Genomic DNA, 124,880 nt, shown 5'->3' with positions numbered 1-124,880 from the left:
CAAAATCACTTTTTTTTACGACATAAAACTTACAGACTAACTAGTCGTGTGTGAGTCAAACACTCACCTATATATTATTCAAAGATGATTCTTATGAATAATATGGTCAAAGATAGGAAGACATGAAAAATAGATATTATTCATTTTATTATCTTCTTTTCTTTTAAGTAAAACCGTAACTAGACATTTGTAAAAGGACATTTTAGTATGTATCAACTTTTATTGCCCACTATAGATAGTGACAGGTATTTGAAAGGGCGAAATAGACTATAAATAAAATTAATAGATTTATCCTTCTTTTTTTTAACTTTTCCTCCAAAATTCTCACAATTCTCACTAAATTGAGGATAAATCATATGTATATACAGTCTCTATCCAGAGTGAAACTTCACTCTAAAATTACAGAGTAAAGTTTCAATTTTGACACACTTTTTGGTCAAATTTTTCACCATGAGCGATTAAATATTTAGGTATGCTATTCAAGATCATCTCTACAAAATTTCATCTAATTTAGACATTGTTAAGGTATTGAAATTAAATTAAATCAATGAATGAATTAAAACTGTTCAACGTGAACCGTTCATGTAAATCTCAATTTTGAAAGCTCAAACCATTATCAAATTGGATGAAACTTTGTAAAGATGGTCTTGAATATCATACCTAAATATTTAATCGAAAACATTTGACCGAAAAGTGTGCTAAAATTAGAACTTCACTCTGTAATTTCATAATGAAGCTTCACTCTGGATAGGGACTGTATATATATATATATATATATATTATTTTTTAACTTAAGATAAAAACTAACTCTTATAACATGAAACATAACATAATAATATATACAGATTTTTAGCAATAATAACTAAATTAATTTTAGAAATATCCTTTTGCTCATTTCTTAATGGAAAAACTTACGAAGTTACCATATTTAGTAAAGTAGACTATTGCACGTTACCACAAAAATTTGTAGGAACTAAAAAATACATTTCATAAAAGTGTACGCAAAGTTCGAAAAAATGTTAGGTAATATGCAGACGTATAGCTACATCCTATGGCTTAGACGGCTAGGTGGGATTCGAATTATTAAATATTTATATGTTTAAAAATATATAATAATGCTCAATATTAATTTTCAAAATAGTCTAAACTTAAAATTACTTAAATTCAAAGTTCAAACAAAAATATTAAAATAAAAGATAAATTGTAAAACAAATGCAAAACTAAATCTTAAGTTATTCTTCTCCAAATCTTTCACTAACTTCTTTAGTATCCTTAAACTCAATATCTATTTTTCTTTTCTCATCTTTCGTGTTATCATCTGAAATAAAATCTTCATTATGAAGTTCTTTTACATCCACTGCATTTTATTTTCTTTTATTTCTAAAAGTCCATTGATTTTGACCGCCAAAAAACGTCGTGGACCGTCTAGGTGGCCACCAAATCACTCGAACGCCACGGATGACCGAATAAGCAAAAAGCGTAGTGGTGACCTGCCTTCTAACGCCTAGGCGGTCTAGGCGGCCGCTTTTTAGAACAGTGAGTGTACGTAAATATCATTCTAGAGTTTTACTTTTCTTTTCTTTCTTTTTTCAAAAAAGATCATTGTGTACATCGAGGCTTTAAGGTGTTTCCCATGCTTGATTGTCATAAATTTCTCTTTTCTTAATCAAGTTGAAAAAATGAATTTTCTGAACATAGTTCAGGGTTTAGGATTTTATTTCACCATTCCCTGAATATATATTCGTACTAATCAAATTTTTTTTATGCAAGGTGTTTTTAAGGTTTTCATTATGGCTATCATAAAACTGTGTGAAAACCTAAAAGATGCGATAGTAAGTGAGGATAAAACAAGGGTTCAGAGGGTCGGTGCAATCAGATCATGGGTGGGACGAGTCGGCGCGGTTAGATCAAGGGTAGGAAGAGTCGATGCAGTTAGATCAAGGATTGAGATAGTAGGCACTGACAGAGCTGGGGATGAGAAAGCATACACTAATAGAGCCAAAGTTAAGGGAGCCGGCTCCCACACAACCTGGATTGTGGGAGCCAGCTCCGACAGGGCAAGGACTGAGAGAGACGGCCCTAGAGCTAAGAGAGTCAGCTCCGACAGGCCAGGGCTGAGGGAGCCGGCTCCGACAGGGCCAGGGCTGAGGGAGCCGGCTCTGACAGGGCCATGACTGAGAGAGCCGGCTCTGACAAGGCCAGGGCTGATAGAATTTGGGCAACCAGAATTTGGGATGGGAAAGCCAAGATCGACAAACCCAGGGATGAAAAAGGTTCAGTTACTCCGAAAGTTAAGAGACAAAGTGTTGATGACTTTGGAATTGTTCCCAAAAGGCATGGATCAGTGCGAAGTAGTGAACATGAAGATCACAAAGCTCTACTGGATCATGATATGAGTAAATCATCAACTCTCCGACGGGGTAAGATCAACGATGATGTCCGACATGTTGGAATTGTCAAAGTTGCACCAAGAGAGTGTTTTCCCTCACGACATGTTGCAATGAGCAAAGCGGATAGGAATACTAGCTGTCAAGGACCCATGAAGCGTCAACCTTTGTCTAATGATTATCACCCTGATATGGCGGGTATATCTGGAAGTTTTGATGTCAATCAACATGTACCATGTTTGGAAACTAGAGATTGTAGCAAGGTGAAAAAAGATCTTAACGTATTCGAAGATACTTCAACCAAATCCTGGAAAAATAACTGGAGCAAGGAACATCAGCACAATACCAACAAAGTCAATAGCCATTTTCTTCTGGGGAGAAAAAGTCAACCATTGTCAATCCACCACCGACTGCACCAAACGAGTATGCTTGTAGAACTTGCTACTAAAAAATCGATGGAAGTGAATTATAAAGATCGTAGCAAGGTCAAGGGGGCTTTAAGAGCCTATAAGGAGATATTGACCAAGTCCATAACACGAAAATGTAATTCGTGTTACGTTAAAGCAGCTATGGTTCTCAAAAAGCAAGGAAAATGGGTTAACACGAGGAGACAAGTTGGATCCATCGGAGGAGTAGAGGTTGGTGATAAGTTTCGGTATAGAGCTCAACTTAATGTTGTTGGTCTTCATAGACAATATTACATTGGTATTGATCAAATGAGGAGAAATGACGGTAAAATTTTGGCCATAAGTATTGTTGATTCAGGTCGCTATGCCAACAAGTTGCAATCTACTGATATTTTGATCTACTCTGGACAAGGCGGAAAATCTTTGTTCAATAAAACTAAACCGACGGATCAAACAATGCAAGGTGGAAATCTCGCGCTAAAGAATAGCCAAGAAGAAGGAACTCCCATCAGGGTTATTCGGAAGCTGAAACATTTAAATGGTTCGTGTTATGTTTACTGTGGCATATACATAGTCGAAAGAGTCTCAGAAGAAAAAGAATTTAGTATTTTGATCTATAAATTTAGGCTGAAAAGGAAGCCGGGACAAACAGAGCTTTCATTTGACACCAACTAAACGACTTACAATGTGTTATTTTGATAAGTTTAATTTTTCGTATCTATTTTTTGATATTATTTTATTTATCTACTTTATAGAATTAAATAAAGTCACACACATTTTTCATTAAAGATTGCTAAAAAGTTGTAGGGTATTGTTAGGTGAACTCTGTCTTTATTTCACCAGATCTCACATGTAGCATAGCTAGTTCTTAGTGTCTAATGGTTATTTACTTTTTTATGTATGCTTTTTAGATATGTGGAGCAAAGGAGGACAAGAAAGAGATAAGTTGAATTAGAAAATATACCTACGCAAGTCCGCCAACCTGGGGAATAGAGAGCAGCTCATAGTGAACAAAAAATTGACTTCAATATGGTTGGAAAGCTCCAAAAATTTAGTTTCTAGAGCTTTTTTTTTGTAACAGAATCTATATATTTTCTTTTTCATATGAGGTGGTTATGACCAATTTACTACGGCTCAATCAAATTTTGCAAGTTTGAAACTTCTATGGATTCTCATGATTTGAGGCTCATTTCTTAACAATAATATATTCCATGTCCTTAAATTTCAATCATTTATATGTCTTTCAACTTATTCGTGTCTTGAAGTATTTGATTGTTTTCTTTAATAAGAAAATATTAGGGTTTCACACCTATCCCTCATTAATTTTTGTTGATGCCTCTTTTTCCACAAGCTCAAAGTCAAGGTCCGACATGCGAAGAATCGAATCAACGGTTTTAAAATCACGTCAAGCTTAATATCAAACCAAGTATCAATTAAAACACGTCATGCAATTCTCGTAGAGCCAAACTACGTTTTGGGGCTTACACGAGGGTCGTGGTATGGAAAGTAACGGAGGCTCATCATCGAAATAGAGCACGTAAATAAATTTTGGGATTAGGAACCAAAATTCATGCATTATGTGGCTTTAAATTCGACATTGGGTTAGTAGAGAAAATGATTTTCAACCCAATAAATCTCAAGCCCATTTTTGGCCCAAAACCCATCACATAACTCATATCTATTTCCCATTTCAGTTGCTTCATCCCCATTTGGCAAACACATTTTACCACTTTTGCTGCTGGAATTGGTGCTTGGCTAGTTCCGGCAACACCAGAAAATCAGGGAGAGGCAATCACACCTAGATCTTCTAAGATCTCTTTGATTTCTTATCCCCACAACTTCCTTTGAGCATAATTTAAGGAGCCCATGATATTTGGTTGGTGGCAATAGCACCAAGGTGTCGACCTATCCCTACCATCACTGCCCCTATCCATAGACCACGCATCTGAGATGAAGAGAAGCATTGAGGACCATTGGTCTTTAAGGTTCATCCTACCTTTCAAACTCCACTATAAAGAGGGAAGGTTTCTGTTTCAAAAGGGGATTGATGAGGATTCAGTCCAAGGGATTCCAACCCACAGGGGGATCCGATCTCATCCTAACCCATAAGAGAAAACTCAGTAACTTTAAGCAAGAGAGCAGGCCTTATCGCTCATACCCGAACCATCACCCACCTTGCCTTAATCCTTACCAAAATCATGCAATCCCATCTCTACTGAACTCACAAGCATCCAGCTCCCTCACCACGCCCCTCTTGTAAGCTTCGTTACTTTTGTTAAGCATAGAAAATAATTGTTGTTATGATCAAGCAAATCTCTGTCGTTATAAGTGAATCGTTGCTGTTATAAGTGAATCGCTGCTGTTACAAGTGAATTGTTGTTGTTACTATCAAGTCAGATCAATCACTACAAAATCGTTCTTGGATTTTTTCCTCGATCGATTTTGGGCCTAGTCGCACCGCAAAAACACCCTCTTACAATTTTAAAAGTGGTCATCGATTTCTAAAAGTTAGTTTAAGAACTTGATTACTATTTTGAGGACTAATATTTCTACTTTTACGACTTAAGTTGTGAAGGTTCGTTTTGAATATTGGAATTTTGTAGAATTCAAAATACAATATTATTTTGAGTAAATCTTAAATTCTAAAGTTGAACATCCGTTTATTTCTAAAGCATTTATTGGGTGTTAAAAGCGAATAAATTACGTTTATTTATGTATATTTATCGTGTTCATAACATTTTATGTGGGGGTTATAGTGGTTACAAATTATTTATTTCTTTGTAACTTCTTTTTTATCTTTATGAGTTATAAACTTCCACTCCTATATAATCTTGACATCTCTTGCTCATTTCATCATATACACATATACATACATATTCTTTATTCTATTCATTATGGTTAAACTCTCTTAGTTGTTTTCTATCATGCCAAAAGAATAACCAAGTAGTTCTCGAGTCTGCGAGTGTACGTTTATAGGGATCAACCGTTGTTGTACCCTGGAGGGTAAACGCCACAAACCTTCTACACCGAGACATTATCTCCAAGGGGCGAAATTTACTCTTAAGGACAGTGTTTATACGCATCAACCTTAAACATTTAGTTATTCAAGTGTTATTTGCAAGCCACACGAATCAAAGATAAGTAGTCATTTTATGTTATTTTCCAATGATTTTGACTTAAAGATTACTAATATTATTTGTTAATAATATTTTGTATTTGTATGACTCTGTAAGAGATAGAATCATGATGACTAGAGGATCATCCATCAACCAAATTTCCCATAATCAATTATTAGAAATTTGGTTGATGGAAGCTCCTCTAGTCACCATGATTTAATAATCTCCTACAAAATTACACAAACATATGAATATATGATATTAATAAGAAATAATAATCACCATCTAATAGAACAAAATAACAAGGATTTCAAGACTTATATCTTCAATTATAGGAACTTAATTACTATTTTGAGGACTAATATTTCTACTTAATGACTTAAGTTGTGAAGGTTCGTTTTGAATTATGCAGTGATCATGCTGAATTTTGCAATGAATAATCACCATCTAATTGAGAACTTTATTACTATTTTGAGGACTAATATTTCTACTTTAACGACTTTAGTTGTGAAGGTTCGTTTTGAATTATGCAGTGATCACGCTGAATCAACCCAAAATTATGACTATTGGGAGAAATTTGTTCGTGATTCAGCATGAAAATCAAAAGAAGCTTGACAACATGACGTGGGAACTAGAAACGCACTGTGGCGAAAAGAGATTGAAGGGGTTTTTTTTTTCTTTATGGTAGGTTTTCTGGTACATTGGATTTCAAAAACAAGTTTATGGGAGATGTTAATAGGGTTAGGCATACTCAAGATTTCATTTAAAGGGAATTTTGGGTTGGTTTCTTGATCCCCCTTTCTACTATTGAATGATCTGTGGGCATTGAGGTGACTCAAAAAGTTGGGTTTTCTCGGCAGAGGGAGAATGCATGCTTGTGTAGGGATCAGAGTTGCGGTGGTGCTATACACCCAAAAAAATCACAAAATTGATTAAGAATTTGGGATGATATTCATATGGAAGAAGACAAAGTTTTAATGGTAGTCAATTTCCTTCTTAACCAAAAATAGCATGAAGAATCCCTGATTTTCAGGGTTTGTGATGTGCTTTTGCTATCTTTACAAAAATGAGATTGTCGTTGCGTGAAAAAGGGTAAGGACAACGACAAAGAAAAGAAAAAAAGTTGGAATATCACTCGGGTTAATTTAAACATAATTTGGGCTTTTAGGAAAATAAGGTTGGTCCAATTCTCTTATTTCACCTCTCGTTATTGATTTAACTTATTGGACATGAATGTTTGCCCAAGACAAATTATTAGCAAAATGAAATCGATAGATGAGCCTTGTGTTATTGTAACTTTCCATACCACACCTACTATTGTAAGCCCATAATGCATAAATGTGGCTTTGGTCCACATATGAGGCGTGTTTGTTTAACACATCAAATTCGAGCATGAACCCTTATAAAATTAGATGATATAATAAATTCATGATTATGCTCACTATTTTATTGCGTTTCAGCAAATAGTCACATGATTTTTCGGGTATCAACATATAGCCCCTTTGATTATTATGTGGGCTACTTGAAGCATCAAATGGGCCTCATAATCAAAACATTAGCCTGGCCTAATTAGTGTGATTCAGCCTGCAAGAGTTATAAGATATGTCGAGTAGGGAATTTGCAGAAGCAGGGTTGCTCGTTAAATCCTCTGTGTTTGTCTAAAACCCAAACTTATGTATTCTTCAAAATTCTTGAACTCATCGTGCTTTAAGTTGCAGCAGCCTTCTCCTTCTGTATGACAGGGAACAATTGCTCGTAGTCTGGTAGTGTCTCCTTCGATTTGTAGAGTCGACTTCCTTCTCAGGTAATTTTGAATTTCCTTGGATTGGATGTTCTTATGCTTACATCTTGAAAGCAAGGACTAAAATATCCATAATTTCCTCGATATTTTTACGAAAATTTCTATTTTTCGGCATATGGATATATCTGTTACATACCAAGAATTTTTCGATTGAAATTTTTGAAATTTCCCGAAATTTCCTGATATATCCAGAAACTTTCGGAATTTCCCGATATTTTCATAATATCGCCATGTGTCAGACCAACTATAAATAAAATAAAAATCACTAGTTAGGAGAATCAAACCTCTAATCCATCATTTTGCAAGCACAAAGTTATAGTCAACTCTACTACACCAACTTATTATTATATATGACTCTTTTTATTATATATTGCATTTTGTGTCTCAACATTCATCTAAAATTAAAATAAAATCGAACTAGTTGTGAGGGGAATCGAACCTTTGGTCTAGGAGGAAGCAATGATGGACCTTACCCTTATGGGGGAAATTCAACATGCATTATCCACCATATTTATTCTCTAATGAGATGCAATCAAGTGAAAACATATGGACACAATTTAATGCACAATCTTCACAAAGTTATGGTTATGGTCAAAGTCGAAAAATACTTGATCCGAACGGGAACTACCAGTACCACAACCCACAGTCAATCACTCACGACCCCTATGGTTGGCATATAAGTCAGTATATGCAAAATTATAAAGAGGAAGTATCATTTAATGACTATTCTTCACAATATACTCAGAGTTTTACTCAATGACATAATAAAGAGGAAGTAATTTCATGTTTAATGTATCATATGTAAATAAGTCATGATGACCTAACCTCCCTTTGTGTGTATATATATATATATATATCTTAAGTAAATTTTTAATAATATTCGACGATTATTTCACTTTAAATTATTATAACTCACTATAAACTAATAATAATAATTTCTTATGACATATAGTAGATAATTGATCAAATAAACATTTCTCAAAGTTTCATTCAAAATTTCCATGTGTTTTATATAAATTTCCATCAATTTACTTAATTATTTTTTAAAATCGAAATTTTTAATTTTCAGATTCTCGATATTTCCGTTCTAACCGAAATTTTAGTCCTTACTTAAAAGCATAGAGATTACGCGGACGAATTCGGTACCATCTTCTGCCACGACGCTTGACTAGTTGGTGAGGAGAGTACTGTGTGTGTTCCAGCAGCAGGGCGTCCATGATTAGAGGCTTAGATATAATCTTAGGCTTGTAGAGGACTTACTGATTTGATGCATGCTTTATGTCCTGGCGTATCTGCGTATAGAAGTCCAGTCCAAAGTTCAAACTCATCAATCCAGCTTATCCAAGCTTACTTGAGGTACTCTTTTTCTGTAGGCTAATGACAAATGGTTCCAAGTTCCGGGTTCCAATACAGCCAAAAGTGCACATCACCTCATTCACCTGTTCGATGAAATATACTAACAGCCTTCATGTATTAGTGTTTTACATATTAGCATCTGCGCATTCTTAGTGAATGTGTTTGAATGGTTCTAGCAACTGATTGTCACTGAAAGACATAGTGACGGCGCCACAGAACAACATAGACACAAAGTTCATACTTTTGGACAAAGGCAGCAACACAGTAGAAGGCCGAAACAAGACATGCATGGCGCTTGTGGCCGACGAGACTGCCGCAGTTCACTTCCAGCTGTGGGGAGATGAGCGCGATGCGTTTGAGCCCGGCGACATCATGCAGTTGTCCAGTGGCATCTTCTCTTACAGCAGGAACAACAGCCTAGTGCTGAGGGCCGGCAAGAGGGGCAAGTGGAGATAGTTGGAGAGCTTACCATGGTGTTCGTTGAGACGCCCAATATGAGTGAGATTTGCTGGGTTTCTGACCCGAATAACTCGAAGAAGTACATTCCGGAGGCTGTGATCTCCCCATCTTTCCACCGAAGAATTGATCTTTTCAAGTCTTGAGATAACTGCTTGCTCTTGAAGGGCAAGCTATTGCAGCAAAACACCAATGTATTATCACCATTGAGAACTACAGTATATTTTTCTTACCTGTACAATAGATGACTTTCGTTTTGGTATTGTTGCTAATGCATAACTAATTGAAACATTTTTTTTCAAATCATACCTCTTAAAAGGGAACAAATTAAATATATAGTATCTTTATGTTACAAAACAGTAAAAACTGTAACGCTAAACCCACCAATTTCCTTCCCCTATATGTTATCTCTATTTAACATAAAAGCATCTACATGTTTTGAACTCTTCCGCAGACTATGTTTTTGTACATATATTACAAACTCAATTACAAAAAATGAAAAATTATTCATTCGCTAACATCTAAACTTCTAGCTTTTTCAGGCTGTGTACACTACTGGACAAGGCTTTAACTTCTGCAACTTGACTTCCAATTACAAGGACATGCTACATTGAGACAGGCAATGAATCCACCTCAAATTGGGATGGATCATGCCCACAGAGAACTGAAAATTTTTCGCATTTCCACATCTTGAATACATGAAGAAATCAGTCATCTATATATATGCAAGTGAGTTCCGATCATGATCAGGCTGTGGTCGACCACGAGTAGGAGTTGGTGGCCTCTGAATGTTTAACTCCTATCGAACACCATAAAGATAAGAGAGTGAAAAAGGCAGCTGGGGACAGATATCTTAATAGAAAATAATAATGTGTTGGCGTCATCATTATCATTATATACATGCATTGGTTTACCTGCATCCATGTGTCATCTATGACACGTTCAGGAGATGTCTCCGGGGACTGAAGAGGAGGCGGCAAAGGATGAATTAGTTTTGGAACTACAACCAATCCCCTGCCAACCACCAGTATTGCACCAGCATTGTTCGCCGTTCCTACATGAAGAAACCATTTAAGGCGACAACTACCGACACGGTAACACTAAATGAGAACTTGAAAAAAGTATTTGCTTACCACAATAGTTGGTGGCAGAAAACAGAGTGATCAATTGTCCCTGAGCAAACCGTTCAAAACCATCCATAACACATTCATGAGCTCTTATAATAAGCTGTAATTTGTTCCTCTTACAAAAGTCTGTGACACGATCAGGCTGCAAACATAAAGCATACGAGATGAAACAGGAGCACTATGGCATTCAAACACTCTTGCACGTAGCAAAAGAACATAAAGGTTTAATGTGCCAAAGAAATTTATACTGATATGGTATGTATCAGCTGATCATATGTATGATTTCTAGTGCTCGGATCCCAGTTATCAAGGTTAAGACTTCTATAGTAAATTCACAAATACACGCATATGCATATGTGATTGTCAATTTGTCAAATAATTAACACTAGTCTGATATTCCCCACTTTATATCCAGCAAATACATCTGTGCACTATCATCATTAGAAAGGGGGAAAGTATATGTCTAAGTTTTGTCTAGAAAGATGAAGGAAGGGTTCGAAAATTGTGCTTACCCCAAATGTGACAAGACCCGGCCCTCTTGCGTTTGGTCTGAGACCCTCTACACTATCATTTTCTGTAGGATCAGACCTGAATGCACGGACGTCATAAAACCACAAAAATATATCAATGAAGTGAATTTAAACAAATAAACTGATCGAGAATGTACCATAGAAGATCCATTAAAATTATAGACCCAGCATCCATTGTAATGGGTCTTTCAAGCTTCTCTATTTGTTCTACGGAGTTTATAGATCTCCCAATGCCACCATGCATACAGATGATTTTCTTTTCAATTAGTGCAGCCAGTGGGAGGTAGTTGAAAAGTTGATTAAACCGCGTCCACGCCCATATGCCATCACCCTCTCCCTGCATGCACATAAGAGACAAGCAAATTTAATATTCTGATCTTTTGGAGCGAGGACATCATGCCTGTATAATAAATTATACATACCATTCTCTCAATGCATTCAATACGAAAACCAAAGAGTGCATTGATATCAGCAGCCTCATGGTTTCCACGTATTAAGTGAACATTATCAGGATACTCAATCTGCAGAATTAATCAGGGCAGCTATACAGTCAATCAATAAATCAGACAAATACAACTATATAGCAACATCAGAGACTTCAAAGCAGGATGCTTGCCTTTAGTGCTAGGAGTAGAGTTATAGTCTCCAAGCTGTGCTGTCCTCGATCAACATAATCTCCCAAAAACAAGTAGTCAATGTACCTACATGAATAGAGTGGCATCAGTCATAAGCCTACAAGACTATCATCTACGACAAGATCACGAAATACTTTTTCATATTAGAATAAGAATGTAGAGTGCTGATTACTTCAGTTAGATTTCAGGGAGTCACAGTTCTCGTCAAGCCAAACTCTGTCAACAAGTACAATGACAAATGGGCATGAGAAAAGAGTGCACAACTTACGTTATGTCTCCTGCGGCAGATGGAAATCCATATTCATCGAACAAGCGCATTAAATCACCAAACTGTCCATGAAGATCACCAAATATTTTAACAGGAGCTTTCAGCTGAAGAACTGTTTGCTCCTGCATAAAGATCTGTTCAGCAGCGTAACAAAGTTCTCCCACTTCATAAGAATCGAGGAAAAACTTCCGATTAACCGGAGGTTTCCAGTTCCTTGGCCTCAGTAATGTAGATATAATCTGCAGAGGATAAGAAAAGACAAAAATCCTTAAGACTAAGAAAATAATTACATTCTAAAAAATAAAAAAGTTGACTCATGCTTGCCTTCTTGTGTAGACCCTGTGGGGACTTCTGCCTGGTAAATTTTTTGTTAGGATATGATAAGTCGTTATTCATTGGAATCATTCGTCTGCTCTCGTTTTCGAATTGATCCAAAGACAACTGTCTTACCATGCCACCCAAATTGCCTACAGCCTCTTTGGCAACAACAACCTGCAGCAACAAAATGATAAGTGTGCCACGTACACGTGAAAAAGTTCATCAATCAAGAATTACTGCGAAAGACATACAGCTCTGGGATGAAGGCGAACATCTGCCTCAGTGTCACTACCATCTGAAAGTGTTTCTGCAATTTGTGAGTTGTCATCTGAAACTGATGTTTCTTCAGGAGGAGGGGAGGATTGGGACTGCACAGCTTGCCAAACAGCACTAGCTGCCTCAGCTTCAGCAGCAGAAGCCTCCCGTAGCTTCTCCATGGAATTTTTATCGATGCTGCCAAAATAAAAATGCATCGCACAAATTATGAACACGTGGCTTCAGAAAAAGTCTTTTGGAGAAAGGTGTGTGTGGGTATGGCTGGGGTTTTGAGAATATTACCTCAAGCCACTAGATGAGGGTATCTCAGAACCATCGGAAGAAGGTGATACACCGAAAGAACTTGTGTTTGCATGAAAGGCTCTCGGACTTGCTATAGATGGGGATTTCTCAGAAGTTGATACGGGAGAATTACCTTCAGATTGAAATGTTGAGTTTTCCGCAACCAGGAAATCATCCAACAGGATGTCTGTATACGAAATACAGGAATAGAGACATCAGAATGCCATAGCCACAAATCTGAGCCAACTATATACACATGTACATTCACTGGAATTGTTTATGAGTAAAAGTACACCTACATAATCCCATAATTATCAAAAGTAAACAAAAATAAAGAAATTTGGGGGTTGAAAAACACAATTTTTTGTTTCTACTATGACTATCCCTTAGATCATGGTATCCGACAAGTAAGAATTGTCATACTTAAAGAGGAAAACAGGATAGAAGAAAATAAACAGAGATTCCAGATCCTACTGTTAAACACTTCAGCTTCCTTCCTAACAACTGAACCATCAAAATCTCTAGTCTTGCTCATTAAACATATAGCACTTCCGCAAATGCATTATTCATACTATCAACTATGTTCTAAAGTTTTTACCTCCCTTGAGACCACCATAGATGTATATACGAACACCGAGAGATGCAGCTGCATGGCGACAACGACGCATAAGCTCCAACGGGGGATCATAGTCATTCTGTCCCTTGCTTGTCCGTGAGGAGGTTACAAGACCACTTCTATCTAACCAAACACCAGCAGCAGTGTCCAATACTAACAGAGCAAGAAAATAGAAAATATATCAATCAAATGTTACTAAAAAATGCAATCGATCCATGCTATTTTAAATTGACAATCAAAGAATTACCTGCAATAGCTCCTTCACCTTCTACAGCACGTCCTCCCCTAAGAGCACCTCCAGTTACATGTAATCTTGCACCAACAAAAACCTGAGCAGACAACATAAAATCGAGTGACAAAATAAGGCTCTACTCTAAAGACGTGCAAATGCATCTAAACAAAGATCACTATATGGGTCTTCAGTTTAAGTATCACGCTTTAAATCACATATTACATATCTTGCAACAGACAAATTGGTAAGATTCATTCATTCCCAATATTTTACCACTTACCGCAGCATGTTGATATCTTGGTGAAGGAGACACTCCCGGTGCAAGAGTCCACTCCCATTGACCATTTCTATGCATGAGCAATCCATAAGCATCTGCTAGGGGCTGTAGATGCATTGATATGAGTATACAAAATCTGATAACCCATTAGTCAAAAACTCTTGAGACAGTATCCGAAATTCAATTTTTTTTTAATTTCAGCTAAAGAAAGAAAATCTAATAAAGAAAAATTAATGAGGTAGAAACTTGGATACAGGGAAATCTACTTTTAATAAGACAAAGCCACTACAATTCGGGAAAGATGCAAGATGATTGGAAAGTGCCAGAAGTAGTTCATATCCAACTTTAATTGAGAAATTGTCCACTTCTAATCATTTTGAAGACCATTACTATGACATAAGGAATTATATTCTCTAGCTGAAAAGATTTCACATACCGCCCCAGAAGCGTCTCTACCGCCACAAAGCAGAAACATGCCATCTGACCGGGCACTGGCTGTTGCATACCTGAACAATAAGGGAATGTAGGAATCAATGAAATTCTATAAAAGGCATTTTCTTAATTATCCAAATTTAGACATATAATTATTACTCACATTCTAGCAGAAGGTCTATCCCCTTCTGGGCTCAGCTTAGCCCACGCGTAAGGTTTCTGTGCAGTGTCCAGAGCCCAGGAATCAGAAAGAACTCTTTTTCCTTTAAAAAGAAAAATATAAAGTATTAAATAAAGGTGAGCATTACATATTCTGAGTGTAATAATGTTACCAATTATGAACAGGTTATTTATAAGGATAGAAGTAAAGACAGCCTGAAAACATTGTATTAAGGTGCACTGATTAAATTTATAATCTGCCAAGGGAAATTAGTAACATAACCATTAGTTTTGGCAGTTTCTTTCTTCTTCTATTTTATGTAATTGCTTCCATAAGTCACTTGTGGTTCTCTTATAAGTAAACTATAGGAACAGTAACGTAAAAATGTAATAATATTTCTGATATCTTTTAAATTATACATACCATGAGCCGGACAATTTTCAATTTTAGTGACAAATCTTGATCCTATACTTCCATCTATGTCGATCTCCGGAATGAAAATTGTGTACTCTAAACTTGAACAAGAAGGTTTTAAGCACATTTTCAAAGAAGACTACACAGACCTAATCCAAAATCTCAAGAAAAGAGTGGAGTGAAGAGATGATTAAGTATTAGCAAGTTCGGGAGTAGAATTGCTTGTATACCCAATTCAGAGACGAAAGACAAGACATAACATGCCGAACCAGCTCATTTGAACTTTCTTACTATCTCGTACTATAAACCACACCTCAAGATGCAAACCTTATGACAATACTGTAAGTGCACAAACAACAACGAGCTATGTTTTAGGAATACACTCACCGTCATTGCCGCTGACAGTTACAAGATATCTCTGAGCAACTACGTCCATAACATGGCCGTACCGAGGCCCAGGTCCTTGTCCTTGCACAACCACTCTACAGACAGAATACAATCACCAAATTAAAAAAAGTGGTTCCCAGCACAATCGTAAGCAGCGACCAATAAATTTCAACGAACAACAACAATCTCGGTTAAGGCCACCACACCTGTGCCACTTGAACTTATCGTTGGCCATGTCAAGAACATAAAGATCATCCGTGGAATGCCCAGCTGGACCAATGCCACCCTTTTAATACAGCAAAAATTGATCAACATCAAAGCTCACACTCACTTACAATCCACCCAAAGACCATAAACCTCACCTGAAAAACCACCATAGTGCCCACTGCAGCTGCGGCGTGCGCCGCCCTGGGAGACGGTGGCTCACCAGCTGGCCTGATCCTGTAAAATTCACAAAACCATCAACAACAATCAATCAGTAAAACTAAGATCACACTCCACTTCCACAACCGAAATAAAGTCCGAAAACTAAAGCACAAATGTGAAGTGAACAATTACCTAGTCCACTTTCTAGTCAGAACATCGTAGGAATGAACAGAATTGGTCACACCAGCTAACCCTACATTCACATGACAACCCAAATAAAATTCAGCAAAACATTCAAACTTGAAATTCAGAATGAGCTTGTTTTGAATAAGAAATGAAAGAGTAAAGAGCAACGCAACTGATGCCGGGGGCGGAGGAGGCGGCGCCGCCTTCAATGGCGGTGGCGCCACCGAAGAGAATAAGACGGGGGCCGTGGGTCTTGGTGGCGGCGACTGCGGTGAGCGTGTGAGCACATCGCGGGCCGGGCGCGTCGTCGTCAGTATCCCAATAGGTCTCGAGAGTACGGTAGGTCGGAGCCGGGTAGAGCCATGGCTTCGAACTCATCGAAACCGAAAGAGAACCAGACCCGGCAGCTCCAGAGAGAAAGCTATAGACTAGACTTAGCTGAGCTTAATTGGAATCGTTGATTTGATCTGAGGAGATTCTAGGCTGGTATAGTAACAAGTATGAATGTAGGAATGGAATGAATAAGGAAAGAATGGTGAGGATGATCGTTGTGGTGGTTCCGAAGGGGGCCCGAGCTGAGGCTCCGGACCCAGTTCGATATTTTTTTTTGTCGGGGGAGGGGGATTGGCTGAATAGCTGTTTGTTTTTTGGATGGGTGTTGAATAGAGTCAACGTCTTTTGTATTTTTTTTTTTTTGAGTGAGTGGGTGAAGGAGTAGATGATGGTGGTGAGGGATTTTTGGGTATGAAAAGCTATATTTTTGCTGCACACAAGGTGGGGAGATTAGGGGCAGTGACGGCCGGAAATGGTGAGATTACGGAGATAGTTAATTCACTTGTTTATGCTATCCGTAGGTAAGCATCTATGTACTTAAGTTTGGCGTCATATCCTAAGAAGCACGGAAACACGGGGCAAGCCACTATGAAACTGCGACAGAAACACGTTTCCAAAACACTGCGTTTCCAAAAACAAGTCGCCGGCCCTCCCTCCATCTTGTTGATATCTAGATCTCTCATTATATTTGTGTTATTTCGAGTGTAGAACACTAAGTTATTTAAGATTTTGAGTTACTTAAACTAAAAATTTGTTATTATGTTTATTATTTTGTATAATTATATTTTTTTATATTTTTTTATTTCAACATTTCCAAAACGTATCCGCTTCCTAAAAAATTTTAAAAAAACGTTTCCGCATACCCGTACTCAATTCTGTGCAGCCTAGGTCATATCTAAAGAGAAGCAACTTTCTTAAAGACGCCTTAGCGAAAGCTAAGCATCCATCTACCATAAGTTGGTTGTAAATAACTCAGTCGGTCATGTTTTTTTCTTGATAATTGAATATCAATTGTGTTATAGTGAGCGTTTTGTAATTTCTTTTATTGTATTAAGAGAATAACTGTTAATAAACTAGAAATAAAAACATCCAAAGAAAACTAAACTAAGCGAAAATGGTAGTAGTTTTCATACCTTATGCGAGGAGTAACTTTCCTTCATATTATAAGGTGACAGGTGAAGATCACTATCATGCCCAATTCAAAGGAATGAAGCAAATGAAATGGATGGCTTTCAAACTCTAGCTTTGCGCCTTTGCCAATAAAAGCCTTCCCCAGCCAAGAAGAGTAGATACTGTAGTAGCATTGAGCCAAATTGGTTACGTCCACATGGGCAGCTGGTCTTTTTTTTTTTCTTCTAGAAATGTCATCTATTTCCAAAGAAAGGTTTTATTCTCTCCTCTAGCGTCATGGACACGTAAAATATAGAAGACCATATCAAAGTGGTCACATTCTTTGATATTGTAGTTGTTCTTTCCCTCTTTCACACCAGTGTCCCCAAATTTAAGGAAATTGGGCAGAAAGAATGTAAGAAATGGCCAACCCTACAGACCTACACTAAAGGGTGCCACCATCATGAAAGATTCATGTCCAAACCAATAAATCAAATATTGTTTCGGGAGAATTATTATCTTTATGTGTGTTTTAGCCTTATTAGGTTTCTTGTTAGATATAGATTCGCATCTCTGTAATAGATTAGGACTCCGAATCCTGCGGGATTCAGGTGATATAATGCATATATATAGGCTCCTATATCATTCAATAATATACAATTTTTTCATCATGCATCACGTTATCAGCACGTAGTTCTAACCCTACGTTCCTAGGTCTAGAACCCTAATTTCTGGAAAATTTCTTTCTGTCATGCAAAAATTTCGACGGAAGATGAAGCAAATTTTCCTTCTGCTGAAAAAAAATCGTAGAAAAAAAAATAAAATCGGTTTTGACCTAGGGCACCCAGGAATTCGCTCTAGGCACCCCGCCTTCTTCTCCGGTCGACTTGCTGGCGAGCCCCTCCCCCCCCCCCCCACATCCAAATCGCATCTGCATCGTCGAGAGATCTAGCGTCGCCAATCCGGCAACTCAGCCATGTGCGCGCCTCCCTCTACAGCTAAACCCAGAATCCGACGACGACAGCCCGAGCGTTACACCATGGACGACCCCGCACCGCAACCCAGGCGATGACGCGCCGACGATGAAACCATTCCCAGATCGGAGCTCGCGCTTGGACTTCGACGTTGGTCGAGCCTCCACGATCGTCGCCACGCTCATCGCCATCTCCGACACGGACTGACGACCCGGATTTGCAGGATCTGACCCATGTCCCGGTTCCTATGCCCGACTGAGCCCAGCAGCCCCTTTTGGGCCTATGGCCTGCCGAGCCCAATAGCCATTTCGGCTTCATACTATATTTTCTTTTCCTTTTTCTTATTTTATTATTTAAATGTTCATTGACACGTTTTTATTTCTATCGATATTTCACGTGCTCGTATAGGAAAAATCATTGCTCATCGTACTATGGTGATGACATTCATGCCGAGATGGACGATACTTTTATCATCTACATACGATTTCGATCGTATCCTCACAAGATTTTTATGTCATCGGACGAAGATCGATTTGCAGAACAATTTAATTATATGCAGTCTATTTGGCAAACCAATAAGTATGTTTTTCTTAAAGTTTCTACTTTTGAACATATATATAAATTATCGGGCGCTATTAGCCTTCTTCATGTCTATTTTCCGGTCTTATAATGCCGATGAGACCAAGGAGGGATATGATTCCCTTCTTGGTCGAGTTTTTCGTGTGACGGTTTTGGGGGAGTCACGTTATTATTTAAAGGGAAGAAATCGATTTCATGTGGTTGTTTGAGTACACCGCTATTTTGGGCGATCAAGAGAATCGCTGATATGCATCGATTATTTTGTGACCATATACATCACAACCCTTCTAATTCCGGTTACATACTTGAATAGTTTCAATTATTCGAAACCTATACAACCCTCGTTTCTTATGGATGCGTCGCCATCGCGACTGTTAGTTGAATGTTTGAGTTTTCTTAAACTCATGTCTATAAACGATAATCTCAAGGTCTATGTACTCATTTATTTGAGTTGAAATCCATTACTCTGAAGCAGCACTATTTGCTGACAAAAGATCCCAAAAATAACACATTTTATGGACACACTTAAAGTGATTCTATAAACGTCTATGACGTTGTATTACCAGAGTTGACCTTGAAGCATGCTCCACATCCAAGAAACACATGCCATTTTTGGCACCTGTATCTATTTCTTGAGGGAATTTTGGAGATGGAAACGTAACATTCTTTCATTCTCAGGTAAGCAAATTTTTGAGCCTCAGGCTAAGGCTCTACCCGATCTGATATGCAAGATTTTATTGCCCGGACCTTTGATTAGTCAATCTATTTTGACTATGTTTTATGCTTACTATTTTTGAAGTATGACGTTGGCATTGCCATGTTACTTGCTCGACTTTAGCTTAAGTCGTTTATTGAAATTGGAAGCTTATTTGTGTTGTATTAAATATTAGCATATTCAATAAAATTTCTCGTATTCCTTGTTTACAAGATGATCTCGTGAGAATTTTCTTTGCCTTGAGTTAGCATGAATGGTCAACCTTTGCAACTCACGTAGTTTTTAAATTGGCCGATTTTTCGTCGTTTCTCTTCATTTTTCCGGCATATTTCCAGCAATTTTTACTGCCACGTTTTCCCAGTCCAAATTTCACCCGGTTTTGAGTTATTTTGACATGGTTTTCCGGTTAATTTTCCGCTTTTCTCCAAGTTGTTTCATAGCTCAAACGATTTTATTATTATTAGTGACCACCCGCACCAATTGGATGGTTTTCCACCCTAATTGTTTAGTATTCAACTGCTCTAATACCATGTTTTTCCAACTCTTAAGTTGAAGAATGTAGTTCTATTGTCATGTGATACATTCGATAGGATTGTCATGTGTTTCAATCCCCCCTCTTACAATATCCTACGGTGTATTGTCTACATAAATTCACCGCGTCGTTGACTCTCTTAATCTTCATTTTGAGAATGTTCCGCCGTGAAATCGAGTGTCTTGCTAATTGTGTAACCACCCACACTATCCTACGGCGCAGGTAGTTGTTTTACGGATCTCGTGCGGAGATTGTGTTCTATATCTTCGTGCCTTGCTAAGTTTTAAAGGCCATACATGCCAATGATGAATTTTTTATCTTGGTATTTGTGTTAAGAATGGAAAGGAATAAATCTGTTTGATTTTATTGACAGTAGCGTTTTCAAGCTTAGACAGTAGCTTTGTTAGCCTGCGGACATAGTTTTGCTTGCTTGCAACAGTAGCTTTATGTAACTCAAGATTCTTTGAATCATGGGTTCGGTTTTATTGTATCCTTGGTTTTAACATGATCATTTTTTTGGTCATTTTGAACGAGATATGATGATTCGATTTCTTTGAAATTCACATGATCATCTATTTTTCATGTTCACAAAGTGATTGGAGAACCACCTCACCCGTGCTTCACACGGTGAGGCCGTGCTTATCCGTGCCATGCACGGTGAGGCCGAGCCTGCCTCTCTCGGCGGCTCCATGGCATTCAGGCCGTCAGTGATGGCATCCCCTCCTTCACAGAAACTTGTGATGTCTCCCATATTTTCTAATGTCTCCATGGCAATCTCTGATGCCCATCGCTCATTTTGCAAACCTTGTTCTCTTGATATATTTCAAAGAAGTTCTTATTTACTAAGGCTCTTACCGGGAACATTCCATTCTTACAAAGTATTTAAGGTGACATTAGTGGACCATATCCAACTGAATGCGGACATTTTTCGGTATTTTATGATATAGGTTAAGAGCATCGATGCGTTGGTCACATGTCGCTTTGCTTTCCACATTGAAAGTTGCATTTGCTAAGTTTTTTAGCTATGATCATCATCATAAGGGCTCACCACCCTTCCCATCCTCTCAACTCCATTTGATTAGATACCGTTGGAGAGTTCACATCCACGACTTTTGATGATTTTGTTTTGCATGTCTACTTGGATCGTCGTTGAACATATTATTCCTCATGTTCATTCACTGTATGATCCAGCAGAGCTTAGACTTGGTTATGGGTACTAATCTGCCGATATTTGCATGGGCATATGTAATGATGTTGCATGTAGCGACACTTATTCGTTTCAGACCCACACTTGCCAAGCGTTTAGTGCGTACCACATGGTTACTAGATACGATCCCAACGTTCTTTTCACTAAACACATTTGGTAAAAGTTGTTTATGTGCCTCTATTGTCGTAATCTCAATGGGTCTACTTGAAACGATTAAGTATTTTGGTTGGTTATGATTTAGGAATTACCAACACTTGTCCGTTATTTCCAATCTACAACCGTGGATCTCTATCCTGCGATTTTAGCATACGGTCACTTTGTTGAGACATAATTCTCGTCGTTAGGGGGAGATATGGAATGCTCTCATTTCGGTTTTAACGCCAGGAATTGACGTGGTGTAGCACTATGTCTCATTAAGATCACGCACTGCTCTGAGTAAGCAATAAGTGCAACGCATTATCAACCTTCAGAAAGTCAAAAGATTCGATACTCAATGACTTTACCGATATTTCGAAAGTGACGAGATCGCACATAAATGTTGTTATGTGCCGTAAGGTTGGAACTCTTAATATATGGGAGAATTTCATATGACATGGTCCTAACACCGTTGGCACCATCCCTGACAGTAGGAAGGAAGCCGGCGATGGCACCATCGTACGTTGTGATGTTGTCGGCGCCCGTGGTATTGCACCACAAAATAAGGGCGGCAAACGCAAAGAAGGACTAGTAAGGGTCATAGGTTCGGTCTTGGCTCCTGCCTAGATGAGGGGGAGATCGTTATTCTCTGGAATCAAAACCAAAAAGAAGCGAGGTGCGTAGGCACAAGTATTTCGTCCATCATCAAGAGATATTCTCTAAACATGTGCATCAACTAAGTTTCTATGGGACGCTACAGACTCTTTTTGTTGATGTTAGAGAAAAAAAGAAATCTCTCAATTAATCGTATAACCGCGCGCATGTGTTTAATGGATTGATGATTGATGATGTATTCGCTTATGCTCTTATTCCGTTGTAAAGTATCAACGATGAGCAACTTGACCGAAGTGGAAAGAATCAATACAGGCTGAATTAGACTTGTTATGTTGGTCGTTGTTCATAAGTGTAATGAGAGAGATGAAGTCATGCAATATTTGCAGAACTTATGGCGCAAAGATTGTCTCATTATCCTAGTATTAACTACGATGAGTTATATTCTCTCGTTATGGACATAATTGTTTTCCCCTACTTGATCAGTAGTAGTGTCCATGAAAACTGATTTGCAGCATATGATAATGGTCATTGCATATCTGTAAAGGGATCTTGACGCAGATATGAGAGTGTCCGAAGGACTTTAAATGTCTTCAGACCACGAAGAGCTTATGTAATCAGATTGCGACATTCGAGAGAACGTAGTACAATCGGTTGCAAGAACTCATACACATATGTGTTCATATGAATGCTTATTCTTGATTCTCGATTCCGTCTAAGTAAAGATGATGAAGAGATTCAATGAGCTATAGATTCATATATGTAAGTGTTGTTGGGAGACTATTTCTTTCATTATGACATGATTAACTATGCGCCTATGCATCGTCATTGGACTTGCATTGCTCCCTTAACATGGGTTTAGTTCTATATTTAGTGAACCAACACAAATTATATCCACACCAACGCCGCCAGCAGCTCCAGCAACTTCAACGTACGCCTTGATGTAGCAGTCGACACTGGTAGTGTAGAGGATGCGTACGGTTCCGTCTCGGACCAAAATCAGTCCTTCATTGGTCAATTCCCTCATTTCTTTGTGAAAGACACATTGAATGTGACAAATCAGAATCTGTCCAGTTTCGTAGGTCAATTTCAACGAGACTTATAAGAAAGCTAGCTTAATTAAAATGGTGAAATTGGTACCGTTGGAAAGGTTTATGTGTCTACTTTCCAGAGACACCAACCATTTGTTCATACCTATCATATTGAGTGAGTTATGACCGGTTTAGCAAAGTATGACAGTTCTGTCCGGAATTTGCAAGTCAATCAACTTCGATAGAGCACTGTAAACTGCTCTGATCGAATTAGGTTGTGAACTTTATGTCATTGGAAAACCACGGGTGTCTACTTTCCAAAACATTTTACGGTTCGCTGATACCTATTTTCACGAAGAAGTTATGGTCGTTTAAGTGAGTGAATGTCATTCTATCCGAGAATCTAATTTTCATTGCAAACTCTTGTTTTGAGTTGTTATGCAATCGTGTTTCCTAAGATCTAAATTTGGCTAAGTATAACATGTATGATCTAAGGATGTGTGACTAGATTAATGATTAATCATTGGCCCAAGACTACGTTTGAGAAGCATGTAATGAACGTTGTATACGTTGTTCTTTGTACTCTATGATTATGGCACTAATCAGGAAAAGTTGTTTCATAGACTTCAGGGGGAGTCTACCTCATATGATGCTATCAAATATAGTCGGTGTGTTGTGCTCTTTTTCCCTTCGATCAAGCTTTTGTTTTTACCCAAGAGGTTTTTATTTTGCTTGACAAAGTTTTTACCGAGACAACGATGTGTGCACCATGCAACCTAGACATGCGACATAAGGGGGAGTGTTCCGGAAGAATTATTATTCTACATTTGTGTGTGTCTTAGCCTTATTAAGTTTCCTGTTAGAGATAGATTCGCATCTCTGTAATAGATTAGGACTCTGAATCCTACGGGATTCAGGTGATGCCTATATATAGGTCACTATATTATTCAATAATACACAATTATTTCATCCTGCATCAAATACCCCTTTTTATTGCCACTGCAAAAAGACTGAAAGAGATAACCATACGGTGGAAACAGCAACATATCAGTACATGCTTCTGCTAAAATTGTACCCAACACCCCATGTTTTTGCTGTTCTTTCACCTCTAAAACATTGCACATGCTCATCTATCACAGAGCCACCGGAAGCCTTTTCAGAGTGCAGAAGGCCAATAGATTCTGCAAGATTACCATGCCAATGTCATTGTTTGGTAACGATCAGAGACGTCATCTGGAACTATTTTAGCTGTTAAGACAAAATTTTGGACGAGGGGCAAAAGTTAATGGCATGAGGCTTGATCAGGGGCAGGGATTCAGAATTTTTTGTGAGCCTTGTTGATTTCTACAATTACTTCCGATGTGAGCTCCACCCTACATGCATCAAGAACTTCCTGCAGTTGCCATGTATGGGTTGCTCCAAAGATAACACTAGCAACCAGAGGGTGACTCAACACGAAGGCTGCCATATCATGATTCAAAAGTTTAGAAACTGAATGGTGTGCAAGGTCAAATTGTATATACAATAACGAAAGGAACAACAGCCATGAGCCATCTATAAAGATAGAAACAAGAGAGGGAGAATATAACAAGTCTTGAAAAAAGTAATTAGCTCATGCAATTATAGTGTGCAATCATACTGCAATATATGTGAATGAAAGCATACTGTGATGCCTCCTGGTAAAGATACATACTTTCCATCTATGATTACAGGATTAAAAGGTTTTAAAGCATCAATAAAGAATAAGATGATATGAAAGAGAATTAAAATGTACCAACTGCAAGAGATACTGGATGAAGGCCGTGCTTTTCTGCAATATTAATGTATTCCTGTGACAGCAAGGAAATGAGAGCACATTAGTAAAGTCAACATGTTGTAGACTTGTAGTGAAAACACAGTGCTTGTGTACCATGTACCATGCTTGCTGCTCTTATGGAGGGTTTAGATAAGTTGTATCTGGACTCCCCTTCTGAATACTTTCCTGAGATGCAGAAAATAAAAGTCCACCTTGACACAAGTTGACAATTTGACTGGAGAAAATTCTTACATAAAAATATGTGACAATTCTGAGGATTGACCTCTGAAAAGGTTCAACCGGGCATCTGAATGACCCCCTTCTGGTGCAAAATACTTCCCAGAGAGTATGCCCATTGCAAGGGGGCTGTAAGCTAATAAACTGACCCTGAAAAGTTCAATGGACGGGAGATCATCATTATAAATGTGACAGATAATATTTCTTAGTAAAAGTACATTAATCAGATTTACATCCTAAATACATAATTGGATTTAACACATTTTCATTTAATCTGGTGCAATTGCAGGAGAAGTAAAAGTATAATGCTTGCTAGTTGCTACTCTACAATGCCTGCTACTCTGCCTAAAATCAAATTGTGTATTGAATTCATGCTGAAATACTTCAGCACCATAATTTTAGATTTACTTAACTTATCAATTTGTCGAGGTTTAAGTGGAATAAATTTTCTTTAACATCTTACAGTTGATGAATAGTTCAATTATAACTTTATCTATAAACCAACATCTGAAGTACCTCTCATGATGACAGCACTCAGCCAATCCAGAATCAAAAGTTCGGCATAACAAGCTGTATGAGTTCTATCAATAAAATAAGCTGTATTAGTCTCAGATATCAAAAAATGACTATTTGAGTAAGCGCTAGAGAGACACCAGCAGGGAGGGCACAAAAAGAAAGCAAGACTAAGCCATGCAACCTGCAGAGTTACAATCTTTGGAAGGCGAGTCTCTTTCAGCCACCTGAAGGAACTTCATCACACCATATGCTGTTTCGTTACTGAGACCAACGTATCTGACCTGCAAAACCAAAAGTCCCACTCACATGGGGAATCCATGTTCTTAGAACACTGACAACAAAAGCATCAAGCTGAACAACTTATAAACAATTTTGGAAGAAAAGGCAACAGAATGAAACTAACCTTACCAGCATCAACAGCTCTCCCAAGAGCATCAAGTTGTTCCTCTATAGAAACGGAACCAAATTGCATGGTTGGATCGTATTCAGTTTCTCCAAACATTGGGACATATCTACAAAAGCAATCACTACATGACTTCAAGTGCTACAAAGAACCAATATACATATTCAATCACAACGGTTCCTTGTCCATGTATATATAGTCACATTGACACATTGTGGTGAAGCATTTATAATATACATTGCATGTGACCAACAATAATTTCCGTAAACATATAAACAAGGATCTACGTACAAACCGGTCAGGCCAATGTAACTGATAAAGATCAATGTAATCCGTCTGCAATCGCCCTAAACTGCACCAAAACAATCCACAACTCATCGGTCAGCTTATTATAATCACCAATTGTTCAAAGATTGAAACAGAATTACAAATGACTGCTTGAACTTACCTGCCGTCGATAGCCTCAGTGATATTCCTTGCATCCAAGCACTTAGGTCCATCTCTTATCCAAGTCATCTGCCCAGATGGTCCTGTCACCTGCATTGAAACAAAGCTAACATATCAAAACTCGAAACCAAGCTGAACTGCCGGATTGAATATGACAGTAATTGGCCAATTGAACGACCTTGGTAGCCAAAACGATACCGTCTCGAGGAACGTTGCGATCTTTTATCCAACGGCCGAGATACTCCTCGCTCCTGCCCTGCGTCTCGGCTCGCTGAACCACCGGGTACATCTCCGCGGTGTCGAAGAAGTTGATTCCGGCGCGGTAAGCTTTGTCCAGGATGCGAAACGACTCCGGCAGACTGTTCTGCTCGCCAAAAGTCATCGTTCCTGGCCACATTTTCATCTTTGAGATAAAGAACTGGCAAACACCAATAGGAATCCAAGACAAAGAAACAGAGTCGAACCCAAGCAGAGCCTTGAAACATTCAGATTCGGAGCCAGGTTGAACACCGGCACGGCCATTGGGTCTACTGAATTTAAGCCAAGATAAACATATTGAAGTCGCTATTTTCACCCACAAAATATGTAATTTCACCCAAAATTACTGCAACTTTACAGTAGTCGTTTTAACTTTTAACCATCGTTTTTTATGGTGTAATTCGTTTACAGTGTTGATTAATAGTTTTAGGGTTTAGTGATTGGGGATTTTCAGGTTGCACAGAAAACAAACAGATATAGATCGTCGACAAACATGAATCATTCATCAAAATCCATCCATATTTATATTTCACCAAGAATTCCCCAATTTTATGTATACAACCAAATAAGTCAAGAACCCTAAAACTCCTGCGACGCGGATCCAATGTCACCCTTGCCCTTGCCAGTCTTCTTGGGCAGCAGATTCTGATGAATATTAGGCAAAACTCCACCATTAGCAATAGTAACAGCCCCCAAAAGCTTGCTCAACTCCTCATCGTTCCGAACCGCCAGCTGAATGTGCCTCGGAACGATCCGATTCTTCTTGTTGTCCCTTGCCGCATTTCCGGCGAGCTCAAGCACCTACACACCGATCAAACAGATTCACATTATTGCAAATTCATTGAATCCAAATCATCGAGGAAATCGGAAGGGGGTTAGGGACGAACCTCGGCGGCGAGATACTCGAGGACGGCGGAGAGGTAGACGGGAGCGCCGGCGCCGACGCGCTCGGCGTACTTGCCGGATTTGAGGAAGCGAGCGATACGGCCGACGGGGAACTGGAGGCCGGCTTTGGAGGAGCGGGAGACGGCTTTGGTGGCCTTAGGCTTGCCGCGGCCGCCCTTGGAATTTGGGGAAGTCAATATCGGAGAATTGGATTGAAACCCTAAGGAGTGAGAGTGGAGGAGTGTGATTTGCAGGTGTGATGGTGAAAGGGTTTGAGGGAGGAGGATGGTTTATATAGGAGGGAGGAGGCCAAGGGTGGTTTCGTCTGATTGGCGGTGAGGGTGAGGTGTGGATTGCCAGCGTGGAAATGAGATTTTGGGGAGAATGAAAATTCTTTGAAATGATTTCCGTGTAGGAGGGGAAAGATGGCTGAGCCTTACTCTCATTTTTCTTTTATTATTAATTATTTTGCTGAAAAAAAATTCATTCAAGTCAATTGATCAAGGAATTCCATTGAACAAATGTCAAATTCTTTTTCAACAAAAAAAAAAGTGGAACAAAAGAGTCTTTACAGCACCAAAGAATAAGACTTGGCAAGGAAGTCCATTCTGTCATTTATAGCTCATTACAGCTCATTCAGGTCGCATGAAGCAAGCTTAATACAACTAAAACAATTTTATCTTTAGGGATTTCTTCAGCTATTATAATAATGTTTTTTTTTTGTGATTCTAATTTGTAATTGAGTGCGGTTATTGTCACCCATAGTCTACATTTTTTCACCCCATATCAATTAATTTATTGAAAGATTGTAATGTCATAATGTAAAATTACTGTAATAGACTGAACAACTTATTAAATTATATATTTTTTGTTTATTTACAAAAAACACAAATATACATATTAAGCCCTAATTTTGTATCAAGGATTCGTTTTCAATCTTTCTTTTTTACCTAACTAAATTATGTTCATTCATATATGTATAGGGGAGGGTACTATTGTACGTGATTATATATTATTTACAAAACATAGTTACAAGTAGTAGTAATTAATTGTAAACTTTTTTTTTAAATAGAGATTGTCAAAATAAATTTGAAATACAATCAGAAAAAATTAGAATTGAATAAAAATTATGTAGGTAAGAAGAGAATGTGGGTGACAAAGCAAGTTTAAAATTGAAAAAAAAAATTTATGTTGGGTGAAAAAAAATTATTGACAAAAAGGGCAATTTGAATACTATAAAATGGGTGAACAAAGTGATTTAGAAATTAAAAAATATATAATTATGGTGAAAAGAGAATGTGGGGTGAACATAATAGACTGTAAGAGACAATAGCGGCATCATTTATAATTTTTATAAAACTACCTCTATGTTTAGTTATTGTTTATTTATCTTTCATAAAAGTTGAATTGAATTACGATGTGATTAATTTTTTATTTAAGTGGGCTAAATCAGAATCTATTATTTTTGTGGCCCAATTAATATGACCTGATAAATTCTACCCCTTAACCTAACACGTTAAATTGTATAAACTCCTATCAATCTGATAAGAAGGGGTTTCCTGGATTGGTTGCCATGAGAGGTGAAAAAAGCAGAACCAGTACGTCCAATTCTCTTGGTGCCTCCTTGAATATTTGTGATCTTCCCGACTGCTTTTTAATTGAAATTCTCTGTCGCCTACCTTGCAAGTTTTATACACGATGCAAGTGCGTGTGCAAATCTTGGTCGACTCTCATCTCCCATCCTAACTACAAAAGACGTCGTGCTCTCTATCTCCGATACAATTGTCACGACCCTCCCATGGTCCTCAAACATATACTTGGCAGAGAATAATTGTTTACAATTGATTCAAAGCAGGCTCTTCCGGAGTTGGGAGAGCACAGGATTTGAAGGAGTCGGCCATCCTTGATCGTATAGCGGCCGACTCCAGTACTTAAGTTAGACCATGACAACAGCAGCTGCTGCTGCTCAACACATGAACAAGAATCATAGATTATGTGGTTCCCCTTGCATTGCCTCTTTTCTCTTCTCATAACTAGTTTGTAGTAGATATCTTTCTTCTGATAATCGAGCACCAAGATTTACCTCTTGATCAGTTGTACATATTTCTACATCTCTGCTAGTTTATTGATTATACTTCTTAATTCTTATAGCCCAGAAACTTCGATCTCACAGCAGAATTAAGACTCAGATCATATTGGTAGAAACAATGACCGCAGTTATTCACAAATTTGGACAGCACCTTACAATAGAAACATAAATGAGATGAATATGTTACTGCAGTTCACCAAAAGCAAATAAGGTAAAAGATTAGAACCAACGAGTGATGTTGTATCGAAGTTCAGAACATTTATTCCTAAAGATCACAACTTTTCAAGATTGAAAGATGCACAAACCACAAATTGGCAAAATCAAAAGCAAAGCCATAACTTGGAAACTGATATTTTCATTCCACCAAAAGAAACCCAATACATAACAGCGAGTTAACTGTTCTGTAGCTTGTAACCAGGGGGGGGACCTAATCTAACAACATAACCCTACTACTTCTTCCCCTACAAACAAACCTAGCCCGATCTAGAATTCCTGAGACATAGATCCAACTTCTCCCTTCCCTTTAGCGTTCTTCTTCGGCAGCAGATTCTGATGAATGTTGGGCAGAACACCTCCATTCGCAATCGTCACAGACCCCAGAAGCTTAGTGAACTCCTCATCGTTCCTCACAGCAAGCTGGATGTGCCTCGGAGTGATCCGATTCTTCTTGTTGTCCCTGGCAGCATTTCCAGCCAACTCCAGAACCTAATCAACAGATCAAACAATCAGCTAACAAATCACGCAATAAGAAAAAGCCCCAAATTACAAAGTAGACCAAAACGGCGAATAACCTCAGCGGCTAGGTATTCAAGGACGGCGGAGAGGTAGACAGGGGAACCGCTGCCGACGCGCTGGGCGTAGCGGCCGTTCTTGAGGAAGCGGGCGACTCGGCCGACGGGGAACTGGAGGCCGGCCTTGGTGGACCTGGAGATGGATTTGGTGGTCTTGGTTTTTCCTCGGCCGGCTTGAGCGGTTGTGGCGGTGGCCATGGTGGTGGAGATCTGGAGAGTTTGGGGTTGGAGTTTGAGAATTGGTGAAACTGGAGAGTGTGAGATTTGTGAGGAAGAGTGATGGGGTGTGGTGGGTTTACATAGAAGGGGAAGAGAGCGTTGTGATTGGTTGGAGTTGTTTGGTGCGGATCGCCAGCATGGCAGGGCGGGTGGTTTAACACTTTTAAAGCGGGAACTGAAAATTCCAAATGAATTTGAGAATTTAGTTCAAGTTCAAATTTGCAACGGCGTCGTTTCATGCGCTGCTGGAGTGCTGGTTCTGATTGGGTTTTTGAAATTTTGTTGGGTCGATTGACCGGCATTTACCCATTAATTAATATTTGTATGGAAGTTAATTGTGATCATAACCTCCGATTATTTATTATTATTTTCATAATTAATTTTTAATTTTATTTTTGTATTTATTTTACCTTTTATTTTACAGTCCATATGTTTTTTTTTGTGAAAAACTGATGACAAAATGGTAGATATGTCAGTTTGTAATTTAGTGGTACTCTCAATGCTCGTTTTATAGTAGTAGAAATAGAAATACAGGATAATAATAATCCAAGTCAATTAAGACTATACAACAAGACTATCATTTTAGAGTCGATGAAAATGAGCCTTCAATGTCTAAATTTTCAACCAAATAATGATACCAAACCCCAAATTATACTGGAACCCCAAATGAATTAGAAATAAACTGTGGTTATACTGGAAGACTGTAAGTGTAAGAAGAACATGAGATCATTAGATTGTAATTTAACACCAACAATGCATATATTTGTAACATATGAAAGATTTTTTAGGGTGCCTATGTTTGATTGATTTTGTTGTCTGAAGCTGTCAATGTTGGATTGCGTAGCTTTCATTGTCGCAATAATAGAGAGAATCGGGGATGAGAACGGTGTAAATGAGACATCCATATTACAATGTCGATGTAAATGTTGTTATCGAACAGTAAGACTATGAAACACCATCTCTCGATCATATATGAAGTTAATACAGATACAATCCAAGTGTGAACTCCTGATCGACCGCTCCAATATTGGTAATCTAAAGTTGAATGTAAGTATATTATCATTGTATGATTCTCTTGCATCATCATACAGAGACTATGAAACACCATCTCTCGATCATATATGAAGTTAATACAGATACAATCCAAGTGTGAACTCCTGATCGACCGCTCCAATATTGGTAATCTAAAGTTGAATATAAGTATATTATCATTGTATGATTCTCTTGCATCATCATATATATATATCCTTGTTGGCTTGTTATAGAAGGAAGTCCCTGGCTCAAATGTCCGCTAGCTATCTCCTGGGTGACTGGGCTGCCTTTCCAGATTTAATCAATTGATTTCATTTAAATGATTTAATGGTGGAAGGACTCAATGTCTCAATCCCTCTCTATATTATATTGCCGTGGATGCACATATGCTTGTAGTTGGTTCTGTTGCTGCGTTATATTCTAACAAATCCCAGGTACGTACGATCAAAGTTTTCAACGTGAAAGATGCACCAACTTGGTTTAATTATTATAATTCTATATCGTTTATATAAATCCCAGATCATTAATCTTCTACCAATTGAATTTTGTAATTGAACTTTGACAAGTTCTGTAAGAGCCCACTCTCCGAGAGCCCAATTCAAATTTGGTTACGTGTCTATTAATGACAGGTTAGCTAATTAGATCCAGATAGTAGTTAAGCTCAGAGACGTTAGGAAAAATAGGGTAAATCTGACTTGTACTTTACTCCATTGACTACACGTGTGAAGTCGTCAAATTTGGGACTGAAGGTTGTAAGGAAGCCATTTTTTGGGAAATCTCAAAGCAGAGGTTGGAGACACAGAAGAAGAAGAAGAAGAAGAAGAAGAAGAAGAAGATGATGATGATGATGATGATGATGATGATGATGATGATTATGATGAAGAAGAAGATGATGATGATGACGAGGCTATTATTAAAGACAAGAAATTCTCGAATTAACTTTTTTTTGGCATTCCCGGTTGTTGTGTATACTCCACCACTTGACGATTCCCATAAAATCTCAAATTCTAATCATTTTCACTTGATTCCAGCTGCATAGGAGTGCCTAGCATGTGGGGGAATAAATTTTCAGCTTTGGCCCCCTACTTGCTTGACCGGATCCAATGATTAAAACCCAAAGTAACTTGATACTTGACAAAATAAAAGTCACTACGCATGCTCAGGTTGTGGGGGAACATGATATAACTTCTCCTCCCACTACAATATGAATTGAGGGCCAAGGAAGTAATGCATATATATTCATAAACTTTGGAGATACATAAGGGGGATCGAAGGATAGAATGATGACGAGCAATCACTGAATGAAGAAGGAGATCATTGTAACGGTAACAAGTATCAATCCAATTTATATTTCTTACACCTGCTTAGATCGACATTGACTTGGGCGTCGGAGTGTCTTTCTGTTTTACAGGTACCTCTCACCCAAAATCTATCATGATGGTTGCGTCTAGAGCTTTTTGAAGATCAAAGGAGTGAGATTTTTGTTGGACGATTTCTCTTTCGAAATTTTTATGCTCTAACATTTAACGACGTTTGTTGGAAATTGAGCAAAAGGCCGTACGTGAAATAGTTGAAAAGCCATGGGAGCAGCCATCAAAACAGGGGCGCGAGGAGATCCCTCATTGACTGATAAGCTTAAATTCTCAATTTTTGTTGCTTGTTTGTTTATTATATATTATCTGACCTAATTATAGCATGTTTAGTGAGCACTACTTGAGACTTGTGAGTATATAGGAACGGAGCAAAAAACCCTAATGCAGTCATCTAGAAGTTGGGGACGCGGACAAGACGACGATCGATGAACGACACAACTTGATGAACGACGCAACTCACGCGGGCAGTGATCCTACCTCAATAACATCAGACCCGGACCTGAGTGAAGCCAATGAGGCAATAGACTTAAGGGCACCAAATACATGGCATCTGATCTCATGCATGGTTGCATATTATGGTGTATATATGTGTCATATTATGTGAAATTATACTGATGTTTTACCTTATTGAGCACATTATACAATATATATTAATGTAGAATAACTTTAAAACAATGTGTACTTGTTATTTCTATATTATCTAGACATGATATGGGAAATTGGTATATAAACCATTCATCTCTCTCATACATGGGATTACTAATTAACAAGTTATATGTGGTATTAGAAAAAACATTGATATATTGCATATATAATTTAATAAACTGAATTATAAATAATTATAAAGCATAAACCAAACAACTCTAATAACGAAGAACACGAAAAGAAATTCGACCAAAATACCGAACGATTGGTGATGGAAGAATTAGTCGAGACGTGTGTGATACCACACTATTCTTAAGACGTTTACGCCTCCTCTACCGGTGCAAGGATGCTTGGCACTTGTCTCCCAGGATACAACGACTAAACAGTTCTAGAAAGTTGCACTACTAACTAGAACCCTCAACGAACTCGGAAGGTACCTCTTTCTATCACCAGAGAACAACTAAGAACTTTGAGAGTGGGAGAGCGGATTGTGTTTCGAATGGATGATTTTACAAAGAAAGGATTGTGGCTATTTATTCAGTGAGGATTTGTAATCAGCAATGAATAAGATGGCTGTTATAGAAATCAAAAAAGCATTACATATGTTACAAGCACTTATTTCAATATGTTATAATTCTCCATAACACACAATAACACAGTTGTTACAAAAGAATAATTTGAACAGTCAAGAGAAATTGAAATGTCCAATACGAATATTCGGAAATGCAAAAAGAATCTGCGTTCCGACCCTCAATTTGGTGTTGCATTCTTGTCCGCATGTCGCACGGGCATACACGAGTTTCCTTTGTGACCTGAGATTTGCACCCCCCCCTGCGCGTGCGCGAGAGGGTATAAGAGGGCTTACACACTTTATAATCCATACACAATAGATTCTATATAAAGTCTTTTCAACACTTCTCTTTTCCAATGTGGGACAAACACATTTCCCTCATTCTAAGTAGCCATCTTTGAGTGACAATTTCTTATTCACCCACAAACCAAATTACACAAACAAACATATGATCTTGTAGCCTTCATTATGGAGAACTCAAATCTATGTTCATTTTTGATTAATTATAATTTTAACTTACTTAAATTAATCAATTAACATTTGGTTTTAAATGGTTTATTAACTATTTTTTTCCAACAATTCTCCACATGAATGAAATTGGCCACCAAAGACTCGATAGAATTTGGTGATAGATTTCTACGGTTGAAACCTGCATAGGATAGGTAGGTTTGACCCTTTGAACCTTCCCTTATGAAAGTATGCTTACTTTACTAACTAAATAGTAGACGCGATGTCTTTGAACTATTCGTCATTTGTGTAAATGATGACATACTTCACACATGAGTCTCCCTAGTACACTTCGATTCTCATTTTTGTGCCCATTTTGGCCATGTAGCACACGCCTGGTTCTGCAAGTATTTTGATAAGAGTTATGTCCTCATTAACTCCCCTAGAAGCGGCCCCACTTCTCTCCTGCATAGGTGATCTCTTAATTAAGAGTAACTCGCATTACTCTGCTCGATTTCTCGACGCATAAGAATCACTAAAAGTTTTAGCTTAACCTCATCCTTACGGGTATCACTGTTTTCATCATGGGAATGGACTTGAGGAACTCCCCACAGTGATCCGAATTAATCTCCACAATTTGGTTTTCCATTTTGAACCTAGATCTTGGGATCTCCAGTCAGCTAGGTTGGGTATCCACTATAGTGATTTTAAATTTCCAATGGGCTTTAGTCTCATTCCCTTCGATGATTTTTCAACTAACTCTTTGTTTAACCCTTTGGTTAAAGGATCAACAATATTATCCTTAGAATTTACATAGTCTATAGAGATAACTCGAGTTGAGAGTAGTTGTCTAATGGTATTATGTCTTCGACGAATGTGTCTAGACTTACCATTATACATCTTGCTTTGTGCCTTGCTAATTGCAGATTGACTATCACAATGTATACCAATCGCAGGTACATGTTTTGTCCATCTAGGAATGTCCTCTATGAACTGACGTAACCATTATGCTTCCTTCCCACATTTGTCTAGTGCTAGAAACTCAGACTCCATTGTGGATCTAGTTATAACTGTTTGTTTTGACGACTTCTAGGACACGGCTGCAGCCCCTAGCGTAAATACATATCCGCTAGTAAACTTTGAGTCTTTCATGTCAGATATCCAGTTCGCATCAGTGAACCCTTCTATAACAGCTGGGTATGATGTGTAGTGCAACCCATAGGTATGAGTATACCTTAGGTATTTGAGTACTCTTCCAATCGCTTGCCAATGCATAGCTCCAGGATTACTCGTGTACCTACTTAGCTTATGAACCGCATAAGCTATATCTGGTCTTGTACAACTTGTTAGTACATTAGACTCCCAATTATTCTAGAATACTCTAATTGAGAAACATTTTCACCTTTATTTTTGGACAAATGTAGATTCATATCTACAAGAGTTCTGACAATTCCAGAACCTTCCTTGTCAAATTTCCCAAGAATATTGTCCACATAGTGTGTTTGACTCAACACAACCCCTTCTGATGTTCTCGTAATTTTAATTCCTAAAATGACATCAGCAAGTCCCAAGTCTTTCATGTCAAACTTAGAATTCAACATGTCTTTAGTGGACTTGATCATCTTATCATTGCTCCAAACGATAAGCATATCATCCACATACAGACATAATATGATATATCCATTTTCAGTGTCTTTGACATATACACACTTATCACCTTCATTTATTCTAAATCCACTGGTAATCATGGCATTATCAAATTTCTCATGCCATTATTTTGGTGTTTGTTTTAAGCCATATAATGACTTAATCAGTCTACACACATTCTTACTTTGAGAAGAAGCATAAAAACCTTCTGGCTGTTTCATGTAGATTTCTTCTTCTACATCTCCATTTAGGAAAGCCATTTTTACATCCATTTGGTGTACTTTAAGTTTGCACAACGCTGCAATTGCAAGTACCATCCGTATGGAGGTTATTCTCGTCACAGGAGAATAAGTGTCAAAATAATCTAAAACCTCCTTTTGCCTATAGCCTTTAATAACAAGTCTAGCCTTGTATTTGTCTATTGACCCATCAGCTTTCAATTTCTTTTTGAAAATCCACTTGGAAGTCAAAGGTTTACACCCAGGTGGCAAATCCACTAATTCCCAAGTGTGATTTTGGATGATAGAGTCAACCTCACTTTTGATTGCTTCTTTCCACAGAGGACCATCAGTAGAGCTTACTGCATCTTTGAAGGTACGGGGATCACCTTCAACCATATATGACAGAAAGTCAGGTCCATAAGATTTTGCAGTCCTTGCTCTTTTACTTCGTCTAGGTTCAACCTCAGCCTCAGACTCAGATTCGGACTCCGACTCAGATTCTTGATCCTGAGCATCATCAGTTTCGGCTCGGTTGTCTTCACTTTCCCATTTAGAAGAATTAAATTCCTCTCCAGACTTCCATGGAAATACATTTTCAAAGAAGGATGCATTTCTCGATTCCATTATCGTATCCTTATGGATTTCAGGAATATTCAAATCGTGGACTAGGAATCGATAAGCCAAACTGTTATGTGCATATCCAATAAAGATGCAATTAACCGTTTTAGGCTCATTCTTCACCTTTTTAGGTTTAAGAATTTTCACTTTTGCCAAACATTCTCATACTTTTAAGTATTTGTAGGATGGTTTTCTCCATTTCCATAACTCATATGGAGTTTTCTCTTCTTTCTTTTTGGACACCTTATTTAAAAGGTAATTTGCCGTGAGAATCGCGTCTCCACACATGTTTGGCGGCATCCCAGAACTGAGTAGCATATCATTCATCATATCCTTTAGAGTACGATTTTTGCGTTCTGCTACTCCATTGGATTGTGGTGAGTATGGAGCAGTCCTTTGATGTATAATCTCATTCTGAGCACAAATCTCAGCAAATGACGATTCATACTCACCCCCTCGGTCACTTCTTAGTGCCTTGATTTTCTTGTTGAGTTGGTTCTCAACCTCATTTTTATAGAGAATGAACTTCTCTATAGCCTCATTTTTTCATTTTAGCAAATACACATAGCAATATTTCGTGCTATCATCTATGAAGGTAATAAAGTATTTATTATTCCCTCTAGATAACGTTGATTTTAAATCACACATATCCTGTATGAATCAGATCAAGGGGTTCACTGTTTCTTTCAACACTTTGGAAAGATGATCTAGTCATTTTTGCCTCTACACAAGTTTCACACTTATGTTTTGAATCAATTTGGAATTTTGGTAAGTGTTCCATGTTATTAACTTTCGCAAAGTATCATAATTAACATGTCCTAGTCTACCATGCCATAAATTGGAAGACTCAATCATGTAGGTGGAAGTAGAAGCTTCATTCATTTTCTTGATCATAGTCATTACATTCATTTTGATCATCCCACCCGATACATAACCCTTACCCACAAACATTCTATTCTTGGATAAAACAAGTTTATCAGACTCTATCACTATGCGGAACCCATGAGAGTTTAGCAGTGCACCAAAAATCAGGTTCTTGTGGATCTCCGGAACATACAGGACATTGTTCAGAGTCAACTCATTTCTAGAGGTCATCTTCAGAATCACCTTTCCTTTCCCCTTGATGGCGGAGGTAGCAGAGTTCCCCATGTACAGAATCTCCCATTCCTCAGATGGTTCGAAGGTGGAGAACATTTTCTTGTCAGCACATACATGCTTGGTGGCTCCAGTGTCCATCCACCATTCCTTGGGGTTTGAATCCACCATGTTCATCTCAGATATCATGTAACAAAATTTCATGTCTACAACATCCTGAGTGACAACTTCAATCAGGTTTGCCTCTTTCCTTTTGTTCCTCCTCAGTTTGTTGCAGTCAACAGACTTGTGACCAATCTTGTCACAGTTGTAGCACTTGCCTTCAAACCTTGGCTTCTTGGAGATGCCTCCTTTCGGCCCCAGCTTGGACCCTTGATACTTACCTTTCTTGTTTTTGGAACCTTGACCATGTTCCATCATGTTTGTCTTGGCAGAGACGTCATTGATCCATGCTTTCTTTTCGGATCCTCGGTTGTCTTCCTCAATTGGAAGCCTAACCTCTAGATCTTCCATGGTCATTTCATTTCGCTTGTGCTTTAAATAATTCTTGAAGTCCTTCCAAGCAGGTGGCAGCTTTTCAATAGCACATGCCACTTGAAAACTTTCACCTAGATGCATTTCTTCAGCGTGAATCTCATGTAGGATTAGCTGAATCTCAGAGAATTGACTTATCACGGTCTTGGAATCCACCATTTTATAATCAAGGAAGCGGCCCACGATAAACTTCTTGGCGCCGGCATCCTCGGTCTTATATTTTTTCTCCAATGATTCACATAGCTCTTTTGATGTTCCCATGCTAATGTACACATTGTACAATGAGTCGGCTAAACCATTCATGATATAATTCCTACATAAGTAGTCATAATTATTCCATGCATTCACAGCAGTAATCTTTGCTTGATCGCCTTGGTCATCTTCCTTGAACTCAGGAGCATTCTCCGTTAGAAATCTTGCCAGATTCAGAGTGGTCAGATAAAACATCATCTTTTGTTGCCACCTCTTGAAATACAAACCGTTAAACTTCTCAGGTTTTTCCCCATGGAATACTGAGACAGGTACAGCAGGAGCAACATGCACAGTTGGCACCAAAGGTCTCTTGCCATTTCCAGAATTTTCTCCGTTAGTCATTTTTGGAAACTGAAACACACACAAGGTGTAAGTTTACTTGAAAATTTGTAGATAAAAATCAAATACAAATTATATAAGCAATATCAAAAATAAACGTCTTAAAATTGTTAGAAAAAATAGTAATATATTGCATATATAATTTAATAAACTGAATTATAAATAATTATAAAGCATAAACCAAACAACTCTAATAACGAAGAACACGAAAAGCAATTCGACCAAAATTCCGAATGATTGGTGATGGAAGAACTAGTCGAGACGTGTGTGATACCACACTGTCCTTAAGACGTTTACGCCTGCTTTACCAGTGCAAGGATGCTTGGCGCTTGTCTCCCAGGATACAACGACTAAACAGTTCTAGAAAGTTGCACTACTAACTAGAACTCTCAACGAGCTCGAAAGGTACCTCTTTCTATCACCAGAGAACAGCTAAGAACTTTGAGAGTGGGAGAGCGGATTGTGTTTCGAATGGATGATTTTACAAAGAAATGATGGTGGCTATTTATATAGTGAGGATTTGTAATCAGCAATAAATAAGATGGCTGTTATAGAAATAAAAAAATTATAACATATATGAGTTGCATATGTTACAAGCACTGATTTCAATCTGTTATAATTCTCCATAACACACAATAACACAGTTGTTACAAAAGAATAATTTGAACAGTCAAGAGAAATTGAAACGTTCAAAACGAATTTTCGGAAATACAAAAAGAATCTGCGTTCCGACCCTCAATTCGGTGTTGCATTCGTGTCCACAGGTCGCACGGGCATACACGAGTTTCCCTTGTGACCTGAGATTTGCACCCCCCCCTGCGCGTGCGCGAGAGGGTATAAGGGGGCTTACACACTTTACAATCCATACACAATGGATTCTATATAAAGTCTTTTCAACACTTCTCTTTTCTAATGTGGGACAAACACATTTCCCTCATTCTAAGTAGTCATCTTTGAGTGACAATTTCTTATTCACCCACAAACCAAATTACACAAACAAACATATGATCTTGTAGCCCTCATTGTGGAGAACTCAAATCTATGTTCATCTTTGATTAATTATAAGTTTAACTTACTTTAATTAATCAATTAAAATTTGGTTTTAAATGGTTTATTAACCTTTTTTTTCCAACATGTGGCACAATATGTATACTCGTCGGGGCACCATTCTTCGAACTTGCCTCAGGTCCGGCCCTGAATAACATCGCACGCAGGCCGAGCAAAGGGATCAGAATTGAAGAGGAATGAATATATCATGGACGCATTATATTCATCCAAGCTAGAGCGGGGGCAACGAGATTGATACCTGAGCAACAAGATAATTTATACCAATATGTGTTTGATTATAATTCAATTATATGTGAGCTTTTCTACGCTGATTTTATTGTTTCTAAATTTTGGGGTTTCATGTGGATGTTAAATGCAAGCGGTGCGGTCATGCGGCACTAAGGTGTTGAGAAAGAGAACGCATTCCTAGGTGTTCGAGGATGTTGAGCCTGGGTGGCACAGAATGGTCGATGGCAGACTTAGGAGCTCAAAACGCAGTCGCATGAGCGAATGGGGACACGACAAATTTCCAAACGATAAGAAAATTCTTATGCTCTTTTACTGCTTGAAGTTGTTATATGTAATTGAATATTGACGACCTGTTAAATGTTAATCCCAAGTATATAGCTAGGGCATAGCGTGATCAAGCTATTAAACCATAATTCACCTGATGACGAGAAATTGCACCATTGGCGAGAACCGAGCATACGACACTAGAGAGGAATACCTAGCTACGACGGACCAGTCAAACCATGCTAAACTCTTTCTTGCACTCTTCCATCTCGTTACTTGTTGTATTTCAATATATATTGTAACCTTAAACTGTGATTTTGGGCTCTAATGTGAAATAAAGTGCAGCAGGTGCAAAACAGTGGATTGATCGAAGTTAGAAAATCCAAATTTGAGGCCATTAGGAATTGGGGGCATGTAATGGCATGTAGAAGGGGAGATAAAAGATCGAGTGATCAACCGACATCATCTCCGGCAGAAAAGCATGTAACCTGACAACCTATGAATAATCGGTAACATATTCATTTGAATTGTTAACTAGTCTGATTGAGGTATGTATGGATTATTTCTCATGAAGTTATGGAATGGTTGTTCTCTAGCTTGTTAACATGGTATGCAAGGCTCTAAGTTTTTATTAGCTGCTTGTCATGCATTCCACATTATAATTTCAGCAATTCAGCATATAATTATGGTTGCTCGACCATGTTCTTGTATGTTATATGGTGGCTTTGTTTGTGTATACTTTATAGCATGTAAATTCAAATTTGCTTCATTGTTAAAACCATTATTGATTAACCATGTCCTGGCTGGTGTGTATATATCGTTCAGGTACTATGTTCATCTTGTGCTTTAATTCATCAGATACCAGTCTGTCATTTAAATGCCTCTCAATGCTTTTTTAATATGACATTGTGAGTGTGTATGCCTCCTAAATATATGCAAGGTTATTGTTGAGATATAAAAAATGCATAATATAAAATGCATGTAGTTGGTTAATTAACCATTTCAAATTTCTGAAGTAGAGCATCACACACAGTCTCTTTGGCTTTTGACTAAGTAAAATGCAATTTGAATTCATGTTGGTTGCATATCGATTGGTTAGTTTCAAGCATCAATCCAGAAATTCAAACGGCACATGCATTCAAATTTAAACTTCAGATTGGAAGTGTTTATCACTTTGCGATACGACCATATTGTTACAACTATTATAAAAGGCCTAGCTCCAACCAGAAGAGGGGAATAAAAATGGAGGGAGAGAGAGAGAGAGGGGGTACAAAAATTCTACCAAAACAGAGAGATAGCATTTTCGGTGAATCAAGCTTTTGAAGCTCATATAAAAAATACATCTGAGCCATGCTTTGTTTTTAGCATGAAAGCACACTCCGGGAGTCTCACTCCACATAAAAGAAGAGCCGTTCATGAACGACTCGTTTTCTTTTGTGTGGTTCATTCTATGTGTTGACAATATTGGTCGTTCATGAACGACCAGAGTCACCACATATCCACCATAATCAAAACTGTGTTTTGACAATAGTGATCGTTCATGAACGGCCAAAGTCATGTAGCGCGTCGTGTTGCTGCATTTAGTGGTGCTGGAACACGAACGACCGAGTTCCGGTGCTGCTAAATTGCACAAAACACCTGCAAAAATCACCATCGTTATGATGCCCTTGTGTCATTCTCATGTCCTCTGTCACTTCCTAATCCTTCCTATTCCACCATTTTCGAAATAAACACATTAAAAAGCCTATATAGTTTATCCACCACACCAATTATGTCAAGTAATGTGGTCGGTGTCTCACCTTCAATTTTTGCCTTCGAACGCAAAGTCTTTGATAAAAGTCCCTGCATTTCAGAGACATGTTGTTAATATATTGAAATCATTCCAGTGACTCAATTGATGGAAGGCAAATCAAAATTGAAAACCATGGTGAAGCGGTGTTTTAAACGGTGCTGATACTCAGGTCAGTATGTGACGGTGGGTTTGGTTAACGAAGATTATAAATCGAAGTGATGATGGAAGGATGAAAGGTCTAGACTATTGTGATGAGAATTGTAAGCCTTTGAATTCGTGATAAGGGAGCAATAGTTCATATTGACAAAGCTCTACATACCTATCTATGATATCACGTTGGTGAGGTAGGAAGAGACAACATAGCACTCCATATGAAACAAGTTCCAATTAATCACAGTAAGTGAAGATAAAAGAATCATGTTCATGAAATAAATTTAAGACAAGCTCAATTGAATAAAATGGCCAAGCGGTGGATTCTTTCGACCAAGTCCAAACGGTGGAAAAATATGTGTCTTTAGACAAAATCAAATATCTTAAATCGGTGGAGTCGTATCCAAAACAAGCAAGAAGCAATATACCTACTAGGAGAACACTTTTCAATGTAGTGCTCACCAACAGCCCCACAGTAGCACCAGAGCCTAGTTTTCCACAAATTGGTAAATGTCAAACGCCTTTGTTTATACGAATGAGGAGCTTGAGGACTCCATCTTATAATAAAAGATTAAAAGTCATGCACCGAGTTTTTCAACCAATCCTATCCGAGATTTCACTTATTAGGATGGAGATCACGGCTCTTTCTCTTTCACCCTCAAAAGCTTTCGGTAGTCAGCAAGACAAAACAGAAGATTGAGTGCGGCTCAAACAAGCTTATGTGTTGGGCTTAATTGGATCACTCTTATCTCAGAACAGTTTTAATGTTTGATCCAATTGTATTTGGTTCAACATGAAGTTTGATTTACTATATATGGAATATTTATGGTGCTCGAGGGGATTTTCATATTATTGGCAGTGAGGGAATGTTACTAGTGCTCGAGGAGATTTTCATTTCCTTGGCAGTGAGGAAATGTTACCAGTGATCGAGGAGATTTTCATATTGTTGGCAGTAAATGAATATTTATGGTGATTATGAAAGTTGGTACAAAACAAAAAATATATTTCGAACTACGATCGGTTTGATCCCTTTCGAGAGTACGTAAATCTAGCGATCCACTAGATGCAGCCACATGTCTAAGCAGAATCCCTGATACCACCAAAAAAATTCGCCAAATTTGAATCCATGGTCCATCCATTTCATCCAAACAGAATGGCCCAAGCATTACTTCCATTCTAAAAAGCTTAAACTTTCCAATATGTCATTCACGTGTTGAAACTCTAGAACTACGAGTGGCTTGATCGCATGGTACATAGGCAACCCATTCATACTTCCGAGTGCAACCGCAAAAACAAACAAACACACACCTCTCCATTTGTTATTTTCTTTATGTTTGGAATCAAAGGGTTTACTTCTTTAATAAAGAGTTGTAATTAAAAAACATAATTGTCTTAAATGAGTCGAACGCAACATAATAAAAATTTTATTTTTAAATATTGAAATATGACGAAATTATGTTGAGTACATTACACATTTTTGCTCTAACAGTCATGTAATACACCCAATAGATATGCATGTTGGCTTGTTCAACGTTCGAGCTTATATAGTTAGCATCTCATCTTCGTGTGTGCATGCATGGAAGAGTTTTTGTTTGTTATGCATTATTTGTCTGATGAGTGATGATCCTTTCTTTTATTCCAAAGCACATACATCAAAATTCACATTAGTGAGTCATAGGGTGTGTTTGGTACAGATGGGCTTATAAAAAAAGTCGACTTATGCTGATTTCTGAAAATAAGTGGCTGATAAATAAAGTTGCAGACTGTTTGATAAACTGGCTTATATAAGTAGCTGTTAGTGACAGAAGTAATGGCAAAGCGTTTGGTAAACTCAAACTAGCTTATGCTTTTAATTTGTCAAATGACCAATTTAGACATGTAAGATAATTTTTAGTTAATTTTAGTTTAAAACAATGCCTAAAAATATATGGCATATTAATATTGGATAATTTTAAAATTATCTCAAACCAATATACTCTGATATTGATAATTTGGTTTTGATTAGGATCATGTCAATACATAAATACTCAATCACGTGCATTCATCAAACTTTGAGTAATCATGTCTCTTAATATATCAATTTCTTGTGCGCCATGATGATTTTGTTCATCATCATCATCTTCTTCTTCTTCCTCATCTCCACCACATTCCCTTTCTTCGCCTCGGACAAAATGTCTATCACGATGTGCATATCTTCGGATATAATTATGAAGTGTCATAGTAGCGATGGCAATCTTCAATTTTTTTTCCAAACTCCAAATGAGCGTTCTATAACTCCTCTAAGTGAAGAGTGTGCTTGGTTAAATAGTTCTCTTTTATTTCTTGGTTCTCGGCCACGATATTGTTGGAAGTGTTGTGGTGGCCCTTTATAAGGTCTCAAATACCCTGGCATAGTGGGATATCCTGAATCCACAACATAATATTTTCCTACAAAATTATCATGTAATAAAATTTGTGAAAATGTCATTTGAAGCATGAATTGAAATGAAATTTTTGACTAAAATTAAATATATTACCTGGTGGAGGATGAGGAAAGTTCATATTAGGATTTCGAAGAACGGATTGTAATACTCTTGTATCATGAGCTGACCCTTCCCAACCCGCACATACAAAGATAAATTGCATATCATAATTGCATACCGCCATAACATTTTGTGATGGAAATCCTTTCCTATTAATGTATGGAGTTTTTTCGCTGAGACACTGTCAAATTTGACAGCCTCCCTATCTCTTTCTTTTGCGTTTCACTTGCTCCTTCACTGAAAATTTCACCCATCTCGCATCCTCACTTTCTCGCCCAAAAATTTCCTGAAACAAGAACTCATCCACCTCCAATCTGTTTTTCAAGTTTAATACCCCTAGTAGAAGTTTACTACCTCTAGTAAACTTTAGTAAAAAATTTACTAACCCTAGTAAACTTTATTTTTTGCATCTAAGTTGATTTTTCTCCGTTTTAAGGTGTGTTATGGCATTTAGAAATACTGTTTTTCAAGTTTAATACCCCCAGTAGAAGTTTACTAGAGGTAGTAAACTTTAGTAAATTTTTACTACCCCCAGTAAACTTTATTTTTTTGCATCTAAGTTGATTTTTCTCCGTTTTAAGGTGTGTTATGGCCTTTAGAAATACTGTTTTTCAAGTTTAATACCCCCAGTAGAAGTTTACTACCTCTAGTAAACTTTAGTAAATTTATACTACCCCCAGTAAACTTTATTTTTTTGCATCTAAGTTGATTTTTCTCCATTTTAAGGTGTGTTATGGCATTTAGAAATACTTTTTTTCAAGTTTAATACCCCCAGTAGAAGTTTACTAGAGGTAGTAAACTTTAGTAAATTTTTACTACCCCCAGTAAACTTTATTTTTTTGCATCTAAGTTGATTTTTCTCCGTTTTAAGGTGTGTTATGGCCTTTAGAAATATTGTTTTTCAAGTTTAATACCCCCAGTAGAAGTTTACTACCTCTAGTAAACTTTAGTAAATTTTTACTACCCCCAGTAAACTTTATTTTTTTGCATCTAAGTTGATTTTTCTCCGTTTTAAGGTGTGTTATGGCATTTAGAAATACTGTTTTTCAAGTTTAATACCCCCAGTAGAAGTTTACTAGAGGTAGTAAACTTTAGTAAATTTTTACTACCCCCAGTAAACTTTATTTTTTTGCATCTAAGTTGATTTTTCTCCGTTTTAAGGTGTGTTATGGCCTTTAGAAATACTGTTTTTCAAGTTTAATACCCCCAGTAGAAGTTTACTACCTCTAGTAAACTTTAGTAAATTTATACTACCCCCAGTAAACTTTATTTTTTTGCATCTAAGTTGATTTTTCTCCATTTTAAGGTGTGTTATGGCCTTTAGAAATACTTTTTTTCAAGTTTAATACCCCCAGTAGAAGTTTACTAGAGGTAGTAAACTTTAGTAAATTTTTACTACCCCCAGTAAACTTTATTTTTTTGCATCTAAGTTGATTTTTCTCCGTTTTAAGGTGTGTTATGGCCTTTCGAAATATTGTTTTTCAAGTTTAATACCCCCAGTAGAAGTTTACTACCTCTAGTAAACTTTAGTAAATTTTTACTACCCCCAGTAAACTTTATTTTTTTGCATCTAAGTTGATTTTTCTCCGTTTTAAGGTGTGTTATGGCATTTAGAAATACTGTTTTTCAAGTTTAATACCCCCAGTAGAAGTTTACTAGAGGTAGTAAACTTTAGTAAATTTTTACTACCCCATGTAAACTTTATTTTTTTGCATCTAAGTTGATTTTTCTCCGTTTTAAGGTGTGTTATGGCCTTTAGAAATACTGTTTTTCAAGTTTAATACCCCCAGTAGAAGTTTACTACCTCTAGTAAACTTTAGTAAATTTTTACTACCCCCAGTAAACTTTATTTTTTTGCATCTAAGTTGATTTTTCTCCGTTTTAAGGTGTGTTATGGCCTTTAGAAAACTCCAGAATATATTTAATAAAAAAATTAAAACCATTCAATATTAATCCTGGAGTTTTCATCATCCGGCTCAACCCTTGAATACTTCTTCTTCAAATTCACATCGTTCCTAATCAAGTACAAGAATAACATTAACATTTTAGGAATGCAAAAACCCTATAATTCAAGATAGAAATGAAATTGAACAAATTTTGAAACAAATTAGAGCCAACCCAGAGGTGCCCATGGGTAGAAGAAGAGAGAAGGAACAAAGCTAGTTGAAGACAGAGGAAGAGGGCCGCCGTCGGGGGTCGAAGGTGGGAGGGAGAGGACGAAGTCTTTAGGGGTGTACTGTCCGGAGAGAGGGAGGTCGCCTTTGGCGGTGGGTTTGGCCTAATTGATGGTATTTCTGTTTGATATGTGGTGGGTCGTAATTAGTTGAAACCACCAAGGTTACCCATTGGTATTTTGGAATGTTCATTAATTCGCCGCTACAGTGCGCGCGTTAAGAAGTAGAAGCGGCTTCTAAAAAGAGGGTAGGAGCTACTTCTCCTTTTGGCTTGAAAAAGCCCCATCTTTTGGAAGTTGGAAGACATAAGCCAGTTTACCAAATGGGTTGTTGGGCTTCACTTATAATCACCAGAGCTCATAAACTCTACCAAACACAGCCATAGTATAATCTTCTCGAGTCGTGTCTCAGGAACTGAGCCCAATTATAAGCGTTTCTAATATTATATGCATGATTCAGTGTGTAAGTACGTTTATACTGTTTTAGGTTTCACATGATCTTTAGTCTCTTGATTCTCTCATATATACATATACATATACATATATATATATATATTAAAATCAATTGCCTTTGTTTCTTATATGCTTGATTGTATTGTGATTTCATGTAGAACGTCTATAAGTATGGAGGGGTTTGAATGTGGGTATATTTTTTGGTCATTCTCCATTTCATTGTGCCTTATCTATCTGAAGATTTCCTTCTTTGCAATTAGCGACATGATCGAGTTGTTATATTTGTAAGAGCTATACTAGGACTAATATTTCTTGGTGATTACATGACAATATTCATTGGTTAATTGATCTAGAGGTACTAACAGTTGCCAAACTCAAGGTCTTGATCGATCTAATATATTTGATATGATTATTGCCTTATAGAATGCTTTTGTGCATGTGTTCTTATTACTTGATTTTATATGCATATAAATTTACTAATAGTGTGTATATGCTAATGAAATGTGCATTGCATAGTACTTTGATTTTGTTTTTCAGCGGCTACCTACTACGGAATTTTGTTTGATAAACGCTATGAAGCTCATGATTAGAGGCAACTTAGTAGAATTCGATCGGAACCAAGGTCGACAGATGACAAGACAAATCACTAATCATTTGGTGACAAACACAACTTGCAAACAGATAAGTGCTTAGCATTTGAATTCACTATGCCTTATCTGGAAAATTCTATGGTGCAGCACCGCATGCGTGCAGCGCCCCTAATTCATCGTCCATACACCCCACGTGCATTTCAAGATACCCTCTATCCACCGTCTGATTCGGTATGTGTGGTATGCAGCACTGCACTATAGACGAATCATGCCTTATCTTATTATCTTTCACGCCAAACGCCTTAACGAATAAAACACCCGGACAGGGGTAGAACCTAGCCAAACAAAGCCCGGCGGGGGGGGGGGGGGGGGGTAAAAACTAGCCAAACCTGGTAGGGGGAAAAACCGGGCGAATCGAGCGAACGCTTGAAAAACGAACAAACACCCGGGCATGGGGTAAAGCTTGGCCAAACAAAGTCCGGCGGGGGTAAAACCTACCCAAACCTGAGCATGAGGTAAAACATGACGTGTCAAGCGAACGATTGCAAAATCAGAATATATATCGAACAATTGCACAAGACATCATGATATACGATATGAACACAATGTTATTATTACTATAGTTACAAAATTCAAGGTTTTTATTACTTCTTATCATATATGTGATCGGTAGGAAATGGATCATAATCTTCTCAAGAGCTCGTAGCAAAGGGTAATAACGGTATCATTGTTGGCGTATGCGGTTTGAATTCTCACTACTATCATACCTTTTATCAAGATCTAAATTTGATGAATCTTATTTCAACAATATTGAGAAGTGTATTCGTTATTGCTATTAATTTAATTACTCTTATCTTAACAAATTCATTTTATGTGTTTTCCTTCTCGCACTCTGAGCTTGTACGGAAAGGAAAAAGGGGGTATTGTGGGGGAATAAATTTACAGCTTTGGGCCCCCTACTTGCTTGACCAGATCCAATGATTAAAACCCAAAATAATTTAATAGTTGATAAAGTAAAAGTCACCAAACATGATCAGGTAGTGGGAGAACGTGATATAACTTCTCCTCCCACTACAATATGAATTGAGGACCAAGGAAGTAATGCATATATCACTGCTAGCAAAACGAGTTCTCACATTGATTTTAATCAGTGAGAAAATCATTGAGAATTGAAGGTATTTCACACGGATGTCAGTGTCGGAAAGCTATCAGGCACGGTGCGCATACGAAATGTCTATTGGTGTATTTTGGAGGGGGGCTAATAGCTATTAAGCACGGAATTTAAAGCCTGTGCGAGTTGTTAACGTGGGCCATATGAATATCCACGACCATACTCAATTTGTCCAGCAGGTTTTCAGTGTGAATAAATTTATATATTCACACTGATATCTATGTCATACTACAATACACACTGATATCAGTGTGATGTCATGAGCCTTATATCCACACTATTTTGTGTAAGTAGTTATAATAGATGTTTTTTTAAAATATTGGCCTAATATATATTGTCATACTCATATATCTCTATCAATATTTATATCAATTTCTTATCCAAGAATAAAATCAATTTGAGGCTTTAAGGAAATGATTAACTTTTAATTATAATTTAGAGTAACAGTTACACATGGAAAATTTTGCAATGACAAACAATAAGTTCACATAAATCTAGTTCAAGAAATATAATCTAAGTCATAGACTTCAAAACTGTATAACACTTCCAGCTGGAGTAGCCTCATTCTCAAGTACCTGCAAAGTATGAGAACTCTAATCAGACCAATATTAGGACACATTATGAAGCTCAAATTCAGTAGAAACTGAGTAATGAAACTATAGGAATCATATTCAAGTCTTTTTTCTCACCAGCCCCTTTGGCAACTGCACTCTGGATCAAAGTGAGTTCCACTGGATGGCTTTCAGCTTTCAGCAATATTAGTAAACATACCAGAGAAAGTAGAGCATTTCAAAGCAGGACTGTAGTAACTCTGGAATCAAGTCAAGTATGATATATATATATATATATATATTTATGTTAATACAAATCAAGTTAAGTATGATTAAAACCATCTTCTTCTATAAGCAAATTAGCAACTCTGGAATAAGAACTAAACGATAATAAAAAAGAACAGAGGTTAAATGGAACAATTAGAACCTGAAAACTGAACCTGAAACCAAGGAGGTTCACTGTAAATTCTGGATTGTAGACTTAACAAAATTTGAATTTAAACAAACATTAATAAGATAATTTCAACCTCCGGAACAGAAAGAATCGGCATCTCAACTTTCTCGTACATGTAAGAATTTTCCTGCACATAGAGAGCCACAATATACGTAAACATACTCGCATAGAACCAGAGCCAACTTATATATTTACCGACTTCATTTGTAGACATAATTTTACCAGGAATTCATCCAGCTCTAGTGTTTCAAACTTGAGTACTTCACACTGGAGTGCATCATTATCCACTTCTCTTCTGCCACTATCCTCCTTCAACATTTATACAAGTAAGACTCTCCGGACCAAAAGATGAATCACGTAAAGCTATTAATATCCGAGTGTCATTACCATACCTTGTGAAATTCAATCTCTGGAGCTAAACCAGTCGTTATCTGATTCTCCGCTCCCTGCTCTTATCCAATAACATCGGCTTTCTGCCACAGGTCACCACAATCCTTAATAAGATTCGAATTAGTCAACACAACATAATTCCACAGCTCGATAACAAGTAATTTTCAAGTACTTAAGGATGTAACAACACAATCACTTAGCATATGATCTCAATTTCGTAATAATATGCTTCACTAAATTAGCATCAAAGTAAGCACATATTCAAATCAACAAATTGCTGGTACATAATAAGCTGGAAGCTAACAACACCTAATAGCTTGTACTCAATCAACAAATCCATCAAAAACAGAAAAAGAAATGAACAATCCTCTTATTCAACTGCAGGATTCAACAAGCTATAAAATAATCGAGCAATTTCTAATCTGATATGGTCTTCAACTCTGAATATATCAAATTACCTCCGATTTCACGACGGCGTCGAAATCCGAGATGTCAACGGTGAGGTGAGGAGGGAGAACGATGGAGAAGAATTTAGATTTGGGGCAATCGGGCGTTGTTCGATCTAGAGCGAGAGCTGGAGGAGGGGATCGAAGCATACGGCGGCTCGGAGGACATCAAAGGTTGGAGTGAGGGAGGTTAGGGAGGTGGAGGAAGGTTAGGGTTTCTAAGATTTGGATTGGAGTGGGAGTGAAGTAGTCGATGTTGAGGTAGCCGAGAGAGAGAAAGATTTCAATGAGGCAGAGGTTATGGGGGAGGATGAGTTTTCGATGGATAAATGGGATTTGGGGCAAACCGAACATACACAAAAAAAATCTCAAATAAATTCAAAATTGAAACCCAAATTTTCTGTTTGGCGCTTAAAGATTGGAGTTGGCTCATTTAGAAAGGATTTGTTATGGTTTTAATCAGTATTACACACAGAATTTTGTGAAAAATAAGCTATATTGAACACTGAAATCTATGTGTGAAGTTTAGGGTTAGTTGTTGGAGTAAATAAATATTTAAAAGAGTATAACACACTGTTTTTTGTGTGTATTCTTATCACAACACACACTGATTTTTGTGTGTATTCTTATCACACACTAATTTTTGTGTGTATTGTTAGTTTAGAGATTGTGTGTGGGCCCACGTATACTCATTTTACACGGTTAATTGTGTGATTTGATATCTCACACAAATTTATGATAGTCAGTGTGAGTAAAATCAGTGTGAAAGTTTTTTTTACTAGGAGTGTACATTCATAAACTTGGAGATACGAAAAGGGGATCAAATGATAGGATCGAAGGATAGAATGATGCCGAGCAATCACTGAATGAAGAGAGAGATCATTGTAACGGTAACAAGTATCAATCCAATTTATATTTCTTACACCTGCTTAGATCGACACTGACTTGGACGTCAGAGTGTCTTTCTGTTTTGCAAATACTTCTCCCCCAAAATCTATCATGATGGTTGCGTCTAGAGCTTCTCGAAGATCAAAAGAGTGAGATTTTTGTTGGCCGATATCTCTTCCGAAATTTTTATTCTCCAACAAGCGGCAAGAGAAGGTTTCAGAGATCTCAACTATGGCGCCGACGAAGTTGTAGATAGAGCAACCAGAGGGTGAGGTTGAATTCGTAAGCTTTTGATTTCGAGAAATTAGTGAAACAATTGAGCTGAGTATGAAGCTATATAGCTAGTCTTACCAGTATGAGGTTGAATAGCTTGCCGGAGTTCTACAATTACACATCGCTGCCCCAATTTCGATTTAATTGAGAAAAAGCTGCATGTTCGATCGACATGTATGATTTTTGAAGAGAAAAGTGAGTGGATTTTAATGGTGTTGACTAGAGGTGGATTCATTCATGGGTTAGGTTCCATCTAAACAATGCCTAATTCAATCGGCGACTGCTTTACGATGCCTTACTCGATCAATCAACCTCCTTCCTTGGTGAGCTTTCGATCTATAGTAAACCCTGAACAAATAAACCGACTGAGTTCTGGTAATGGAGAAGCACACAACACGTGACCTACACGTGCATAAGGTTAAAGATTTTCACCTTCGCCACTATTACGTTAAAGACTCTGGGCTCTCGGAGAGTAGGCGGTTAACAAACGTTGCCTTGAACTTGTAATAGATATTGTTTCGACACGGCCAACATGTTACAGGGTCATCCACATTTGGCTTGCTGGTGGCCGGTTGTGGGGAAATGTCTAACAATGGTTTCCTTCCATTTTTGACATGTTCGAAGTTATAGTTTGCAAGTTCTACAACCTCTGCTGACAATTAAGTGGTTATCTTGCACACCCGCTCTACAAATCTCAGTAAAATAAAGAAATTAAACGCATACATATTACGATTGCAGGCTGATTGCAACTAAATAATATTTCATATATATGAAATATCATGTGTCGATTTATCTCCACACTTGATCAAAGCTGTCTAATGAAATATAGTAAAGGTAAAAGAAATAATGCTTCACATTCGAAATTTTGTGGTTATTATTGCAAGTGAATGAAGTCAAATAAGTAAACTAAATCAATTGTTAACTACATAATTTCACATTACATCGCACGCATTGGAGCACCATACACAAACCCAAAAAATGAAATCCGAATTTTAAACCGTGATTGAGCCATCATAGTCCCATGTTATAACTTATAACAACGCGATTGCAACAGCAGGCCCATGTCATGAATTTATAGACCATGCTTCATCAACCACTCGCAGACTAGCTTGTAGTATATACATTATTCAAGAACTTCGTAAGGCTTTGGCCAGATCGAATTGGAAAATTTAAGAAACACGGAATCAACAAAAATATATACACATATGTCAGATTTGCATAAAGTTCATCCCCAAACACATTAATTAGTACTACTTGGTTTCCATTTCTCAAGCCCTCTCCTTTTCATGACAAACAGGATAAACAAGAGCAGGGTGGTTCTTAAACCGATCCAAGCTAACCGGAGACAAAATCCCCTCGAGGCTCTTCATATTGGCTCGAGCCCCATGAGCCACCAACAAAAGAGCTACTTGAACATGCCCCGCCTCCACCGCGCAATGCAGTGGCGTGTAGCCCGCATTGTCTACCACATCCAGCTGAGCACCGTGATTGAGCAGCACCTTGACACACTCAATTCTGCCCTTAAATGCGGCCCTATGCAAAGGGGTCCAACCATTTTGGTCCCTCCCGTTCACCTCTGCCCCTTCCGCAAGGCAACTCTTTAGGCCGTGAGCGTCGTCCAGCCTCGCCGCCCTGAGCAAAACGTCGTCGAATCGGAGAAGACTGAGCAAATTCAAGTGACCATTTTCGGCTGCGAGGTCGAAAGCTGTCTTTCCATTCTTGGTAATAACATATTTCACATTAGAACACTCCAACAAAAACTTAGTCGGCTCCAAGTGACCCTTCTCCGCGGCGCAATGGAGCGGAGTCCACCCCTTCCGGTCCCATACCTCCACACTACCTCCGACAGAAACACAAAACTTCAACATCTCCACGTGGCCATTCCCCGCTGCTATGTGAATCGAAGTCCGGCAGTCGGAGTCAACCCAGTTGACGTCAAGTTCCGGGAAACTCTCGCACATAATCTCCACTAGATCGACCCTATTCATTGCCACCGCGTCGTGCAGAACCGAGCTATCGAATTTACATCCTGAAGCTATCAGAATCTTAGCAACTTCAACACTCCCGCTCCGAACAGCCAGAGACAACAAACACCCGAAATCCGAAACTTTCTTATTCACATCTCCACCGGCGTCGATCAAGCTCGAAACCAAGTTCGAGTCGCCGGAAGCTATTGCGGGACCGAGAAGCCCCGTGAGCTCAGATCCAGAGCACCCAGAAACCGCTCTGTCGAAGAAGACACCGAAGTCGGAGATCTGATTCCGCTGAGATATGAGAGACTCCACCACGTGTGGCCCAACAAACCAGATAGGTATGGTGGCGTCTCGGAAAACGTGCTGGCCCGGCTTCGCGAAAAGGCGGCGGAGATCTTCCGGTCCCGCCTTGCCCGTCGGCAGCATCGAGGCCTTGACGTTGATGACGTCGTTAGGGACGGTGCTAGGGAGAGGGGGGTGCGCAGAGGGCTGAGAAAGGAGAAGGGTGTAGGAGAAAGAAGAGAGAGGAGGGATGATAGAGTAGGGCTGTGTGAAGGAGAAGAGAGATGGGTTTGTGGTGGTTAGGTTAACTGCGACGGACATGGTGTGCATGAGGTTGCTGAGTCTAAAAGTCGTGCTGCACTTTTGATCTCTTTTGAAACATAACTCCACTTCCTTCACGTCGGCTTTCACCAATCTGTCCATGGCTAGAGAGAAACTCAAACTCTGCAGCTGATCTTCGTGAGTTTTGTCTGGTTTGGTATGGAATGAACTGAAGAAGATGAAGAAAAACTGTGAGGTGAGCAATGTGGTTTGATTCGCCTCCCTTCGCTTTCGGGAAATTAAGAGGGTTTTTATTACTATATTCGTGTTTGCGGGGTTGGAATTGTTAATAGGGTTTGATTATATTATTGGCTTGCGTTGTTTAGGTTTTGGGACTTTTGGGAAGGCGGGGGACTTTGAAAATGAGAGGGTCGTTGTTGGCTCGGTCTGGTTTGAATATGGAGGATCGAAGACCCAAACAACCTTCAAAGGTAGGGCATTACCATTTCGATCTGGATCAGTAACATTTGTGTTGAACCTTCAACTCGATGACCGATTTGGTTCTGTGGTACGGTTTCAAAGTTGAACGCACTTTGTGATAAAATTCCCACGAAGTCAGATCATTTTGTTAATGAATTATTAGGTGAGAGACCATTAACCTGGGGGAGGGGACAATGATGTTCACGAAGAGAAACAGTATTTAATGGAACATCATGAAATGGGATCCGAGTCATCCTATTATAGCGTTAGTTTCTTCTCAGCATACTGGTCGCAATTGAATGGAGTAGATTTTTTTTTTTGTGGAAAGAGAATGGAGTAGAATTTGGTGCGCTTACAGGTCCCTTGATTACATACTACTAGAATATAACGAGCCGAGGAGTTAACATGATCTTATGGCCTCCAAGTCTTAGCCTATTCAAAAAAGAAAATTTAAAATGATCAACTGCTAAAATTAGTTTTTCATCACACACTACAATTGGTCAATTTATAAAATTCCGGATCCTCTGATAAATGAGAATTTGGATGGCAAAAGAGTATAATACAATATGTTGTGCCACGAAACATACAGTTGTGAATCGTGAAGATACAGAAATCAATCTCATGGAGAGCCTTGTTGCATGTAGACAGAAGTGTAGAAGAGATCGAGAGTGACATATCTTGTTTTACCAGTTGGATTGTTACAAAGTATTCTCATGTTAATGAATAAACATATGTGACAATCATTGACCTTTGACTCGTAACAAATGTCGTAGTGATAAGCTTAACGCCTATAACAAATGCTCTAAATATAATGGGATGCTGTCATTTCTTAGGAGCCACCTATCATTAGCAAAAAAATATATGAATTATGGACCACTCATTGGATGCTTCCTGTCCATAACAGACATCATCATTTGTTTGATCTACTGAAACCATATATACCACTAAGTGTAGTTATTTTCGTCATATACAAGCTAATTATATATAGTTAAATATGATGATTAGTGTCATCTCGTTGGTTTTGTAATCTTATTGGTTTTGTAATGTTGCATTTCATGTTTGTTCCTTCTATTGATTTTAGTGAGCTTTTCGTTTAATAGTTGACTAGTTGTGCATAAAAAAGCATAGTTAGCATATTCTGCTATTTGATACTATAAAAAAGAAAACATCAGGTTCTGCCGTACTGGTAATCTATGTTTTCAGAAGGATTTAGCCCAGTTTTAGGTAAAAAGGTGCACAAATTTGGCACAAGATTTACTTTTGGTTTGACTTCCTTTTTATCAAAAGATTTATAACTAAATAGAAATAAATAAATTGAATTTAAGAAGAAGCTAAGGCTATCTTCAACCCATAGGACTATTTGTAACTCATGAGTTACATTGTAGTACACTAAAGTAGTACTATTTATCAATGTGATATCAATCGTCTTCAACCAAGTGTGCTATAATGTAGCTCTTCAATATTTTTTTAATGGATTAATATCTTTTAATTTATATATTATTATTTAATTACAACTTTACTCTTATAAATGATAAATTTAATAAATGTATTATGAAAAAATATTAATTTTTTTATTTTTATTTCATATAAATTAATATGACATGAAATTTAACTAATTTAAATTACATAAATAATAGTTATAAAATATTATTAATCATAATCATTTAGTGTATCGGTCGGCATTTCCGGAAAATAGGCATCATCGGATGACGGAAATAACTCATGTTGACTATATTTTTGCATGGTAAAAAACTATTCGCTCTATTTTAAATGATTGCTATATTTGCCACTTTTATTTGTAATTTAGTTAAAAATTATTAGTTTTAATAAGTGATTACTGTTTGTTTGTTCATTAAAAATTATTAGTATTATATCGATAGTGTTGTTGTATGTTTAAGGAGTACACTATACAAATACAACTTTAATTCAAGTTTAATGTTGTAGTATATTATTTCAACAAAGAGAAATATAATTTTTTTCAAATAATAAAATATATATATTCACTAAACAATGTTGTTATGTATTTATGAAATTAATCACTAAAACAATAATATAAAATAATTTTTGAGGCGGGATCCACATGTGCTAGTATGCCAGAAGTAGCCCAAACTTGTTATTTCTGACCTTTTCGGGCTACTTTTGGCGCACACTAGCCCATCAGTTTGTGACAAAGTGTGCTACAATTTGGGAATTGTGGCATAATAACCCATGGGTTGGAGATGAAATAGCCATTTTTGGCTACTTCTATCACACTTTTGTGGCACACTAGCACATGTGAGTGCCGCCTCAAAATTTATTTTTTATTGTTAAAATAATATACTATAACACTAAACTCGAATTTAATTTGTACTTTACAAATAAAAGCGACAAATAATAATCATGTAAAATAGAACGAATAATTTCCAACTTTGTTTTCGGAAATAAGTATAATTAAATATACATGCAAATGACTATTATTCGGATATATAACTGATACATTGAATAATTATGAGTACTAATATTTTTAACCATTAAATATAATTTTATGAAAGTTAAATTAGTTAAGTTGTCGTGTAATTTTAATTTTAATTTAAAAAAGTAATCGTTTAATATAAGATAATTTTTATTTTAATTAGTTAAATTTCATGTAATTTTAATTTTTATGAAATACAATTTTAACATAATACATTTTTAAATTTATCATTTATAAAAATAAAGTTTAAAATTAAATTATTATGTAGAAATTAAAAGGTGCATAACACATTAAAAATATATTAAAAGACTACATCGTAGCATCCTTGAGTTAGAGACGTTGATGTTAAATCGATGAATAATACTGATTTAGTGTGTCACAATATAGCCCAGGAGCTACAAATAGTCTTTTGGGTTGGAGATGGCCTAAACAACTGAAATATAATTGACTGTGAAAACAATAACATCGTGATTCGTGAAAGTATAATGACATATGGGTTAACATAAAACTCAAATGCAAGGATAATTAGTATATCAAAGAATGAGCTAGATTTATGGGTGGGCACGAGACGAGATGAGATTAGTCCCGCGTTCCGTTCTACTTTTTGAATTCAAGACGTGACTTGTGTTTTCAAGAATGCATCATAGGGATCAATCCCCTCGGGATCTGGATAGGACCAGGTCTATCCCACATTCCCCGACTTTAATTAATAAATATTCAATTTCTCACATACAAATAAATATTCTACTACGAATTATTATAACATAAGAAATATAAAAGATTGTTCCAAATGTCTTTCATCATCCACTTTCGATACATTAGGTTTAATTATCATAAAATTAAATTAATTATTCGAATTATAGAATTATAGATATCGTATATGAAAATTCAGATGTTATCGTATAAGAAAAACATATATAACTACATTTTCTCTATAAGATCAACAATGCTCTGATTGTTGAGTTCATAGAGATTTGCAATACACGAAGTCTCTTCATCTATATCATATAACTCGTATTATATATAAATGAGAACATCAACTGAGATTTGTTTATCTTCAAAGAAATGAACCAAGGTACCAATATGACAAAATGGAACATGTTGATACCCAAAAATGCACACCAATTTTATAGAGAATTTGAGGGTAAACGTTTATCGTAGTGGAAGGTCACAGTATTTTACGAGGCATGAGGAAGCCAAATGTGAGGCATCTCGGGAGCCGAGGACCGAACTTGAATTTGGACTTCCCACACATAGGTTTGTATCGGGTATCTCATCAAAACATCAAGTATCACATGTCACCTCAAGCCAAAATCTATGCCTCCATGATTTCACCTTATTAGCTTGAGCTAAACCCGAGACCCATTTTTGTACCAACCTCCTAACCAAGAATAGCTTAGTTAGAGACCGAGGTCATTAGTCCTGAGAGGGTTATGATAGACGTGACCCTTGGATCACCACCTAATCATGGGTTATCATACTACCCTCCATCATTCATCAAGGACCTTATATAAGGGGCACTACAGTGCCAAGAGAGGAGAGGCCTAACTCCCACATGCAACGAACACCAACTCTTACAAGCAAATCCACTACCATTCTCTTCATGCACAACCCACTCGATCTTTAGGCAAACCACCACCACTCTCTTCATAGACAACTAACTCTACCACCATACTACCATCCCAAACAACCATCTTTGTGTCCCTTAGATATTACCATATCAACCATCCTAAACAGCCACATTTGTACCACCTAGCTACTAACCTTAACCACATTAAGCCTTCCATCATGATGAGCTCACACCTTGTTACACTCGTAAGGTCCTAGCTCCCACACCAAGCACACCACTAAGTGTCTTTTGTGATTTATCATGCCGAGAGCCTTTATAATATCACAACAAGGTCTTCCAAGGGAGACTTTGGGCCTAGTCTTGCAACTCAGAAGGGGGAGACTTGATCATCAAGCCCAAAACCGGCCAACACTATGATCCTCAATTTCGACCCCAACAGAACAAAAAACCCAAAAATATTCGAAGTTCATTCATAAATACTAACAATACCAACAATTTCAACCCTAAGAATTATAAATGAATAATGATGATGAAATATTTAATGGTTGAGATTATAAGACATTTAATAACGGGATGAGACGTGACTAAGTGAGATAAGATCTATTCATTCTGCTTCTCATCCCACCGTAATGAAATGGGACGTGACTAACGTTCTTAGACTTTAGTCCCGTCCCGTCCTGAAAAATTTTGGAACAAGATCAGGATTACAACTTTTTATGCCCGGCCCTAGCTAGATTAGCACGTACGAATAAGAATGAGATTACCAACAATGAACACGCAACTAAATGAACTAATTAATCGAATTAGAACGAATAAAGTACCAATTGACATAAACATGCACCAACGATTCAAAATCAAAGGAAAAAGAAAACAAATGGATCAGGTAGTTTAGAACAGCATGATTCTCCTGATCAGTAGCAGCAGCACCCCGAGAATGAACCCTATATATTATCTTATGGTTGCCTTTGATAATGCTCTCATTAAAGATAATCTTCTTACCACCATCTTGTAAGGTTTTAATTGTCCCACAAGTAGAAATTGGAACACCCTCTTTCAATCCCAGCTTGTTCCTCACGGTCTTGACCTTGGTCTCCAACTTAACGGAGTCAGCACCAACCACACGATGTTGGTGAGTTTGGTTATTATTGGTAGTTCCTCGGTTATTATTGGTAGTTCCTCATATCTCCAGTGGTGAGTTTGGTTTTCAATAACTATGGGCATCCGGCTAAAATGATCAGGTCCATCATAAAAAAAGCAGAACTTTCCGCCGTGATAATATGCAGACTGATCGCAGTTGTTCCAACTCGAGGATGAGAATGCTTTGATCCATTCCAAGCTTGATCTTGTCCAATGTGAAGTACCTTGGCATCCAATTCAGCATCATTGCTGCGGTTAGCGACACAAATCACACAATCTTGGGAAGTTGGAGGCGAAGAAACTGCTGCAACATGATCGGTGATGAGTGCCGAGACTGCCAGAAAGGTCTATTCTCTGGTGCGAGAAGACATGAAAGTAGAACACGGAACCTCCTTGTTTGAATAAAAGAAGCCATGCCATCCATGGTATGTTGCAAGGCAAGTGGTTCCATTCAGTTCAGGGAGACTCATCGTGAACTTCTTACCATTTTCAGTTAGCAACTGACACTCTGGAAATTTTTCCTCATACAGTAGAAACCAAGGTCTTTGGTTTAATTCATCTTCAACGATGTGAGCTAACGCAGTGGACGAAGCAGAATAGCAAGCCTTACAGACACGAAAGAAACTCAGAAGCTCGAACGGGCCTGCACGTTCTGCTATCAGTGAAAGAAGTTCAGGAGGGATATCCGACCAATCTCGATGTGAAAGAAGTTTAGGAGGGAGATCCGACCATTCTCGATTTTCGCTTTCCTTCATAGTGTTGATTTTGGTAAGTATACGTGCTGTTTATACATTTAAAGAGACTAAATTATCAAAATCTCATTCCGAAGACAATCACAAAAACACAATATCTATTAATTATGTATATAAGTATATCTGTTTATTTATTTCCTGATGACAAAACTGCACATCATATATAATTGTACTCCACAAACGGTAGACGAACAAGAACACATAATAAGTACTAACGGAAGCAGTTCTTGACCGAAACAAATAATAATAATAATGGAAGCAGATATCATGAAAACTTCAACCTAAATACCTCATACGAGAACAACTTTAACAGCACAAGGCAAATAAATTCGCTGTATCCTACTTGAGTTTGAGCACCGAATATGTAACAATTAGCATGAGAGAAAGAGAGAGAGAGAGAGTGTCATGACCCCAAAATTTCGAGCATGAAACTCAAATTTCGAGCATGAAACTCAAATTTCGAAGTCATGAAAACTCTAAAACGATCTCAATAAATCGAAATCACTTTAATGTTACCGCGGATCATTACTGAGTTCATAGAACAACTCATCCAAAAAGATTATTACAAACCAAATTTATAATTTAACATTATATCAAATGAAAATGTAAAAATCCTCACACAAATCCTCACATAAATCCACACACATCCTCACATAAATCCACACAAATCCTCACCACAAGATAGGATAAAAATAACTTCGAGTCCTCAGAGTGCTCCGTCGATTTCCGCTAATCCACACCTGCGGAATTATCCCCTACACCATCGTGCACCGGGATTGTAAACACAAACCCAGTAAGCTTTGCAGCTCGTATAAGTAAAACAACAAATACGTCGCGCTTAAAAATATATACGAAAATCCACAAATCATCAATTATAAATGCACTCATGACTCATTAGACGGCCCATCTGGTGGTCTAATAATGTGAAAATATATATGCTCATAAGAAGTTGGGCAACCCCTCTGTTAACCCAAATGCATTTATAATATGGGTACACATGAGCGCCGGTACACCTCTGTTACCCCTCATGTAATACACCGCCGACATTGGACAACCACATGTTACCCAATATCAAAAATATGGGTACTCATAAGCCGATAACCCATCTGTTACCTCTTATGCAGTACCCCGGCAAACAGACTAGAGCTCTAACTGTATCGTAACTTTCGTCCGGCCAAAGGCTAGGTTCCGACATGCTAACATGTCGGAAAACCGGTCCGAAGACAGAAAAACACGTCCGAAGATATAAACACGTCCGAAGACAAAAACACGTCCGAAGACAACAACACATCCGAAGACATAAACACGTCCAACAACACGTCCGAAGACATAAACACGTCCGAAGACAAAAACGTTTTAACAAACTCCATGTTAAACCACATACAATAATCACCACATTATATTGTACAAATCGAATCAACATGCTCGATATATAAATCTCATCACCAAAATGAACTTATTCACAACGGAAATTACGATACTATATAATATAGCAAACCATATATATGTACGTAATTACCATTTATACACATACACAATCCACTATATCAAATACATATCATAGTTCATTCTTTAAACTTTAGCATATTCCTGAATCTCCGCAAGGGTAGATTCGTCATTGTGAGATTTTACTCACCGTAAAATCTTGAGCATAATTTCCACAATTCCGAAAGTGAATCCTTTACGTGATGTATCGATCACCTAAAAATAGATAGAAGTGGATTTATAATCGTTACGTAAAACCATAAATACCGAAACATTAATAATATTTACTGTCGAGCAAATTTATGATTTTTACGAAAGTACTGTTCACAAGCTTCGCCCCACAACTCGGATAAAAGGCAACAGACTTTAGAGCTCTACGAGCTCAGCCAGGGTGTCAAAGCTGCACCGGCTACCTGGGACACGATCCAATTCTCCAGAGGGGAAGCGCCCATTCGAGCTTCCTAGATCGACCCGTTGATGATAACTACACAGGTCGACCATTACTCGTGTCGAATGGTGCTAATGGACACCGGGCAACGATCAGTGCTATGTTCGCCTACTGTTATCGCAAGCTCAAGCGAGACCGGGCAAAACTCTACAACAATCACAACCCGTTGGTCAGCTTTTCCGGAGAGATTGTGCAGCCCCTCGGCTCTGACTGTATGACCCTAACGCTTGGTTCAGGGGAGAAGCAAACATGGATCACCACCTAGTTCCTTATAGGGGTCTGCAATGTATAATCATCGGTCACATGCTTATGCTGAAGGTGTCAACCCTAGGCAGGATCCTGACAATCAAAGGAGATGAGATCGACACACTTTAGAACCATCTCGACCTCATCTTGGCGGGATGAAGAGCGTATGAGATGCTGCCAGTGACCCCAACGGAGGCCATTGATGATCCCCGGGAAGAGGTCTCAACAGGACAAGAGATCTCGAAAGTGCAAAGGAAGAAGGCCGCTAAACACCCCCCGCGGGCACGTCCGGCGGCCGTCGAGGAGACCGAATGGGTAAACCTATTGAACATGCATCCGGAATGGAAGATCCATATCAAAATAGGTTTAGGGCCAAGTCTCAGGAACCAGCTGGTGGCATATATATGGGAACATCAACACGTCTTCGCCTGGTCATATGCGGACATGCCCGAAATCTCCACCGACTTCATCTCCCGCATGTTAAATATCTTATTGGGGTCTAGGCCAGTGCTTCAAAAGCACCTGGCCTTTGACCAAGAGAAGTATCAGGCGATTCAGGCCGAGGTCGGGCGACTCTGGGACTTCAAGTTCATCCGAGAGGTCAACTACCACAAGAGGGTCTCTAACGTGGTGATGGTTAAGAAGCTAAATGGCTCATGGCGAATGTGTGTGGACTACACAACCTTAACCTGGTCTACCCGATTGACAGCTTCCCACTCTCTCATATAGACCAGCTGGTAGACATAAGCACCGGTTTTGGGCTCCTGAGTTTCTTAGACGCCTACTCGGGCTACAACCAAATCAAGATGCACCCAGATCACCAAAAGGACACTGCCTTCGTGACTGATAAGGGACTATATTGCTATAAGGTCATGCCGTTCGGCTTAAAAAATGCCGGGGCAACCTACTAGAGGGCAGTCACTCGAATGTTTGAAAAAGAAATAGGCGAGAATATGGAGATATATGTGGATGACATGGTCATTAAGAGCAAAACGCCAGAGGGACATATCGCCAACCTCGCCAAGGTATTCTACATTCTCCTCCACTACGGCATGAGGTATGTGATGGGCGTAGCCGGAGGTAAATTCTTAGGCTTCATGGTAAGCGAAAGAGGCATCGAGGCTAACCCCGAAAAGGTCTAAGAAATAATGGACATGAAGTTGCTATCAACCAGGAATGAAGTCAAATGCCTCGCCCGCCGAGTGGTAGCCCTCGCCCGCTTCATCTCACGCCTGGCGGATAAGTGTGCACCATTTTTCCAATTACTTCGGACTCAGCAAATGAAAGATATCACCTGGGACCCAGAACATGAGCATGCTTTTCTCCGTCTCAAGGAGTACCTAGGGTCAGTCCCGACATTGTCAATCCCAGTGCATGGGGAAATTTTATTCCTATACTTGGCGGTTTTTCAAACAGCAGTGAGCTCCACCCTAGTCCAACGGGAAGAAACCAAGGAACTCTTGGTATATTACAGCGGCAAAGGTCTGAATGACCCCGATACCAGGTATCATGAAATCGAGAAACTCGCCTTAGCACTAATCACCACCGCCCGATGCCTTCAACAATACTTCTAGGCCCATACTATCTATGTAATGATCAACCAACCATTACGCCTGGTACTTCAAAAGCCAGAAATGTTGGAGCAATTGGTAAAATGAGCGGTTGAGCTTGGAGAATTTGATATTCGATTTAGGTCCCAGACTATGCTAAAAGGACAGGCCTCGATCGATTTCATTGCGGAGTTTATCCCCGTAGAGAGTGCCACATATCTCGACACAACGGCAGCCACACTGGCGCCGGTGTGGGAACTTTATATCAATGACTCGGCTAACAAAAACTGTAGCAGCACAAGTGTGATCATCATTGACCCGAAATGGAATGAATATCTTTATGCTCTCCGGTTCTGGTTTGATGCCTCCAAAAATACAGCCCAGTATGAGGTGTTGATCGCCGAGATCTAGTCGTGTCGAGAATTAGAGGTCACCAATGTCCGGATTTACAACGACTCTCAATTTGTGGTCAACCAAGTTGATGAGAGCTACCAATCCAACCTGCCCCAGCTCACCTCATACCAAAATTTCGCTGGGCCGCTGCTCCGGAAATTCAACCACTTTAAAATTCGCCCGAGCTAAGAATGCTAAAGTGGATGCGCTCGCCCGACTAGCTACCTCTAAGCTGGAGGTGGCGATGCCCGCCGTGCATGTGGAAATTCTAGAACAGCCGGCATCTCCCAATCCTATTCGGAGATCATCACCATCGAGCAAGCTCCCCCACCATCGTGGATGTACCCTTTTATCGCCTACTTGACAACCAGACAATTGTCGCTCGACGAAACCGAATTGAAATATCTACGGCGTAAGGCCGCCCTCTACAAAGTTCGAGATTGAAAACTTTAACCGGCGCGGTCAGTATTTCCCACGGCTCAAATGTTTGGCCCCGGAACAAGGCCGACAGATGTTGAATGAGTTGCATGGTGGGGTGTGCGGCAATCATGCAGGAGCACGGAACCTAGCCTTTAATTCCCTTTGAACCGGGTATTACTGGCCCATGATTAAGGTTGGGCGTGTATATAATGCCACCAGTATGGAAACTACATTCGTCGCCCGTCTGTCCCGCTCTCAGTTATCATCTCCCCAGTCCCTTTCGCACAGTGGGGATTTGACTTGATTGGGGAACTCCCGGTCGCCCCAGGGCAATTCAAGTATGTCATTGTGGCAGTAGACTACCACACCAAGTGGATAGAGGTAGAACAAATGGCAAAGATCACCACGGACCAAGTGATTAACTTCTTATGGCGTTCTGTCTACTGCCGACTCCGTATCCCTGAGGCTTTTGTCATGGACAATGGCACCCAGTTCGACAATGACAGGTTCAGGGCGTTTGTCCATAATAATGGCATGACCATCTTGTATGCTTCCCCAGCACACCCTCAGACTAATGGCCAGGTCGAAGCCATAAAAAAACTCAACAAGCAGAACCTAAAAAAACGCCTCAACGAGGCCACCAGACTTTGGGCTCAGAAACTCCCAAAGGTGTTATGGGCGCTCCGGACAACTCCGACAACGGCCACGGGGCAATCTTATTTCCTTTTAGTTTTTGACACCGAGGCCATAATCCAGGTAGAGATTGAGGTTCCCTATAAGCGAGTCGAAGGCTACGACCTCGATACGAACGTCGATGGCCTCCCACTCAATATGGACTTGCTTAATGAACACCAAGACAACGCCCACCTATGGAATATCAATGTAAAGCAATGCATCGCCCAACACTACAACAAGAAGGTCAATCCCCTCCCTCTGGCAGTTGGTGACTGGGTGATGAAGGAAGCGATGCCCTGACCTGTAGGTTTACACCCTAAATGGGAAGGTCCCATGGAAATAATTGACGCGGCCGGACCGGCCATGTTATATCTTCAGGACACATCCGGACACAAGTTAGCACACCCCTAGAATGCTTAACATCTCTGATACTTCCCCAAGTAGCCCCCGGTTTCAGTCACCCGATAATTATCTACATTACAATAGTTGATCTCCAATTTTACATCTCCATCATGCTTATCTCCGGATTCTTTTTGTACTATTTATCCTACGGGCTTAGTCAACAAACGAAGACTTTCATGATATACATTGATTATCTCCATGACGTTCTCCACTTTGGTTCAAATATCAATTTCATACACGAATATTCGCCAAAATGAACTAAACAAACAGTTGATGGCCAAAGGGTAAATCGCCCCAATAATTTGTATTCATACAACAACGTTTGCAACATTACATGAAAACCACAATTTCCCTATTCTAACTTTGGCCGCACCGGCCAAGGACATTCCTACACTAATGAGAAAGTTGTTGGGCCCTGGTATCATCACCATTGGAAATCGTTCGGACTCCTTTTTCCTTCGCTCCGCGCTGTTGTTGCCTACGAGAACACACGGTTGCAAGGCAGATTGGCTTTACTACCTCACTTTCGCCACGATAGATCTCGGTAGACAAGTGGTGTAGAGGTGATCCAGCTTGGCCTCCAGTAAGCTGCACTCTGCTTCTGGAGGGTTGGGAGAAGCTCTCATTCCCCCTACACAACCTACCATCGAGACAGCTAGGCCGGGAAGTCGATGGCCGCCAGCCATCCGGAGGATTCTGAGAAAGTGTAGCATGAGGATAGGTTTTTACGCCTACCTCATGCTTGAGGATGAGTTTTTACACCTAAACCAGTTTATGGAAACATGACGGAATCAGGAGGAAATAATTTAGGACTGTTGAGAAGTTTCGATACCCAGATAGAAAACTGCACACCCGAAACCATAGCTATTTGTTGTGTTTTCATCCTTGAGGTGCTCTCCTTTTTATAGGAAAAGAAGTCCCAACGGACAAGATCTCTCGCTCAAACATAGCGATTAAGGATGACAGTTATGCCTAATTATGGTTGTCAAATGAACCAGGTGGCCACGTGGGCTAGATTTGTGACTAACGGTTTTCCCAAGGTTTGACTGTAATTGTCATTTATTAGGTGATTAAACGTTCGAACTGTCTGACTAGGGAGAGTCACCGAGGTTTTATTTTGGGCCTGGACTCTGGGGAAACATGGCCCAACGTTAAGCCCAATGGGCTAATGCAAAAAAAAAAATCAACTCCATTCGCGGTTTACAAGTACATGTGTTCGAATCTCTATTTTCATTCAAGTTGCTCGAGTATTGCCCTTAACGCCACCCACGGTGGCTCATCTTCAGGGATAGATGCAATATACTGACACACATTCCCACATCGAGGGAAGGGCCAGACACATTCCCCAGTGCACCTATAAATAGGCTGCCAAAACCACCTAAAAGAGGTAACGTATTCCTAAGTCCTTAACTCTCGAACTTATTTCTCACCGGATACTAATTTAAGCTTCGGAGGGTCGAAGGTTGGCGCACCGCTGGCCCTTTGACTTTGACTCGTTGTGCGCAGGTCCCATTGAGCTGACACACCAGAATACAAGGTTACGAGAAGCTCAATCCCCCGGATTTAGCTCTCGTAATAGCTACCGGATGGGAGTAGTTCTTAGGTCAATCGGTGGCCAAGCTAGAGGGTTGAGGGTGGTGGATCGGTGGAGGCTGGATGCTCCTTTTGTTTGTTGTTTGGATTGCGCACTTGGTCATCTTCTGGTTTTGCAGGGCCGAAATCCGATGGTGATTCTTCTGCCTCTCTTGGGTTACCGGGTTGGTCTTGTCGGAGTGTGGTACTGGCGCCACTGCAGTTCGTGAAGGGGAGCGGAGGAGCCGACGATTTGGCTGGGTTTGTTTTACAACCTAGTTTTGGATCTTGGCTTCTTGCGTTAGATTATTTGTGTTGTATGGCGTGCAGTGCTGGTTGTGGGTTTGGGTGGCTCAACGGAGGCGGCCGGCGTTGATGTTGGGTGGTGGTCTCTTGAAGGTAGTTCGGCGACGGCAGCAGTTCGGCGGTAGACTTTGGCCGATTATCCTCTAGTGGTCTATGGTGGTGGGCCTGGGTGGGGTCATTATAGGTGGGTTTGGGCCTTTTGGCCCAAATCTGTTTTTTGTTTTTTTAGGTTTGTTTTCAGGTTTTTTTGTCCCTTCTGAAGAGGAGGGTTTGGTTTTTATTGGTTTTGTCAGTAGGTAGGGGTCGGGTCGTTGAGTGTAATTTTTATGGTGCATGTCATCTCCAGTGATTATTTAAATGTCGATTCTTTCTTGGTGGCGATGTAATGGGGAGGTTGTCTTTACAAAAATGTCGGAGGTTTTGGTATGTGATGTTATTGGAGCGGTTCTCTTCTTGAGATTGATGACAAGTAGGATATCGACTACTTCTGGAATTGGTTTTCATTCGTTCAGGGTTTGGTCTTCTGGAGCTCATGTCTATTGCTTCTTATGGTAGTCATGTGACTAATTTTGGTAGGAACGAGTGTGGGGAACTTTGTTCTTTCACTGAGTGTTCCTCTTAGTGTAATTGTAATATTTTTTTTAGTGAAATATAAGTTCTTCTTCTCTAAAAAAAATCACAAATTCACAATATGTATATTTGTTTATTTCTATCCTCATAACAAAATTAGTAAATTACACATTATAACAAACAAACGGTAATATAACAAGGACAAATAACAAGAGTACTAATGGAAGGAGATATTATTAAATAACAACAACAACAGCACAAGGCAAACAAGCTAGTTCGCAGTACCCTACTTGAGTTTGAGCACCTAATATTCAACCACTTATCATGATAAAACTTTGGATTTAATAAGTATCATAATAAACTGCAACTCTTTCTTTTCAGAACAAAACTAGTTTGGGAGGAGGAGACCTAAAGATCGAATTTAATCATGGACTCGTAAAGATTATCATGAGAAAGAGAGAGTTCGAGACTCAAGAGAACAACATACCGATACCTTAAAGATTTTGCTGTAGAACCACTTTAATGGCTCCATGCAAGGAACTCGCATAGCTTACAGTTGCTTCAAAACTCTATTTCTGCTAACAACGAAGGGAGTTTGTAACTTTATATCTGGGATGTAGGGTTTAGTACAACAGAAACAACTTGTTTATGTATAACTTAAACTCGAAGTCCAAGACTCGAAGCCCACTAACAAAAATCAAAAGCCCTTGGAACGATTAAACCGTACGTGCAATCTTGGCATCCAAGGTTTCACCATTGCTGCGGCTAAAAACCATGCGATCTTGGAAAGTTGGACGCGATGAAACTGCTATAACATGAACGCTAAGTTCCGAGACTGGAAAGTCTGGAAGATCTATTCTCCGGCACGAGAAGACGTGATAGAAGAACATGCATGGAAGTGATGGAACTTCCATGTTACCCCCTTGGAATTATGGAAGCCATTCATCATTCATGGTATGTGGCAAGGCAAGTTGTTCCATGCATACCTAGATCCACTTCAGGAATACTCATGGTGAACTTCTTAATTACCACTTGGAGTGGGCATTTGGCACTCTGAACTTGTATCCTCATGTACGAACCGATTGCACAAGAATGTACAGTGCTAATCTTCGAACTGGTAATATCGTAGAGTTATGAACTCAGGACTCGTAAAATTTGTAATGCTTCTACTTAACCAAAAAAGGTCCTCAGTCAATCAGTCTGTCAAACGAATTTTCTTGAGATAAACATTTAGCATACAACGTCTGTATACAATTGCCAATCTTTTTTGGTGCTGATATAATCAACAATACTTGGTACCTTTTTTAAAATGCTTTCAATTAACGCAACCCGATATAACTTGTTGATATGAGACTTTGCCATGAAAAGTAAGTTGAGTACGTGGTTGCATATATCGTCCAACATTGCTAGGATAATAGCAAATAATTCAAGAGATTAGGAACAAATAATTACTTGAACTAAAACTAGCTAGTATATCATCCAGTAGCCGGAAAGTCACCACCAATCAAAGCAAAACAATAGAAGAAATAAATATATCATTTTTCGGATTACTAGTTTATTACTGTTAATGATACACCCCTTAAAGGGCTAAAACATCAGGATTATTCACTTTACATTTGGCTACCGTAGTTATCGCTAATTTAAGGTACAGTTAGGTCCAAAAGTCCACTACACGCATTATTAGCTATGCATGAGTAGTTTGGTAATTTCAGTGATCACACCTTATTTGGCTCTATAAATAGACATCTTTTCTCTACAAACAAGGTAAGCCTCCACTCTCACATCTTCTCATACTTAACTCTACATGTTCATCTTCGTAGTTGATTTAGGTATCGGAGCGTTGAAGGCTGGTCAGCCCGGTCTTCACCCCGTAACGCCATATGCTCATGGTTTGCAGGTGACGAAGTGCTTTCTCGGTTCTTTGGAATACCCCGCCGGATTTCCGCCGTAACAACTACAGTACCCCAAGAATGAATAAGCTTCATATTTCACCTCCTGATGATCTTGAGATGTTGTAGACGATGATCGAAAGTCATCAAACTGCTGCAACATGATCAATTAACGAGGTCATGCATGGCAAGGGAGAGAGTACAAAATACTAGTGACATTAAGAGGTTGTAGAACCACTTCAAACGTAAACTCCATGCAAGGAACTCTTGCATGTCGTACACACGACCCGATTGTGCGTGAATACAAATTTCAGAAATAAAACAACTTGGTTTGAGTTAGGAACGTACTCATATCGGTCATAATAGCAAACAAACAAACTCCTTAAAATATAACTAGTACACTATATATATCATCCAGTAGCCATAAAACACCAACAATCACAAATTAAAACTAGAAAAAATTATAACCCTCTTCTGTTCATAACAATGCCCAAGAATACGTTTCAAAAAAAATATGTGCCCAAGAATATATAATAAGCTTCATATATCACCCCTTCTGATTGAGGATCTTGGTTGGATCCATATTCAAAAAACACCGGTTCTTTGATTTGTCATTGTTGTCGACATTGATGCTCTCATTGTAGATAAAATTGTTCCCACCATTTACTGACGGCGTCATTGTCCCACAAGTAGAAATTGAATCCTGATCTGTCAACCCCAGCTTGTTCTTCATGTCCTTGGGAAAGAACTCGAACTTAGACTTGAGACGAGTAATGAAGCATGACTTTGCTTCGTGATTGTAATTATTCACATTAGTTACGGGTACAAGTTCGCTACATTCCCAGCGGTGAGAGTGGTTTTCAATAAACATGTTCAACATATGGTCTTTGTCACCACAAAAGGAGAACTTTCCGTCTTTATACATCGCAAATTTGATTGTGTCTATTTTATCACGAGGATAAGGATACTCCGATCCAGTCCAAGTCCGGTCATTAGGGTAAAGTATCTTGACATCCAAGGTTTCACCACTGATGTGGCTGATGACACAAACCGCGCAATCTTGAGAAGTTGGAGGCGATGAAACTTCTGCAACATGATTAGTGAGTTCTGAAACTGGGAATTCAGGTAGGTCTATTCTCTGATGAGAGAAGACGTGAAAGAAGAACATGGAACCTCCTTGTTTGAACAAAAGAAGCCATCCATGGTATGTTGCGAGGCAAGTGGTTCCATCTAGTAGTTCAGGGAGACTCGTGGTGAACTTGTTACCACTTGCAGTTAGCAACTGACACTGATTTTTATCCTCATGTAGTAGAAACCAAGGTCCTTGGTTTAATATTTCATGCTCAACAACGTCAGCTAAAGCAGTGGACGAAGCAGAATACCAATTCTTACAGACACGAAAGAAACTCAGAAGCCCGAACAGGCCTGCACTTTCTGCTATCAGTGAAAGAAGTTCAGAAAGGAGATCCAACCATTCCCTATTATTCTGGCTTTGCCCTAAGTGTTGATTTTGGTCAAGACTGCCTGCGTTACGTACAATTACAGAGAAAAAATTATCAAAATCTCAGTGTGCATATTTGTTTATTTAAATTCTAATATTACGTACACATTATAATTGCACCTCCAGAAACTGTACTAGAACCAAAACAAATAATACGTACTAATCTTGAAACTGTTATCATGAAACTTTCAAGTTACTAACACAAACTAGAGTTTCACAATGCAAACAAATTACTAGTATCTTACTTATGTTCTAGAACATAGGTGGCAAATGGACCAGGCTGGGCTGATTCATTTTAAGCGGACTAAAACTGTATATGTGTCGTACTCGGATTTGTCTATTTGTTTTTCGTGACAGGCTCAGGTCGGCCATTAACTTAAATATTAAGCACAGTCCGACCCATAATCCAAACTCATGTCGAGCCAAGAAGCGGGTCGACCCATTAGGATTAACATAAAAAAATTGTGTAATTAGAATATTTATTTTATATAACTATTTATAATAGTAAAATAAATAAAATACTACAACACATTTGATAATCTTATTTTTAAAGAGTGCGGTTATTGCCACCACATAGTCTATTTTGTTCACTCATGGTCATTTGATTTATTAAAAGACTGTAATACCCTGATGTAAAATTATTGTAATTCTTTTTTGTTTATTTTACAAAACACACAAATATACATATTAAACCCTAAAATCCTAATTTTGTATTAAGAATTCGTCTTCAATCTTTCTCCCGATGAGATAAGGCTTTGTATCTCATAGTACATATTTGTTTCGTATAAAAAATAAGTACATATGTCGTGTCCATTTTATAGATTCATAACTAATACATGATATTGTTTTTATGCATGTAGGTAAATTTGATATCTCAATCTGTTCCAATTCCTCCGGTTGCTTCTCAGTGGCACAGATACCAAGTTAATAATGGGCAGATATATCGTACTTAGGAACAACGCATAGATGAGTTCAAGAAACTTCAAAATATGGAAGGGGTTGCCACTAAAGAGACGTTTCCAGACACAGTTCATCTTGATATGGATTGATCATGACAATATTGTTAAATTGAACAGTGTCGTTTTTTTTTTGGATTTGGACTTGAATGTGATCCACTTGTTTTCTTAGGAAATTGGCAGCTGGCCTAAAATAACTTGATTGAGCTAGCTTTTTTTTTGACATGATGATTGAACTAGCTTGATCACATGAAAAGAAAAAAAGTATGATTGGGCATAAAAAACGGAAATCCCGATCACATTCCGATCTCGTCCCGAAATTCATAGGGACGAGACGGGACGGAGGTCTAAAAACGTTCGTCCCGTCCTGATCTCGTCTCATTTCATAATAGTGGAATGAAACGTGGGACGAATAATTTATATCCCGCTTCGTCCCGTCCCGTCCCGTCCTACCTTTAATTAAAACTTAAAAATTCTTATATATTTGTATCAAAATGAAACTAATTTATGTTCTTAATAACTCTAAAATTATATCAACTCAAATAATAATGGTAAATTATAGTAGTTTAAACATAATATGCATTTTTTTGGTTAAATTTTCATTATTGAATGTTACTTTGTTAATGAAAAAGTAAAAATATAGGTTTTTATTTAACTTCATAGGAATGTGGGATTTGTCCCGTCCCGTCTCGATTCCGTCCCGTCCCAACCGGGATTAATCCCGAGTGGGATGCATTCTTAAAAACCCTCGTCCCGTCCCGATCCTGTTCCGATTCAAAAGAGTGGGACAGGACGTGGGATGAGCCACGTCCCGTCCCATCTCGTCCCGTATCCACCCCTAGAAAAAAGCTTTCTCCTTGCCCCTTTTTTAAAAACAGCGGAAGAAGACAAATTGGCTAAATTAAGAGGAGGGTGGTAGTAGGTCTTTCTTACTCACTCATAAGTCCAAGCAAGCAGCCAATCCATTCATATATGTATAGGGTTTCTTACTCACTCATAAGTCCAAGCAAGCAGGCAATCCATTCATGCTTGCAATCCATTCATATATGTATAGGGTTTCTTACTCACTCATAAGTCCAAGCAAGCAGGCAATCCATTCATATATGTATAGGGGAGAAAACTATTGTATGTGACCCTATATATTATTTACAAAACATAGTTACAAGTAGTAGTAATTGTAAGTTTTTTTCTTAATAGATATTGTCAAAATGAATTTAAAATGCAATCTAAAAAAATAGAATTGAAAAAATAAATATGTAAGGTAAGAAGAGAATGTGGGTGAACAAAGCAAGTTTAAAATTGAAAAAAAAATTATGTTAGGTGAACAAAGTATTATTTAAAATTGGTAATTTTGGTATTATAATTGGGTGAACAAAGTAATTTGGAAATAGAAACAATATAATTTGGGTGGAAAGAGAATGTGGGGTGAACAAAGTAAATTATGGGGTGGCAGTAGCCGCACCCATTTTAAAAACATTATATATGTCAAAACTATGACTTTTTATCACTATTTTAATGGTATTTATGATATAATGTAATTAAAATAATAAAATAATCAAGAAATTTATATTTAAATGTTTAATATTCAATTATCATTATTATAATTGTTTAAATATTTATATAAATAATATAAAATTATGTGTTTATGGGCCGTTAATTTATTGTGTCTAGATCGGGCCCATGGGCTGAAATATCTAGGTCTAGTCCGGCCCATTACAATAACGAATTTGGACCGTGCCGAGCTGATTTTTAATAGGCCAGGCCCATATCAGGCTCGGGTTTTTCAGCCCACTTGTCACTTCTATTCTAGAACTTAAATGCGTTTTAAAAATTATTCAACCACCTATATGCATTGGACTTAAGAATCATGGATTCGTAAACGAGAGAGAGAGAGAGAGAGAGAGAGAGAGAGAGAGAGAGAGAGAGAGAGAGAGAGAGAGAGAGAGAGAGAGAGAGAGAGAGAGCATATTTCATATCCATACTGATATTGCATGTGGAACGTAATCATTAATCAACTCGTAATTAAGTGATGACTCGAAGCCCACTTTCTAAGTCTCTTTCAAGTTTCAATACCCGAATCCGGATTGCCAAATAAATCAAAAGCCCATTTAATTATTTCAACCCATTTATGGGCCGTAATTATAGTGGCTTGTACAAACCTCACCCTGCCCATCATTTCTTTGCAGACAGATCACAGTCATCACACTCAGCAATCCCTTTTTGTTGTAACATATACTGATGTTGTATATTTTACATCGTTACTAAACTTGGTAAAGCGTATCATTACGTTTGTTAGATGATACGGACACCATGAAAATCAACTAATTCCACACTTACGTAACTTGTATGATGTGAATTCGATTGTATAAGTTAGCAACATAAATACGTTTAATCGAATTAGTGAAATCTTATCATATATCGTTCACATTGTTTAGATGATACAGACATTATCGAAGTTCAACTATTTCCATACTTTGCTTAATTTGTACGATATGTATCCAACTTTTTATATCATTGTATATGTTAGCAACACGTATCTACGTTAAATCGAATTAGTGATATCTTATCATATATCATGATCAATAGAATTCGATCAACAAACGAAAATGAAATAATCTAATTCATTAATTCTCAGAATCGGAATCCCTATTCTTTTATTCAAAATAATGAATCAAATACAAGTTTTGTTCTTCTTTCTTTCTTTTTCTTTTGTGGGTTTCCTAGAAGAAGTTGGCTCCATGAAGATAATGATCGATGATCCATCCATATTCCACTGAGAATTACTACTGTGGAGACATATTGTAAACGTGCACACAACCCATGTACTCAATGAAGGGAACCACACCATCGTTTCTCATAGTCGTTTTCTCTACTTGATTTCATTTTCTCATACATAAATTCGTCACCCCTGTCATCATCAATTTCGATCTCAGTTTTTTAAAGCTATAATTTAGAGATTCATTGCTAATCTGATGTAGTTTATGGTTCGTAATGTGTGCTCCTCAGCCTACTCTGACTCAATCCATCATTTTTATAATTAATAATTAAACATAATGATATATTATCTTGGAGGAAGGAAGAGTGTCTGTAGCTACAGAGATCGTAAGAGCTGTCCATGTTACTAGTTGTTTGTTGATGCACTGCAAAAACAAAATCCGAAACAGAAAAACTCAAACATTTTTATTTTTTTTATACAAGAATTTTGTTTTATATAAATTTACAGTCCAATTTTCATGTAGACCGGTTGATTTGTAGTTGTGGACAAACAAGCGCGGTGTTATACTCGTACGTAGACTGAACCGATCTAGATTGAATATGAACTCGATCATAGATGAATGTATTGACTGTTGAGGTTCGATAGAATGATCTTCATCCATTTATGTATCCGTAATACTTCTAATGCAAGTCAATTGTACGTACTTATGTAATTAATGTTTAACACATTACACATGGCTAATTTAAGTTTTCTTGTTTGAGCTCATGGTTAAATAAAATTGGTTGATAAGCATAGATGCGGTAATTGTGAAATAAGAAGGTGCAAGGCTTCCTAGCTTGCAGCTACTGGATGTTAAAAATCACTGAATTAATATACAATTACATCGAAACCAAAAATAGTACGAGTTTGTATTTCATGCCCTACTAAGACAAACATGACAGTGCTTACACGTGACACTAACATCTTTTGGAGTCAGCTCTTAATCCGCATTTTGTTTCACACTCGGAATTGAACTATGCCTTTTTCTAGTGTCACCTCCGATTTTGTTTGTGAAATCGAATGACGCAACTCTTAGATTCTCTAGTATGGCGTAATATCTGTTAATGGATCATGATTAAAAGTAAAGAATCGAAGAAAAAATGGTTGAACGTAAGAGTGATTCCGAGTGAGGAAAAGACTGGATCAGTAAATTAGTCGAATCTACAATGATGCCAATGAAGCAAAACACCATTAATTTTGGACCAAATGCAGGGGAGACCTAAACTGTCTTATATTTATTCACCTGCAGCTGCATTTGTGGCCCTACAAATTGCTTCTTGGCAAGTTAACGCATACATTATTTGAAAAGATATTCAAGAGCTCACACATTCATCTCATATCTCCTCCGAACACAGATTAATGACGTGCATCATAAAATTGATCATTTTATAGTTTGTAAGCAAATTATTTTAGAAAAAAATTATGCATCATGTCCTAAATTATGGTGGCAAAATCAATGTAGTACCCAGACTTAAAAAACTACTAATGTAGTACCCACACTCATATTTCATTATCCTCGTGACACCCGAAACCATTTTCCGTCACAACGCCATCATGTTGGTCACGTGTCGCCCACGTGCTTTAGAAAAAAGGTAAATAATGTCAAAGTAGTATCCAAACTCACAATTATCTATCATTGTGATGTTGAAGACCATTTTCTATTATAAAGCCTTTTTTGTCACATGTCGTTCTCGTGCTCCTAGAAAAAGTACTAAAATGACCTTAATGTTAATGAATGCGAAAGTTTCGTTGCAACTGAAATGAGACAGCATCAATCCCTAAACTTTTGTGGTAATGTTAATTCCAAACTCACAATTCCCTATCATTGTGACGTCGAAGACCATTTTCTATTATAAAGCTTTTTTTTGTCACATGTCGTTCTCGTGCTCCTAGAAAAAGTACTGAAATGACCTTAATGTTAATGAATGCGGAATTTCGTTGCAACTGAAATGAGGCTTTTTCACATCTTAAAATCTTGCTTCATTTCTAATTTTGAGATTTAAATCCAAATCGTGGCTCTCAATCACATAATTGAGAGAAAGATTTTAAAAGTTCCGGTTTTGATTAGAAATCAAAACTGGAATAAATGGCAGTGGTGATTAATACCTCCATTTGGGAACTGACCCCGACGGTCTACATTTTCATCTTCTTTGTGTGCCTCGATCTTCTATATTCTCTTCTTCTCATATGCCTCACTTATCGCCAACAACACTGCCTTTGCCACCAAACTACGTTGTTGTTCGATCTCATCGTTGTTGATGATCACGTAATACTTGAAGAGCGAGAAAGGTTGGCGTCAAACCATCTCCCCTATAAGAGCTCAAACTTAAGATTGACGCGAACTAATCTTGATGGAAAATGGAAAATTCGAGGATGAGACAGCACCCTGAGGAAAAATGGTCTCCGATGACATGTTGATAAAGAATTCTGAGTTTAGGTATTACACTGGTAATTTTTCAAGTATGGGTACTACTTTGACTGTGCCACAAGGGTTTGGGAACTATTACTGAAATTTTTTGTTAAAGTAATTTCAATATTTACCTTTTTTTAAAGCACGCAAGTGACACGTGACCAACATGACGGTACCGTGACGAAAAATGGTCTCAGGCGTCACGTTGATAACGAAATCTAAATTTGGGTACTACATTAATAGTTTTCTGAGTCTGGGTACTACATTGACTTTGCCACCATTATTTAGGACATGATGCTTAAATTTTTTTTCTTTATTTTATCTGTTTCAAAGTAACGTATGAGTGGCTTGTATATCTGAATTTAAATGTTCACCATTACAGTGTTTTTTATTTAGCACAATAGCTTATATGTTACAACGAGTCTGTTGTGAGTCCAACTCATGACTTCTCATTTATAATGGTAGACTTATGTCATTATATCATATAGTACTAGGTCTTATTACAATGTTTCTAATTCAACGTTGTTCTCCCCTATGTTGCATAGTTGCGTTCTTCATATTAATTTTTCAGTCGTATTTCCTAAAATGAATCTATATAATTTAAAATTTACACAAGTTACCTAACTATCAAGGCGTGGTCCATGGCTTTTCTAAGGTTAGGGAAGATGGGGAGGGTGCATGTAGACACACAAGTCGCTCTTTACACTTAAACTATCTGCAAGATGCATGTAGACATACATGTAGTTCTTTTCACTTAAAGTATCTAACTAGAATATAAGCACATTACAATACCTTATGCAATGTACACATTCTATCAATGATTCCAACTCATAACTAACAATGATCCCAATTCATTGTACATAGGCATTCTTCTTTGTCTTAACATGTATCCAAACTATTCATTGAATTAGGTAAACATATCGAATTTGAATTTATTCCAACCCTAGAAGTTTTGTTGTTTTACTAATATGAATAACAAAATATATTAACGTATCTGAATTGCTACACATTAATGACTTTTGATTAGTTAACCCAATTTTTAAGTATTGATTATTCCCTCCAAAAACATCATTGACCAAAACACATGCCCCACATTATTAATTGACCTGAGTTTTAAAGAACAACATACCTAAATGGCTAAATATCATTAAGTATATGCATTTGCCGACCAAGGAGATAGAAAATTAGAGGTGTTTTCCCGTTAGCTGATAATCCTAACAATTTGATGAGTGTAATATGAAATTAAAGAAACCAAACCTCTTTCGGTTGACAAGAAACAAGCTTTCAAATATATATGTAGTTTTGTCATCAAAGAATATCAATTCATAGGAAACGATTGAATCATGCATGGTTAATTTTTTTTAATTATTGAAGTAAATAACTAGGTTGCCCTAAGCTCCTAATACATAAATTGATCTCAACTCTCGTATACCTTTGTGTGTTTGTACTGGTGATGCAAGTTTTTTTTTCCCTAATGGTGGCAAAACATATTACCTATTTCAGTCTAAGTTGCCTCTGAAATTGAAGGTGGCAGCACGTCTTGGTTCAGTGGATGCTAGTTCTTCTATTAGAACCCTTAAACGTCATTTGGTTGCCTGCAATGAAGCAAAAACAAGCTAAACTCAAAGTTCGAGTTTATAACTTTTTTTGTCACGTTTTTTTTGTATTAGTGTTTAATTGAAGCTTGTTGTTCTTCATAAGAAAACTACTAACCATTCTCGTAAACTCGCATTTGTAGCTTCACATAAAGATATAGATAGATATTGAGATCATATTTATTTTATCAATTCGATATCCTGTTTTTTTATTATTTAATTTTAACAGTAGTGACTCGATTTATCAAATTAACATTCTGTTTTCAGTGTCTTGTAAATTGAAAATAGTACTTGTATGTGAGATTTTTTAAAGGAATAACAAAATTGTTGACATAAGACAATCAAAACGGGGATTGGATCGGGAAGAGATATCTCCTCTTTTTCCTCTTGGTGATGGTCTTGGATTCACTAATTATAAGAACAAACAAAAATTCGAACAAATCAATTAGTGGTATTGATCATTATGGCCACTAGACGCCATAACCTGTCCGAATTGTTGACCTAACGCACAAAATGCCAAAAACCCGATGTGGACCGCACGTTGCCACATAAATCCAAAACACCCCGTTGCTAATCAATCATCCATCCATCCCTGTTCAGTAATTATTAGTAAGCAAATTTATCGCTACTTTATCTTAAGTAAATGTTAAACGTGACATTTTTCTTAATAAATTTATAATTATAATATTATAAAAAATATTTAATATTTACTTAGATAGTGGGTAGACATAATAAGAATGAGCAATAACTTTATTTCCTAATTATTAGGACGGTAGCTTGATCCAAAAAAATAATAATAATACTACGACCGTAAACTCTTAGACTCCATATATATAAATTCATAGCATTTTTATAGAAGAAAAACGAATCTAAATACTACTGAGTTCGGTGACATGACCCTTTTATACGACATGCATCCTATTTCATTTTTGTTTATGACAATTAACTTAGTATAGTCGCCTAATCTGATGAAATATCATATGAATTAGATTTCTTTGCTACATCAACTACTACATAACTAGGAATGTGATTGATGTTCGAAAGAGCGATCCATCAAGTAGTATTTAAACTTAAATAAGGGGTTGTATTATATATGGAATTAATGGGAGATTAAAGAAATTTATGAAATTCTAAAGTTTAAATATATTCAGTATAGACTTTTAATTATCCATACAAGTCTATGTGTATTCAATTAGGATTTTAAAATATCAATATGAAATTCATGAAAATCTAGTGGTATTCAACTAAGATTTTTTAAAATTAATAGAAATCTATGGCCATATGGGTATTCAAAATATCACTCATACTTATAAAATTATAAATTCAGGGACTCTCATGAATTTTGTAGTGTTAATTATACACACCATAATCTAAAAATTGTCTAGCCTCTAAACTAAAGATTCTTATGGACTTTTTCACGGACTTTCTCATTGTATTAAAAAATGTTCTTCATAATTTTTTATTTTCTTTTTATCTTTTCTTTACCAATGTTTTCTCCTACAACCCAACATGTTTATTCAACCTATGATACCATGATTATTTTATTCTTCTTTATGTTATGTTTTTGCCTTCTAACTATAAAATCGCATTATAATTAACATGTATCTTTATGTTATTTACTTCCATTTTTTGGTACCTATTGGGCTATTGGTTGGTAGATTAAATTTGATAGATTTTTTTTTTCATAAATAATTGAGATCCTTTTAAAATCTTTGCGATAGACTCAACAAACAAATTTAGAGGAAAAGTAATTGAATCTCATAGAAAAATTTTCAAACCTACATTAAATCTTTGTCCAATAGCACCCACGAGGTGTCAAAAAATGCCGTTCCAAATGCTTGAAAGTGCACTAGAGACTAAGCAAATTCTCACGAAAACCGCGAGCTTGTAGTTGGGAGACGTGGTAGCATATCTTATTTTCTTAACTAACAAAAAAAGTGGTTTTAATTTTTTTATGAGTACTGAGAAATTTATAGAAGTCGATCAATATAAATTATGTGAATTTCATAAATCAATAAAAGTCTATAGAAATCAGCAAAATGTATGTGAATGAAATCAGTAATTTTAACAATTCTATAAAAGTAGTTGATTTTCAAAAAATCTATCAATTAATATAAATATACACAAATCTAAATAAAATACAAATTCTAAGAGTCGCGGATTTAGATTTGAACTTCGTCTTTGTTCTAAATACACTGTCGTGTCATGGGGTGGTATGTCTAGGCAGATATTAATCCAAACACGTGTCCCGGCAATCCACACGCCGGAAATTCATTTATCGTTTTTCTTATTAATCCAATTATCTTAGTCTCTCTCTTTTTTCTTCTTCTCATAAGAAAATAAAAACCGGCAGGTATTGAAAAGAGAAAGAACAAAAGGTGGGAAAGTGTAGGGCACACGGCATTGCGTTTGGTACAGATTTTTTGTTGAGTGGGTGGTGTGGCACATGCTTCGCCACTTCCTAATACGACAAACGGCGGACGCATTCATACAAAAGCACTAAATATTATTCCTGCTTTTTTTCTTTCTAAATATTATTATGTAATGGATTTTGGAGTGTTGTGTTAATTTCTTGGTCCTCAAGAACAAAAAACATTAAAATTATCGGGGACGGATTTAGGTTGAATGTGAAAACTCGCACCGTCTGGTAGCTTCGGATGCTTTTCCGGCGTTTGTTAATCAAAAAGTTCGTCGGGTGCGCGGCCAGTTGGCGGGTTGCTTACTATATTTAAACCATTTGGGTGGTGTCACTCCTTAATTTTTTTTTTGTGTGTTTTGAGATAAACTTGTTGTGATGCAGTCGGAGTTTGTTACATGTCTTTTGTAATCAACGTGATATGGTCTCCTTGTTCTTATCTTTGTTCTCTTGGACGATGCATGAGGCCAGCCGCGAAAAAATGGTTCGTTCATTTGTCACTGGCGATGTTGTTTATATTTATAATATACGATGGTATTTCTCTTTTTTTTTTTATGATCAAAAGTAAGTATGACTTTCTCTTTGTATGTTAGTTACTTTGAGTACGTAGTCCATGGTGGTCGAGTCTTGGTGTTGAGTTCGTTATAGTCTTAATTTTAGGATTACAGCCATCATTAACGTATATATGTCACATAAACGTTGTCGAGTGGGAGCAAACGGAAGGTATAAGTGGTACAAATAAAATCTGCGATCTCCTAAAATCAGGTGCGACGGCTATGTTCATACAATCCTTGATGTCTCACAATAGGTGTCTTCAACATTTTTATTCTTAATTTCATTACTATTGTTGTTTTTCAATCTCTTTTATCAGTTTACTTAGACTTCACCGTAATAGTCATTGTGATTGACTTGAGTAAGTATATAATAAATTCAAATCAAGAATAAGTTTACAACAAATTCACATATGAAAAGAATTTTATGATTACGCTTACCATGTACTAGTGTTTTATCTTATTAATAAATTTAATAATTACAGTGAAATAATGAGACTTAGGGTAATGTTTTTAATACGATAGAGCTTAACATACTTCGTTAGTGAATAGCTATAATCATACACTATTACGTAACCTAGAGAGAGTAATTTCGTTGGTTTTGGTGAACGGCTTCCAAGCCCAGACATGAGGTGAGGCCGCAGCAGTGGCTGACTCAGACACCAAAACCTTGCCCAATTTTTTGTTCAATAATATATATGCAAAATATGATTAAAAAAGTCATAATATCTTGAATTCATTATATCACATAACCAATCAGCTTAATATTAGGCATTCTCAGAATTAATCGGTCGTCAATGTAATTGCTCAACTATAAGCTCTAAATTGTTCAAACTCTCCTTTAATATATACTTGTATCATATCAATGGAAATAATCAAGTAGGAATTATCTTTAATTCTCCTTTAATATATATTTGTATTAATAATTTAGAACTTTTTTAAATTATGACTTCATTGTAATTGATTATTGATACATATAAATAATTATTAAAACTCGTTGAATTTAGATGCATAAATAAGTATTTCATTACTAGATTGAGATTTTTTTGTCCTTTAATAGCATAGATGACATTATTTTTGAATCCCGCCTCAAGTCCTTTGGTAAAATTACGCCAACTAATTTCCACACAAAATATTGGGATTGTGCTAAGAATCTTGGAAACAATATAATGGCAGAGAAACCACTCATTGTTTTAAGAAAAGAACGAAATAAAAAAATCAATGTTTTTCTCCACAGAGTATCCATCACTTCACCTCCCTCCTTCTGTCCTTAAAAAGCTATCCCCTGTACCACCCCTGTCCTACCCCCACTCCTCACAACCCCAACGGCCTAGATCTCCCGACTTGTACCCCATCAAATGTCACCTTGGAATATCTAATCAATCACTCCCCATAAAGCCTACCGCGCGTGACACGTGCCGAGCTTCAATGACCATCACGAGAGCTTTTGTTCTGGTCCCGCCAGCCCCGAAATTCATCGTATCAAAACGTGAGCGATATCCACTCGCCACGTGTCCGTTGCCCACGATGTGGTTTGGAGAGCAGGCTAGGCTTCCGGATAATACGACAAAATTCAAAGCCCACGTTAGAAATTTAATTTTCCCCGTCATATCTTTTCTTCTTTCTTTTTGGTTGTTGGGCCACAGTCTCTGACTGACATGTCGTCATGCGCCCGCTTCTTACAGCTAGCGGACAAACCGCGTGTCGTCGTCACTGGTAGGCTCGTGATTTGAAGGCCGTTAGAGGGACATGTTTGTATTTTCCTTCCCGGGGCTTTGGCAAAAAGGATCGAGACGGAGCCCTTTGTCGCTACGTGCCTTGGCGTCGGCCGCACGCGGGAAACTCCCCGTCCCTCCACTTTTTAAAAGTTTTCTTTTTCAGAAATTAAGGACGGATGGATTTTGTGCTACTGTTGGGAAATTCTATTTCTTCTTATTACAATACAAAAATGATCGGATGACATTACGAGGTATGGCATTTATGTCCCTCTCGATGTACTATACAAACGTTACGAATAAGTTATAGGTGGGAGTGCAGCTCCGTCCTATCACGTTTTTACACTCTTTCAAAAAGTAAATGAAAAAATTTCATCATCGGTATCCAAATTCTTTTGGAAATGTCAATATAGTACCCAAACTCGTTATTCGCTATCAATGAGGGGTCTGACGCCAATTTCTGTTACGGCTCCGTTTGTTTGGTCACGTGCTCCGTAAATGACCACACAAAAAGGGGTAAAATTGACCTTACTATCGATTTCGATCAAAACAGAAACACGCCATTTTCGAGCCTCAATCTCCCTCAAAATCTTTCCAAAACCTAGATCGCGATCAAAATCCCTCAAAACCTAAACTAACCTCACTTCTCCCATAAATTATCGATTAGAAAGAGTGAAAGTAGAGATATTGGGAAGCTAATCTGATAGCATCCCCTTTGTTCAGAATTTGTATAAGCAATGGAGAGTAAAGTGATGTTTGAGATTTTTCGAGAATCTGGGCCACCTCAACCCGATAATAAGTTTTCGATTAGAATCTATATCTTAATCTCTTTTTCATGTTGTTGTGTTATCATGATCTTGTGTATTGGTGATTCAAAATTGATTTTAGGGTTTAAAATTGGGTTTTGGGTTAGGGTTTAATAAATGGATTTGAATGTAATCGATTTGTGTGTTCTGGGTTTTTATCTTGTTTAGGATTTGATTATTTGTGTCTTCAAAGCACAAAAAGATGGTTGAAATGCTGGATGTAGACCCCTGATTTGTTTAGATGGCTGCCATATCAAAGGCCATCATCCTGGACAGCTGTTAACTGCAGTTGGCATTGATGCAAACAATGGGATGTACCCTATTGCCTATGCACTTGTGGAAATAAAGGATCAAGCTACTTGGATCTGGTTCCTTGAATACTTGAAGGGTGATTTGGGTATAGAAAACAGCAAGAGGCTTGTGTTCATGTCTGACAAACAAAAAGGAATAGAAAATGCTATCAAAGGTATATTTCTTCAAGTAAATTTCATTAATTTCAAGCTGAATTATTTTATGTATCACCATTAATTAATACATTCTAACACAGATGTTTACATGAAACAGCTTTGTATCCTTATGCTGAACATATGAATTGTGTTAGGCATTTGTACAACAACTTCAAGGGTAAGAATCCAGGAGAGGGACTGAAACAGTTAATGTGGAATGCACCAAGAAGTAGTACTGAAACTTGGTATAAGAAGCACATGGATGACTTGAAGATGTTGAGTCCTGATGCATTTAACTGGTTTCATGACAAACCTCCAAGACATTGGAGTAGAGCTTTCTTTGTTGATGACTCAAAGTGTGATATCCTTCTCAACAACCTGTATGAGTCCTTCAACCATGTCATCTTACCTTGTAGGGATAAGCCTGTTCTTACCATGTTTGAGAAGTTGAGGATGGATATGATGGTGAGGAATGCAAACAGAAGGGTTTCTTGTGAGCAGTGGAAGGGAGTCGTTGGTCCTAGGATAAAGAAGATAATAGTTAAGACTGCAGAGAGAGTAACACAGTACAGAGCACATAGGAGCACTGAGTACAGCTACCAAGTTATTGGAACATGGGAAAATGGCAGCAAGCATGCAGTGGACTTGGGTCTTCATACATGTACTTGCAGAAGGTGGCAGCTTAGTGGCATACCTTGTGTACATGCCCTATGCGCAATAAGATTCAAGAAACATGATCTTGATTTGTACTGTGATGACTACCTCATGGCTTCTACCTATTTACAGACATATACACCTGCCATAAGCCCCATTGCAGGGCAGGATGATTGGGAACAAGTTGACTTCCCAATTGCTCCTCCTCCATATACGAAGCAAGCTGGCAGGCCTAAAATGAAGAGAACTAAAGAAGCTGATGAGAAGAACAAGGGCATGGCACCACCAGCTCCCATTCAGGGGAAATTGGAGTTGAAAACTGGTAAAACTGGCATTAAGATGACTTGTGGAATTTGTAAACAACAAGGACACAACAAAACTAGTTGTCCTATAAATAAGGCTAAAAAACTTGCATCAGTAAGTTCTTTTCACTCACCTACACTGATTCATTGCATTAGAACTAAGCTTTGTTGTTTATTTTTATTCAATTAAATAATTTGATTTGTTATTGGAGCAGGGGGAAGGACAATCTAGTGGAGCTAGCATAAAGAAGAGAGTTAGAGCTAAGGTTTGTTGTTTTGACTTAATTATAGAGTAATGAGATTGTTGTCTTGCAATTGTTGTGACATTGAATATGTGATTTTGCTTTGGAATTTTGCACTGATTTAGGTTACCAGATCTGCAACCCCATCTACAGCTGCTACTAATGTCAAGGGCCAAATCATAAGGTCTGTGAAGGGCTGGTATAAGAGAAAGGCAGCAGAGGGAGGTACTTATGCTGAGTTTGCTGCTGCTTCTTCCTCAACTCAAACTCAACATGTAGCTACACAAGAGAGTCAAAACAATGTTGATTAGGAGTCCTAAAAAGTGTAATTCATCCAACTAGGTCCCTTTTTTGTACTCTTAAATTTATGGTGTTTAATGACAATATTTAGTGTACTTTGAACTCAAAGTTGTTTTTAATGACATCTCTTTTTGAATGCATACATGCAGTTCAATTTTCATCCATATGTTTTTCTTCTTTGTATTTGTGTTAGTCAATCACAGTACCCATACTTTTACATGGATGATCAATGTAGTACCCAGAAGATGGAGGGAAATGATGTAAAAGAGATATAACAATTGGCGGGAAAATTTGATTTGGAACGCACATAGAATAGGGTTATTTCGGTAAAAAATTTTTTTTAAAACGGAGCCGTAATGGAAATTGGCGTCAAACCCCTCATTGATAGCGAATAACGAGTTTGGGTACTACATTGGTACAAGTTCGAGTTGAGGTACTACATTGACCTTGACACAAGAGTTTGGGTACCGATGGTGAAATTTTCTCAAAGTAAATTATAAGTCAAAAAATATTGAAATTTTCACCTAGATCTTGTTGTGATTAAAAAATGTATGTGGTGAAAGTAATTGGTGGTGTGGTTTGACTAGTGGTAGTGGTAGAACACTAGTTGGAGCTGCATAGGAGAGGGTTGGTAACAATGTAATGCACTATGCGGTGTCACTCAGTCTTTTTTTTTGGTATTCTATTAGCAATTTGCATTCACATATAGATCTTCATTAAGGGTTATTATTATCATTATAATTTAAAATTCTAGTATAATTATAATTATATTTTTCTCAAGTGACAAGATGAAACAAAATGTAATCGTTTATAATCTCGGTAACATGGTGAGGAACTAGTGTATTGCGAGGTACGACAAATATTACTTTCTAGTTTGAAACCATGACATAAGAAAAATATTACATATTCTACTACGTAACTCCATGACTGAGTAAATGAGCCACTCTAACATGACATGAAATAAAATTGTATATTGTGAGTAGTTTAACCAATATAAAGCAAAAATATGGAGAAGCAGAAGCCGGCATGTCTCCCATACTCTCGCAAACAACTAGCGACTCGTAGCAATAGTTATACAACAAAAAGGAATACGATAGCATTATGTTTCGAATTGGTATCACAATAACATTTGAAAAATATTACGTTGTATAGTACATTAGGTAATTAAGCACACGAAATAGTGTGACATAGGAGAAACTATGTCTAGTGAGCAGATTCAACCAATACAGACGCGATGCTATTAATACACAAGTGGTTAATGCTCTCACGCCCCCGACACTTGGAAATAACTGGCAACAAGTGACAAGAATTAAGTGACAATTGAACATTGTTAAGCAACACGTTACTACATTTCTCACAAATCACAAACGCCGATCGTCATAATCCACCTTAGGAAGACAAAAACTCAACCGTGGAAATCTCCTAAACTTTTTTAGTTCCAGCTCACTCGACAACGCAGAAAACCCAAAACCTATTTGCACTCTCCAAGTGTACAACATCCTTTTTTCTTTTTGATTAAGAAGTAACAAAATTCCGACCAAAAGTTTATGTTAATGTCAGTGGACAAAGAAGTTGATAATTTTGCGTATTAAACAAGGATTAAGAGTACAAATCCAGTGGGCATAAGCCAAAACAGGCCTGTCAATTCCAGCCTTGTTCTAATACACTCTGGCTCTCCCCTCTCTCCCATTCTCAAAAAACAGAAGCAGAAAGGAGCCGTTCCTAATTAGAAAAATATATACAGTTTTGCTGCAAATGGAGCGAGCATCAGAAGCAGAAAATAGAAAATAGAAAATAGTTGAGCAACCACAATTGTGAAAAAATTAAAAAAAAAACAAAATGGGTCCCACCATCCACAGTATTATTCAAGCCGCCCACTTTGTCGTCTCCACCGTCGTTCATTTGCATTTGACTCTCTCTCTCTCTCTCTCTCTCTCTCTCTCTCTGTATTATTATTTTTATTTCTGCGTTTCCCTTATTTCTGTCTTGTACTTTCTCCTCTTTTAATTTCACTTCATAATCTCTGCTCTCTCTCTGAGCTGTCGTCTCTGCTCTCTCTCTCTCTGTTTTTTTTTTGAAAGGGACTCTCTCTCTTAAATCAGAAAGAGAAGTGTCCCTTCCCTTCTTCCTTGTTCAGTTAACCCAAAACGAGGAATCCCAAAGAGTTGTACAAAACCCATTAACCAGAGGCAGAGAGCAGACTGAGATTAAGGGACAAAAACCATTGGTTTTTAACCCTTTCCCCAACCACACCCCATTTAACCGCTTTCCCCCACTTTTCTTTTTCACCTATTATGAGCTATAAAGAGGGTCTCTTGCTCTGGATCATTGTTGGGTTCTAAGCCTCTTCTTCCCCTCCTGTGTTGAATCTTTTGTTTTGATCTTTTGTTTTGTTGAGAGAGAGAGAGAGAGAGAGAGAGAGAGAGAGGGAGAGAGACACTGAGAAAGAAAGAAACAGAGTTAGTCATGGCTGGTAGTAATGAAGTCAACCTCAGTGAATCCAAGGTATTACCACCCTTGATCAGTTCTAGTCCTTCACTCTTGTTTGCTTTTCTGGAATAGATGGAGGGATTTGGCTCATGGGGTGATGCTAAATTTGTTGAATTTGTATGGTTTTGCCTTATGGGGTTTGGATCAATTTGGGGACAAAGGCCTAGCTTGATTTCTTCTTCCCCTTCAGTATGGTTGGAGGGGTTTGAATTCTTCTCCATCTGCATTTCTATCAATCTCTTACTTTTGAGCCTAGATTATGATTGTAATATTCTTGGGTTTTGGGTGCCTCTTTCTCTTTCAATCCATGTTTAGTCCAAATTTCTTGTTCTGGAAATTACAAGTTGTTGATAAGTTTGAGTTCCATTTGGTATAAAGGTTTATAGTTGTTTAGTGAAATTTGAGGGGCATTGGATGCTAATTAAGGACTTGTATCTTCTCTTTAGCTTTATTGTACAAAATTTGTCTCAAATTTCCTTTTGAGGTTTACACTTGTAAGCTCTTTTCTGTGTTTGTGTTTTTTTTTCTTTCTATATGCATATGAGAAGAATATGACCTTTTCTAGTTCCAAAAGAAGTACGGTCAAGTACCCTCTAACCCATCTAAACTGTTTTCATTTTTCCAGAAAGTTGTTCCACTCAATACATGGGTTCTCATCTCCAATTTCAAGCTGGCCTACAATCTTCTCCGCCGCTCCGACGGGACATTCAACCGTGAGCTGGCGGAGTTCCTTGACCGTAAAGTCCCTGCAAACACTATCCCAGTTGACGGTGTCTTCTCCTTCGATCATGTCGACAGAAGCACCGGCCTGCTCAACCGGGTTTACCAAATGGCCCCTGCAAACCATGCTCAGTGGGGCATTGTGAATCTCGAGAAACCCTTGAGCACCACTGAGATTGTGCCTGTCATAATCTTCTTCCATGGTGGCAGCTTCACTCATTCCTCGGCCAACAGTGCTATCTATGACACCTTCTGTCGCCGCCTTGTGAACACCTGCAAGGCTGCTGTGGTGTCTGTGGACTACCGCCGCTCGCCTGAACATCGCTACCCTTGTGCTTATGATGACGGCTGGTCAGCTCTCAAGTGGGTTAAGTCGAGGACTTGGCTGCAGAGTGGGAAGGACTCCAGGGTTTATGTCTACTTGGCTGGAGATAGCTCTGGTGGCAACATTGCACACCATGTTGCTGTGAGGGCAGCTGAAGCTGAAGTTGAGGTCTTGGGGAACATCCTTCTTCATCCAATGTTTGGAGGGCAAATGAGGAGTGAATCTGAGGTTAAACTAGATGGCAAGTACTTCGTAACGATTCAAGACCGCGATTGGTACTGGCGAGCCTATCTACCTGAAGGAGAAGATAGAGACCACCCTGCCTGCAACCCATTTGGCCCCAGAGATAAGGGGATTAAAGGGCTCAAGTTCCCCAAGAGTCTTGTAGTTGTGGCTGGCTTGGACCTGATGCACGATTGGCAATTGGCTTATGTCGAAGGGCTGAAGAGTTCTGGGCAGGAGGTGAAGCTCATTTTCCTCAAGGAGGCCACAATTGGGTTCTACTTCCTGCCTAACAATCAGCATTTCTATTGTCTAATGGAGGAGATAGCCAACTTCGTCAATCCTGACTGTTAATAAGCCTCAACCTCTCCACTTAACTTTACCAGCCATACATAGCCAAAAGCTTGACCCTTGACCCTGGTGCCTCCCCCATCTTTTGCAGTGATCATCATCGGTGTGTAGTTGTAAGATTATCCTATCTAGTATTACTACCTCTTACTATTTACTCTTGGTAATTTGAGAGTTCTGGGGATAGTTCATTGTCCTTGTGTCCGTGTTCTCCTGCATCGCCCGGGAAGACCATATTCGGCAGCAGCTCAGGGGCATCAGAACTCGTTTTTGCTATTTCAGGGGAAGAACCGCCAATGATAAAAAGTTTATCCTAGAGGATAATGCTTTGGTGGTTTCTTGATCATCAGAATCTATTTAGTAAATGGATTTTCATGTACTAATTTCGGACGTGGAAGATCATATCTTCTGCTTGTTATGAACATAATTGTTATACTACCTGTACTACTACTAGTATTAGGCCTAAGTTGATCAATATAAAGATTTTGTTTGCTAAATCTTCCATTACTTTCAGTTTCATTGCTTGTTTTAGCTCATGGAACATCTCAAGGTCCTTACCTGTGGTCAAAACTAAATCGTCAAAATGTCTCATTTTTTGAGGAAACTACAAGTCCAAATCCAGGGCTCTCTTCTTTAACCAAATCAGTAATGCTTTGTTCCCAGTTGCCTTTTTGCGTCTTTATCTGCGACAATCAGAGATTACATGCGTGATTTGGGTGCCCTATCTATTCCATGACTTCATGCATTGTGTTTCTTCCTTGTGAGAAATTCCTGTAATCAAACAGTGATAGATTTTGTTAGATCTAAAGTAGATTTCCGTATCATACTAGAAGACTACTCTACTGTTCTTTGTCTCTATAAAATAATTAACATAGAAAATGGTATTTTTAAAGGAAACATTTTCCAAGTGTGGGAAAATTAGTAAGGGCTTTTCAAATTTTCTTCTTTGCTTTCTCTTCTCTTATTTATGTGTCCTTATATGGATTTCGACCTCGTTAGAAAGATGGTTGTCTAAAGTTGAAACGATAAATAGACGGGTTTTTTTTTGTTTCCTCTCTTTTTCTTTTTTCCTTGTTATGATTATTTTTTTGATACCGGGTTGTTATGATTATTGGTACTACAAGACCTCTCATGGGTTATGGCGGACCATCCCAATATAATATCTTTTCTTGCCAAAAAAAGACCAAAAACAAAGGGAGAGCCGGAGAGCCATCAGAAAGGACATGAAAATAAAGTGGGAGAAAAAAATGATTGGACTAAAAGAAAATAAAGTGGGAGAAAAAAAATGATTGGACTAAAAGAGAGAGTTCTAATAATGGATTTCACATCTGTTTTGTTTCTGGCGTAATCCTTATCATCCTGCCTTGAAGAGGAGGCACTATTCTTTCTTTCTAGAAAGCCTAGGGAGAAATGGGAGAGGGAGGGGGATTTGGTTATAATGTGTTAATATGGAATTTGGGATTTAGTAGCAAATCCAAGAATGGGGTGTTTGTTTTTTCATGGTGGAGGAGATTCATCTGGTTGGTAGTGGTTGGGGTTTTTGGAAGTATTGTCCCAAAGGGTTTTGGAAGCCCCCATGGAGAAAACTACAAATAAACAAGTAAATTTTATAAGATTTTTGGGATTGCTTTCTAGTGCTTAAATGGCCACTAAGTGGCAAGAACAGCTATCCTTTGGACAGAGACATGGAACCTTGTCTTTCTTTGACTTTCCAGGGCTTAGAATTTATTAGTAGGCCTTAAAGGTCTATGCTTTGGCTTACCACTGTTACCAGGATGTTTGCTTTGGTATTCCATTCCAACTTCTAATATTTAGGATTTTGGTTTGTTTAATCATATGATTAGTGACTGTCATGAGTGATTTAAAGCTAATGAGTTAAATTTTAAAAACATCTTATCACATCATTATTGTCGGTTTTTAAAAATCTAGATTTCAAGGTTAAGTAAATTCACCACTCACTCGTTGAGTTTGGTGCAGCGGTAGCAAGTTGCACTTGCATGTTGAGCGAATAGTGATGCGATACTCTTGTTAATAGGAGGTTGTTAGTTCAATTATCCTCATGTGAAAAATATTCTATGAGGGGGACCGTATTGTATTTGCTCTCTGCCCATAATGGTTGACTCACCCATCCACCATTTTTAATATAAAAAAAATCCACCACTCGAAATTATTAGATCTGAATTATCTTCTAATTAATGTTAAAACAACCGGGATACCAAAATTTAATAGTAGGATTTTGTTAATTCAAAATCGAGTAAAATCACAATAAAGTATGAATTGTGAAAATAGAACGAGTAATTAAACATGCACGGCTTACCGACATTAAGAACAGTGTTTAAATTGGAACGGATGAAAATGAACAGTAGCAAAGTTATGGTCTTAGTAGTGAAAACAAAACGGGTGAAGGAATAGTAGAGCAAAGTCATAGTTCACTCGTCCGTCGTCATCTTTGATTTAGTTAATCGAATTGATAAAATCAAACGATTAGGTCCAAAGCGTGGTTGTTCTTATTGTCAAAGAGCTTTCTTGGTCGGATTGGCACGGTTTTTTGGTGTCTTATTATGGAGCTGTCTCTTGTAAATCAGCTGTTTATGTTTTGTAAGTTATTCCCAGATGGCGACGCATCAAAGTCCCTCTCAAGTCTCAACAAAGTTTGGCTTCTTTTTTCTTTTATCGGAGGAGTTGGGAATTTAAGACAAAACCCATAAGGCCATAATACTCATTGCCAGTGTTCGAAATATCGGATATATCGCCGATATTTCGAATCCGATAGGATAAAGGCATATCGGTCAAAATTTATCGGTCAACGCATAAATGATGGTCAACAGTCAAATATCGGTCAAATTTTGATTTTATTTTATTTTTCAATTTTTGTTTAATTTTTTAATATTTATTTCCTCTTTAAAAAAACTTTTTATTTTTTTATTTTTTTCATATATATTTTTAATTTATATATATTTTAAATATATATGATGAATTTCAAGTCTAAATAATCATTCTTAAATACCTATTTTTATTATTAGATGTCGTTCGTGTACTTTAATTGTCACAAAATCAAGTATTTATTTTCTTTAGTTTACTTAGTATCGTTTTTTTAGTTTATTTGGTACATATTGAAGTATAATTTTATAAATTTTATTGAAAATAAGCAAATCCGATAAAACCCGATATATATCGATATATCCCCGATATATCTCCGATATATCGTTTTACCCCTTGACCGATACGATACCGATAAACAATATTTATACCATTGCTCCTTACTATGCTTTTTTGGTTGGTCATTGGATTCGAGAGAGAGATGCGTGTTCACATCCCTTGATCATTTGTTGCTCTTTGTTGTTTTTCTCGGTTTTGTTTTCTTGCTTTTGGGGTCTTCTGCATTTTCTGTCATCATCAATTGGATGAGTCTCGCTGGTTCTTAGCCACCAAGGTAGACGGAGAAGAAGAAGAAGAAGAAGAAGCTCTAGCCAGTCTCGTTCACTAGAGCTTCCTCGTTTTGTTCGATAACTTGTGTGTAGATGCGATACTCCACAAGGTGACATTATTCTCAATTTTGCTCTATGGATCTTGCAAACAATGTTATCGTCATGGGAATCATTATGATCGAATTTTGTCCCAATTTTGGTTAATGTCAAGCATTGGATTTCATCCTACAGTTGCTCCTACATTGCAAAATAACCCAACTTGACACAACTGTAGGAAATTCAGTGTTACCATCAGACCCTTCAATAATGGGACGTTATGAAATTTGGGGTCATGAATTCACATTCTACATTTCTACCCTTCAAGAACTTACTGGTGGAAGGAACATTTTACCTGAACATAAAAGTTTCACTTTCTCAAGTAGAGAGGAAAGGGGAAAATGTGGTTTTCACAATTTCACAGTACGTATTACGTAATCTGAGTTCAACATGAACATCAGAAAGACTGTTGGCTATATATATAACAAACAGTTAGTATCTTATCTCTGTCGGTTCTCACTTGTGATGGGGGGAGTATGTAACTCCAATATAACATACTAGGTATAGGGCCGTGCGGTGCTGCGGCTTTGTGTTAATGTTCATGTTAGAATACTTTGTTGGGTAAAAGGCATGCGCATTGTAGTTGAGTTTTTGAACATAATGGTAATGTAAAATTAAGCTTCATCCAGATTTACTTAAAATATGCATGAAGTGAAGTATGTAATGAACATTGATATTTGATTCTAATATTAAGAGAATATTGATATTTTTATATCTGGAGATAACATGAAAATATATTTTTTGCATTTTGGAGCATCATTATGCAGAGAAGAGACGTACTATCAGATTCATATTTGATCAAATACGTATATATTTGAGTATGCAGGAGTCCAGGAGTTGCCAATAGCAACTATTCATAGGATCGCACAAAAGGCTTAATTAAAATCCGAAAAAAATGAAAGGCAAGTGCATCAAATCAATATACAGGAATTCGAAAACCAATGAATAACCTCAACAATTATATTCACACTTTCAACTTGCTCCAAACTTACCTTTTGTAACCTAAAATCAGCATGAAAATCAAATCAACTTCAATGCCTTCACTGTAACCAAGATTGAAAATCCCCCGCATGAGAAAAAACTGTTCACCGTTTCATATTTAATCTCACAATCGATCGATCTTTGTTTCTTCCGCTTTCCCTCTTTCTTTCTAGGCTAAATAGTAAAAACCCACACTAGTAGATTTTCTACATGACCAATGGCAAGTATGTGAGAACAAGAGCCAAGAAAAAATTATGACACGTTCATCACTACTAAATTTTATACATGACCAATGGCAAGTATGTGATTAAAATCAAAGATATGACAAAATTGTAATTTCACATAAAGCTTATGAATGGTAGCATGAATATATATAGGATCGAGAGCGGACGTCCCGATTCCGGCGACGGTGAGGCACAGCCGCACTCACCACGGCGGGGCGATCCCGTCTGTGTCGACTGGAGCTCTATCGGCGGCCGGAATCGCAAAGTCGCTGGAATAAATCCAAAAATTGATTTTTGCCGATTCCGGCCGTCGTGGGTCTCCAATGGAGCTCCGGCCGACATAGACCGGATCACCGGGAGGTGAGTAGTGCGCCTGTGCTGCGCCGTTGCGGCCTGCCGTCCCCGGAATCGGGACGTCCGCACTTTAACGGCGGGTTACGGACGTCCGCTCCATAACCCGCATATTGCTGTGAACCGAATGAACAAGATTACGGCCTGACTTGAACAGAAAGAGAGAAAAGAGATACCATACCAGAATAACCATGAAATATCCGAACACAAAACAGATCAGGGAAAAATGGTCCGATCAAGTGAGACCACGAATATAAGCGAGGGATTAAGCACATAAAACTGAACCCTTCAATATTCAGAATCTTAAATTAACAGCCAACAGTATCAAACAATCATCCCAATCTGTTTTATTTTTCAAGTATCAATACATATCTGGCGTCCGAACAGGTTAGTATACAAAGCCATGCAGATACAATTAAGCTACACCCCACCCAGATGCATCCTAGTTGAACAAAAAATTATTGAATTGAATTGGCACCAAAATTCTCGTTTTTATACCATCAAAAAGTACATGAAAGAATCTGAAAAATTACATCAAAATATTACCTTTTATCTCGTCTTAGATGTCATTTGTTGCATCCACAGACCACAGTCCCTCAAACATGGCAAGGTCTATTTCTTTGAAAATCTAATTTGTTAAAAGATTAGGAGATTCAATCATAAATTGGTGGAACACTTCGACGATTTGGTGGAATTATTTGGATTTCAATAAGCATTCAGCGTTTTGACAGCCATGATCCATCAGCTATGTATAGATTCTGCAACCCAATGTAGTCAATCAATTTTGTGCTTATAGGGGAACTCATGGCATACAGACTGATGACAGGACACTGAAATAATAGTGTCAAATATTATGAAATAAATCATGTGATTCAGCTGCACATTGAACTAAACAATAGAAATAATCTCTCACTTGATTAAGTTTGGCTTAAAAATTATCAAAGGAAGTAGACTGTGAAAGCATCACTACCTTATGGAAATAAATCATGCAACAATCGTATGGTAATCAAGGAAGTTGAGATAACTTCCAATATCAACGACACATAGTCAAACTTGCTTAAACTTACCTAGTGGCTCTTTCTATCTTACATGAAATGGTTCCCTTGAACTGTTTAAAGTAATGTTCTACATTAGCACACTTTGGGGACGTTTGTTACATAGGAGTAGACTGCTGTAGGCTGTAGCCCACCTTGCTTACTCCATTTTGAACAAACTCACGTTTGGTAACACTTGGGACTGTTAGGTGGGCTTGAGGAATCCCAAAATCCTGAAAAACTTGTCTTACACAGCGACCCCAAAAATCATGGAATTGTGCAAGACCAAATTTCATTCTTCTCAATTCTGGGTATCTCTTCTCCTCTCTCTCTTTCGTTGCCGCCTCCAATTCACCGTCGCCACCTTCAACCCGCCGTCGCCGCCCTCCCTTTCCTCCCGAAACTGAATTTCCTTCATCTTCCATTCTCTTCTTCAACTGAATTTCCTTCATCTTCCATTTTCTTCCCTTTTTCATCTCTCTCTCTCTCTCTCTCTCTCTCTTATATTTCAAATCTCAAGCTCCAACCCCCCCCCCCCCCCCCCCCAAAAAAAAGGGATTTCTGGATTGAAGATGAAGATCGATTGGGTGATTTGGCTTGTGGTTTCTGTTGGCTATTTGTTCTGTTTCTTAATAATATTTTAGAGTAAAACTAAATTCTCATTGAGTTTTACATGTCTTTGTTTGATTAATTCTGAGCTAATAGCAAAACGATGAGTTAGCTATTTGGTGTTGTGATTTATGGACTTGGAGTTGCCATCAATTTCGGGATTAAATTTCTGGGTTTGATACTTGTGTGTCTTCTATTCTGTTGGCATCATTCTCTCTGATAATTCTGATTCTTCTGGTCAAGTTTTTAGTCCAAAATCCAAATAAGATCCAAACACGAGTTAGGTCTAAGGTAGAGATAAGTTAGGCTTGAGGAATGCAGGCTTCCAATAGAAATTAAGCCCGGGTATAATAGTACCAAGTAACAAACGTCCCCTTTGTTCTAACCAACTTGGCCAACAAGATTAACACATCAGCTCACCCACCTTAAGGAACTCCTCATTGGAGAGCATACCATATGAGATTATGAGATAGAATACACTCAGTTCTGATTCTAGTTTATCGACAGTTTATTGTAGATGTCAAGATGATATGGAGATACCGAGAGTTAAAATGATCTTGATCTGTCTCAATCATCATTTTTTAACTAACAGTAATACACCATTTACACATTTTAAAGGACCTGTTTTAGCTGTGACAGTTAAAATTATAGTTGGTTCCCCTAGAGTTTATAGTTAAACACATATTAACCTATCCATTAGGTCAGATATGAAGTACGAAATCAGATGCATCTCAACCCTCCTTATCTAAGCTAATGGTCAATGGCCACACTTGAGAACATCCTTTTAAGGGCCATAGATTAGAACCTTGTTTGCATATATGAAAGGATTTTGTAGGAAAAAAGAGACACTGGCCTGTTAATTAAGTGTTTATAATGAATCCTAGGTAGCATACAGTCAACTAGGAGGGATTAGCAAAGAATCTCAGCCTCCTGACATTTTGAAAAACCGATACAGAAAGAAAGACGCCATTAATACTGAAAAGCAAAATGATTATAATCGCTCATGTTTATTGGCAATGGTGGTGCCTAACATCATGAAAGACATGTTGAACATCAAGTATATATGAAAGACATCGTCAAGCGAGACATGTACCTGAGAAACATGTTGAACTCCTGTTGCTATTGGATTGAACCTTTATGCAACTTCTGGCATCCAATATGTTCTACTAAAGTGAAAGAAAGAATCATGATGGCATTAGCTCCAATGGAACTTCATAACCATGCTTCCACATCAACCCTAATACTTTTGCGACCTTATTTCTTTCACCACAATTAAAGTAGGCCTGATACAATATCCAAAGTGTTTTCTTAGTGCGGTCCAAGTTGAAACACGCCATTTCACTAATAACATTCTCCATTTCTTCTAACCGCTGTTCTGAGGCATACATGACCATCTTACAGTGATATAAGGACCTACAAATTCTCCACCTAGCACTTTCTGCACGCTTTACAAAATGTGCTAGTCTGTCCACCTCTTTGCATCTGAAATAACTTGCAATTATAGATCGCATCACACCGGCAGTATGTATGGAGGTTTTCCGCTCAAATGCTTCATCTATTGACCTCTCCATCACCTCAAAACAATCTTCCTGAGCATAAACCCTGATCAGCAAAACATGCAACCAAGCCCTGTATTGATCTTCTGGAATGAGGTTTAGTAGTGTGTGTATTTTTTCCACTCTGTCTTTACCAGAACTCTTGCAATATGCACAAATCATAACTCTAATCAATTCGATTTCCTTGTCATTTACATGATCTTTTACCAACTCGTACATCTCCTCCATCTTTTCTAAATTACCTGAATGAGCATATCCTCTAAGCATTAGCAAGTAGGTGCTAGTATCAGGCTGAACAGGGCCTGCCTTCATCTCTTGGAAAGTAGTTTCCATCCTATCCCACATCCAAGATGTAACGTATGCAGCAATTACATTATTGTATGTCTTTAGATTAGGAGAGAGATTTATTTCCATTAACCCCTGAACAGTTGCCTCCATATGATCAACTAGCATCAATCGACCAAAGACGGAAATGAGAATGTTGTATGACACAATGTTAGGTCTGCAATCCTGTTCCCTCTTGAGGTCCAGAAACAAAGACTGACATTTAGCATTCTCGCCATTGAACATATAAGCACTCATCAAAGCATTATACATAGTAGTTGTCTTGAGTCGCTTGTTCACAGCTTCATCAAATAACTCGCGGGCGAGTTCAACGTTCTTAATTTTACCTGCAAATGTAATTGCCTTGGTATACTCCTCTGGTTTCATAGGATTGCCACCAACCGCCTGGTTTCTTCTCCAGTTAAAAACCTACAACAAAGGTGAGAAAGCATAGAAGAAGATGGTGAAAACTCCAATATCACTCAGGACACCTCTTTCTCAAATTAGCATACTTGGTGCGGTCAAAATGTACTATTAAGTTTGCAAAGATCCCAAAGTGGCATAAACCAAAGACAGAAACTTCTGATGAACGTGTATACATTACAAAATCTAATACCATTCAATTGGAAATGATCCAAGCTATCTATCCTAGTATGCCTCAAATGCAAGCTAACTTCTCCGTAAACCAAATGGATCAAAACTGAATACAGAATAATGCCAACATGACATACAAGTGATACAAGTAAACTTAGACAATCTTAAACCAACACATAATGCATTTCGACACCGAAAACTCTAAGGATTCAAACTTTAAAGATAAAGTCTCGGAATTTATAGTACCTCGAGAGCCAAATGAGGCCAGCAACGCAACTGATAAGCAAGCACCAGAAAAGGATTGACACGATCAAAGTTAAAGCTCCGGAGAAACTCAGAAGTGCCCTTGTCCTCCAGAACCCTAGCAATCTTCTCGGAATCGCGGCCGGTCTGGAGGAGCTGCTCCGCCAGGTGGTGGAGCTTGGGGGACGGATCCTCCCGGGCTGCTTTGATATTTAGAAAGGAGGGCTTTTCGGTGAAGAGTGTGATGGCGCCGGAGAAGGACTGTGGCGGCGGCGGAGGAGGAGGAGGGGGGTTGTCGATGGCGTCGCGAGTGATTCTGAAAATGGGGGAGTTGGTGAGAGTGTAGGTGTAAGGGGTGGTTACGGTTTCGGGTTTAGGGGAGAAACGGAGGTGGCGGCGGCTGAGGATCGGCCCAGTCGCCGCGTCGGAGAGCCTCCATATTCGTTTCATTGCATTCTCTCTCTCTCTCTCTCTCTCTCTCTCTCTCTGGGTCTGATTTCCCATAAAAAAGCGCGATAAGATTTTACCCATGGTCAAAGTAACTGCGGTGAAAGTAAATGATTTGTTAGTTACTCAAAGGTGCTTCAATGTTACTACAGTATAACTCGGACTCTGATTGAGTAAGTACAAACCTATTGCATTTCCAAATATCTGTTACTATTATATGATGCTTAATATTATCTTATGTCAAAAATAATCCACTGTACCTCGTGAAGTAAATGGTGCAATCCATAGATTGGCGATTTGCTTGCATAGTGTATAACGAAAATTTGAAAACAAATAAGAATGCAGACACGTGTACAAATAAAAATATAATTTATTGATAATCAAGCCATTCAAGCGTGAAGTTACAATCTTTGTGAACTCATCTGATTCTATCTCCGTATGTAACTTTGCTCAAGGGTGACGCGCACTTGATCTTGAGAATTTGAGTTTGGATTTGGATTTGATGAAAAACGAGCGATTTGGTAGCTTCATGATTCTTCGTGGACTTGGGAGGCTTCGGGACCACTTGAGAGAAATCTTGCTCCTTCTTGTGTTGAAGTCGAAGTGGGGGTCCTTCTCTTGAGCTCTAATATCTTTTCTCTTGCTCAAGTGATTTTCTCTCTTTTTCTCAAGTCCCATTCTCTTCATGTTGGAAGGAGTATTTATAGTGTCAAAGCTTATATTTTATAGAATATTTTAATGACACTAAAATAATAATATTTTTTTAATTATATAATTAAATCAATATTATTTTCTGATTAATTTAAAATTAGTTATTCTCATAACTAAATTAAACAGATTTAAATAATTGATTTAATTATAACTGTTATTTTTTTATTAGTTTAATCAAATGTCCGATTACCATTTCAAATTTTCAATGACATTCAATTTCCGATTTAAGTCGGAATCACGTAGCTTCGATTACGATCATCCATTTATGTGCTGACAAGAGTTTTATTCGGATCCGTACTAACTTTGTTGACTTTTGGACCATGTGTGCAATTTTGTCGGATTCTTGGTCGATTTAATCATTTAATGAAAATGATTTACTTCATTAAATTTCATGTGTCTACACATAGGTAGAGAACTGCACCTTCATTTAGACGAGGTTTCTGTTTTCTTGCAAGATGTTCTGTATGAGGACCAGTGCACTAAAGCTAGGAGGACACATGGTAGTGGTACTTTAGCCCCCCTTGATATTTAAATATCCTTCGACTTTTATATTTGACATTTTATTTGAAGTTCATAATACTTAGTATGGTTGTAAACATCTAATGAGAATTTTTTTTGGCATTCGCCCAAAGTCAAAACCCACCCTTTTTCGGATCCTAGATCCGACTGTCTTCCCAATATGTAGCTTTTCTGTTCTATTTTTCAATAAAAAACACGTGACACCCACCATGATACAAACTATAGAAGAAAATGATCATATGATTCGTGCTGATACAGACATACTTCTTATAGGCATTAAGTATCAATCACAAAACCCCATTTATTTGTGTATAATGTGATCACCATGGAAATATACAACTCTTATCTGTTTTCTTGTCACAACCGAAAACACAAAAAGGTCTTGTTTATAAGTTCTTGACATGATTCCACATCCTATTTATAGAGGAACTATGTACCACACTGAAGCCTGATCAGTTTGATCCTAGTACTGTACTGTTAGGGGTAACAGAGTTTATCTTCACTCCCAAAAGGCAACAAAAACCTTCCATAAGGGGGCCAAGCGAGGCCACGTGTTGTGATTTGGTGAGCGGAGGAGAGTGAGCCAGCCGCTCTCTCTTCCTGCGGGGACTGTCACCGAAGCAAAAAAGATTCATTCTTTACGAATACAAAGGGGGTAAGTAAGCCGACGACGTGTTAGATTAAACTCACACCTCACCAACAACCCCCCCAAACTCTCCAAATCATCCAGAATTCTCAGTTCCTTTGACCCTCACTCTAGCTTCACCACAAACCAACAACAGAACACAAATCCCTTTTGTTATCTGACTTCTCACCACGGACTCTGTACACTCGAGCAATCCAAGGTCAGTGTCTTCTTCTTCTCTGTTGTTTCACTTAATTGAATTTCAGCTCTTCTTTCAATCTAATTGCTGATTGTTCGTATGAAATTGACTGAGGATAAAGGTGTTTCCAACTTCCAAGGTTGTTGGAAACAACTGTTCTAGTAAGTTAAGGATGTGATCTTCCTGTGTAGGATTGACATGGTCGGCATATTAGTTCTGAGTCGAGATGTTTGTTACATCATTTGACGATTTTCATGAGATGGGGTATTCACTCAGTAGATTGACTGTTGAGTCTGACTATATTGATGATGAGACTCATGAGAGTGCCAACAATGGACCCAACAAACCTTTTGATAGTTTGGATCATGAAGTAGCTCAGCTCACAAAGCTGAGGTCGGCACCCAATGAGAGGCTTAGGCAAGCCGGACGGGGAAGGCGGGGCCGGTATGTTTCAACGGTGAAGATGTTGGAAGGGAGAGAAGGTAATTATTCAGGAAGGGGGAGGTTCTCTTCTGCTGATTGTTGTCATGTTTTGGGAAGATACTTGCCGGTGAATGGTCGTTGGGTTGTTGACCAATTGCCTAGCCGAGCATATGTCTCGCAGTTTTCAGCAGATGGATCTCTATTTATTGCTGGGTTTCAGGTAATTTTGATTCTCATTGTTCATTTGATTCCTGATACTTTAATGCATTTTTATCTCTTGAAAGTAATGATTAGTAAAAATATGATATTGAAGTAATGATCTTTATCAAATGCATTGGTTTTTAGTCATTCTGCACTAGGCTTGACTTTGAGTTGTTCTATGAATGAGTGTTGCAGGGTAGCCATATTAGAATATACAATGTGGATAAAGGGTGGAAAGTCCAGAAGGACATTCATGCCAAAAGTATGCGATGGACAGTGACTGATACATCTCTTTCCCCCGATCAACGCCAACTCGTGAGGCCCTGTATACTCTTATCTTTGTGTAGTCTTAAAAGTTAGACCCTTTCTCTTAACTTTGAAGAAATTGGATTCAGTTCATTTACATTTTAGTGTTTAACTTGCAATGTGGATGCGAAGCTTTCTACTAAATATGTACACTTTGAGAAGAGGATTATGCGTCAATGGTGGTTATACAAGAAGATTAAGGATGCCAATATACCAAACTGGCAAACTACTGCATAAATATATATTTAGTATAAGTGGATGTATCAGTGATAAACTTGGCCCAGCGAGCTATAGATCTCTCCCACTAGTGTTATTACTTTATATAATCAATTTGTACTATGCTATTTCAGGTCTACGCAAGCATGTCACCTATTGTGCATATAGTTGATGTGGGATCTGCTGAGACAGAATCTCGCGCTAATATAACGGTATGAACCACAAGCGGCATACACCTAGACACCTAGTATCTATTATTGACCATTCCCCATTTCCTTCAAATTTCAGTGCTATGTTTGTTCAGCATCTGAGAATGGTTTCATTTACAGGAAATCCATGAGGGTTTGGATTTTTCTGCTAGTGATGGTGGAGGATACTCCTTTGGTATTTTCTCCATAAAATTTTCAACAGATGGACGTGAGATTGTTGCTGGAAGTAGTGACGATTCCATATATGTTTACGATCTTGAAGCTAATAAGCTTTCCCTTCGAATTTTGGCGCACACAGTATACACATTGCTTAACTGAACACTTTTATAATGTTGTTGATTTCCGTTCTGATCATTTGTTGGTTATTTACTTCTTTTGTTACCTCCATGAGTGACCCTTAAATGGCATATTGGTCACTGATTTAATATTTTATGTGTGCAGTCTGATGTGAACACTGTTTGTTTTGCTGATGAAAGTGGCCATCTTATTTATTCTGGGAGTGACGATACTCTCTGTAAGGTAAATTGTCCTCATATCATTTACAATTTTGCATTTATCTGTATGATTCATCATGGCAACAGCAACTGGTATTTATATTTTCGACAAGTCATCTCTCACAACTTATCAGACTGCATTTCTTAGTGTTGTACTATGAACGAAATTGTTGGGGAAGCTTATTTATTTATTTAGTTGATTGACATGATATACATGTCAGACTCATATAATATATTCTGTCTAGGTGTGGGATCGACGTTGCTTTACAGCCAGCAGGAAGCCAGCAGGAGTCTTGACTGGGCACCTAGAAGGTATTACATTCATTGATAGCAAAGGAGATGGTCGTTACTTCATTTCAAATAGCAAAGATCAGAGCATAAAACTTTGGGATATCAGGAAAATGTCCTCTAGTGCTGCTGCTGCCCGGTATGTTAACATCTGGCTAGCTTATCACGGCTCTGCTGAATCATACATGCACATGTTTTACTTATATGTGTCTACTACTTATCCTTGGTCTTAAAATGTTGTCCATATTCTTTTGCACCGTTGAAATGTTAATTGTTCTGAACATTATAGTTTTTTAACTTCGAAGTTCAAGACCAGCAATGATTTTTTGCCTTGCAATTTCGAATTTTGTGTTCAGAAGGCATTACTTTGCATGAAAATTATAGTCTTTCAATTTATTCCAGCAATCCAGGGCCAAGATATCATGAATGGGATTACAGATGGATGGACTACCCACCTCAGCCAAAAGATATAAAACATCCATCTGATGTATCAGTGTCTACATATAAAGGTCATTCGGTCTTGCGTACACTTATTCGCTCCTACTTCTCCCCGGCATATAGGTAACTACTACTCTTGATGTTTTTGATCTTATGTCCCTACGAGTTATATTTTTCTTTTCTTCAAGTCTGCTTGGTTTCAGGTTGCAAGCTAACCTTTTTCACTACTCTCAATCTTTTACTTGATGCTGTTAAAGTATTACATCTTGTTAAACTTTGCAGCACTGGTCAGAAGTACATCTACACTGGATCTCACAATTCATGCGTTTATATATATGATTTGGTAAGTGATACTATACTTGTTTCTGTATTTGATATTTAATACCAAACCAGTTAGGAAATTGATTTGATGCTTAAGTGCCCAGTAGTGGCTTCAGGGTTGTTGCAATCTGGAATTCTCGGTCATTTTTTATAAGGTGTGTTAATCTGGTCACTTGTTTGTAAATTCTAGGTGAGTGGAGCCCAAGTCGGAAAATTGGAGCATCATAAAGCAGCTGTTAGAGATTGTAGTTGGCACCCATATTACCCCATGCTTGTCAGCTCTTCCTGGGATGGGGAGATTGTTAGATGGGAATTCACAGGAAATGGCAAATCATCACCACCTATCACCAGAAAGAGAGCCTGGAGGTGACAATATTCACCATTCTATTGAAAACACCAGTCATTAGTCCATCAACGCATGTTTCATTATACACCTCATATTGTAGCTGTTGTTGTTTTTGTAAACTCATGTTTGGGTAATTAATCTTAATTTGGTTGTACATAAATAACAAATTATGATTATGGCGTTGCAGAAAAGAAACAGAAAGAGGTTTATGCTTGAATGTTCTTAGACTCATACTCTGCTGTTTATAGGAGCTCTTTTCAGTTTATGGTTGCGGATGTATATGAACGATGAGTAACTTGGCATCACATTATATCACATCTAGTTTCGATCAGCATCTCTCCCTCGAGTTTTGTCTTTGTTTCTCATATCCAACAAAGTTAATACTAGGATTGCGAGTGATTACATTTTACGTACTAAGCAAAACATAATTCATTGACCAGGATTTCATTGGGGTATGTGTTCTTGACAATGTAATCTCACTTATCAAATTTGTTCATCGCAGCTGAGTTCATTTTCTCTCTTGAAATTTGTTCATCGCAGCAATAACAGAACAGTGGAACAGCTGCAAGAAGATCACACAACCTGGAGTCCATTGCATTCTGTTTTGGCTCAGTTATGATCGTCCCGCTGCCGTTCATGGCCCTTGTAGTGTTGTACACTGAAATTCACAATATAGGATGCAAGTTTAGCCAACAAATTTTACAAATTTGAGGAGACATGTTTAAACTACTGCAATCAACATAAACAAAGCCAATTCAAATGTCTTGACATATACTTTTGGCATTAAACCCCATGACTCTTTACAGATTTTATTTTATATCGTTAATGATTGCATTTTCTAAACTCAACAATATATAATCGAAATGGAATTCAACCACAGTTTTCAGGCTTCAGTACGATTCGGATTGTACAAATACATTAGTTTCTACTCGATCGGATCTACGTGTGTAGGAGACTTCGTAATATATATGGCATGCTAGGAATTTGGCTGCTTTTACAAAATGTGAATCCTGGTCTCGTTCATGTCTACTTTGATGAAGCGAAAAGAGATTATGTTAATGATTTTTTTTTTCGTCCTCTAAAAGAGTTTCTGACTCTTTGTCCCCCTCTTAATCTCATTAGTTAATTGGCTTTTCAGTTTGAAGAAAGATTTTTCGGAAACTGAAGGGAAAAAAAAAACGGAGTTTGTTATTTATAATGAGGTAAACATAAGTTGATTGATCAGTGGGGTATCATGATTGTTGAGAACTTGAGATGAGCCCTACTATGGTGATAGAAACAGATTAATGTCCTCAAAGTATTAGGAATCTTACTTGGGAAAGAAACTAAATGATGCTTAAACTTTAGAATTATGAGGAATTGAAAATTTTTCAAGACCCCTCTTTATGTAGCAAGGAACAATTTTTCTACTCACTTAGGCCTACCCACTTCACTAAAGTCAGTTGACATCATTTTATTGCATACTAAACAAGTTTATTTTCTTAGTCAGATTTAACTAATTCGTGTAATTAAGCAGAATATATCTATAACAAATACTTTGCTAATCAGTAGGTGAAAAGTAGAAAAACAGCTTCAATGTAATTACAAATCTTGGGAATAACTTTCCGAAGCCTAGATAATAAGAACATGCATAAGAACAACTCTAGGGTTTTGACCTGTCATTTGGCATGGCTCATAAAGCTACACTGCACACTTAGAGACAAGGAGTAAGTCCAGTGTTCTTCATCTACCTTCTCTTCTTTTTGTTAAAGTGTCACTGCTACTCACTTGTTCTTGATCTCCTCTCCTTCCATTTCATGTGCTTCAAGCTTTTTATTTAACCAAGTAATCAACCCCCCACCTAATCCCAGCTACCCTTCACATGTCGATCCATGTCGTCCGCAAGAAGCAGAAGATGGATAGATACCAATCAAGAGCAAAGAGACAACTACATGGCTTCGGCGTACACATCATGCTTTTAGGTAATGGTTTAGTCGAGTTGCATGAGTAGAATATGGCATGCCTATGATGGATGTTGGTTCCTCAATGTAGAAGCTGCAGCTGGCTTCAATCATGAAAGGTTTGGTCAGAAGCTCGTGCATAACAATAGCCGAAAAGTTTAGAGAAGAAGGCTTTGGAGTTGTAGTCCCCCGGTCCCCATACACAACTTCTTCTACTTATCTTCTATCGAGAGAAGTGGCAAGAACAGAGCAGCAATGAAAATGAAGAATGCATGCATGCTTCTAGCTAGATCTGTATCTTGGAAAGTGCTTGATATGAGATTCAGATCAAGCTTGCTCATCAGCACTAGAGAAATTGTTTGTTCCTGGCAGTAGCATAAGTACTCATAACATGAATCATAGCACGAGTGCACGACCCGAGTTTGAGAATCCATTTTAAGCTCCAATAGTGAGTGAAACTGAGTGTTTCATTCATAGCCATATGAGTTTCTAGAACCCATTTACTGTACAAGCATAGGGACTAAAACTAAACTGTCGAAGGAGTTCGGTTTTAGAATGATTTGCATGCAATACTAATTATTATGACAATGTGATCAAATTTTTGTAATTTGTAAACAATATCAAGCAATATCAAGTGTAACATGCATGCAAATAATGTCGAATTGAGAACCTGTACTCAACTCCAATACCCATCATCACTGCATCACATATGATATTAGCACAATATCGATCAATTCTATGCACAAATAATGCACAACCCGAATTGAGAGAGACCAATATGATCATTGCACCAATAGTACCAATGCAAAATGATGAACATATAGATCAATCACAGATCCACAATTATAACATGCAACATTGTTGCTACAATAATAGGCAATATCACTTCATATTACTAATCCTTGAGCCAAAAAAGTGTTCATATTTGATGGTAGAGCATAAAATTAAATCAATTTCCCCCTACACAAGTTGCACTATTCCTTTGAGATATCCACAAATCTTCTTATTTTACCCCCCTATTTTTTTTCGACAAAATAAATAAATGAATTCTCAAAGCACCCCTAGAAAATAAACACGACTAGTTTCAGAAAACACCATCTGAACTTCCCATAATATCCAACACTATAATTCATATTTCCCACCACTACCCTCTCCACTCGTTACACTGCGCAGTAGGTCTCGTCTTCTCCTTCCCCGACTTCAACGGACACGGCGTCTGCACCGGCAGCACCATGCAATTATACTGAAGACACAGCGAGCTGCTCAGAGGAATCTCCGCCGTCGGATTGATCTGAATACCCGTCAGAAAGTTGTGCTGTAAATACAATACCTGAATATTGGCCGCCAGCAACCTGTCCACGAACGGACCCGGCACCTGACCCGTGAACCGGTTGTTGTTCAGGTAGAGATTCTGGACGGTGGAGAATAACGGCGAGATTTCGCCGGAGAATCGGTTGTAGCTGAGATCAATGGTCGGGATGGAGACTTGATCGGCCGGCCGGACCGGGCCGAAGAAGAGGTTTCTTTGTAGCTGGAGGTTGGTGATCGGGAAAGTGAAGACCCGACCCGGGATTAGACCCGTGAACTGGTTCATGCTGAGATCGAGGTAGTTGAGCTGGTCGAGCCGGCTCAGGAGGCCGTAGACCGGGCCGGAGAGGCGGTTCCAAGAAAGAGAGAGGTACTGGAGTGAAGAAGGGAGTGAGTTCGGAGCGATCGTACCGGAGAAGTCGTTGTGCTTCAGGTCGAGGCGGGTTAGGGTTTGGGAGGTGAACGCCGGGACTGAACCGGAGAGGCGGTTGTGGCCGAGAATGACGTTGGTGAGCTCCGGTAGGGTCCCGATGGCGGCGGGGATTGGCCCGGTGAAGATGTTGTAGCTCAGGTCGAGAGTGCGGAGGCTGTGAAGCTGGGAGAGGGTAGCCGGAATCTGGCCGGAGATGAAGTTGCGGCTGACGGCGAGGAAGCGGAGGGACTTTAAGTTGGAAATGGACTGGGGGAGGGCACCGAAGATTCGACCCGGGACAATGGAGAGCTCCGCCAAGGCGGAGAGTTTTCCTATAGCCGGGTCGATCCGACCCGTCAGACCCGGAGCCTCGGCTCTCGGGTCGCCGAGGTTGAGAGATATGACTTTATCAGAATCGCAGTAAACTCCGGCGAAATTACAGGGGTCGGAGGTGAAATCCCAGGAAGAGAAGTAATTTGATCCCGGCAAGTCTTCCAAGCCTTTCCGAATGGATTGCAGAGCCAAGAAATCAACCGGGTCGAGAATTGCTACACAAACTGAATTAAACTGTAACAAGCAGATACATAACGCAATGCACCATTGCCGCCGTAGCTTCACCATATCAACCTTCTTCTTCTGCTGTGTCTCCGCCATTGCCCCCAAAGTGAGGATGAAGATTTTCGGGTTCGGCTATTTATAGTGAGAGAAAAGGGGCGTTTCCGTGAGAAGAAGTGGCGACTTCTCGTGAAAGCTTTAATGGAGTGAGGATGATCGAGGAAATATATATGTACAATAGACCCAGATGATGGCTTGGAGAAGAAGCGAGGATAATTGAATTCTACGGCTGGGATTTAGAGCTCTGATAGGCTTTTGCTTTTGGGGTGCTGTTTTGGGTGGTGGCTTCTCTGAGAAGACGAGATCACTGTAACTGAAGCTATGAGGAGCTCTTCTCTGCAACTTTCGTCCGGGTTTTCCTTTTTGTTTATTATTTACTGGCAGTGTTTCCGTGTCGGGGTTCGGGCTAGATTAAACGGCTGTCCGAGCCTACCTGGCAGGACGAGGCTGAGGTTCGGGCTACCAGCTAGGCAAATATGTGAGGCGGTGGTTCGTTGGGGGCACGTGAGGTTTTGCGGCAATGGGCGGCCATGGCACGTGTGAGGGTAAATGCGTAGGGGTTCGACTGGTTTGGGGTGGGACCGGGGGAAGAGTGTGACTGCCAGCGGAGGATTTTGGTTTCTCTGTTTAACGAAAGTGAAACTACTTGTCGTTTTGGGTAGGAGAATGCTATGTTCGAAAAGGATATCATTGTCATTTGCATGGTGCTTGCTCGTAAGCAAGACTTGTCATTTTCATTTTTCTAGTTTCATTAGTAAGATTTTTCTATACCAATCTTGAAATCCTATTTATGTGTTTGCAATTCTACATTTCTACATTAGTAATAGAAATTTGTACGTTTTGGCGGCAACTAATATGGACAAATTGAGAACATGCAAGTTTATCAATTTCATGTAAGAAAGTTTGTTATGTTAATGTAAGTTCGTTACAATTTGTATTGTAATTAAGAAACTTAAAAAGGATGTGACATTAGCAAATTACAGCCGTACAAAGTTTATTTCCTTGCAGATAGACTCTTACAAGTCAGATGATTACTTAGAAATTTCTCAGTTGAAATCATTGTTCTAAAAAGCGGCTGCCTAGACCGCCTAGGCGCTAGGAGGCGGATCACCGCCACGCTTTTTGCCTATTCGGTCATATGTGGTGTTCGAGAGATTTAGCGGCTGCTTAGGCGGTCCTAGGTGGTTCATGGCATTCCTCGGTGGTCCGTGGCAGTTAAAATCAGTGGACTTTTAGATTTTTTTTATAAAACGCAGTGGAAATAAAAAAACTTCATGATGAAGATTTTATTTCGGATGATGATACGGAAAATTAGGAAATTAAAATGGATATTGAGTTTGAGTCCGATACTGTTAGTGAAAGATTTGGAGAAGAAAAACTTGAGATTTAGTCTTTCATTTATTTTACAATTTACCTTTTGTTTTAATATTTTTGTATGGACTTTGAACTAAGTAATTTTGAGTTTAGACTATTTTGAAAATTAATATTAAGCATTATCATATATTTTTAATCATATAAATAGTTTAATTACATATATATATAAATAAATAAATATTTAATAATTCGAATCCATTTAGACGCCGCATAACTGTCTAGGCGATAGAAGGTAGCTATCAGTTTGCATACCGTATATCGTTTTTTTAAACCTTGATTGATAGATTGTCGAGAATAAAATACTCTGTTATGAGTGTAATGCATAGTAAGCATAGCTCAGATGTAATTTTGGATTGTGGAGTACATAAAAACTCTCAAAAGAGTCCCCAAATTCCCCACTAAAGAAACAGATTATCATGGCCTCTGTCTCTCTCCCTCTATATCTGCGTATGCATGTTTATAATGGTATACTAGTAATGGTATATGAGGCCGGCCGGCAGCATTTGCTCACAGTTATATCACTTCGTTTTTCCTATTTATGTGCCTGCCAAACATCTTCATCAGCTTCTTTCGGGAAATTAAAACTATTCAACACAGCTTCAATGAATTGATCTACACCGGCCCATTAGTATTATTCTGCAAAACTCTTTTATTCTGAACCAGCATTTATCTCCGAGTCTTGATTAGGTTTTCCATGAAGCTTGATTTACCATTCTGCCCATGCACACTGGTACAAGACCAAGATGACAGAAGTTTCCAGGTCAGTTTTCATGGAGTTCTTGCAGCACAAGTTTGAGAAAGGTACAGGGGGCACAAGAAACCAGTGCTTTCGAAAGACGAGTTTACACGGATTTAGGATCAGCAGATTAACGTGTTCACTACTCCTCCTTATAGTAGTAGTAGTAGTAGTAGTAGTAGTAGTAGTAGTAGTAGTTCTTCCTTGGACTTAGAACTCTCTTGCTGGGAGTCAAAAGGTTACTCGAACAGAAAACTACACTTCACTGCCAACTCAAAGAGAAGTGTTAACTTGGTTTTCACATATAATAAATTACCACAGAAGTTTGTTTGCTGGCTTTCCAGCCTTTCTCATTTAAGCCTTTTCGAAACTTTTCTTGTAGTTTTCTACATTTACAGGGATCAAGTATCTGTTATAATCTAACTCTAACTCTAACCCAACTTTCCGTAGCAAGGAACTCATTTATATTTAATTATTTGATTATGACTATATTATGAACTAAATATACGAGATATGATCTGTTAACAGTGAAGGTGCCGATCATGTGTTTGTTTGTCGCTGCTCAGCAAATCTTGTAGAGCAGATCAGACATCATAATCTTCCCATCAACAAAAATGCTAGTTGGAAGTTTGTTACACATTCTTCTTGACCAAATACATGTAAATTCAATTCTATAGAAAAGAAATATGCCAACAATGACATAATATCTATCATCCACCATAGCATGATGATAGTTCTTAATATCTGACTAGATAGATATCCCGTATCCTTGGAAAGTATAGAGCTTTAAGTCTTATTTAGCAATGGCATTAGTTTGGGATCCCTAAAATGGGACTTGGGCAGGTTAATATTGAGCAACCCCATCTCATATGACGCCCCCACACACCCACCCCAACAACTAACATCCCCACTTTCATTCATATAGTTGTGCAAAATAGGATGTAGTAACATTATCAATACTAGGCTGCTGGGGTGGCATTGTTTGTTACTTTGTTTCCTTTCATTATCGAGTGTGTACCAGCATGGCATAAATCAGAGTAGGAAGCTCATTTATGTGACTTTCTCTGCTATCATTTTCGTCCAACTACACCACCTTCCACACCAATGAGCTCCCCCTTTCAAGTACATTAAGTCGATCACTCGAGCTTTACTGGAATGCCTTTAAGAAGAAAATGAAATACACATCAAGAGTCTGCATTAATGTATTTGAGTTTGACTCATTTCAGCGTCTCATTAGCACAGATCATGCTAGTAGCTCGAGTTTGGTGGGGAAGGGTCATTTTAATTAAGCACATTGAGTGGATTTTGATTGGACTGGATCATATGGGAGTCACAATTGGGGCCAAACCTCCAAACCAGAACACACATCTCTCCATTCCCACAATTAAGTTTGCAAAGGCAAAAACTTCAAGAAAAAGAATGCAGATGACATATTGTGGGACTGATAAAGATTGCTTCTTGATAGAATAGAGACTTACATATCAAATAATCTAAGAAAATGTTGCTGATAACACTAAGGGATCTAGCAAATTTCTTTGTTAGGCCGGAGTAAGATCAATCTTAACACTAAATGACTGAAAATCATGTTGAATGCATAGTTGTCAGTCACTTTCCCGGCAGCAGTTCATTATGTCTTAGAATGTATTCCATACCAGGAATTGATCCGCCAGCAGCCACAATCCGTTGCTCCAACTACAGCAAGAAAAGGGAACAGGGTCAACAAGCAATTGATTACATGCAGATCGATAAGCTGATTATAATTTGAAACTTTGATCAATAAGGGCAGCATTCAAGATCGCAGATCGAAGGGGATAAATGTGTAGGGAAGAACATGAGTAATCTCCCCTAGTCCCTAGATTACAACATGGATAATGCCAAGGTTTCATGTACGCACCTTAAATAAGTTTTCAAGATTGTTCTTTAATGCCAAGCATTCTTGTCGTACTTGTTGCAAACATCCCAAACACCTGCAATATGCACTACTCAGTCAGTCACACTGTCACAGTCAGTTGCTTGTCAAGGTTACAGCCAATATCTGATCAGTTAGATTATTGCATGGCCTTCAATTGAATAACAAAGATACCAGGGTTTTTTCCTCAAGTGTATAAAACTCAGACCATTCCCAATGAGTGGTTTCTAACTGATGCTACATCTATAAACTCAAGTCCAGCAATCTCAGAGTAGCAAACAAGGGAGATTAACAGATACAAAAAGCAAAACAAAAAAAACTCTCAAGCTTGAAAGCATCTAACTAGTTTTAAGATTTCTAGTATGTAGGTGTGTCTCAAAACCCTAACTGATGCACCACTTTCTTCAGTATCAATTGGCCAAATATCAACAATTACAATAAAGAATCAGTATGGAATTTTTTTATTAAGTGAGAATACTCACCCCTCAAGGTTCTGCGCCTCACACTGATTTCTGAAGTGGATTCATACATTTTTAATTCTCATGGCACCTATCCTGTAAACCAAAAGAATCTATATTCAAACATCAAAACAAAACAATGTATAATATCCAGCATAGGTAGTCCAAGTCTCCAATGACAAGCAGAACTTTCAGAGCTGATAAGCATATTGCTGCGCAGTTGTTATGAGAAGATAACTAGCAAAGAAATCAATTGGATATACCAGGCACTGCTACCCTTGAATTGATGGACATAAGCATCTACTTGTTTAAAATCTACAACATTCTGCTCACTACACAAAAACGATAAAAAAACAATCAACATTATTCACTATTTATTCACATCACACACACATAACTACAAGCACAAAGTAATCAAAGATTAACAGAAACTGCTTAAACAAAAACTCACAGAGCCCTGGCCATATTGTTGAGAAGCTTCTCAGAATCTTGAAAGAACAGAGAAACAACCTCAACAACGAAATCTGGGCTGTTTTCATCTTGGAGCTTCTTCAGCTGTGCAAACTGATCATCCAAGAATCCCTTTTCACCACCAAAAAAAAAATCCATCATCAAAACCCAAAACGCAAAGGAACAAGAAATCGATCAGCTTTGTTCATATATGTGTGAAATAAATTAAAGTAGAACCACTCATCCCGAAAAGAAAACAGCTTTGGCAAAAACAAAAACAATTATATCCGTGTATGAAACATGAAAATGGAAAGCACTCAACTCTATAACTATAATACCTCACAGACGAATGAGACGATGAAAATGAAAGATATTATCTTTACTGAATTTACTCAATTAACCTTATCATACTACTCTTTAACATATAGTTTCATTCTCTGTAATAAACATAACCCAGAAACATTTGTTCATGGAAAGAAATAAACATAAGTTTAGTCGTCGTCAAAAACCTCTCGTCGGAGATAATGGGTGTAGTCGAACCACTGCTTCCGCCACTGAGCCACAGCGTCCATGGTGGCTTTGGTGCTTGCTGCCACAGGGTTTGACTGAAGAAGAAGAAGAAGAAGAAGAAGAAGAAGAAGTGGTTCAGCCACATAGAACAGATCTCTGGTCAACAATTTTTTTGTATTTTTCTTCTTATTTTTCTTGTTTTATGTTAGGGAGATTAAACATGTGGGTCAAGTTTTAAATATTTTTCTTAAATATAACCGGCGACTTATGAGCCGAATGTAAACACACGTGTTTGTAATGAATCGAATTCAGACGCAAGTTCTTGATAGGTTTGATGTCTTGATCACAAGAATTTAAGCGGACATACACAAAGATATAGCTGTTTGTAGAGACGATACTAGTGTTGCTTTCAAACTGCTTGACTAAATGATCGTTAATTCGTTATGTTTTTGAACTTTCTTTCCAATCTTAATTATTCCATCCTTTTTGTGGTTGTTTAGTTGTTTTTATTTTCAAACATAAAAAGAAGGAATTCGTTTTCATGTTTGGATGAGAGAAAGAAAGAAAATTTAATTAAAAATGAGGATTTTATGATTCTAAAAGACAATTTCTTATTTGATAATTATAAACTAGAAATTCTAGATTTCTGTGGAAAATTAAAAGAATGAATTCGTTGTTTAAAATCTTTACTTGAATTTCCCACAAAATATGTGTCATTTATTCATTTCCGTGTTAATTATATTTCCTATTAACAAAAAAAATCTTTCTAAAAAATACTCTTTTTATTTCATCTCTTTAATTTATTTCAAATTTTCTTAATCTATCACAAACTTCAAATTCCACATATATATAACCAAACTGTATAATTCGCATTAACGAATTTTAAATTGATGGATTTTAAGATATCATCATTTATAAACTCTTTATGAATTTTATAATTTCCTCATCCAAACACACCATCAGGGTCAGAAAAATTTTGATTAAATAATTCTTAAATTCATCTATGGTTCACTCCCCTTTGCAATTAATAAATTTTCAACTTTATACAGTAATTTTCTTGATTTAAACCGTTCATGTATCAGAACGTAATGATCATTTTTATAATCAATCATATCGAATGATTATGTGACACAGAGTTGTGAGAGGATCCATATCGAAATAAATAAGCACAAGATGTGCTTTTAATGCCCACTACACTAGCCATTTTGTTTATGTCAACTTCGCATGAAATGACATATGTCAAACACCATGACCATGTCGTGCTACTTTGTGTAAGAATTTGTAGGTGGAGTTCGATTTACTTGTCATCTGTTCCACTTTTCTTTCTATTGCCTTCTGCACTTGCTTAAATAGTCATCAAAATCCAGCTTGATTAGACAGAAATTCTTGTGAACCTTATCTTGGTTTTGCATACTGCTTCAAAATGACAATACACATTCATTTGCAACTACAGGCACATTAGCCATTTTGCATCAAACAGATGGAAATTATAACACAACCAAAATTCTATGCATTTTCTCTTCTTCTGTTTTTCAAATACCATATCAGAAGAATAATCGTCATACAACTTGGAGAGAACTGATTTCACACCAAATTTATCTGCTGTACAGCACAGTACCATAAGGATTGATTGAAAAGTTCAAAACGGGGAAATAGCAGTTCCAAATCCACTCCTTACACACTTTTCAACTTACCCGTAGCTACCGCAAATCATAATTTTTTTTAATATACGATATGTACAATTGCATCTTGAATTTATGGATCACCCTGCAAATTGTAAAGAACAAAGAGATGCCACTACTGTGAAGAAATTATTGATGTAATTGGCATGAAGAGTTTCAGATTTCAACCTTCATCAGAAAAGGCAAACATGCCTCCAAGCATTTCGCTATTTTCCTCATCATCAGGTTTCACCTTATCGCATTGACTACCATCGCTATCATCGGTTATGACTTCAGAGAGGCATCCATTCTGCTCCAATGCCTTACAATGCTCCTCCTGAAAAAACTGCGAGAGATCTATTGGGCGCTGCAGATTCGACTCTTCCTCTGTCATCACAACAGTACTTGAAGCATGTTGATCCATGTATAAATCCGAGCCCTCACTCATCCCAATTGTATTCACCAATAGGCCTTCTTCATTACACAAACTTCCGACCGGGAGAAGCTTACTTTCTAAAACAGCACAACTCCCGACTTGAGAACCAACAAGAGATGAATGGTTTTGAAATGAAGACTCAAGAATAGCATTCGCTCTTCTTTCCGGGCAATTTAAAGTCTGAAAAATGGGAGAGCGGGGAAGATCATTGTTCATCTGATCGAAATCTAGTGAATGCTCAATTCTTCTTGACGAACCTGATGAGAATTCCACATAACTCAATTAGTTAAAATGACTATGACAGAAATATGCTATAATAAATAAACAGTAGATATTGCACCAAAAATATTATTAAAAGAAAGCATTGCAAAAGCAGAAAAGGTTGCATCTCTACATTTTGAAAAACAGTTGTCTTCAACAGAACGTCCTTGGTTTTGCATAAAATGAAATCATGAATAGATGCCATTCATAATAATCCTTTTCACCAAATAACAACAATTGGACAGGGTGGACGTTTTTTTGTTCTTCAGGGGGGTTACACTAATATGAAAAAAATGATAAGACCATAATCTATAAAATTAAATACTATACCCCCTTCTGAGCTTTCTGTGGAGCTAAGTGATGCAGGGTTTGAGTGACAAATAACAGTCTGTTCCAAGATCTTGCCTTCAGCTTGATGAGATTCTGACGAAGATTGATTTGAATATTTCCCGTCTACGATTCTGAACCATAGAACCAAGCAGTCATTTAACAAGTATCAGAAATATGGAGGATATGCGCATGAAAGTTTGCAACACAGACATGCACTCATACATGACGCAATAAGATCTTTTCCCAGACAGCTGAGAAGCTCAGAACAACCGTAACTAGTAATCTTAAGTTGTTGACAAGATACAAACATATGAACATCTCAATATGGATTGAAACTGTTAAACAAGTTGGTGTTATAAAATGTGAATAAAACTCTCAAAATAAAATGGTTCTTAGTTCTTACCTATCATTCCAGCTTGATTTGATGCTATGGAATTGGTGAAAAACAGGTAACAATTCCTTCTGTCTCATTTCAATTTCATGAACAGGGACTTTTTCAACTTCAAACTCTCCACCCGAAAAACTATTAACTCTTTGATACTCCATTGTATAAAAGCAAATCTAGAATACGAAAAAGAATTTAAGACAAACTATATAATTATGACAAGTGGATATGTAACTTTACAGAAAAAACGAAATACCTTAGACTTTTGCCATATTGGTAATCTGAAAGAACTTATTTGCACCTCTGCATTAGAAATGTTCCTGGACCAATGAGTTTCCAGGGTCCTTTTCCCCTCCACTCCCCCATTTAAGCCAAGAAACTCCATTGCATAAGTACCATCAGAACCTGATTTACTCCGAATTGTTTCAGCCGCATCTTGACCATCAGAGTTAATTCCTAAAACACAGTCCTCTCTTTCTGGCCACTCTGAACGCCTGCATACATCCCACCATTGTATAGGTTCAACTTTGACTCTCAGGTCTTCCTCCTGCATGTGCATGTTTGTAGTTGTCTGGGTATTAAGACCACTATGACTTTCTTCTGCTCCGACTCTTGGCTGAAGTTCATGTTGAACAACATGACCTGATGGAGTATAAACTAATAGATGCTCCAAGGTACCAGCCCTTGAGTTACCGTGCTGAACACTTTGAGAAAGGGAATTATGAAAAACAGCAGCAACAGCACCAGATGGTACAAATACCTTTCCTGTTGCAGAACCAGAAACATTGTTGACTGTGCTAAGCCATCCAAAACTACTGTACTTTATTCTGCTCACAACTGAAAGAGCAACAGGCGTTGGTGGATGAGAAGATTGTTGACTCGTGATGCAAGAAGAAGTAGACCACCAAGGAAGAGATAAAACTGGACAAAGTGTGGGTTCTTCGCCCTGAGAATGTTGAATTTGAAATCCGGTATCACCACCAAAAGGGGATAAAACAAAAACATGGCAGGTCCCCTTGGAAGAAACAATTGCAACCCATTGAGAATAATGACTGAAGCAAATGTCCTGGATCAACTGCCAGAATAATAATAAAAATTTAGAACAATGCAAAAGAAAAAAGGATAACAAAACAAGATTACACGGAGAAATCGAACGAGCTCAAAGTGAATACTAACAGCTGATGTTATCCCACGATGCAGTTTGTATAGATGAACATGAGACGAGCTCCAATTCATGTTCTGAATGCCTGATCCATTGCGTTTGCATGTAGGCATTATCCGGAAAATATTTATGTTATTTCCATATATTGAGGCAGTGACAAGAAGGGTCCCACTTGGGTCGAAACACAGTGCAGATATTGGACTAGTATGAGCTTTAAACTGCGATATAACAGCTTGGGTGACAAAGTCTTTGACAACAACCTGCAACCAAACCAAGTAATGAATCAGAACTATCCAAAACTTATGGTTCATAAGCGTAATATAACAGAATTATCCAGAACAGCTGATAGCCATCACATAATAATATTATATCTAACTAGGTTTTCCAGTTTGCAGTTAATTTTTTCAAAGGCTAAAACATGAAAAGCTCCACAAACTATTATGATTGGGATTGGAAAACGTAAAGAGGGCATATATCATGATGCCATGAGAAGAAAGATTGCTATCGTGAAAGGTCCGTCTAATATAGAAACCCTACATATAGTATTGGACTGGTAGATGCAGCAAAACAAGAATTTCCACACAGTGAAAAACAACACTCCCACATTATTATGCTCAAGACATAATTGAGCCACATGCACCACTTTCTAGATAAAACAAAAGGCAGAACTTCACATTTTCATAAGATTCATGTCTAAACAGAACAACAATGTCAGATTTCCATAAAGATTGATAAAAACAGTACTTGACCATTCATGGTGAGTGAAAGACTAACCATCCCAGCATTATCCATTTCTGTTCCGGCAAGCCTGCTAACTTTCCAGCCTGAATTTGATGATACTGGAGAACTAGACCCATCTGGGAGGAGCTCTTGACAGTATTTGTACAAGGTTTTGCATCCCACGTCACCCAAGTTGATAATTCCAGCAGCCAACTGTTTACTAGATTCCATTGCATATCGAGCCATGTAACCACCATTCCCAGGTGATGTAGATGGACTAACTCCTGGAGAAGGAGAAAGATTATGGGGGCCTAAGCGACTTGTGTTTGACATGAGTGGGCTATTGGAAGCATAAGCTAGCCACCTAGGACCCACAGCCATTGGGCCGTAACCTACATTAAACCCAGAGGATCCTTGTCCTGCTAGCTGAGGAACAGGATAGGTAAGAACACTGAATTTATTTTCGAGGGTGAGCGCGTCAAAGCAGTATATCTGCCACCAAAAGTATGACAGTGAGTAAGGAATATGAATCTGTTCTCTATGTACATACAGAAGAACGGTGATTGTAATGCATTCTATCTCAATATCTCATAGATCAAGTAAATCACATTCTAGTACTCATCAAATCTATGTGAGTACTTACTTGACTTGCAAGACCAACAGCCACTATCCGAGGACTGCATCTAATCATACAGACAGCAGACCGAAATCTCAGAACATGCACATAACTGTGGGACCTCAGCGAGTAAAACCGAACAGCTGTTGGAGAGCTGACAGGGTTTCCTGGCCGAGACTCGACATGACCATCTCTTCCTAAGCCTCCCAAGTTGCTATGATTCTGAACAGTGCCAGAACCAATGGTGTCATCTCCAGCAACTACCAACAACAAAGGATGAGAAGTTCTAAATCCCTCCTCCTCATCAGATGCTGCCGGATAGGGCTGCATCTGTAAGAATGTGACCGGGCCGTCACGCTTTGAAACCAGCTCACTGTAGTTAGAGGCATCCTCGACATCAAAAACTTGAAATCCATTCAGATAACCAAGCAACAGAACGCGTCTGAAGGCAGTGTGATTAAGCTCTAGCCTGTCAAATCCAGCCCAGGTCACCTGTACACCAATTCAAGTCAATATACACACAAAACACACAACTCATCAACCAAAACCTCGCTTCGCAAATACATTACCCTAACCACCAAACTAAACATAAATAATTTCCTAATTCACTCAAGTAGTCAATTCAACACTAAAATCGAAGCGAAAATTCACTTGCAACCAAACACCTAATCTTTTTTGCCCAGAGATTAATCAAAACTACAGTAGAAAGTAAATTGAATGCCGCTCTTCACTACATTTCTTACTCCTGTAATCTATTCATCCATAAAATATAAATACCGATCATCATCGAACTACAATTCATCAATAAATTTCCATAAATAAACAATAATAAATAAATAAACAGAACCTATACGATCGACGATGAAATAGTTCATAAACTACAAACGGAAGCGAAATCGGAGTTCACCTGATCCTTGTGATCCTCGGAAGCAGAAATAGAAGCAGCAACGGAGGCTCCGGCGGAGCGAACCGTAGAAGCGACGGTGCTGGCATTCGTCGAAACAGTCTTAAGGCACGACGAGATGATCCTCAGCGAGCTCGGCAACAAGCCTCCGCCGTTGTTCCTCCCCTTCCCTTTCTTCATCCTCCTCTCTCACTCTCCACCGCCGATGAGCATCTCCGATCGCCGGCGATCGGATACACCATTCGCTGACGCAACAGCAAGCGGAGACTTAAGTAGCGATCACGATAGTCCTCGCGAGTTTGACTTGGAGAAAAAGCTCTTCAAGGTTTGTGTGACTCACCCCTATGGGCTCTCTCTATCAGTTTTCTTCTTCTTCGTCGTCTTCAACTTCTACTTGTGTTTTCCTTCTCATGATTTTGTGTGATTATTGACCCAAAAAAAATGATTTTGTGTGATTAGTTTGTGATGATTTCTAAGTTTTAAAGTGATGAGGGTAGGACTGTTTGGTTTTTAAATGGAGGAGGGTATTAATCAAATTATGGCGGTGGACTGTTGGGGACACCAATTTTGCAGCTTTTCCTAATTGGATTTCTCAGAAATTTTAATTTTGCCATGATGGAGAATAGTTTAATCTCCTCTTTTTTCTTCTAATTTTCAGTTAACTTGAGTTTTTTCATGAGTTTCTTATTAAAAAATCATATTTGATATATGAAATTAGAAAAAAATTAAGTAAGATTATAAAATTAAAAAAAATATTTAATTAAATCTCTTAAACAGTTGTCCACGAATTTAGTAAAATTTATACTACT

The 124,880-nt window shown here is 38.0% G+C and overlaps 14 protein-coding genes and 1 pseudogene across 15 annotated transcripts; 5 read left to right on the top strand and 10 right to left on the bottom strand.

Annotated features, from left to right (window-relative positions):
* The first annotated feature begins 2,170 nt into the window (after positions 1-2,170).
* On the top strand, positions 2,171-3,469 carry LOC126784158 (YDG domain-containing protein At5g47160-like). The gene has a single exon (XM_050509643.1). The coding sequence runs from the start codon at positions 2,171-2,173 to the stop codon at positions 3,467-3,469; it is 1,299 nt and encodes a 432-aa protein (XP_050365600.1).
* Positions 3,470-9,253: 5,784 nt separating this feature from the next.
* LOC126784157 (uncharacterized) lies at positions 9,254-9,669 on the top strand (the record flags this gene model as incomplete). Its single annotated transcript, XM_050509642.1, is given in 2 exon segments — positions 9,254-9,512; positions 9,515-9,669. Coding segments are annotated over 2 exon segments (414 nt in total), but the record flags the coding sequence as incomplete, so codon positions are not given.
* Positions 9,670-9,958: 289 nt separating this feature from the next.
* Positions 9,959-16,621, bottom strand: LOC126785027 (serine/threonine-protein phosphatase BSL1). The gene is made up of 21 exons (XM_050510602.1): positions 16,203-16,621; positions 16,036-16,096; positions 15,840-15,918; positions 15,684-15,763; positions 15,478-15,572; positions 14,680-14,779; positions 14,521-14,590; positions 14,088-14,189; positions 13,823-13,904; positions 13,558-13,728; positions 12,960-13,146; positions 12,653-12,854; positions 12,408-12,575; positions 12,084-12,322; positions 11,797-11,881; positions 11,603-11,701; positions 11,318-11,517; positions 11,163-11,238; positions 10,657-10,792; positions 10,438-10,577; positions 9,959-10,322 (listed from the first exon to the last, which is right to left on the bottom strand). The coding sequence occupies exons 1-21, from the start codon at positions 16,405-16,407 to the stop codon at positions 10,239-10,241; spliced, it is 2,661 nt and encodes an 886-aa protein (XP_050366559.1). The 5' UTR covers positions 16,408-16,621; the 3' UTR covers positions 9,959-10,238.
* A 7,606-nt stretch (positions 16,622-24,227) lies between these two features.
* On the bottom strand, positions 24,228-27,177 carry LOC126782780 (uncharacterized). Its single transcript, XM_050508093.1, is given in 12 exon segments — positions 24,228-24,718; positions 25,032-25,086; positions 25,174-25,238; positions 25,336-25,439; positions 25,806-25,870; positions 25,987-26,017; positions 26,019-26,086; positions 26,209-26,317; positions 26,504-26,560; positions 26,657-26,745; positions 26,834-27,042; positions 27,120-27,177. Coding segments are annotated over 12 exon segments (1,056 nt in total). The 3' UTR covers positions 24,228-24,572.
* A 220-nt stretch (positions 27,178-27,397) lies between these two features.
* Positions 27,398-28,046, bottom strand: LOC126784156 (histone H2AX-like; the record flags this gene model as incomplete). Its single annotated transcript, XM_050509640.1, has 2 exons — positions 27,398-27,714; positions 27,801-28,046. Coding segments are annotated over 2 exons (468 nt in total), but the record flags the coding sequence as incomplete, so codon positions are not given.
* A 2,180-nt stretch (positions 28,047-30,226) lies between these two features.
* LOC126782080 (histone H2AX-like) lies at positions 30,227-30,925 on the bottom strand. The gene is made up of 2 exons (XM_050507243.1): positions 30,679-30,925; positions 30,227-30,592 (listed from the first exon to the last, which is right to left on the bottom strand). The coding sequence occupies exons 1-2, from the start codon at positions 30,874-30,876 to the stop codon at positions 30,371-30,373; spliced, it is 420 nt and encodes a 139-aa protein (XP_050363200.1). The 5' UTR covers positions 30,877-30,925; the 3' UTR covers positions 30,227-30,370.
* A 23,403-nt stretch (positions 30,926-54,328) lies between these two features.
* On the bottom strand, positions 54,329-55,897 carry LOC126783538 (protein VAPYRIN-LIKE-like). Its single transcript, XM_050509020.1, has one exon. It carries the CDS (start codon positions 55,760-55,762, stop codon positions 54,353-54,355), a length of 1,410 nt encoding a protein of 469 aa, XP_050364977.1. The 5' UTR covers positions 55,763-55,897; the 3' UTR covers positions 54,329-54,352.
* Positions 55,898-72,494: 16,597 nt separating this feature from the next.
* Positions 72,495-73,557, bottom strand: LOC126784155 (F-box protein At1g49360-like). The gene is made up of 2 exons (XM_050509639.1): positions 73,554-73,557; positions 72,495-73,471 (listed from the first exon to the last, which is right to left on the bottom strand). Exons 1-2 carry the CDS (start codon positions 73,555-73,557, stop codon positions 72,495-72,497), a joined length of 981 nt encoding a protein of 326 aa, XP_050365596.1.
* Positions 73,558-86,583: 13,026 nt separating this feature from the next.
* LOC126784154 (uncharacterized) lies at positions 86,584-88,607 on the top strand. Its single transcript, XM_050509638.1, has 5 exons — positions 86,584-86,590; positions 86,894-87,118; positions 87,217-88,169; positions 88,270-88,320; positions 88,422-88,607. Exons 1-5 carry the CDS (start codon positions 86,584-86,586, stop codon positions 88,605-88,607), a joined length of 1,422 nt encoding a protein of 473 aa, XP_050365595.1.
* A 2,064-nt stretch (positions 88,608-90,671) lies between these two features.
* On the top strand, positions 90,672-93,208 carry LOC126782378 (gibberellin receptor GID1B-like). The gene is made up of 2 exons (XM_050507610.1): positions 90,672-91,101; positions 91,712-93,208. Exons 1-2 carry the CDS (start codon positions 91,063-91,065, stop codon positions 92,705-92,707), a joined length of 1,035 nt encoding a protein of 344 aa, XP_050363567.1. The 5' UTR covers positions 90,672-91,062; the 3' UTR covers positions 92,708-93,208.
* A 3,961-nt stretch (positions 93,209-97,169) lies between these two features.
* Positions 97,170-102,595, bottom strand: LOC126782377 (pentatricopeptide repeat-containing protein At2g30780). 2 transcript variants are annotated; one of them, XM_050507609.1, is made up of 4 exons: positions 102,145-102,595; positions 100,518-101,733; positions 98,328-98,539; positions 97,170-97,412 (listed from the first exon to the last, which is right to left on the bottom strand). In XM_050507609.1, the coding sequence occupies exons 1-2, from the start codon at positions 102,589-102,591 to the stop codon at positions 100,609-100,611; spliced, it is 1,572 nt and encodes a 523-aa protein (XP_050363566.1). In that variant the 5' UTR covers positions 102,592-102,595; the 3' UTR covers positions 97,170-97,412; positions 98,328-98,539; positions 100,518-100,608. The 2 variants fall into 2 exon arrangements, with proteins under 2 accessions (XP_050363566.1, XP_050363565.1); XM_050507608.1 differs by lacking the exon at positions 97,170-97,412 and having other exon boundaries at positions 98,228-98,539.
* Positions 102,596-104,402: 1,807 nt separating this feature from the next.
* LOC126783036 (LEC14B protein-like) lies at positions 104,403-108,577 on the top strand. The gene is made up of 11 exons (XM_050508417.1): positions 104,403-104,663; positions 104,834-105,285; positions 105,462-105,581; positions 105,923-106,000; positions 106,118-106,294; positions 106,439-106,516; positions 106,737-106,918; positions 107,182-107,340; positions 107,500-107,560; positions 107,729-107,904; positions 108,425-108,577. Exons 2-11 carry the CDS (start codon positions 104,869-104,871, stop codon positions 108,501-108,503), a joined length of 1,527 nt encoding a protein of 508 aa, XP_050364374.1. The 5' UTR covers positions 104,403-104,663; positions 104,834-104,868; the 3' UTR covers positions 108,504-108,577.
* A 2,233-nt stretch (positions 108,578-110,810) lies between these two features.
* LOC126784381 (receptor-like protein 31) lies at positions 110,811-112,399 on the bottom strand. The gene has a single exon (XM_050509844.1). It carries the CDS (start codon positions 112,196-112,198, stop codon positions 110,969-110,971), a length of 1,230 nt encoding a protein of 409 aa, XP_050365801.1. The 5' UTR covers positions 112,199-112,399; the 3' UTR covers positions 110,811-110,968.
* Positions 112,400-115,702: 3,303 nt separating this feature from the next.
* LOC126783204 (histidine-containing phosphotransfer protein 1-like) lies at positions 115,703-117,409 on the bottom strand (annotated as a pseudogene).
* Positions 117,410-119,394: 1,985 nt separating this feature from the next.
* On the bottom strand, positions 119,395-124,535 carry LOC126783162 (autophagy-related protein 18g-like). The gene is made up of 8 exons (XM_050508575.1): positions 124,075-124,535; positions 123,195-123,659; positions 122,606-123,043; positions 121,846-122,091; positions 120,926-121,744; positions 120,688-120,845; positions 120,285-120,415; positions 119,395-119,950 (listed from the first exon to the last, which is right to left on the bottom strand). The coding sequence occupies exons 1-8, from the start codon at positions 124,249-124,251 to the stop codon at positions 119,442-119,444; spliced, it is 2,943 nt and encodes a 980-aa protein (XP_050364532.1). The 5' UTR covers positions 124,252-124,535; the 3' UTR covers positions 119,395-119,441.
* Between the last annotated feature and the right edge of the window lie 345 nt (positions 124,536-124,880).

Source organism: Argentina anserina, chromosome 2 (genome assembly GCF_933775445.1).
Source record: "Argentina anserina chromosome 2, drPotAnse1.1, whole genome shotgun sequence".
In the NCBI taxonomy this organism is placed as follows: Eukaryota; Viridiplantae; Streptophyta; class Magnoliopsida; order Rosales; family Rosaceae; genus Argentina; species Argentina anserina.
Note: the sequence above shows the minus strand (reverse complement) of the source record. Positions and strands in the feature narration are given on the sequence as shown.

Coding starts and splice junctions, on each gene's coding strand:
- LOC126784158 (XM_050509643.1), top strand. CDS start 2,171: ATGACTGAGAGAGCCGGCTCTGACAAGGCCAGGGCTGATAGAATTTGG.
- LOC126785027 (XM_050510602.1), bottom strand. CDS start 16,407: ATGAGTTCGAAGCCATGGCTCTACCCGGCTCCGACCTACCGTACTCTC. Junction 15,764..15,839: donor GCACTATGGTGGTTTTTCAG/GTGAGGTTTATG, acceptor CTGTATTAAAAG/GGTGGCATTGGTCCAGCTGG. Junction 11,239..11,317: donor ATTTTAATGGATCTTCTATG/GTACATTCTCGA, acceptor CCGTGCATTCAG/GTCTGATCCTACAGAAAATG.
- LOC126782080 (XM_050507243.1), bottom strand. CDS start 30,876: ATGGCCACCGCCACAACCGCTCAAGCCGGCCGAGGAAAAACCAAGACC. Junction 30,593..30,678: donor TTGAATACCTAGCCGCTGAG/GTTATTCGCCGT, acceptor TCTGTTGATTAG/GTTCTGGAGTTGGCTGGAAA.
- LOC126783538 (XM_050509020.1), bottom strand. CDS start 55,762: ATGGACAGATTGGTGAAAGCCGACGTGAAGGAAGTGGAGTTATGTTTC.
- LOC126784154 (XM_050509638.1), top strand. Junction 88,170..88,269: donor AGGCTAAAAAACTTGCATCA/GTAAGTTCTTTT, acceptor TTATTGGAGCAG/GGGGAAGGACAATCTAGTGG. Junction 88,321..88,421: donor AGAAGAGAGTTAGAGCTAAG/GTTTGTTGTTTT, acceptor GCACTGATTTAG/GTTACCAGATCTGCAACCCC.
- LOC126782378 (XM_050507610.1), top strand. CDS start 91,063: ATGGCTGGTAGTAATGAAGTCAACCTCAGTGAATCCAAG. Junction 91,102..91,711: donor TCAACCTCAGTGAATCCAAG/GTATTACCACCC, acceptor TCATTTTTCCAG/AAAGTTGTTCCACTCAATAC.
- LOC126782377 (XM_050507609.1), bottom strand. CDS start 102,591: ATGAAACGAATATGGAGGCTCTCCGACGCGGCGACTGGGCCGATCCTC. Junction 101,734..102,144: donor GGCCTCATTTGGCTCTCGAG/GTACTATAAATT, acceptor CCTTTGTTGTAG/GTTTTTAACTGGAGAAGAAA.
- LOC126783036 (XM_050508417.1), top strand. CDS start 104,869: ATGTTTGTTACATCATTTGACGATTTTCATGAGATGGGGTATTCACTC. Junction 106,001..106,117: donor AATCTCGCGCTAATATAACG/GTATGAACCACA, acceptor TTTCATTTACAG/GAAATCCATGAGGGTTTGGA. Junction 106,919..107,181: donor TCTAGTGCTGCTGCTGCCCG/GTATGTTAACAT, acceptor AATTTATTCCAG/CAATCCAGGGCCAAGATATC.
- LOC126784381 (XM_050509844.1), bottom strand. CDS start 112,198: ATGGCGGAGACACAGCAGAAGAAGAAGGTTGATATGGTGAAGCTACGG.
- LOC126783162 (XM_050508575.1), bottom strand. CDS start 124,251: ATGAAGAAAGGGAAGGGGAGGAACAACGGCGGAGGCTTGTTGCCGAGC. Junction 123,044..123,194: donor CTGTTGGTCTTGCAAGTCAA/GTAAGTACTCAC, acceptor TTTTGGTGGCAG/ATATACTGCTTTGACGCGCT. Junction 121,745..121,845: donor ATCGTGGGATAACATCAGCT/GTTAGTATTCAC, acceptor TTATTCTGGCAG/TTGATCCAGGACATTTGCTT.